The 144179-nt window shown below is 39.3% G+C and overlaps 1 protein-coding gene across 1 annotated transcript; it reads right to left on the reverse strand.

The window, feature by feature from the left end:
• Positions 1 to 10974: 10974 nt before the first annotated feature.
• Positions 10975 to 99626, reverse strand: tmtc2b (transmembrane O-mannosyltransferase targeting cadherins 2b). Its single transcript, XM_086163202.1, has 12 exons — positions 99227 to 99626; positions 58921 to 59497; positions 41773 to 42610; positions 39380 to 39494; positions 38564 to 38649; positions 37289 to 37473; positions 36055 to 36133; positions 32576 to 32697; positions 23982 to 24063; positions 21877 to 21991; positions 17627 to 17690; positions 10975 to 11442 (listed from the first exon to the last, which is right to left on the reverse strand). The coding sequence occupies exons 1-12, from the start codon at positions 99307 to 99309 to the stop codon at positions 11263 to 11265; spliced, it is 2526 nt and encodes an 841-aa protein (XP_086019328.1). The 5' UTR covers positions 99310 to 99626; the 3' UTR covers positions 10975 to 11262.
• Positions 99627 to 144179: the final 44553 nt, after the last annotated feature.

A 144179-nucleotide genomic window follows, 5' to 3' on the forward strand; every position in this document is an offset into this window, starting at 1 on the left:
CAAGAGTGTGATAGAGACAGGGAATGTCTGAGGGTTTGGAGGGACAGACTCAAATGATCTCTTACTAATAATGACAGCAACGCTGACAGACACGTTGCTAGCTTTCAGCTATTCGGCTAGATACATCAATGATACATCAATTGTTTCAATATCCCCCCCAAAAAACAACATTGATGGCAAGACCTCTGCAGTAGATGAAGCCACAGCACCTTGGAACATTCAAACTGAAAGAGCCTAAGGACTTGGGAGAAGATCTGACCTAACTATCAAGCAATAATGGAGGAACATCAGTCCAACCTGGTTATGAAGAGTGGGAGGAATCGGGCGTTATAACGAGAAGCTTGCCCGGCCCTAGCTATAAACTTTTTTAACCCGTTCTTCAACAGAGTGTCCGAATTTCGAAGACGATTCCATAAGAGGAAAGCTTGGTAACTGAAAGCTCTGCTTCTCGCATTCTGCTTTTAGAGACTCCAAGCATCACGAATGGCTCTGCATCCTGGGAGTGTAGAGACCGGGTGGTAGGGTTCGAAGAGTTCTTTGAGATATGATGACACCTGGCCATTCAGGGCTCTGCAGGCAAGGAGTCGGACTTTATATTCTACTCTGAATTATTCAGAGAGCCTGTGTGGACAAGCCAAGCTTCTTCTTTTCCTTTTCCCTTCAAGGGTTGACCGAGCAAATCAACCTCCTCGATCTAACCCTATTCTCTGTATCCTCCTCTCTCACGCCAATGGAGTTTATGTCCTCTTTCACCACATCCATAAATCTTCTCTTTAATCTTCCTCTAGGCCTCCTGCCTCACGGTTTCAAGCTCAGCAGGACTCTACCAATATAGCTACATCACAAAATAATAGAATATCATGATAAAGTTTAATATTTTTTGTCTCATTGTTATATAGGTTCATTACGCATCAAGTGAAATATTTCAAACCTTTATTTCTTGATGTGTTGATGATTATGGCTTAAATATAATGAAACCGAAATATAATGTCTCCGAAATTTTGAATTTTATACATGATCGATAAAAAAGGCTATTTTAAACAGAGGTGGCAGGCTTATGAAAAGCAATTATTTGTACTCGCTGAATACTTTGTTGAGCCTCCTTTTGCTTACTGCAACATTGAGGCGTGGCATGGAGATGATCAACCTGTGGCACTGCTCAGGTGTAATGGAAGCCCAGGTTGCTCTCAAAGCCACCTTCAGGTCACCTGTACTGCTGGATATGGTATCTCATACCCCATAGTTGTTCTATGGCGTTCAGGTCAAGCATGTTTGCTGGCCATTCAAGCACAGTATCACCATAGTCACTGAACCAGCTTTGGTTCCTTTGGCAGTATGGGCAGGTTCTAAATTCTGCTGGAAAAGGATCAAATCACCACTGACTCTGGGACCTTGATTTCCAAATGACGTGCAAACTCTACTTTCATCTGTAAAGGGGACTTTAGAGCACTGAGCAGCAGCCTAGTGCTTTTTCCCCACAGCCCAGGTATGATGCTTCTGACTTTGTCTCTGGTTCAGGAATGGCTTGACTCGAGAAATGCGTCATTCGTCGAGGATTCGTCTGTGAGTAGTGGCTCTGGATGCGCTGACTCCCCCCAAATACTTGAATGGATTTTGCTTGACAATTCTTTCAAGACTGCGGTTATCCCTTTTGCGGGTGCACCTTTTCCTACCGCACATTTTCCTTCCAGTGAGCTTTCTAAGACTATCCTTGGATGCTGCACTCTGTGAACAACCAGCTCCTTCTGTGGCTTACCCTCCTTGTGGAAGTTGTCAATGGCTGTCTTCAGAATGTCAGCGGTCATCCCTGCGATTGTGCAGTCTACCTGAACCAGTCTGAGAGACCATTTTAAGGCTCAGCAAACCTTTGCAGGTTTTTTGAGTTTATTTGCTGTTTAGTGTCAGGCGGCATGACTTTCGAGAATTGCTCTTTTTCACAATATTAAAAATTTCAGACACACGGACTTTTGCATTTCATCATTTGTAAAAAATCGTAAAATTGAAAGAAATAAAATATAAGAAAATATTTCGCTCTATTTGTTATGAATCTATATAATAAATGGGTTTCACTTTCTGAATGAGTGACAAAAAATATAGAACTTTTCCATGATATTCTAATTTTTTGACCTCTAAATTCATTATCCCTCCTCTACACATGATCAAACTATCTCAGTTTGGCTTCTCTGTCCAAAAAAATCTAACATTTGCAGAGAAGCCAGTACTGCAGCGATATGATCCCTCATACAAGTTCTTGTTAAAAGCATTCTTAGATGGAGAGTCTTTGATGACTTGTTAAGACACCCCGACAAGATATTTACACTAATCCACTCTGGAAGAGAAAAAGCACAAATTAGTTTTTTGCATCCTTCTAAGACAGAATACATTGGATTTTCACAAAATCATACAAGTGAAAGAAGATGGAAAAATGAAAAAAACACAAAAACCCCACAAACATGATATCATATGAAGCCAGGTGGGCAATTTAAATGTAAGTACTTTCCATTTATGGTCAGCAGAGCCAGCAAAGGTGTTTACCTGTTTGTCACAATATTGTCAGTCCATTGGTAGACTTGAAGTATCCTGTCTGTTTCCTCATGAACAGTCTGGGAACCCCCCCGAAAAAGCAGAACATAGATGAACAGCGTGTAAACTAGTTTGTCAATATGCACTTCATTTGTAAAATATCACAAAATGAAAATCTAAAAAAAAGTAGCATCTGTTGAATTTTGACAAGATGTATTTGATTTAGACATGGAAAGGTATCCATGGCCATTTGGCTTAAGCTGTTCGTCAGCAATTCAAAGTAATAGTAACATGCAATAGCCACATCTTGATATTCGGATTTAATATAAGAAAAGGTTGATGAAATAAGTTTTGTTAAGAACTATTCTGAGATAAAAAGAGCCCAGGGAAATTTCCCATGCTTGAAACTTGGAGAATGCAAGCACTATAAATTGTTGCATCGTTGCGGCTCATATAAGTTGGATATGCATTAGTATAGTTTTACCTTATGTGGATTTTGTCATTACTCATAGCCCATGTCATAACCCTTGTCTTGTATTTATTGACGTAATTATTTTTACTTTGGAGTATTTTCCTGCAATTGCCATTTTACACTCTTGTACTAAAGATTGATTTACTTTTTTTTTTTTTTTGCGGCAAATAAGCGATAGTAAAATGTCAATATAAGGGCATAAAACAGTCTTTGAAACAATCGGTCCGAGACATTCATCACTATCAAATTGATACTTATTTTGTGAAACCACACATTTATAAATATTATCAATTGATGAAGAGATAACTTTAATCTGGCCTCTCTGATGGGCATTAATAAAACACAGTACAAAATTTGTAATTTATTGAAATAATCCTTATTAGTCCTGCAGTGGGGAAATTGGCAGAATCTTCTGTAATGGTCGGCTGCACTTGAAGATATTACACAGTAACCTCACAGCACAGAAAGACAATTTCCTTTCTGGACATAGAATCACTTCAGTAATATGAAACAGCATCTCCATCTCAAGCAAGAGCCTTCACCTAATGCTTCTTCTGTAAAGTAATAATAACAACTATTGGGTCTGGGGCAGGGGGGGGGGCTTTTCAACATTGTGCTCAACCATTCAATGGAAAAGCTGTTCTGATCACCTGGCTGAGTTATTTCAGATCAAAGTGTAGATAGTTCATCAGTAAATGCCACAAAAACATCATGTTGATATGAGTGGGCAGATTTGTGAAATCTCAGCATGATAAGCATTCTCTTCTCCCAGTTTGACCTTTTTTGGATGCAAGAGGTATTGCAAATTCTGAGGATTGGAAGACAAGTTGATTTCTTTTGGATGATGGACAGGGAATTCAAGGCTTATTGGATACTGGGAAAGTATGTTGCAATAAGAAGAGGAAATTACACTTTCATTTTTGCTATATCAATACACTCTCCTCACACATTCACCTCAAAAGAAGGTGACTGTGTGAGATATAGGAATGAAAATTATCAGTCAGACCTCTTTCACATTTGCTTCTGTTAACAACCACTGACTTTTGTGTAGTCTAATCTTTCATTTGTGTCCCTTGGACAGAGGATTTTCCTCCGCTGTATCAGAGGTAGACTGTGCTTGCTTTATGGAGGTTTGCAAGGCTAAAGCCTTAGAACAGTAATTCTAAGTAGGATTACAGTCTGCATTTTTATCTCCATAATCTTTTCTAGCTAACGTATAGAGATGACACAAAACTATATTCGGCTTGGGCACCAAATAACTACAGTTCTATTAAAAGATGATAAATAAAAGAATTCATGCTGTCTCAGGATATAAACATCACAGTCCTGCACATGTTCTGGACATCCTTGTATTCATCAAGTATTTGTTTTTTTTCTGTTTGTGACGGCTTTTATATTAAGGACATGGTCAGGATATGGTCAAGCCACATGTCCCTACCCGTCCCCTCCGATCTGCCACCTCTCGGCGTCTGTCCACCCATCACTCAGAGCCCCTGGCTGCCGATTGAACATTTCTCGGCTCTTCTCGGTCTTGGCTTCTCATTGGTGGAAGGAACTCCCGAAAAAGGTCAGAACAGGGAGGTCGCTGCCCATCTTTCGCCGTGAGCTGAAAACATACCTCTTCACCAAGCACTACCCCACTAATCGAACTTAGCCCGCAATCCCCCCTGAAAAAAACAACCAAAACAAAAAAGAAGAAATGAATGTATGTATGTGTATGGTTTTGAGATGGCAATTTGGTAGAGTGGTCACTTCTGACTTTTGACAACTGGTATTTCGGATCTTCGGTGACTAAATTGCACTTTTTGTAAGTCGCTTTGGATAAAAGTGTCTGCAAAAATGACTGTAATTTAATGTAATGTAACAGCCGTTTCGTTAATGAACAGTTAGCAAAACCTGGTGCACATGGTATGAATTACTGTCAAAAGTATGAACCTTATTTTTTCTGTCACTGTCTCTTTCCCAGGACTGACAGGACTATTTTGCAAAGAATTCCAAGCATCACAAAAGAAGCACTTGTGTGCAAATGTGATAGTTTGAGTGCCCAATTAGCAAAGTGGCTAATAGAGTAGTGCATGAAAACGAATGAGGCAATGTCACGACCGGCAAGTGTGTTTGATGTCACACTGAGTACAGTGGACGGGGTGGCACTTCAGGCTGGTGGTCCCTATATTCAAACAAAAGGGTGCCAAATGGTGTGTTCTGACTACAAGAGGATCCAGGCTTAGCCTCCCTGGGAACGCATACGTCAGGTTACTGGAAATGAGACTTGATGAACATTTGATAGAGGAGGACCAATGGGAATTCCAGCTTTTCTTTCTCAGCAAAATCCTTAAGCATTTCTTGGAATATGCTCATCCTGAACCAATCTGATTTGTAGACCTGGACAAGGTGTACAATCGCTTGCCATGAGTTGTTCTGACGGCTGTTCTTTGGGAGCACTGAGTCCAGGAGTTATTGTTACAGGCAATCTTTTCTCTGCATAAAGGTTGCCAAAGCTCACATCCTTGGCACAACATAAAATGAATTTCCAGTTTGGTTATGTGCTACAAAAGGGCTGCCCATTGCCACTGACTGTGTTCAAGGGTAGTTTTTCTATGGGCAGTCAGGAGGAGGAAAATGTGGAAGGTATGGAGATATCCACCAGGCACTGGGGGAGTTTATGACTCTCTGTAAAGTGACTGGGTCTGAGAGTCTGCAGTTCCAAGTTAGAGTCCATGGTTCTTTTCCGATGGATTGTCCCCGACATGTTGGAGAAAAACGACTGTTTCAAGTGAAGGAGTTGAATTATCTGCGAGGTGTTTCCAAGAGAGACATCAGACTAGATTGTTATTTAACTGGCTGATCAGTGTGATATCTCCCGTGGTGGTCTCTTGATCAGTGAGGAAATGAAACGAGCCAGAAAGCAAAGTCCAATTTACCAGTTTAGTAAATGTGTCACCTCTCACTTAAGGTCACAAGCTTCGAGACATGACCGAAAGAACAACTCAGATGTGAGGCCCTGCAGGGTGGCCTAGCTTAACTTTAAAGATAGGGTGAGGAAGGCTGACATCTTTGGAGAGTTAATTTGTGTTGACTCACTTGAAACGGTAAAAGCATTTTATAATCATGCCTCCTGACTTTCCTGCTTTCCCAGGAATGTCCCTTTAGAAGGAAGCCCCGTGGGCGACCTCGAACATGCTGTAGGATTTATGGCCTATCTGACCCAATAACTAGTTGGGGTGCGAAGCTAGAATATATTATGACGGATAGGGATTCCAGGGCCAATGTCCTCAGCCTCGGTCTGACAGGGAAAGAAAAAAGTTGAACAATAAAGATGAGGCAATGGTCGCCCTGGGGTGATGATCAGCGCAGCCCAGGGCTGATAAATTCAAATCCAATCACCATTCACGACTATAGGTTAATTTAACCTTTCATCAAACCCAGTGAGTTACTGAAAGGTTTAAGGCTTTGGGACGAAGCCACACGCAAAGAACTTGGCGTGGGATCTTCTTGCTGTGAGGTGAGTGTCCCGATCAATACACCACTGCACTGTTGGAAAGCAGCACAATTTTTCCTCATTACTAATGTAATTGTCAATTTATTTGCTCATTAAACAAAGTTAGTGCCTCATTTCACAGTCCAGATTTGGGAGTCATAGTAGTACCATATCACAATTCTTGACAGTTTTTGTTTCCACCCCACTATTCAGAAAAGTATGTTTCGTTGGCATTACCTGAGGGAATAACTCTCAATTTACCAGTTCATTTATAATAGTAAAAAAACCCTGTCTATGGTAATGATCTTGAAGTGGAGAATATAAAATAGCTGTGGCCGACAGGTCTATCCACTCAGGTCTGGCCCTTTGTGTTTCATCTGAAATTTCTTTTTGAGGAGCTTTGGTGAGAGAGGAAGCAATTAAAAGGAGGCATCTCTGCGACATCAACATGCCGTCTCTGGAAAGAAATCAGAGTAGAGCTGCGGCTCCTCAATCGAATAGAGCTACCTCTGAAAGAGGATCTGACACTTTTAACATTTATATAAATATGCTAAAAATGCAAACTTATTTAGTTTTAATACCTTACAAGAGCAAAAGGAACACACTTTGTAGCCAAAACTAAAGGGACAGAAGCCTGGAGTACAGATGGATTGACCAATTAATCAAAATGACGACCGGGAATATCAAAATCAAACAAAGTACTACTGTATAGTAAAGAACTATAGGGTGCTGTATTAATATGACTTGGGGCCTCAAGTAATTCACATCATTGTAATACTCATTCAGCCAGTGCCTCTTTGAAGATCTATGCATTTGCTTTTATGTATTAGTTCGTGCTATAGTTATCAACGTGCCCTTTCGCGTAATTCACATCAATAACCTCGGCGGTCTTTTTCTTTGTGATGTTTGAACTGAACAAAACAGTCTCATTCACCACTGCATTCCAGCCCCACAATAGCAAAATCCCTGTGAATTGAAATGGTGTGGGAAGCCTTGCAAGTAAGTCTGCTCCCTAATCAGAGACGGGCCTTTGACACGTCAGCATGTCTGAATTGCCGGGAAGGCCTTTACTGAAACACACAAGGCATATGCAGATACTGTGCTCCCACATCCATATGGGAATATTTATATGCATTCTTTGTTGCTTAGAGATCAAAGTAGAGGAGATCCATTAGAAGTGATTTTATGACACGTTTAAACAAATTTGCCAGGGTAGCGAATTCGAAATTCCCTGTAAAACCTATTCCACGGTAGGCGAGGCCACCCAATTAAGTCTAATGCGCCACAGGTACAGTATTATGGGACTTCCGACACCATATATATAAAATCCATGAAATAGGGTGATATGTGATTTGCATGTCACCCAAGTTCATGGATACGGATAAGCAAGGGAACAAAATTTAATAAAATCAAACCAAAGCAGAACAACATAATTTTATTGTGGAAAAACAGAAACATTGGGCAGAAGTGTATTCTGGCACTTTTTCATTTTTTACAAAAAAGGCTAGAAATTTTTGATAATTTATACGAATACAAAAACGTTCAAAAAAATAAATCTTTTAATTTAGCTCTGTGAACGCATTTCTGCAACAACCAACTGCTTGAGATCCCTGAGCAGAGACACAGTGAAATGCCTCACTCAAGCAGAAAACAAAGTTTGTTCATAAACACTTTGTATGTACAGGAGAAAAAAAAGCACATGCCTTGATTATGGGGTGTGCGAGGTTTGTGAAGAAACCCTACAAACTGCAACAGGTGACACAATTGCAACATTCTCCTCCATTTTTCAAGCTGTATTTGTCAACAATGTGGCCATGTGACACTTGCACATTGTTTTCTTCAATAATGACAGCAATAATCTTCAACCTTCCTTCATTTTAAATGTGAAACACAGTGCCAGCTGGTTTTGTTGCTTAGGTAAAATAAGCAATAACTTACAATGGAACGGACTAACAACACAGATACTAAAATGTAATAAATCAACAGAAATAAGGACTCTGTCTCCATTATAAATTCTACATGTTCTGAATTCTGAGAAGGTGCTCTTTCACTGAATATATGCTAATGGCAAACACACATCCATTAATTTCACAAAAAATACAAAAGGATACCCTAACACTGAGACCAAAGTCATGACAGTATGGGAAAACACATCACGTGATAAAACTATCTAGCCCAGGTAGTCAACCATTTATTTTAGTCTGGCTGCTTTTTGCTGTATGAGTTACTGTATACTTTACACAATGTAGTATATATATTAAGATTCATTATTCACACGTGAAATTAGTCTTATTCCAGCTAAATATACGCAGGAAAACATTTTCCTCATATGTGCTCTGTCTGTGCGTTGTTACGTGATGAATAGGTGGGTGTTGACACATTTTTCAAATTAGATTAGAAAAACACCTGTACGTTTCAGGTCTGCACCTGTTTCAAGGTCTCGTTAAAAAAAAAAGTATATCCAAAAGTACTAAAGCTGCATCGGTAGCTTGATATTTTCATCTGTAGCTTCATTCTTTTTATGACAAATTATATAACAGCATGAGCTTTTTACAAGTGCGAGAGGAAAAAAGTGTTAGAGAAGCCTTCTTTAATCATCACCTTGGCACGCTGGGGAAGTTTGTGCGTCCTTGGTATGGTGATATTAGGGGCGCCAGGCTCTGGTGGGGTCTCCTTGGGGATCGAGACAGTTCAGATGTACTTGGATTAATGAAACCACATGGTATCGAAACACCTTGCCTGCACGAAGTATGCTGGCGCGACCTCGCCTGGTGCGGTAGCACATAGGAAAGCACCTAATGGCTGTGCTGGTTTCGTGGGGTCTAGTTTGGCAAAGTCCATAAAAGTGGCATGGGGGTACAACCCTGTTGGTTTACCACCTGCGTGGATAGATATCCAGACCCGAACCTGCTAATTTCAGGTGACAGATTGACACAGGTGGAGACCTGATTGCGCCAGGCCCTGGTATACAAAACTGGTTTGCGGGATGAGGACATCTTTGAGGTTTCATAAGTGGAGCAGTACCGACTAGAAATAGCGACGACTCCGGGTTTAATTCTTGAACTTGAACTCTCCTCTTTTCAGGACATGCCCTGGCTTTGGGAAAACTCACGAGCCCTCCTGCTGAGCACCATTGCGTTTGAGTTTCGCCTACTGAATGAGAGGGTTGTCTCTCTAATGGTTATTTGCGTTGACACAAACAGTCCATTAGAGTGTCTGCTTTTCTCAGGGACGTTGGCGCAAAAGTGGGCAACAAGGTTGAAACCGAGGGGGGTTTGCTATTAATGGACGTTAGTGCAAGGGTGGACGGGCTGAGCCTTAGAGACAGGGTCAGGGGCACAGACATCAAGGAGAAGTTAGAGTAGACCGACAGACTCTTTCCTTCGAAAGGAGTAAACTGAGGGCATGTGGTAAGGATCCCTCCTGGAAGCCTCCTATTGAAGTTGTTCCAGGCACATGGCGGGATACCTTGTGGTCAAGCGAGAACATGCAGAAGGAATTATATTTTCCATCTGGCCGAAGAACACCTTACGGTCTAACCTTTAAAGACCTGGGGTAGGTTTTCTAAGGGCAGGGGGCAACTGGGTCAACTTGCTCAGTATCCTGCCTTTGTCAACTGGCCTCAGATAGAACAGTGGGCTCACAAAGATGGAAAAGTCACCTACTCATTTCAGACAACCACCGTCTAGTGCTGCGCGCTTTCTTCATTTGGCTTCATTTGAAACGCCAAAACGCATTCTTCTTTAGCTTAGTTAGAATCACTGTTACACAAAATGTTCAGCACATGGCATTTTCTGTTGAACTCAAGAAACCAGAACGGGTCCGAAATGGCTGACGAGTTGACGGACATTTTGCAAATTCTCCCCATTTGCACACGTAACCATGACGATATCATTCCGTCAATGGAGAAGGAACAGTAATACAAACAAGGATGAGTTCAAATTAAAATGCATTTTCATTTAAAGAATCATTATAAATAAATTGATTTATTGTCCAGTTCTAACTTGAGTCCTTTATTACAGGCAATAAAAAACTGAATTAAAAAGCAGTCCTTTCACTTATTCTATGTACTTGCCCAAATATAAATATCAGTCATTATACTATATGCCTCTTAGAGGTTTTGTATTGTATTGCAATGGCTATCATATTAAATTCCCTTTGTTATACCTAAAGCCTTGGTATTTGCTACAAATTATTTTGATCTATTCATTTTGAATCGTGTGACATCTCATGATGAAAATGCAGTTACGATGTGAAACAACAGACAGGAAACTAAGTTGACATACCCTTAAGTTTTAAGTGTTGCTTAGAATATTCATATTTCCTGTTTGCTTTCATCAAGATCAACCGTCATCCGATCAAAATATTAAACTTCTCCAGGTTAAAGACCCTCCTTTGAACCGAAACTGCTCAATCAAAAAAAGCTTAATATGCTCAAACTGAAGGATGCAAGTGCCATTTTAGTATGGGGCGGGGGAAAGAAAAAACAAACAAAAAAAAAACCAAAAACTTACCAAATGACAAACAAAAAAAAAGCAACAGAAGAAAATGAAGGCGAGAATTATGCTGAAAGAGTTTAAATACCAGGTAGCGGCTGCCAAAGTGAGCAAAGCTTCTGAGGAAATCTGCTGGCCTGAGGTGTGTGCAGAGCTCAAGAGTCATTAGGAGAGCCTCCAGAAATAGTCGTCGGCCCTCTGAGCAAACATCCTCCCTGAGTCTCATTCGTCGCTTCTGAATACGAAGCGTGAATGTCTGTCGTACGCGTGGCAGTCGAGCGGACCATGCAGGTTCAAGGGCTGGTGGTCCTCAGGCCCTGCTTCTCCATGATGTTCCACAGCTTGCGCAGGTTTGACTGGGTTATGGTGTCATCCGGTTTCAGTTGCAGCGCTCGGAGGTAATTGGCTTCGGCTTCTCGCAGCTTCCCGTTGAGGTGGAGGATCGCCCCCAGGTTCATCAAGGCCGCCGGGTACTGGAAGAAAACAGGAGGCAGAGAAAGACCTCTTCACATTAAGATCACCTTGAGCAAGGTTAAAGTTTTATCTAAAGTAAATAGTCATTCTTTTCAGGAATAACAATGCAGATATTCGTACTGTATGCCGTTCAAGACGTGGCCACCATGAGCTGGCGAGGTGAGGTTAACAAACTCCGAATTCGATTTTCCCTTTACTAGATTAAATCATCCGGTGGTATTTGGTGAGGAGAATAATGCTGTTTACCTTATAGTCATACTGTGAATGCGTGTTAAGGAAAGGAAATTGATTTCCAAATCCTATATGGAGTGAGACGACCAGATTAATAACCCTCTCATGTCACTGCAGTAAATCAGAAGTTCCCGTTGGCAGCCAGTGAACTTCTTCTAGGCATTTATTATTGTAAAAAATGAGCACCTGGAAAATGGGAAACTTCCAACTCCTGGGTAGGAAAATAAATATAGGACAGTATGTAATTTTTGAACTACGACTGTCTTACTGGGGAAGTGGAATCTTTTTGACCGCTAAGTGGGGTAGGTTTTATATGCTCCAGGCACAAATCAATCTCATTTGCTTTTTTACATTTGTCAATCATCATCAATTAATGTGGGTTGTTTTAATGCTGCTATCAGGTGACTGACTGTGTTAATGGGATATCTGGGCTCAATCAGCTGGGGTTTCACAACAGGTAAAATTGACTTGTTACACAAATAATAACAGAGCAAGTGTACATTTTCAATGATGGCTAATTATAAGAAAAATAGTAATTACATCTGCACGTGGAGCCAAACATCACATTGTGGTCAAGTTAACAAAAGAAAAAAACTGAGTTCATTCTTTAAAGTACACAACCAATTATTCTACGAAGAAACAATGTCTCTAATTACTATCTGAGCCATAACTGTCAGCAAGCTACTTTGCAATATAGGATATAGGAAAATTAACTGAAAGATAATTTTACACAACATTAACCACTCTGACATGCTGTATTTGTTTTAGATACAAGAAAACAAGGGTTTAAAGTGTACCAAAGAACCTTTCTGCACGGGTTTGCTTTGACTGTCTGACTGTAGTTCACAGGTTTGCAATTCTTTTATTTTATTTGGCTCTTTTGAAAACAGTCTTCTGGGGAGTTTGCAGACGCAGATGGAAGCTCAGATTACTGTTTCCTGTTGTGAAAGCAAAACTAATCACGACTTCACCAGAAGCTCACCCTCTCCTCCTGAATATGAAAAATAAAATCATTAGGAATAAGCCAACTGAACTTTAAATTCCAATTATTTAGGGAAAAGAAAGCATGACTAACATGCTTTTCCACTTTACACCCAACTATGTACATTCTGAGTAAGTATTGCAGATGTCACAAAACAAAAGGCTGAATGTAAATTAATGTTGCATTTTCCACAGTTGTTAGTTTGGTGAGTTTACGCTTTCGTCCTTATCTACTATGCTGACAAAACTCTCAAAAAACTGTGTTTCCAGCATGAACACAAGAAGAATGATGCACTATGGATGAGAGTCAAAATGGGAACAATATGTCCTTCACTGCGGCTTCACCGAAGGAGGGGGAAACAAATTGCTAAGTGAATCAAAAGATTCTGGATTATTCCTTTTTGTCCCACTTGCCTCATCACCCCAACCTGACCAAGAACACGCTTCACAACACTTGGCCAGGGTAAAAACATACGACCAATATCTTTGTTGGTTCTCGCACAATAAGAACATAATGCTGTCACTAACTAGATACAAATTTACCACTCATCCCTAAATACGGTGTTATTACTTTTATCCAGCGGCTAAACACAGTTATTACATTTCTGAGCGTGTTTCAATTACCATCCACAGGTGCGGCAAAACTCTTAATGTCTGAGGTAGTTTTACAATTGTTTGAACTAGAAATTACCTTCTGTGTGACCCGCCATTTCAAGGTCAAACCACAGAGTAACACCTGGAGATCAATTTGCTAGTTGGGGATTAAAGCAGATGGTGCAAACACTTGCCAAAATGTAACTGTTTACACATATGGACACAGTTGAAAATGACAGTCCTGGGGCTACGCATAAATTGCTCCTACATGAAGGTAAAAAGCAGAAGTAGGGGTATTAGCAAATTGCTTTTGTTCCATTTTTAGATTAACCAATGATAAGTAAAAAAAAGTTCCCTTTTTTCCTTGTTCTGGCTGTACAAGGTCAGTATTTCACAGGATATCGTGACTTTTGATGCATTTAAATTTTTGCGTTGGATGCCAGCTAATACACATTTTCATCATTGGAGGAAGTAACTAGAATAAAGAAACTGTTGATCTAGTTGCAAATGAATGTACAAAAAGAAAGGACATGGTGGTTTTTTTTGCACTCAGTGTATTGAATCTGAGTTGATGAAATGATATATTTTGAGGAAAAACTCATGATGAGCCTGAAGGAACAAAACCAACTCAGTTTATTGACACAAACAAAAGTAATTTATGAAAGGAACAAAATCACTCTCAAAGGACCTGGATTGAGCAACAAGGAGCTTTGAATGATTTTAGTTAGAATCTCTGTATTATCGTGAACAGCCCACCCATGTAAGAAATGTTATAAATTCTAATTCTTTTTGTCACAACTGTATGAAATTGTAATCACGGAAAAATAAATACACAAACTCTGTTCTGCCAAATGATTCACACATTCTGTTTGTGCCGTCCAGCTTTGCAACTTGTAATCAAAGAGAACAAAGGACATTAGTGTGTGAAAATTCATATTCTACAAAACAGTCACAGCTGTCAGACTCTCACAGTCTCGCTTGTGCCTGGGCTGTTTTACTGCATCTGCGTGACAGAAGTCGTGCAAAGACCTCAAAAAAAGTCACAAAACCAAAGCAGTCATGCAAAGTTACTTTCATTGATTAAATCCTTGCAGCAGGCAACCTAAAAAAAAATCTTGTGTGCAAATTTTTGTCAATTTTGATTAATCAAAGTCAAATATTGCATACATTAGGAATTGTAAGTATATTAATATCATGTATCACTGTATGGTGTTCTACTTGGAATGACTGAAACAGGATGGATTCATCTTATAATTTTTTGTTTATTTGTATGAAACAAACGCTTTAATACAATTCGATCCAGAAAAACTTGCAGACTCCTAGACTGAGGAGTTCAGCATTTTTGTTTCTCCCCAGCTACAAAGATAAGCAACCTAAACAGTTTTATAACTGCAAATCCTATCAAGTGAAGGGAATCTGCTGTGCCTCATCGTCTTGAACAGCTAATACCCTAAAAGATACTTTTTTAACTTGAGAATGTCAGGAAGATGGCCAAGGTATACGGGTAGATTTGTGAGATCAAGATGCGTACAGGTATGCCCTGAAGAGATGCGTCTGTAGTGTTTGCCAAAATATGGGTTGTTATTTGGCTTTTCTGAAGGTATGTGAGCTCCTTCCACCACTGCCACGCAACAGATTTTAAGGTTACAACCAAGATGAGTAACTTCTGGGCCCATGAAGTGATGGAGGGGGAAGATAGGCCACAAGGGTAGAGGACAAAATACTCAAGAGCAGGTTAGAAAAAGGCCAGCGGTGGATAGACAAGTCAAGACCGAAAGCATATTCGAAGCTAAGGCCATCATCAGACTGAAAGCTTCTAGAGCCAGAATGGACGCTTTTGAGTCAGGAGTCTTGAAGCACAAAAATCAGAGTCTGACAATTATCTGCTGCTGTGTTGGTTCCCTCAACGCATTGGTGGCAGAGATTCGAAATAGCTTTCTCTTGGCCAAACGAGAACTTATCGATCCCTGAGTGTAATGCTTTCATCCGCTTCACCAGGGTACACTACTTTTCCTCACCCAAACCGTTTCCCTATTTTACTTTGCACAACTAAGATTTATACCTCTACTCCTGCATTCTTTCTTCCACAATCTAACTAGCAACACATAGCAAAGGCTCCCCTGTCAAACGCTTTCATTTTTTTTCTCATTTCCTGAAACTCTGTAACCTCCATACCCTTCTAAAACTGGCATTAAAAATCAGAGGCACAGCCAGATGTGGAGTGTATTAACCCCGACCACAAAGTAACATATGCTATAAAGACAGCAGGAGTCAAATGGGAACATAGTTTGAAGAATGTCTCAAACCTTCTCCAGATAGACATTTTGTCAACGAAAATAGGAATAAATAACTTTCAAAAGACAGATGTAATAGGCTGATGAGACAGTGCGAAGAAGCATCTGATAGGACTTAACTTGTCAAGATAGTGGAAATGGAAGGACTAAAGGACAAAAAGCCCTTGAATGGAGGAAATTGTCCTCTCTCACTCAAAGCCCTTAGACACGTGTGGTTAATAGAAAACACTATTGCCTTTGAGAATGAGAAGACAAGCCACAGTAAAGCATGAAATCACAAATGAAGATGGACAGAGTACATGGCTGAAGTTGAGTCACATCGGAAGGAACAAAGCGTAATGATAAAGAAGATGGATGAAGATCCTAAATTATAATCGTACAACGGCTGTAAGCAATAAGTTGTTTGACCGAAAGTGACCAAGTACAGTCAAAAGAACATGTTGGCCTATTTGGGCGCAGACATGAAACGCATGTTCATAGATAGTGATTTTCAAAATGTGGTTGTTACAAAATGACACTTTTCTGATACATTACATGGAACCAACGCATTCTTTTGTTTTATTAAAGCAAATCCATCCAGATCTGCTATTTTTTGACCATTACTCCCAAAAACTCAAACGGCGGTAAGCTCCTCAAAGCCGACTGGAGGTGTTAGCAACAATTATTACGTATTTGAAGGTTCATTAATTCATTTAGCAGAAAGTTACCAAGAAACCCGCAGTGGACATTTAGGGGTATCATTTATATCTCCCAGTTAAGCACACAAGATGAATAAAAACTTGCACCTATTTTAAGTCAAGCCCTCGTAGTTTTTCATTTATTTGTCGATGTTATCCACATTACTATACAACCCATTTATGTTTCTTTTCTCCTTCTTCTAAGGAATGCATTATTATTAAATTGCTTTTAAAATTTAATGATGGACTTTCTTTTTTCCACGATAATTATTCTTAAGATACTTAAGCTTGCCTTGTGTAATGTGAACATTTGTTCATTTGTTAGGTTTGGACATAAAACTGCGAAGTTAGTTTAGAAAACTATCTATTTAGTTTTAGGAAACAACTAATGATATGACAAAACTCTGCAATAATGTTTAGACTATGAAACAACATTTTTAAGGTTTATAAAACAAAATTACTATGTTGGATTGAGGTAAAAGCCCTCAATGATTTGATTTAGGTAAAAAAAAATTATGTGGTGAGGTTTTGGAAAGCACCATGGAAAAGGGAGAACAGGTCTTTTGAGCTAAATACTTAATAAGTTGGAAAGATTTTTTTTCTATTTTGTTTTTCAGGAATTGGAACGTTTGCAAAACCTCGATAGGTGGCTGTAACAATTATCAAATTATTTTGGGTCACACGCTTTATAGGCCTTGTCACGTGTGACCTAAAAGGTATGGAATTCATGAACAATTTTGGCTTAAATTCTCCCTGTTCTGGGAAACATACCACTTTCTAAACTACCACGGGGTTATCCTATATTCCATCTGTCCAGATTTCAATTTTCCTTAATTCCTCATGTTCTGCAATGTCTATACGCAATATATATAAAAGAAATGCCCATATTTGTAATATTTCCCTAAGATTTAACAATTCGAGAAAAATAATGCTCTCGTCACCTTTTTCCACTGTATATTTTGTATTGTCATTTTATATCATAACCGACAGGATGACCACATGCCCAACATGACTTGCTTCAACTACAAACCTTTTTTGATTATAATTATACCCTGTTTGGCCAAAGTCAGGGTATGGACGGATCCAAGATAGAGCCCCATTGTTTTTCAAGATACCAAAGTATTATTAAGAGCATCATAATTATCATTATTATAGGTATTATTGTTATTATTCTCAATCTGTTCACATCTTCTTTGAAGATGCTGATTGATTGTGCACAAACAAACCTTTAAGCTCAATGGAAAACAGGCCTGGGGTTTCTTTTAGATCTGCTGACAATCCGGGCAGTTTTGAGCTGGGAAACGGGCCTGTAACATGGTCCGGATTATTGGAAACCCAAGCAGACTCTGATTACCCACTGTCCATCAAAGAAAAGAGGGAGATTATGCAGCTCCCCTTCTACTCACGTTGGGTCTCAGTCTTGCTGCTTGTCCATAATACTTCTCAGCTGCCTCATTTAGTCCGGCTTGTCTGAAAAGGGAAACAGAGAGGCAATCATTACTCATCTTTATTGCCCCCGCCTACGGGAAGGCCTTGAACCCTGTGTGTTTACAAGTGTTCAGGGGTCACCGAGAAAATAACAGCTACGGACAGAACAAGGGACATAGAAAGCCAGCCTAATCTTTTTTTTTTTCATTTGCTAGCATCTTTTCTTCGATAACATCTGTGATGAAAAGTGCAAGGCCAGCACTTTATTTTAATTGAACCTCTGGGTGAATGCATTGAGTATACTGGATGCTTAAAATAGTACAACAAACTAAGGATGAAAAAAAAATGCTTATTCCGTTTTACAGTGATAGAAAACACTGTGCACCATACTCGAGAGACAATGAACATAAAAAAAAAGTGTACAAACATAATAGGATTAATAGGATTGAATCATACAAAAATGCAGATTGGAAGGTCACATTTTTAGAACCAGATATGATGGAAAAACTTGAATTTTGTTGAATTTTTTGGGATGCTAAACATATGAATATGAATAAACAAGTTTTGAATATCAACTATATGAATATGAAAAAAAGTGGGGCCAAGCATGTTTATTCCCCTGAGCAGTTTCCCATTGTTGGCCAATACAAATCCCACATCACACTTCAGTGTTGGATGTAAAATCAACACTGAAAAAACTGAAAAAAACACTGAAAAAAAATCAACACTGAAATATCTAAATCAAAAGTTTGTCCTGTGGTGATGTTAACATTTGGACTTCTTAAAAGATTAAGCTTTATTACGCTGTCAAAATGGTTAAAATAACCCTTGAACTCAGCTTTTTTGCTGTTTAAATCAAACAATCGGATTTTGGTCTTTTGGTCACACAAGGTCACGACTTTGATTAGGGTGAACGTCAAGGGTATCTGATTTACGCCTGCTGTCATGGGAAAAAAAAAAAACAATCCCATTTTAGACCCCTTCGATTTCCTTGAATCCAGCCGGGGTGCCTACTGTTACATTACCACTCACTCTCATTTGATATATTAAACTCATCCATTCATTGTCTCTAACGCTAACGTGCGCCCAGGGTCACATTGGGGCTGCAGCCAATCCCAAATGTCATTGGACCAGAGGCTGGGCTCACCCCGGCAGTTAATCACATGGCCATAAAAGAGGCATACAGCAAATGACTCTTTCGTTCACACATCTGGCCAATTTAGGCTCATCGAATAGCCCACTGCTTGATTTTGGATTGTTGAAGTAAACAGAAGGACCAAGAAAAGAACCCATGCAAACAAGGGGATGAAAAATTAAACTGCAAAAGTGGTGGGCTTAAGTAATCCCAGGCTTTACTTCAATTATAGCACATTACTGAATCAGATGCTTTTTGAATCTCATTTATAGGCAAAAATAATCTTCTAGAATACCCAGGTGACCACTTACTTACATAGTTTTCTGTTTGCTTTGTGAGTCCTATTAAAACTCTTGATACCGTTTTCCCTAAAAAAACATTTGATGGATTACCGCTCCACACTCTCACCTGAACTGCAAAAATAAGTAAAGAAGTGATTAGATAAAAAAAAAAAGCAAAAAAACAAATATAAAGTAGAAGTTTTCTTTGAGATTTCCTCATCTACACATAGATGCGGTACCGGCAAAAGTCACCGTTCTTTATTTTGTTGATATAACTGGCACTGAAAGTCTTTTATATTCCTGCAGGGATCCAGACACTGGTTTGAGTTGCTGAATTTGCCCCGAGATTATAAATGTGGGTTTCATGTCCACCGTAACTATACGTTTTTTGGCCAGTAAATATTTTAAGGTGCCTGACAATCTAGAAAAAAGAAAGAAAGGAGCCAACCTACTTGAAAAATATTATCATTCCATTTATAAATACAGTATCAGAAGGCAACTGCGAGGCTGCCACACCATCACCAAAGTATCAGAGGAAGGGCCTCCCTGGATAGTTTAACTGCGGCTTGTCAAGAGTGCAGAGGACGATGGATGCCAAGTATGTAGATCACTGGCTGGGTTTTACCCAGGGGAATTGTGTGAGATTCTGCATGAGTGCGTGAGAATGAATGAAGACAAGATGAGAAATAGACTCCAGACTAATGAGAAAGCCAAAGAAAAAAAAAACAAAACTTGCAGGATGGAGGAAAATGCATTTCTGCTGATACTAAAGATCATCAACTTAACTGCCATTTTACTAAATCTGATTTCTTTTTACCTTGACCTGGTTTGTTTATTCCACACATGCACAAATGACAAAAAACAAAAAACACATATGGTAATAAGTGAGGCACTATAAGACACAAAAATAAGTGACCGTAATTTATGTTCATACCGAAACTGTAGTTGTGCCATCTGTTATAAATACAGTAACATTTTTTTTATTAAGCTCACAAAGACTGAAATCTTCCTTTAGGGCTTTATAAGAACATAGATTTAAAGTCATATAAAAGTTTAGGGTGATGTTTAGGTTGCCATTCATTGACACATTTATCCATTCTTTCATACTGCTAACCATGAACACAGGGTCACAGGGGGAAAGATCAACATTCATTCCCTCATTCACAATATCATGTCAATAATTTAGAGTCTTGATTGAACATACTAGATGTTTCTGGTCTGTGGAAGGAAGTGGAAAAGCCAGCGAGAACCCACAGAGGCGCTGGAAGAACATTCTGCCCAAACACAGAAAGGCCCCAGTCGACCTCTAAAAATGAGTGAGAACCTTCTCGCTGAGAGGTAGGGTGCATTCCTATGTTGTCCTATGAATGTTCACAAATTAACAGCATCATGGCATCTAAAGTAACGTTTTAGGTCTACTTAATTGTTCTACTATATAGGACACATGATCTAACATGATAAAATCCTGAGAGATCTTAAAACCTGACTCCTTTTTTTTTTTTCTTTAAACAGAAAGAATGGTGCGTGTCTGTCCACACTTTTTGAGTCCATATTAATCTATTTTTATTCGGTCAATGTAGTCCTTGTTGAGTTCTCCCCCTATTAGACTATTTCGAGTCTATTTATCATTGCATGCGATACCTGCACACATCCTTAAAAATCATCACCATATCTAGTTTGGCAGCAAAAGGATCAGAAAGTGAAGGCCAGGATATTGCCCAGGAGGGCAATAAATTGCATTTGCACGTCTGAGGGCTTCTGTCCATCCTCTGAAAGCCTTCTCCTCTCCATTTGTATCCCCACCAGCTGAGGGCCTTTCCATGTGCACATCCAAGACAAACACATAAAAAGCGCGAGCTGTGGGAGCCTGAGACCCCATGCAAGCAAACGGGGAAATGTTTGGCCTCAGCGTAGCTTGAAACTCTTTGGCTATCATGAGACTGGAACCTGGACGACGCTCTGGATGATGTAAGCTTTCGGTTGATGAACATCGTGCAAATCAGACTGGTGAGTGACAGAATATGCATACAGGGAGGACCTCCGAACTCTTGGATAAAGAACTCCTGACTTTCCCTTTTGGCGTCATTCAGAAATCTAGTAAAGGCTTTGAAAGTAAGTATCTGCTTCAGTGAGCAGTTACAGTGAATAGAAAAGCTTGGGATTCCGAACAATGACTTTTTTCACGAAACCTTCAGGTGATGTCATTTTGTAGAATTATTAATTTCGTCTGACATTTTAGTGGGAGCTGGCGCGGAATGGCGTTTATCGCGGACGGATTGCTTTCAGACACATGACAGCTTGTAGGCTGCTAAAGGATTTGCTGTTCGGGGCTCATCAGCTGAACCTTGCACTTTATTTGGAAAAAGACCGTCAAGCATAAACCGGGACGAGCAGAGAAATCGAGTTAAAGTGACAGAGAGAGATAGAGAGATGGCATGTAACTCTTAGCGGGACTACGAGAATCCCACGGCTCTAAGGCTGGCACTGCAGCAAACGGAGAGGGTTTCAGCGCACAGCCAACTAAATCACACTGGCTGAGGAGTGGAGTAAGCTTCTAGATGTAGCGTGCAGACAGACCTCACTTATTCAAGTCCGTTCTGGAAACTGAGGCCCACCCATCCCATCCGCAGTCACACACACACACACACACACACACACACACACACACACACACACACACACACACACACACACACACACACACACACACACACCATGTCTGTGTATGCATGTACGGTGACAACAGAAAATGGAATAAAATACATGGAAAGAAATAGAATTTAAAATAAAAAAAAATATTCCAAAGACTCACCTGAGCATGTGGGCCGCACTGAAGACCACATCAAACTCCTCGTTGTCAAGACGGGCAGCTTTCTCTGCCATGTCTGCCGCTTCCAGCAGCCGGGACTCTTCCAACAAAAATTGACCTGGCAGGGTAATAAGAAAAGCAGAGCTGTTCAAAATCTGACGGAACTCTGCAGAGATGGTGCAACTCGCACAGAGGGATATGAACTGGACAAATGTTGCCTTTGGCCTCAGCAGAGGGACAGCCTGGACTGTCCCAATTATATCGAGGCATGCTGAAATTCTAGAAATGAGTGGAGCATACCATCACTTCGTGGCCATCTTTCAGGCCCATTAGTTCAGATTAGTTGACCTCGATAAGTCTGTTGACATACAATAAAAATGTTTCTTGTTTGCAATTACAGGCGTGGCTGCCAGTTCTGACCATTTTTTATTCGAGGGGATTACAGAATAAGGCCGAGGCAGTCATCGGAGTGTGGACTCCAGAGTTAGGGAAGGGCTTAGAGTGGAATGAATACCCTGTGGACTTTTGTGAGACCCATTATGGCATCAAAATGATAAACCATTGTCGAAACACAGGCATATTTTCCTTAATAACTGTGGATGGAACTGAAGCCTTTTGTTTATGCTTGAGCTGCAAAACTGGGTTAAAATTACCCCTCAGACTAAGAATGAGTAGCTCCCTGTTACAAACACCTGTGCACTCATGGAAGATTTCAAAACAAATGATTTAGACAGGCGCATGCTAATATAAAAGTTGGCCTTATGCAGTCTTGGAACTGACACTGTAATCTCTTTATACCTTGCAGTGTAATGTTTCCTCTTCAGTGCTACCAATTACTATTACTGCTCAGAATTGTCTTGAAAAAGACCTCCAATCTGCTTTCCACTCATGCAGTACATTGTATGCAACATTGTAACATAATACAATTTCACATATAAATCAATCCTAGTAAACTATTGTAACAAATGATGTGACTAGGGATATTTAAATAACACCATTTCTTACCAGTTGATAGGTTGTGACACTGTGCAAGTATCATCCATATTAATCATCACAATGGTTATGATGAAAATGAAAAGATGGCATATTATCCTTTATTTTTAAACAAATATAGTCGTAAATATTTATTGTAGTTAAAAGCACTCTTAAAATAAAACAAACACATATTTTTTGCAAGATGAATCTCAATTATCAAATAAAACATAAATTATCTGAGTTTCACAAAATAACAAGTAAGCCAACCATTGCAATAGCAAAGCAGATTGAAGTGCGCTTAGCCTTGCTGTCCAAGCTTATGTTTAGTTATTTTTGAGAGGCATTTCCCAAACTAAACAAACAAAAACACTGAAAAACCTCACTGGTTTAATATTATCTTTTCAGTCTGTTGCATTCCTGTTTTAAATGAATGAATGAATGAATGTACTTAACAAAGTGACAGGCTATTATTATGTACAAAAACAAATGTATTAGGTTCACATGAAACCATATCATGAATTGATGATTGAATACCTATATGAATGCATATTTGAGTGTAATTTTCTATTTTTAAATTTGATGCCACTTTATTTTAAATGTAATGGTTTATTACGCACAGAATTTACTTCATTGTACAGTCGTAATAAATTGTGATTACCATTTTAACTAGAAAAGTTACTCAAGCTTTTTCTTTTAACAATGTGCCTTTGTCTTATATAAGGAATTGAAAAACGCTAGGTTAAAAAAAAGGGTGGAAAAAAGCATCAGTTTCATTGTTTTTTGATTATACCTGTTTTTTATTTGTTTATTTTATTTGGTTTGGTTTCCTGCAGCTGATGTAAAATATTAACCAAGTATGTGGTTGAGTAATTAAGAGTTTTCAATTTATGACAAAGCAGTAGAACTTCATTTCTGGTAAGCACCCTTAGTCGATTTTTTTTATTGGATTGAAGGTAATTTCCTTTTCTATTATGACATTGCATCAATAACCACAAAAACAGTATCAGCAATAAAAGACTGATGAAAAGTAAATTGGACAGTTATGCGTGTAGTTCCGGCTATTCTGCAACAGTTACGTTCCAATAATAAAATATTGGGCGTTGCAGTTATTTAATTGCAAAGTCATGCCTTACCATAATGCATGTAGCAGTTTCCCTTGATGGGATCCAATTGAATGGCTTTAAGGAAGTACCTCTCTGCTTCGCTTTTCTGGCCCTGAGAGAAACACATAAACCAGTGTCATTACCTTCATAACTGGCTGTAAAACAAAAAGAGAGGACAAAAATAAAAGAACTATTCGTTGTCAAAACATGAATCAGTTTGACAGCCAAAATACCTTTGTGTGCATACCCAGTATTGCTCTCCAAAACCACATACCTACTGTAACAATAAATCTTAATAAACAGACATTAAACACGTGTACAATGAGTGTTATTCTTTCAAACTCAAGTGTCGTCCTGTCAAACTACACACTGTCATGCTTGGTGTGGCCTACCCAATGGGCCAAAGTCTCATTCATTACACACTTATCTGTGCAAATAACACATCCAGATCGTAACCACAGATTGGTAGTGTGTGTGGCCCAATGGAAGACATATAGTGGAAGATGGAAATGGTGATGGATAGAAGTAGAGAAGTAGAAAAAAAAACTGAGTGTGTTTGTATGCACGTGAAGTAAATTAGAGGTCACATCCACGGCAAGCTTTATGACGAGGAGTTGTTCTCATTCGTTGGAAAAAAGATCTGTTGGGGACAAAATTCAGGGAACTGTAATGCCCCCAAAATGTCACATAGTGTAGCCCAGGGGTGTCAAACTCAAATACACAGTGGACCAAAATTCAAAACTGGGACAAAGTCGCAGGCCAACATTGATATTTATTGAAAAAAAAAAATCTTCCTCCAGATATAACAATAAACCTTATCATATGGACCCACACAAGTTTTGCTTAAAAACTAAATATGGAGCAAGCATAGCTTAATGTCGCACACATGCAAAATCCTGTTTTCTGCCTAAGTAGCAGGGTGACTGCTATGACTGCTATGACTGTACACAGAGGAGAGGGCGTTTATGGGTCCTGTTGTGATTTTCGTGCCAAAACACTGGCAGAAAATTCTGGGATTTGTAGAATTAGCTACATGCACTGTAGACTATACCGACGGGCCAGCTCTAATAGTCATTTGGTATGGCTTTGCAGGCCAAATATAATTACAATGCAGGCCAAATTTGGCCCGCGGGCCAGAGTTTGACACCTATGCTGTAAAGACCAACCAACCAATCACAGCTCTAATAGAGACGATGCCTTAGAAAGGTCAATACAAACCTGCTCCTATGTGCATCAAAATCTGCCATCCGATCAACAACAAAGTGAATTGCGTTATCAAAGCTGACGTTTGAACGACACGAACACAATCATTTGGGAATTTTAATCCAAAAAGATGACTTACCAAGTTGATCTTTTAGATAAACACTTTCACATCAAAAAAATTGAGGAAATATGATGACAAACTAATGATCGCAATGTCTACAAGGAATAAAAAAATACTCCAATTCAGCCAAACATCCGCATATCCAATCAGACTAGCATGATTGACTTTTTACTTATTCAAGCATTTTCAATGTGGGGGTTCAATAAATACATCATTTGGTAATGTAAATACCTGGCTATGGTTTGACCCGAATAAGTGGAAAATCAACTCTGAGCAAGCTATACATTTAAGATGTCCAAAATCCATTTGCTGTGCATTTCTGAGCAGTATCGTCTCAGTGCAGGTCTTTAGCAGGGGGATATTTGGATTTTAGGAACCACAGGCTCTGGAATAACAAAGATATATGTCTGTTGCTTAACCTCAAAATAAAAGCTTTAACATGGCAAAATGAGTTCCAGTAGAGGAGGATTCTCACACTCTGGCTCAATAGCCAGAACAAACTAAAAAGTATTGCTGTTGGGTGTCAAAAAAGATGTTCACTTCTCATCTCAAAAGAGATCATATTTAATTTTTAATAATATAATTAATACCAAGAAAAGACAACTATTTGGGTTGCAATCTATATTATTTCAATTTTCTGATTTCTTGAAACCAACTCGAGACTCATCTGTATCCAGTGCAGTCAAGCAGAGTTTTGCCATAAAATAGTTAATGAAAGGTTAGAGTTGGTTGTTTTTGATCTTTGGTCTACATTTCCAGATCCGTGAAAAATGGTAATCCCGGCATTTTTGCGTATGTGACTGAGATCTATTTTTTAACAACCTCAGTCTCAAAGTCAATATTTAAATTAATGTGATTTTACAAAAAACATGGAGGCAGAAGTATCTATGAACAATGTATTCCATGTAATGCTATTTTTCTCTTTTTCACAGTGTAACCTGTTCAGTGAAAAGTCCAACAACAAACATACTGAATCAGATGTTGAACATGTTGGAATGACGCGCCAAGGTTTTAAGTGTAATCCTGTATCTGAACCCAAGAAGCCAATCCAATGCCCCAACTGGAGCTTATTTTTCAAAAGCATACATGGAATTAAGGATGTGATTTGGGAGTTGGGGATTTCAAACAAATTACTGTCTGATTCATGGTTTTTATAAACATGTCATTTGCAAGCATTTCTTCCTTTTCTCATTCCAGACTCATGTTTAGATATTACACCCTTTAAAACAAAAATGTAAAACCAATTTGTTTACGTAACAGGAAATGAGCAGGAGTCATGGCAGAGAGGAAGGAGCTGTGTATGATAACATTTAGGGCTTGTTCATATAATATTTAAGAAAATAAATTGTTGATAGTAGCTGTAGCCATGAGATATCAAATGAAAATCCATAAGCAAGAAAAAAAAAGCAATTCCCAGCCTATGATTGGTCTTGATCAACATGTGGAAGACAGTAAATTCAATTTGGACTAAAGAAACATGTCTAAGCTGAAAATGTGTCCTTAATCATTTGTCTTGAGTCCAGAATGATTCTGGGCTCATAGTAAAATGCGGGAAAAAAAAACAACAACACGAAACAATAAGCATTGGAAAAACTGACAAACATGGTTGATGGAACTTGTCTACCACCCCTGTATTTGCTTCATTTTTAACATGTCATAGAAACATGTCATAACGTTTCTTAGTTGATCTGAAAGCATTTTTTAGAATAAGAGAGTCAAGACAGGGCAGAAAAAAGAAACTCAATTGATCAAAAAAAATCCTGCTAACTAACTGATTTTCATTTTCCACCTCTCCAATTGTGCTCATTGTGTATATAAAATATCCTGCCTCGTCCTTGTCCTCCCTTTTTTCCCTTTTTTTGCGTGCCTAACTCATCAAGTGTTTAAATGTCACTAGATAAACCTGCACAGAGGGTGGATTACTGTTCCTGAAAGCGTGCGCACCTTCATTTCCACCTCTGACCTGTGCTAAAACACATCATGATCCATCTGAGCCTCAGAGGAGATGGAGGAGTCATCACAATCGGAGGATGATACTGATCTGTCTGATTTTGTGACCCCCTACACACACACAAACACACACACACAAACGTCTCTTGTGTTTTCATCTCTTAATCACACATGGCATCAAGTCACTCCTGTCTGTTCCACTTGCTTCAACGGCCACCTTTTGACCCGCTGTGATTCTGCAGCTGAGTCTTATCTCACAGGTTCCTCAGAACCCCCTATGTCTGAAGTGTGTTCATTACTCAAAGCAAATATAGAAGACAGAGGGATTGTCAACATCAGGCACCTGGCTTGATCTCACTTTACTACCCCTGCCATCAACCACACAGGCTAAAGCTAGAAAAATGTCTAATATTTAACATTTTTAGGCCTAAAAATTATGTTTGTTTCATATCCCCAACACGGGAACCTTGAAACACTCATGAAAGCTGATTTAGTTTGAATTTGCTTACATTTTGGAGGGGAAGTCTGAGGTTGCGGGAGATACTGCATATGAAATATGAAGCCGAGGCACCAAATAGCACATTTCAAATCACTAGAAACACAATGAGGAAAACAGATATCCACAGATACAGCTGAATGCCAAATCAAACAATACATCGGATGAGTTCAGCCCTTTAATTTTGTACATTGTTACTGGAAGTTAGCCTTCGTTAATTCAAAATCATGTTTAAGTACCTCTGGAAATCCTTGGACGTCTTACAGTGGTTTTGATCCGAAGCAGTATGCAGCATGAAGCTGTTCCGAATGTTATAGCATTTTTGCTAAATCCCAGCAGAAAGCCCAGCCCTATTTCCCTCAGAATTTGCCCTGCTACCTCTATTGGCAATCTCATCATCTCTCTTGAGGTCGTGACCTTTCCTTGTGTTCGGCATATTAATCTTTTCCAATCGCGCTGGCGAGAGTTCATCTTTTTGAATTTTTTGGAGAGAAGAAGTAGATTCAGGCCCAGGAGAGGCTTTTCATATATTTTGTTATTTTTCTTTTCTTTCCTTGAGCGTTACTGTTGCTTTTGCACCTTGTTGTAATACTCTGTTTACTTTTAATGGGGTCATGCCCTACTTTTTGTGAATTAGCCAGAGTTGGGAAGAGGGTATTCTTCCTCAGGGAAAGCAGTGTGCTATCATCAACCACGGCAATCTATAGAGGTCTTCTGGAGTTTTTAAGACTGTTAAATCATTCCTACCATTCATTCTCGTGTTGAGCTTCTCAAACGTCTTCATTTCAATTGCATTTTGCCTTTTTTCAAATCTACGCAGTAGGTCGATTGATAGATATACACTGCTGAGAAAGCGAACACGTTTGCCGAACTACTCGAGTGGTGACGAGAGACTCTGGAAAACCACTAATACATTCGGAAAATCCCACCAAGCTGGTTCGTTAAACAAGCCCCTATCCTCCTGGTTCCAGGTTATAAAAGGAGAGTCACGGAAAACAAAAAATCCATGGGGAAGGAGTGGTCAACAGCTTCTGCCAAACACATGATCCGACAATTTTTTGTTAGCAAACTAACACACACACACACACACACACACACTGAAAAGACATTTAATTTATTTTCAACCTTCTGTACTGCTGTCAAGGTTGTGGCTACTGTGTTGGAGACAAATGGATTCTATGTAAATTAATGGCAAATGTAACATTTAGAATGGCCATGTGACATTCATAGTCATGTATATAATTTTACCACACATGATTTGGGTGAATTATGTTTTTTTTTTTTTTTTTTTTTGGGAAATGCTTCTTTAAAATTTAACTCCATAACAAATTCTACTTGTTTGCTGACGTTATTTAAGAATGGCTGAATAGTCGGGGCTCGCATCGACCCACCCACCACCTCCATCAATCAAAGATACAAGGAAGTCCCTTTCACAAACTGTTTCAGATTCACTTCATGGACCGCTGAATGTGTCTCACTATCCAAGCAATTGTGTCTTAACACTCTGAAGAGTGTGTTGTTTCTGCCCCTGCTTCCTGTAAGTTGTAAAATCAGAAGTTTCAGGCCGGTTCAAAAGTGTGATGGCTTTTGTCGAGAGTGGAATGCATGTCGGTTTAACACGCAACTTTTATAAGGGGTGTTTTCTCGACTCAGCTCGTACAAAAGCCTGTTGTCAGACGGAGTACAGATGGAATAAAATTCAATCTAGTACGGTGTTCTACTTTAATCCAATTTAACTCGCAAGACCTTTTCACCCTTTCGGCTGGGGATTTCCTGTGAAATAATGCCACCATATGACATTCAAAAAGAAAAACAAAAAACAACAGTGTTTTCTTACAGTTAAAAAAAGCACAATTTAATATAAAATGCAATCCAAAAGTCACCCATTAATTGTTTAATTTATTTTCTACTTTGGTCTTAAATGATAAATGATGAAATGATTACCTGGCTGATTTAGGTATGAAATAACACATCAACATACTGTATTTTGTAGTTGAGCTGAGTGATCACCCAAATGTGATCTTAACATAATCCTTAACACAATTTCTTCATATAAAGAGACTACGCGGTAACAATATAGAATATTTTTCATTCATATTTGCTTTGCTTGACAACATAATGTTATAAAATATATATGCACCATCAATTAAAAATATAATTTCCCCCGGAGGCCCAAGAGCAAAAACAGCTGAAATGGAGTATTGATAGAAGTAAACCGTGATCGGAGTATGATTTAATCTTAAGCAATCTTAACTTAACTTGACTTTCAGAGGAATGCACACTTCTAATGTTTAATGTAATGGATCTCGTTTTCCCTACCTAAATTAGTTAGTTTTAGATTGTAGCTGAATCTGTAACGTAAAGCTGAAAAAACAGATAAAACATTTCGGAATAAAAAGTTTCAAATTCCTCCCCATTAATGAATTTAATGCACAAAAGGCTAAATAGAAGTCTGCAATGAAAGGAGACGCGAAAACGGTTCTTTTTGCTGCACAAGGAGAATGAGCGAAGGCATGGGGACTGAATCAAAAAAAAAAAAAAAAAAAAAAAAAGAGTCGGGTCCTTCAGTGGAAATCCAGATCCCACTGCTTCAGGCTCTTGAACACAATTACGTCCTTTCATCGGGCCCAGATGGGGGAGAGAGGGGTGCAAGCAGGACAGGGGGGCCGGCAACCACTCTTCTGTTGACCTTGTGCAACTATTTCTCTAATTTGTTTATTTCTTTTCTGGCTTTCTCTTTAAGCTCAATATTACTAAACTTAATCAACTCTATGTTATTGTATAACACCTATCTCACTAACCTTATTTATACTGTATATATCCTAATGAATAGTTCACTTTGTTTCCAAAACAAAGTATGGCCACGTGTACTTGTTATTTAGTTGAGAATGATCATCAAATGATAAAGGAAGACAGCAGCACAAATAGGAATTCAGAATGATAAAGTGAAAGGGAAAAAATACATGTTTGGAAATGGTTTCTTGCGATGATAAGAATAATGCACGGGAGAAATAAGTTGTTTTTCGTGGCCTTTCTTTGCAACTGAGATGCTGCATGTCAAGTCTTTTTCTTCAATAATAAATTGTACTAAGTGAAGTAATCCGAAAAGTGCAGGTTGATTTTTTTCAGGGGTGTGAAGTATATCAGATATCAGACAATCCATTTATTTGTATTTTACACACACACACACACACACACACACACACACACACACACACACACACACACACACACACACACACATGTATATTTGCTTATTAAAAATATGTATACATATATATATATATACATGAAGGCTATATATTGGGAGATTGATGGCGGTTGCTGGAGGCCATTATGGACTCGGTTATTTTTGTTTGGGACAGACAATGCATTCCTTTTCTCAATATTATATGTAAATAAATAAAATGATGTGTTTGTGTGTGTATTCATTTTTTATGGAAAATTAATTTTATTTTCAATGAATATTTTTTTTGAGTCCTAAATTATTTCACTGAGTCAAATCCAAATGCCTTACTCAACCTGGGACAATAACTAACCTTCTGTGCGGGCATGGGAACATTGTTCAGTACTCCAGGACAGACAAAAAAATGAAATACAATCATCACTGCAAGCCAGCAGCTCTGTGCAGTTGAATAACTGCAAACATAATTCAAAAGCTGCAGTGCCAGCTAGCTATCTGTCACCGACCCTTTAATAAACATTGATTTTCAGGAGAAATGAGATCAACTGCCTATCCGTCAAGTCAGACATCAAATAAAAAGTATATTTATCTTGAATTACTCGCTAACAATTGACAGAAATTCTGAAGTTGTGTGTTTCTGTGATGAGTTGTAAACAATAAAGTGTCTGATGGAGATAAAACAGAGCGGCATGAACTAAGTCTCTTCTATCTCTTGTTGTTGCAATGAAAAAGAGCGTATCAGGATTTAGTAAATGCATGCTGCCTAATATAATGGCTTATTTAGCCACGGCATTTGTATAATTAACTTTTATATCCAGGAGGAAAATTAACTCAGATTTCATTAATTGGAGGCTAAGCGAGGGACCTGGATATGTGTCGACAAAGGCAAAAATAAGTCAATGATTCACTGTGTTATAGTGAATGTAATTAATCTTTATAAGTATGCAGACATGCAAATTTCTTTTTCTGTTTCTTCAAAGCTGGGTAAAAATAAATATATTACTCAATTAAAAGCCACGAGGAATGGATTTCATTGAACGACGAGACGGGAAACAGCACGACCTCACTCCTTCGATTCAACGTAGAGACTCCGGGAGGAGATTGCAACTATCAATAAGGAAGTTGAAGAAAGTAAGATGAAAAGCCTCGGAAGATGAAAGGGAGAGTAATGAAAATAAAAAGAACAGGGAGGACAGGGAGATGATGAAGAGTGGTTCAGGAATGCAAGACGCTGGACAGTGTAAGGTCAGACCCTCCTGTAAAACAGACCGGTGTATTTTGAACATGTTTAATTCAGTTTCCAGTGTTCCGAGTCTCTCGAAAAAGGAAGTAAATTCTCAAGGGACGTGAAATTGTATAGCCGATATATTTGCCAAAGCACATTCTACCAGTAGCACAGGTGCAGGAACGTTGTAAAATAAGGGAAATACATCAATAATGTCAGTTTAACTGTAATATTTATCTAAAGTTTGCCAACATTAGCTGTAACAAAAGCTGCAGTAGAGAACCCCCTGGGTGTATTGAATTCAGTTATTTTATCATGTATGACTTAACTTGTAACAGAAAGAATTTATCATGACCTCCTTAAACCGTGACATAACATTGCTTTAAAGGCAAAACAAAAGAAAAAGCGGCGCATGCGTGTGTGTGTGTGTGTGTGTGTGTCTTACAGTCATGGCAAGGAGTTTGCCGTAGGTGAGGTGCGCTGGAATGTGGTCCGGCTTGGCTCGCAGGGATTCTCGGTACCAGTGTTCTGCTTCTGTCAGTTTGTTTAGTCTCATGTAGGCTTCTCCTGTGAGAGGAGAGGGAGGGGAGCGTCAGGGATCAACCTGTCAGAGGTTAAGAAATCACACATCTGCCGATTGTTCAGCAGAGGATTGCCATGAGAGAAGCAGGCAGCCAGGCTGAGTTATCACTTTTACACGGCCTGTGGGTATCAGCTTGTAAATAATATCTTTAAAGGATGTAGATCGAACCATTCTGACCATAGAGATGGTGGTTAACTGAGAAACCTGAATTACCTGACTATGAGTGACAAGTTCAGTATGAATTTTAAAGCGCTCCTTCCATAAGTAAACTCTCGAGCTGTCTTTTTGTTGCGGGAGTAAAAGTCAGGGAGCAGATGCTTTTCTCAATTTGACCGTTTTTTTCCACCATCAGACTTGAGAAATATCTGCAGTACTTCCCTGGTCTGATATAAATCAAAACACACACACACACAAAAAAAAAAAAACGATTTCTAAAAATGATTCAGAGGGAGTGCAAATAATTAATCAAGTATGAATCAGCCCAGATGACTTTCACATTCTGGATGATGGTCTGAGAATAACAGATTTGTGAAATTATCAATCGTCACGTCAGCTAAAAAGGACTGTTGCAAAATGTGACCTTTGTAACATTAAAAGAAAAAAAAACATCGATAATCTCAGAGCTCAGAGTGTGTTTTATAGGGGAAAAAAAAAAATCATTGTCTCTCATTCCCTAAGTTGCCAGACATCATTTGATACCCCCCTTCGGCCCCACCCCCTCATCACCACCTGAAAAAACAACCAACTCTTTCAAAGCCATCCGGTAACACATGTATTATTGTGAGAGTGTGACAACATCGGACTGTAACTCTGCACAACATGCTATAATTTAGCCTCTGTGTGTATAAGAATAGACTGACAATTCAATTCTGCTGGATTTAAGGCTTCTTACTCCCCTGATATGAAACCGTGATGAGCAATAGAAACATACACATATTGTGCATCGGCGAGCAGTTTAACTTAAACATTTGTAAGACATCAAAATTCCATTTTGTCCAGCTCTTCTGGAGGGGAATTCTGAGTTGTTCCCAGGCTAACCAAAAAGACAAAGTCCATCCGGCAGTTCCGTGCGCTGGGTCTTCCCTTGGAGGTCTCCCGGGACACGCCCCGAACACCTCAACAGGGAGGCGTCCAGTCGTCATCCGAACCAGATGCCGGAGCCACCTCATACGGCTCCTCCGGATGTGGAGGAGCAGGGGCTGGCAGAGCTTCTCACCCGATCTCTGTGAGAGCCCAGACACCCGGCGGAGGCAGCTTATTTCGGCTGCAAGATGGGGTGGGAATATAGGTTGAGAGCTGAGACAAGAAACATCACCGCCACAGCAGATATGACTGTAAATCTATTGCATTTTTTTTTTTTTTTTTTAATTATTTTATTCTTTTTTGAATATTCCAATGACAATTCAAAATAATCTTAAAATGGTGAAAGAAAAAAAAGAAAAAAAAAAAAAAACCTTCCCTGTCCCTGATTTGGTAACACTGTAATAAATAAATATGCTTCCAAGTAGCATAATCTAAAATAACGGAACTTTTTTATTTTTTATTTTCATAGATATATAAAGCTCCGTTTTCATATTGTGTCAGCGAAACGGCCAAGGCACTCTCATTCCATCCCTGGCAGCGGACCTCTGTTTAAGATTAGCACAAAATCAATGTGCAATTAGATGTGACATCGAAGCCAAATAGCTGAGACCAGCTTCTCAGAGTGGAACATTCCTGGGCCCACCAGACAGAATTTGAGCGGGACCAGCAGGGCGCAGATTACTGTGTCTGATGAAAGGTTCTGCTCCTTGGCGTCTGACAAACAGCATGAGTGCAGCGAAAGCGAGACAAAACTGGAAATAGATATGAGCAGGTGTGCCAAATGTACACTTTTAGCAGAGTTCCAAAACAAGGCCGTTGCGGCAAAAATCAAACATCTTCGGCTACAGACACAGCACTGCTTCTTAACTGTGACTGGAGCTTTCACCAACATTTTGACATAATCTCAGGAGCTCTGTCAAACTGCATTTTATTTTTCGACGTATAAATGAAGTCGACTCGGCAGAATTACAGACTTCTCGGGTTTTATGCATATGTGTGTGTGTGTGTGTGTGTGTGTGTATAAGAGGGAGTGAGAGAGAGAGAGCAGGAAAAAAGGCAAAAATAAAGAGAGCACAAACTATAACAAGCCGGCAGCAGCTGTTCGAAAGCTGTAATCTAACAAGATGAATGTCCGTGCAGTGAAAAGCAAATGACTGTGTTTCACACTTTTTTCCCCCAAAACTTACTGTTGTCCAGAACAGCAGAAAGTATTCTCCATAAAATCTATTCCTACGCAGCTTTAGCCTTTCCCCCGGCTTTTTCAAACCGCACCAGAAAGACCCGTTCTGGTTTTGGAATTGAAAATAAGCGACGACAAAATGTCTTTCAATACTCCCCCTGGAAGATGCCAATCACTTGCACAGCAGGAGACGATTTGCCGTTCGAATGACAGAAAATCGAGGAAAATTAAATTGAGGAAATTAATCGATATATGTTTCTTGCTCACATGCCATTCTGAAAAGCCAAACCAAATCTATAGATAACTTGATTGTCAAACTATCCAGTTTTTACCAACAAAACTGTGAAAAGGATAGACTCATACTGACAAGATTTTCAACATTTTGTTTTATTTTCCTCACTGACCTTAACAATTTGATACCTAGGAAGCTACCAGACTTGTCTCCAAGTCTGTGGATTATGATTAATTACCATTGTTAATCTCAGCAACGGAGCAATGGATGAGTAGCTGTTTTCTCGTGCACAGAGTGAAAGTGATTATGGTAATGGATCCGTCGAATATGATGAATATGATAAATGACTTTTAAAATAACTGGCTGTGATATATCAACAACCTTAGTGGACACAGTGGATTACATGATCTGTAGCCAGACACGTCCGGCCAATATATTTCAGGCAGTAGATCTGTTGGGGTCCCTTTCCAAAACTGACAACGGTATATGTTGAAGATGTTTCAGCAAATAATTATTCAACCCCGCTCCCCCGTATTTCCTCGTTCAATCTAATGTGACTCCCACAAGGAATACAAGTGCAAAAACCCTAATACTGCAAAATCTGATGATCTGATTTTTTATTTTTTTGCTGTTTTCCTTCAACCCGTTTTGTCCAAATGGTGGAATAAGTGTGTTTTCTCAAATAACAAAGCAAGGGAAAAAAAAAAAAAAACTGATTATTAGTTGCAGGAAACTAAGTCAAAAAATTACAATGTATACTTATCCTTTGATAGTATTTCATTCACAGTAAAGATTCGCAGTAAAGCGCTTTTGTGCTTCAAGTCTTGAAACAAAAGCAGTTCTTACCCATCATGTTGTAGAGACTCTGCGGAGCAAATTGCCTTGGCATTTTCTGTATTGCTTCTTTAAACACAGACAGGGCCTCCTGTGAAAGAAACGGATACGAAAAAAAAAAAAAAGGTGTGGGATGTTTTCAATAGCCAGAGACCCCACCAGAGCGAGTGCCGCTGGTTAACAAGTCATCCCTCCCTTGCGGCTGCCGCCATGTCACAGTGAATACAAAGCGTGGAATCGGGGGGTTCCTGGGAGGCTGTTTCATACAGAGCCTAGCAGGAAGGGTCTATCCCTTGTGTCATGGATGTTAAGATGACTAGAGCAGTGTCACTTATTGGATCTAACATGGGCTGAGCACAGGTCTGACAACTGACCTCAGAATTCCACCGAGATTACATGGTCAAAGGAGCTGGAAGTGGTTTATTGCTGAGGCTACTGCTGTGGTTAGCGGTTGCAGGAAGTAGGACTTCTGCATTTCTCCAGCGTGCGGCACTTTATAAAAGACATTATTGAATCTGTTGCAACCCCAATTCAGTCCCGATTAAATCAGCGGCATCAGTGCCTTGTACAACACGAATGTTGAGTTTGAAAATCTATTTCTTTCACGAGCAATAGAGGTATGAACGTTAATTTGTTTGAAACAGCCTAAGGTGTATCTGCATAGAAAAACCGTGTCCCCCGGGACGGATGTAATCCTAGAAGCTCACCGTAGGAACAACAGGCAATACGAATTTGGCTTTCGCAGAGTCCTCCTGCCTCTTTGGCAGCCATATGTTTTTTTATAAATTTAGTACCACTTTGAATTTTCCATCATAGAGTACAGTAGTAAATGTATAATAGTATGCTATGAAACATTACAACATATTTTGGATAGAAGACATATGAACTCAGTCATGAATTTTACACACACACACGCACGCACACCTATCTATCTATCTATCTATCTATCTATCTATCTATCTATCTATCTATCTATCTATCTATCTATCTATCTATCTATCTATCTAAATGCCCGTAAAAGCATAATTTGTTACATTTACCATTTATGTTTAATATTCGCATATTCAACATTGTGTATTGCATTTGAACCATTTTATATCTCGAGAGAAAATTGCAAATCTGCAACTTAACTCATGCCTCCTGTTTTACTGTCCAAATGCCTTGGTCTTTTGACACATGCACGAATATTTTATTCTTTCCTAAGCACAATGTCTGTTTGTATTTTTCCTCAGTTCCAAGCATTTACCTCCTGGTGACCCTGCTCATGGAGCTGCTTGCCCAGGTTATACAGGCAACTAGTGACAGAGCTCTTGTGGGCATGGGGATCTTTTAGATTCTCATCCGGGATGTCAGCGCAGGTCAGGAAAGTGCGCTTGGACTCATCCAGGCGACCCTGATTCATCAGGATGATGCCTGTGTTCAAGTACGCCGCTGGAAGGACAAAATACAGTTTCAGTTAAAATGAGGCAGTGCGGAAGACATTGTATAGTCATGAATGCAGATTCAGGGATAGTAGCCATGTACCTCATCAATCTGAAATATAATGTAATCATATAACCGAGGCACACCATAGTAGTTACGTATCCAATTCCAATTCTATTCCTTTGGTTCAATTTCAAATGTTTGGGTGTTATAAACTCAATTTTCCACCACAGACAAGGAGTACAAATTCAACAGATAAAGTCTTTCCAACTTCAATAAAATTTCCTCACTCTTCCGCTTTGTTATTTCATTTTGTACCATATTTTTCAATGGCAGAGTACTAACTAAACCCTTTCCATCACTAACATGATTATTTAACATATATCCAGAATATTGTGGGGAGTGTACACCGCTTAACTCATTCCTGGCATTGAGTAATGGGGTAACCTTGTACAACTCTCTGTCACTCGCTGATTAATTTACCTTGTTACCGACTACGACAGCCAGGATAATTGCGTGCTAGATTAATATTGTCTTGTCCAACTGTGATTTTGATTGGGACTACAATTAAATGGCAGGAAATACAAGATGAGACGATCAAGATGTTTTTATCTATAATTGACGAATGTGGGAAACAACGGTTTGATTAATGGAGTTAATTGATAGCACTGTCTGGTGAGACGAAGTGATTTGTACTAATCACGGATTCTGAAATGGCAAATTGCAGGACGCCCGCCAGACGGCTAATTCTCATAAGAGAGACAGATGACGGGCGATGATTTAGAGCGGGAGAACGATACACTGAACACTGCGAGAGAGAAGTCAGTATAGGCGTTGCACGAAAATAGATGTTCTCAACTCAAATAAATAATGGATGACATCATGCGTTTTTTGCTTGATCTGTTCACTTGGCTCAGAAAGCCAGTTAGATGCCTGTGTTTAATGTTGGAATCGGCCGTAATTCCCACTACCCTCTGCCACCTATTCCTTTTGCTACACATAACCACAGCCTGTGTTCACTGTTGCCTGGACACAGCCACAACCTCAAGAGCCTGAGACTGTCAATAAAAAAATGGAGAGAGAGAAGAGCTGTACTTACAGGCCAGAGTTGGCCGGCTCCCAATGGCCAGCTTATAGTAGTGGAGTGCCTCTGGGAACCTGTTGCTCTCCTGAAGCAGCAAACCACTGGAGCAAAACAAAGTGAACGATTGTTCGGGCAGTTTAGAGATCCAAACGTTAGAAGAGAAAGCAATTTTACTGGGATTAGACATGAATAAGAGCGAGTCGGAATATGACAGACACTTGATCATGCTGTGATTATTTGCAGTGGATATTTTGTATTCCCCTCAGAGGAAGTAAAAACCTTGTCAGACAGAGAGCACTCTGGGGAATACTCTACAAGTCAGTAAGAATACAATGCTTGATCAATGGACAGGCATGTGAGTAGACAAAAATACCTTCTTGTTCAGATGCACTCAATCGCTCAATTAATTGTCATATATAGCGAACGAATTTTGCCAAGTACATCCAAAATAGTACAATCGTCTTACATGGATATATTGCAAACACAAATTACTTGAAAGGTATAAAACAACACTATTGGTTCATAAACGGTTAATTTGCCTGATGTAATACTAATATATCAGTATATACTGTTTTCAAAGCAGGACATGATGTTACATATTGCCATTAACATTTTAATAGATTCAAGGTTTTGATAGAAAACAGCGAAAAATATGATAAAATCGAGTAGTCAAGTGAATTCAAATTTATGATCAGACACATGCACTTTATTAGACGGCAATCCATAAAACTACAAATTAAAATTTAGAGGTTCATAACCAACAGTATGGCTAAAAATCAAGCAGCAGAAAAATGAACATAGCATAAATTCATTAATAAAACACCAACTTACAGGTTATACAGCATGTCAGCCATGTTGCTACGATAATAGAGGGCATTTCTGTAAGCCTGTTCCGCCTCTTCCATCTTGCCTTGGCTCTTCAGGACATTTCCAAGGTTGCCCCATGCTGACAGGTCACAAAGAAAATGTTAATTCAATAGAGTGACCAGAAAAAGTGTGGCAGTCATCTTGAGCTTGCCTTTCTTTCAAACTTAAAAGCTGAAAAATGTCTGTAACAAGTAATCGTGTTCTTTTGTGATCCCTGATCTATCACTGCTGTGGAGTTTGGGGTTTCTAAGAGCTTGTTGGAAGATTGTTTAGCTGCAGCTGCTCTAGCTGCGGGAGCTTTGTGCCAAAAAAAAAAAAAAACACTCACTCTTGTGAGTATTATGAAAAGGAGTGCTATTGAGCAAGGGCATTAGCTTTGAATAGCATGGCTCAGAAAAAGACTGAATGTGAATTTTTTTGTGATTAGATGATAAAAATTTAAAATAAAAGAAAGAAAAATCAAGGTGAACTGGAACCATATGAACAGATTGGAATGTGAAACAGCGGAAAAAAGTAGCACTTTGTTATTGTATGTAACAGCACATACACACAAACACGCTCTTGCTCACGTGCACACACGCACGCACGCACACACACTAACTCTTGCTATCACTGATGTTTTTATTGGTTGAATAGGTCACCAAATTCTATTGCTTACAAATCCTATTCTAGTAGAAAATATTTTACCACAAGCAGGCTGATATATTTTTACTTTGCTTCTATTTAATGCTTATTTGGGCCTTATAGTTTTTTGGATGAAAAAAAATGTCTGTAGATATATTTATTTTCCTAAATTCAATGCAATGAAAAGCTTGACTACGGCAACTACACCTTAGCATTGTGATAAACGCATTATTTTGGGAATTCAAACATTCTTTCTCCTATCATCTTGTGAAGTAGGCTACAAGGAGTGTAACCCTGTTAACTTGGCATATTTACATTTATATATCAATGTAGAATATTCTATATAGAGATAAAACAGAAATATTCAGTGGTGGAAAAAAAGAACAGCTGCTTATTCAGCCATGTACCTTGCTGTTTTATGGAGTCATCCACACAGAATGTTGTTTTGTGTATACTGAAATTTCACAGTTCAGACACTACGATGAGCACATGTGTTTGTGGCTGGGTTTCATTCAAATCTCATATTAAATATAATGAACACAAGCGGAGGACAGTGACTCCTGTGTTCGGGCTAATGCTCTGCCAAAACAAACAGCTGTCACGCCCCAGCTCCACTGAAAATTCTAAAAGGGAAATTAGCTCACATAATGTATCCTGCAAGTCTCTTCCCTCCAAAGTAACTTTATGGGGAATGTTTTGGACCGGTCTCTGAATGACAATCTTGAATTTGATGGCTGTTGAATATCTTAACTCCCAGAGGTTTCATTCAGAGATGAGTGCTGTCAAAGTGATCTGTCCTACGTGACAGATGAAATCGAGTGTCGGTGGAGAGATTGTATGCAGGGCATTGGAAAAAATGACATAAACCTACAGACAGGTGATAAATTAAAGGAAGACCCAGAGTAAATGAAGACGTATAATCAAAAAGGCCCCATCCAAAGGATGGAGTGGGTCAACAAGTGATTTGTTTGTGACTAAGTGCTATAGCAAGTTGTCAGTGCCAATATTCAACAAATTACTCAACAGAACCCTTTTTAATGGCAAAGGTGACAAAACAGGAGTGAGTAGTGATGAATCTATGAAGTAGGATTGCCCAGGATTCCTAGCTTGTGGAAGAAAACCAATTTTGCCCTCAGCGCTTCTATTCTTCCAGTCACAAACCTAAGGTAACCAAATAAATTTTGTTTGCAAATTTTTGGCCTCAGCAACATAGTAACCATATTGTAACTTTGGTCTTGCTTCTATTCTTAACTGAGGCATCAAAACTTTGTTGAAGTACCTGCACAATGGTGTCAACTTCTACAATTTTCAGTTACAATGTTCCTCAATAGAACATGTTCAAAAAAACAGCATTGGTGGTGAAAATGTTTGTACAAGTTACATAGATCAGATCTGTCATATAAGGTGTCACAATTTTGCATCAGAATATTTGTGAAATTTTGAAAAATGATATAGTTTTGCATTGGATATAAACTAGTATAGTAAACCTTCAGTTTAAGCTGGGCTGCAAAAATGCACAAGAACGCCATTTAGATACAAATGTTTAACTCAATATTCGGCAGAAAGGCTGTTTGATGGTGAGGCAGTGGGAGATTAAGAAAGGTCTTACACATTATCGAACCTCAGTGGCTGAAGAAGTTTTGATTTGACTACCCATGCACAGCACGTGCATGCAAATGTGAAGGTGCAGTTAGCTCTATGAGTGCAAATTTAACAGAAGAGCAGAGCCTTACCTTTAGCAGGATTGACATAAATCCCTGACTTGTAGAGCATCTCCTCATTCTCCCAGTCCCTGTTTCTCAAAACAGTTTTGACCCCAAAAAGAAGAACTAGAGTTGCACTGCAGTACATCAGCATTGTCCTGGAGGACTTGCGTCGCAGTCGAATGTACAGAGACCTCATTCCAACGGTCACCAGCAGGCAAAAGCCCATACTGGGAATGTACAGTACTCTTTCCGCTATCACAAACCCCACATAGAAAAACAGGTTTGTAGCTGGGAGAAACGGGATGGCCAACAGGCCAAGAGAAAACACCACGACATTTTCAGTGGTGGGCAGGGCAGTCCTGTTCTCAAAGTGGTTTTTGGTACCGTTCTGTGTGTTGTTAATATTTGGCTGGGAGTTGTTACCGTGATTCGGTATGTTATATTGGTAGCTGTGTCCGTTGCTGTTCCCATTCCTTCCATTGGTAAAGTGATGAGATTTACTGTTGGCATAGTTCTCAGTTCTACAGTGTGTCCACACACTGAACCAAGCCAAAAATAGCAACCCCAGGTAGAAGACGATTGTTTGAAGATTTCTCCAATCGGCAAAACTCTTGATCAGAGGAAGGGTGTCCATTGACCAATCGAAGCTGAGTGTGTCCGGGCAGAGGAGTAGCCAAAAGTTGATAGCGGGCAGGTAGAAAAAGGTGAGCATCCTGGTGAGGAGGGAGGAGGAGTCGGCTGCCGGGTTGTCCGAGTTAGAGAAGTTGGGGGGTTTGTTTCCCATCCAGTAGAAGCGGCAGGTCAAAAGTACAACTCCCCAGACTGCTAACAGAAAAACATTGAGCAGCAGGTGGACCTTATTTCTCTGAAAGACAAAGAAAGCACAAATTCAAACCCTCAGTCCAGATGAAAGAATCAGCCATTGAAGATTATTGTATACCTTGTACATTCCAAACCAATTTCAGGTCAGTGATATAAAACCATCATTTATTACAGAAACTGTCAATGGAAAAAATCAAGATCAAATCGATTAAAATGTAGTTTTGACCTCAATCAAGATTAAAGATCATATAAACACACATAACATATCAACTAAAGATTGTATCAATTTTGTTTCTAAAAAAATGCAAGAAAAAAAAACATGATAGGTGCTTGTATTATTATCTTGGGCATTCTGAAAGATTGTGCCTCTGAAAGAATTGGATTTGTGTTTGATCAAACTTATGTGATTGATCATTTGTCGGAATATATTGCTTGATAAATGGTAAAGCTCATAAGAACACTGACTTCATAGGAGATATAAGTCAGTGTTTGAAAGAAAATGGTACTCAGACCGCAATAATCAAGTACACACTCAGTCCATAGTACTATAACTATTTTACACGCACACAGATAGATAGATAGATAGATAGATAGATAGATAGATAGATAGATAGATAGATAGATAGATAGATAGATAGATAGATAGATAGATAGATAGATAGATAGATAGATAGATAGATAGATAGATAGATAGATAGATAGATAGATAGGATAGATAGGATAGATAGGATAGATAGGATAGATAGGATAGATAGGATAGATAGATAGATAGATAGGATAGATAGGATAGATAGGATAGATAGGATAGATAGACAAAAACTCACTCATATATATATACATACGTACACACACACACACACACACACATATGTATATGTATTTATATATACATGTATATTTCAGTGATCTGGTGGAAAAACTTCAAGGCACCATAAATTCTCAAACTCATTAGTCAAACTTACACTTGAGCCAAATTAGACCAGCTATGTAATACTTTTACATCAGCCAGCCAGCATGACATTACTGCATGTCTGCATGCAACAATTCATCTGGGGTCATAGAGTGCAAACATGTATTGCTTTGAGGGTGTACTATTGATTCCCTTTGCCTGTTCATTGTCATGTATACATCACAGCAGCAAGACTTCAGTTACCTCTGGGAACCACTGACCGCAGGATACATTTCTGCTATTTGCCGATGATCACTGCTAAAACAAAGAGCGGCGGGCCAGGGCACAGTCTGTATACATACGGTAGACTACAGTTAAATTGTATTAACTCTAAAGATGCTTTGGTTAGTATCATGTATGAGTGTAATTATGTCTCTTGGGTCAAAGAAAGGCTTTACTGGAAAGCATTACTGGGGAATTAAAAGAAGTAGTTTTCTTTTCCTTTGAAAGATAAATACAGGAGCTCATCTGGTTAAGACACTGCTGTGTGAAATATGATAGTCACAGCTGTTTTTGAAAGTATCACTTGCAACTACTGTGATGAGGTCGATTTTGTTAAAACTCTCTATGGGAGACCTGATAACAATGAAAGGATTCTAAATTTTACAAAATATGCCAAAGCTAAAGGGTATATTTGACAACTAAGCAACCAAAAGGTCACAATTTCAATCCACAATAATTACTCATTAATTGCGAGGATATCACATGGGAATTAGGATACATTTTCTTTGAACCAGATCTTCTGAAATGTTACCTTCCAATGATGAGCATTATTTTTACTGTTAGAAATACAGTAAAATAAGAAATACATAATATGTATGAGACAAAAACAATAACCTAACATTGCATAGTGACTTTGTCAGTAATGTGATGTTGACACAGAGGGATGTTTTTTTGTAAAAGTGTTGCAAAAAGTGAAACAAAAATACTGTAGGGTAGTGAGGGAAAGAAAAAAAAAAAGGACTGTGACCTTTTCCATCACAAGGATGAGGAAATGCTAAAAAGACATAAAGTGCCCTGTGAGTCTCAGGGGCTGTTTTTTTTTTTGCAGACTTTGCCAGTCTTGCTGAGTGCTAATAACTCTCAATCACTGCTTCTGTGGGATCTTAGCAGATTTAAGAGGCTGAGTTCGGACTCACTGTAGGTGAAACAGGAAAAAAAACTTCAGTTTTAGACATGCCAACTTATCTAAAATATGCTTGATATGGAAATATCATCTTTGAAGTCAAGACCCAAAAGGTTTTGACTTGTGATGCCTTTCAAAACTTTTTGGGTCTTCCGGTGCTATCAATGTCATATTTCTGGTCAGTTTAGCAATTTGGGTTTTGAATTGAAGATAAACAGCGGTGTTCGGGATTGTTTATTATATATTATATATAAATATATAGATTGACATTAGGAGGTTGGTGTCTAGATTGCATTCCACCTAAATCATTCTTCCCCTATTATATATGGGGGAGGGTCGACACTTCTTAGCATATAAATGGAATTCAGAAAGCTTTGTGTATTTAATTTGCCTAGAGATTTGGCAATCATTTGCAGATAATGATAGACCATGGCAAGAGCATTGAGCCCTGTTTCCAGCTTAAGTCTGATATTCAGATATAGAGATAATTTCCGCAGTTTATTATCTCAGTACAAAGCAACTACAGGTTAACATAGGTTTCAAAATAACATTTGAAATGGTCTCAGTCAGCTACATGGCAGATGAAGTGCATGCAGGTAAATTGAAGAATAAATAGCTAAGAAGTGGGAATGAGACCGTGAACGATTCTAAGTCTCAAGATGAGGCCCATCGATCGACTAGAGAACAGTTCAGCATGTACCTCCGCCTCTCGTCGACTTGGGATTACCTCCAGAACATCCTGAACATCTTGTCACTTCTCCCACTGATATCACAACTAGATTTCTGACAAATATGAAAACCTGACTGTTGCCAAGCACAGCATCACCTTGACAACATCCAGTTTGTTGTTTCATTCACATTCCTGCATTGCTGCACTGTGCTTTTGTTTTTTTGTTCAGTGTACAGAAAATGGGATTATACTTTGAAAACAACACACATTTGAACCCTATTTAGCTTGCAAACAGCCAACTCACTTAACTCTCACGGTGCTTTGGATCATCCGTAGGGCAGGATAATTAGGGATAATGAACCAAACATCTATTCATCTTTTGTCTCTTGGCTAAAGAGAACATCTTTATTGGGTTAGGGTTAGGGTGAGAAAAAATGTTTTTTTCCATAACAATCCAGAAAATATCTTGTGTCTGTTTGCAATATCATTCAAAAAAAAAAACATGAAAAATATGTTTGTATCTTTTTTTTCCTTTTTTTCTTACTATTGGTCTATCGATAACTAAGGTAAAGGGAATTTTTCTTTGCTTTGTGTTTCAGATACAGCTGGTTTACAACTTAAACAAGCCTTCATTAGAAATCCATGCAAGGGAAATATCCTTGGGGATTAAAATGCAGAACAGGCTAATCAAAGGGATTCCTATTTGCGTTTGTCTTTTCCCACTAAACATTTCGATTAGCATGAGACGACTCTCTCGAAGTGTATTTTTAAATCACCATAAGGATGTAGAGAAAGAGGTATTGTGGCAAAAAGAGAGAAAAGAGCTCAGAATTTTGAATTCATCGGTGCACAGAAAGTGCTGTATTCTCTTGAGCACACAAAGGGTTTTGTGCATAATTGGCTGATGCTCACCATATTTTCAAAGAGCTTTTAGGGGACAATCAATTGCATGACGGATCTAACAAGTTCCGAGCAAAGCGAGAGATTGAATAAATGGCATTGTGGCATAACCTATTCCACCCTTTCATCATTACAGAGATCTGTCCTTTTGCACAAGGTCTTTTATGAAGCAAACCTTTGCTGAACAGTAAAAGGCTCACCGAAAAAATAAAGAAGGAAAATTAGCACAAGGTAGCAATCACGCACACATGCAGAGGCTCACCCTTCAAATTCAGAAAATTCATGAGACCTGTTTAAAACAACTGAATAAATTGACTGATGCATACACACTGTACTTTTGTCACTGCATATGTTCTCTTGTATCAACCAGATCAAGCTTGCCACTGATAACGCATACATTTTTCCCTCTGTTTGGCCTTCCCTTTATCTGCAGCATTTGCCTAAATTCTTTTTGGCAGTAAAGAACAAGTAAGGACAGAAAGGAGCTAAAATACTGAGCATCTGTTGTGGATTACCAACATCTGTCTCCTAATTTCAAACTGTGATTACACTGATACCTGGTAATTCGCGAGTATAATTATTACTGTCAACTGCCATTTAGAGAGCAAAGATAGAGCAGGTAAGTTTTCATGCCTTATTTCCAAACACACCACTACATCCTTTTTCATTTTTAGAATGAAAGCGTTATTTTGCTTGTCTCAGGCTTTGTGTGTTGCTTAAAGACCACCTGTACTGAGGCCTTGAAAATTTTAGATTACAAGTAATTACAATTAGTATATATTTAATGATTGAAGATCATACCAAAATTCTTAATAATATATTATTATCTCTTATTAATCAATTATCTTTTATATTGTTCTCTCTTTATATGCTAGTAGGAAAGAAGCATACTGTTGAAACTCCAATAACATGGAGTATATCCTGCATAATAAAGAGTAATGTAATAAAAGACATCAATAAATATATAATTAGATTTATAGCCCTTTTATTATCATGCTTACCTGATTCATGCTCATAGCTTTAATTTAGAAGGTGAACTTGTGAAGAATGCCAATCAAAAGTTTAAAAAAAGATTGCAAAAGTTCACACAGATAAGCACTTAGCTCAATCTACAGACGAGTTGTGACAGATGTAAACATAAAACTTATCTTCACGACAAGATAAGAAAAGCAGTCATTTCAAGGCACTGTATCTTTTCATCCCATCACTTAGCCATTTCGGATTTTGCGTCACATGGATGTGGTCAACATGTACAAAGCAATCAATGTCTTAGCAGGTTTATCTAAAGTGTATTGGAAAAGGAGATCGCTTGGTGTGTGGTGTCAAAGGTCAAGAAGTCAAACCCCACAGTGGAGTTGGTTCATGCTGCTCCAGGTCAAAGCTTTTAACCTATGAGCACATTTTGGTGAAAGACTTGGCCAGTTAACAAAGACAGCACAAAAATGGAGACATTTCTAAAAAAAATTATGATATAGGATATCAGCCCTACTGAATCAATCATAATGTAATATCTTTTTTCACCTAAGTTGTACATTGGTGAGGCAGTTTGGTTCTATACTAAATCGTTTCACTTATCATTTTCACTTAAATCACAACCATTCGTGCTGCTCTAGTGAATAATGTAAATTTAATTTCAAAAGAAAATATCTGCTTGACCTCAGATTCATTATTTCAATGAATACTCTGTGAATAAAGGCATAAAATAACATTTATTGTCATGAGACCTGTTTCGAAGTTTTAATCTGACCTGAACCAACACCTTGGCCAAATAAATGTTGTAAATAAAGATTGAGGCTGTGCATCTTTGCATAATCCAGGTCTTGGTCTCATTTGACTGATTCATCCAATTGGGGAGAAAAATTCCTGAAGATATTTCAGCTGTTTTTTAAAGAATTCACAGGGTCGCATAACCACATCAAGGCTAAGTTTTGTAATCCATTAAAGTTACTGAAAAGGCAATATCATTACACAACTTAGTATGAACATACACAAACTACTGTCATGTTCAGAAAAGGCCAAAAAGCCAGAAGGTCCAAACAAGAGGAGCATAATAACAATGGAAAACCAGTCATGTCCAATCCTTAACATTTCATGAGACATATTTATTGAGTGAAACCACAGTAATGGGTTGAAAAATAAACTAACTGTTCCTGATTTCTGAACCATTATTTCCCATATTTATTTGAACTGGGAATGTCAATTGGACTACAAACATGTACTTCTGCGAACTTGCAGGAGTACATGCAACCTGCAAAAGGTTGATTGACTCCTGATGGAGGTGAAATCTGAGTTGGAAGTTGATGCTTTTGATTCAGTGTTGCTCACTGACTCTCAAGCAGTTTATTGTTAGATAGCAGAAATTTACAGTTCTAGAAGAAAACCCAAAAATGCAAACCTATGGTTTCAAGGGGATGACAGTGACCATTTGTTTCCAGACTAGATTTGCTCTGTCCACGCATGGATTCCATGTCATTACGATGCATTAAGAAGATCAGACCCATTGTATTGCCGGGATTAGAGAGCCAGTAAGCTGTTCCAAAACATGCATGAAGGCGAGAGACAAAGCCAGAGCCGGGGGCCAGAGCCAACCAAATTGCGCTGATGCATTTCTACTCTCTAAACCACTTTTTGAAAAGCTATCTGGCGTGTCATGTTATGGTTGACCACCGCCACGCCATTTGTTATTGATTATGCCGGCTAGTAACACACATGAGATCCATCATAAAATAGTTATAGAATCATAAAAGTGAATGGAGGAACATAGAATTGCTGTAATTTGTAGTTTTCAGCTCTGATGGTAAATCAAAGATGGCCACGAGTGACTGAAATCTAAAGAGCACCAAAAAGACAAAAAGAGTCTATGAGATCAAACAAAAAAATACAGAAACATTTAATATTGTGGGAGCCTGCTGAGCATGCCAGACATCTTTCTGTCGGTCTCTGAGCCTACAAAGTGTCCATGTAGACTTGGCCTCACACCAGTTCATGATAACTCACTTCTATACTGGTTGAGTGTGCTGATTACCAGTGTATCTGGGAAATGAAAGACTCCCAGATGTGTTGGCACAGATATTTGTTATGTCTTCTTTCTGTAAAACCATGTGTCACTACCTTGATGTCCAGATACAGCACATTACATTTCTGCATACAATCACTGAAAATTTGTTCACAGCCAACACGAGATAAATGTGCCTGAGTAATTATTTTGATAAACTGAACTGGAACAGGATGAGGAAGTGGGATGAACAACTTGTTGATGTACTGAAGCAAACCATCTGTTATTTAGCTGATTTCTGTTTACCTGTAGGTAAAATCAGTCTTTGAGGAGGCTTGTGGCAATGTCCTAGGGGGTTGATCTCTACAGAAGATATCACAAATATTTAATGTGAAGGTTGTTTCTAAATTTATATATGCTTTTTCCTCAAAGGAAAGGAAACTGTAGAGTAATATAGAGCAACCAATGCTCTGATCTACTGAACTACATTCTATCCATCCTTTCACACACTCGGATCACTAAAGCAACGCACACATACTAGCATTTGTCAGGTGTGGCAGAGTTAGCCTTAGATCAGGGGTGGAGGATTGGGAGAGGCTCATCCTGTTTGTTGCTTGAGATCCCTGGATGTTAGTTGGATTTTACACTATGCAAACTGTGAGAGGAACTAATCCTATTGGATTGGTTAAATGATCTGATACGATGTGGGCATGAACATCACATCACAACGACTTAAGTGGGAGACAACTTAGAGCCGACTAATGTTGAAATTTGATATAAATGTTCAAAACTGGAGTTTTATATCAGTCCATTAATGGATTGTCATACCTTCTGAGGACTCATTTGATGGCCTGTACCCATTGTTTTGGTTGTTGAGAAACCAGCCTTTTGATAAAAAGGTTTTAATCAATGTGAGTCATTCAACTGCTGAAATTTCCCTTTTTGAAACCTTATTGTTGAGGAAGATTCTTTCCAGTTTAAATCCATCTTTAAAACCAATCCCGTGTGACTTTACTGCGGCGATAATCATTCCAATGTGTCATAGTAGAGAAAGCAAGACTTGGGTGTAGGCCAGAGACCATTTTGTCCTCACGGTCGGATGAGTGTTTGAGGACAAAAAGAGCAACTCAGCAGCTAAATAAGAGAGAATGGAAAACAATTACAGAGTACTGGAAGAGCAGAAATCAGGAAAAAAAACATCTGAAGAACAGCTCTGATTCTTGCATGGCAGTAAGCCCAACAATCCGTGTGGACTTAATCACAAGGTTACTGAAAATTAATGCATTGCAAGTGCAATACTTGCAAACTTGCAAATTGTTTTTTTAATGTAGTTATCACCTTAAGATCAACACAACCTAGCTGTTGACCTGTGCAGTAAAACAGGTCATTACCATTAGCTGTCTTTTAGTGATTTCCAATTCTTAGTGAATTAATTAATGAGTGAATGCAGTTTATAAATTGGGCATGTGCAAAAGGACTTTTTGAGTCAAGATACTGTAAATTGGCCATGGTTTGCGTGTTTGCACTTTTTTTAAGACCTAAAGGACTGTTCTGTCAGAGGAATGGGTTAGATAGCGAAGACATGTGAGAGCATGGGCTAGAACTGATTTTTAGAGTTGGTTGGGACTGTGTCCAAAATGGGACCGAGGATCTACTCTTCAAGAGTCACAATGTCCTCTTTGTATTATTCTCATGAAAGAGCCACATTCCTGATCATAAACTCATGCCCTGATTTAGAGAATAACACACCCATTATAAAATACACACAAACTCCCCTGCCTACACAAGGTATTCATTTAAATAGTGCTTTCTTCTTTTGTTTTAGCTGTATTTAATTTACAGTTTGCACATCTGCAATCGCAGGGTCTGTACTGAGAGCCAGAGCAGCAGCTTCCTCAAAGCAGTATAATGGGAGCCGCATAAGCTGGGTGGATGGTAGCAAGTTTGTAGAAAATGCAGGAAGAGGTGAATCAAACCACACAAAAAAAAGAAAAAAGAAATCCATAGCACTAACATTAAATCAATTGTGGGTTTTGTTTGAACAATGAACAAGAAAGTACCTCTATGACAGGAGATGAAATCAACAACCATTTTTGAGAATACATCATAGTACCCCTTTAATTTAAATGACAAATGATGTGAAAGAATATACAAAAATACAAAATTTGGTCTTTTCCCTTCTTCAAGTGAATGACCATGAACCACACTGCCAACCATAACACATCAGGATATTGACATTTTTCAGTTTCTTCATTATCTAATTATCATATAATTTTAATAAAGTCTGCTGAGAGCGCATACATTTTTGTGTGCTGTAATTTGTTTCTATTTAGTGATGGGAAATATTCATTGAGAAGATAAGAAAGCAGTAGATCTAAACTGAGCGTCGTCGTTATTGAACAGGACACCCAGTCTTTTACTCCTAACTAGACTTCTGTGACTGTCTCTAAACTTGAAACATTAGGTTAACATTTGTACAAAATACAGCAGAATCAGATGTACGTCCCAAATCACTACTTATTGTTTCCTTCATTATCCAATTACAGGTAGACTTAACAAATGGAACTCCATTACTTTGCATTGCTTTTTTCTTTAAATGTGTCTCATTAATGCCTTCACATATCTGATACTAAAATGTTGGCCCTGTATTGATACAAAAAACTATGGATAAATAGATAAAACTAAATCAGTCCATCTTGCATTTTTACCTACACTATTCTATTAATCTGTTCATTTCAGTTTTTCCTTTGAGTGTGTAAAATGTCTTGTCGTGCAGGTACGATTTGAGAATTTTAAAGTGTCAGATTTTCACAGCACCAGTTTATTTTCTGAGAACTTAAATAGGAAAATCGAAGAAATGTTAAGAAACAGACCATGCTGAAATGTCTTGGCAACTTGATTGTACGGTGTGAAATTTTTTTTTAGGTTAGCAGGAAAATAATTTAATCAATAAAAACATAAAATGATAACACAGAGACAACAAGAACACATGGTTGAATGAAACTGTGGGATACACTTCTTCGAAACAAAGATCTTACATAAGAAGCAACTACTGATTCCCAGATATATAGCAGCACATATTTCCTTCTCAGCATGACACAAGCAAAAAGACAAAGGGGAATACTTCAATCCTCATTTTAATTAAGCTTCGTCATTAATTTTGACAAAGAAAACAAGGGGGTCCCCGTGTTGGGTGTTGTTGTCACTGTGCGTTTCAGGTAAGTCTTTGTCTAAGGAGGAGCGGGATGAAACTAAAGTTCCTTCCCAGTGCTGTCCCACAGCTATGCCACTCAAGCATTCACACACCTGTTCCATCCGTTCAAAGTTGCATGAGAGGGTTTTTCTTTTCATTACCCTAAAGGGTAGCATTTTATAGACCACAATAAAGCAAGAGAAGAAAATCTGCTTCAATATGCTGTTTCAAATTGAAATGAACTAATACAACCTAAACATGTTTTTTCAATTTCCTCAAGTCTATCATTCCTTTTCATGGATCGAGGTGTTGAAATACAAGTCATGATGCAAACCTACATTTAAACAAATAGTTGAAGGGCTATTGGTGGTGCAGTTAGAACGCATGCCTTATAGAAAGCTTCCAGGTGTGAATCCTATGACCTATGTGCTTTTCCACGTGAAGTTTGCATGTTCTTCCATCTTCAAGTGCCTGCTGAAATTGCTGAAATTCAATACGTGCTCTCTGCTTCTTCCCACGGAGCAAGTGAGAGTGAGAGTGTAAAGCCTGTATACGTGTCCCTACATTCAATTGGTGATCGAAACCCTGTTTCACCCCATAACAGCTGGTCAAGGCTCCAGCTGCCCGCTTATTCTGATGGAGACAGGAAGGAAAAATAAACGGTGTAGATTGTTAAATCCCAGGCTTTTACTGAGGAAGCATTGCCGCTTCCCCTCACATGAAGTTTATTTGTAACAATATTAAATCTTTTAAGGCAATTAAGTATGAAACTGGATAAGCACAATGCTAATATTAACTCCCAATTACCATTCAAATGGCTTCTCATTTCCAGAGAGATATGTCAGATTGACTAATTTTGACAGAGGCAGATCTACAACCTTATTACGACAAACAATTTCCCAAGAGGTGTGGTATTAAGTATATTGCACTTGTAAAACATACGGATCACAGCATAGAAGAAAGAAAGAAGAAATGCAGGAATGTATCCATGCAAATTAAGTTAATTCTATAAGTCTGCCAGAATCTTTCTGCCCTGAGGTTTTCCTCCAGCTGTTCCAGCTCAGTCCATTCTGCTTGACATCCAAATTTAGGTCTCCCTCTCAGGTATTTTTGGGCTGGCCTTTGAATCTTTTGAATCATCCATCTGCTCGGTGATGCCGTTTTGGCGTTTTAGGAGTATATGGCGTAAGAGTCACCGCTTGCCCTCTATCAACTTTTCAACAAGTCCATTGCCAAAGGCTACTGTTGTTGTATTTCTTTCCAGTGAATGCTTAAATTAATCAAGGCGGCTGTTGATGAATGGTCTATGCAGCACCATAGGTAAGTTGCTTACACTCCTCTCTCAAACTCACACACACACAAACACACAAGCATTTAAACACAATGACATGCGCAGATGGATCTTCTATATCCACTCCCCACCCCTACATCTCCCCCCATCTGCTTGTGACATTCCTGGAATCAGGTGTCTGTAACGCTTGTAAGAGTGAGATTTTAGGAAATCATATTTCAGTGGTGACAGAAGATTGGACTTGGAAAACAATGGCTTAAAAATAACATATCAGGTTTGGCATTGTATATACGGGGCATTTAGTATTCAGGAGGCATAGTGGATAACGTGACATCAACATTACCATTCTCTTTTTGGAGTGTGAAAGCATCACATATCTGTATCATGTTTTCAAAGGGTTGTTCTCATCATGGCCATCTCAAGAATGTCATCCCCTCAGGTATTCTGGCTCATACTTTATAGCTGTTGAAAAGAAACTACCAACAATTTCTGCCTCTGGTTGAATACAGAGGAAAAATAGAGAGTGAAAGCACAGGCACACACGTCAACTGAGAAAAAGAGTACCAGTGCAGTGACGATGACTATCTACACTTACGAATGCCTTGCTTTTCACATTTGCTATAGGGACTGGTGAGGTCAGATTCCCTGCCCGAAAACTCCCCACCACTTATTTTGAAGATCAGCTCCCTAGAAAAGGACACCCAGAACTAATCGACTGCATTTTGTACTGAAATCAACATTGTGAGATCATATTCAAACTTTTAGATTGCTCCTAAACTTTGGTTTTAAAGTGGCCATCAAGAAAAAAAAGTAAATGATCTAGTTTTGTGCAAGAAACGGTATAACTGCAAAAAATCCTTTTCAACATCAATTTCTGGTTACAACAATGATGCCAACTATGATTCACTTTGTGGTATAAACTTCTTTTTTAAGGAGCAGCTTAGGACAGCTGTAAATGTTTTAATCAAGTGCAAGGGCAACTAGTAATATCACCTTCTATAAAAACCAGGTTGCACAGATTACTGTTTAAAAGGGAGTAGGTCTTGGGAAGACAAATTAAGTAATACAAATAAACCACACAGTAAGCTTATTTCAATGGCACAGGCCAGTTGCTGATGATGCCACACAAAACATCTGTAATAATAATAATTGCCTGTAAAGTAAAGATGACAGGAGCAGTTGAAAGCTAAACACAAGTTATGGCTCAAAAGTTCAACTTTAATTTGTGTGATCATTTGTGCTGATGTTTCACATTGGATAAATATGACTTCTTTTGAAATTTTTTTTTTTTGGGGGTGGCTTTATTTGTAATTTCATCACTTTTGCCACAACAAAAAGTAGCCAAGCCATTTGTTGTCTCAAAAATCCTTGTTCTTATACGATCACTGCAGCATGAAGGACCCCACAGCTCTGTCTCTCTAAGAGACTTTAAGAGCTTATGTTGATACCTGAGCCCAATTGTATTTCCCAAATAGGATCTTAAAAAAACTGCTGTTGAAAAAAGAGAAGGAACCCCAGTTTTTTGGCCCCGATGTCTTCAATTGTGAAAGAATACCTTTTAGCAGTATATAAGAAAAACCAAAAGATTAAAATGATGGACACAAGGTCTAAACACAGGGATGAAAAATTGAACTGGAAAAGTGAAGTGCAGCCAACCAAACCAAATTTCACGTTTAAAAGACTAACTGACACAAAGAGAGAACAAAGTGGCTTAGTGTTTTTTTTTGTTTCTTAATTATGTTAGATTAAAACACTGTTGCTTAATGTAGCATAGCAAAGAAGAAAGTATGCCCAAAATATTTGTCACAAAGGTCAATGACAATTTCTTATTCATGGTCATTGATGATGTACCATGAAGAACAATGCAGACTCAGCTGTCAGAGCATAGATTTGTATGTCTGAGTTTAAGGGTTGAACTGCATTTAACCTCACACACATCCTGGCATTTAAATACAGATTGCACAAAGATTTGCACGGAAGGATCTCGCATCAATAATTATTACCCTCCCGCCTCCATTTGTTTGTGACATTGCTGGGGTCTGGTCTCGGTAGATCCAGTGATACTGCTGTTCGGGTAAGCGGTGAGTTCCATCACCTGTTTGTAGTCTCACTCTGTGTGTGTGTGTGTGTGTGTGTGTGTGTGTGTGTGTGTCTCACTCCCTCTGTCTGTCACTTTCTCAACACACACACTTCTTCCACTAATATCCAAAGTGTGAACAGCTAAGACAAGGTGTGATAGTAGCTGTGATCAGGCTGAGTTGACTGTGAGTTCACAAAGGGGAGCCTCAATTTTCAAATAATGACAACATTAGAGGACTGTAAAAATAATAAACGGTATATATACACACAAACACCAACATAAACACACACACACACACTATATAATGACGCATTGCTTTCTTATATTGGACTGTTTTCTTGCCAAAAAAAAGCCTTCACTGGTCCCATCAGCATGTGTTACAGCATTACAAAAATATAAATACTATTTGCGTTGGATTTTGATTGAAATTAAAGTTAGAAGAACTGCAGCAAAGTTGTTGAAATACAAGCAACCCCTTTTCCCATACTAAAGTAATCAAGAAAATATAAAAATCCAGATGTTCTCACAACTACATGGTTAATTGCAAGGTTTGATCTTGTTGACTGTTTGCCATTTATAGAGGCAATTGTGATTTCCTACTTGCCATGCTATGGCAGCTGTATTACACCTGTTGCATTAGCATTAAGACCGTATTTTTATTTTCCTTGAAGGGTAGTATATTTACAACAACTAATTTAAAAGGGTATTAATGCATTATCTCTGATATATTTTGTATGGAGAGTTTCTGCAGCTAAAGCCTCAGTTAAATATGAACTGTTGAGATCAAAATTAAATTAAAGTGATGTTCCCACAGTCCATTATGCAACCTTCAAAGTGCACTCGGGAGAAGTGATGACATGACTGAAGAGCTGCAATAGAAATAAACATCATTTACGGAGAGCCACAATCAGATAATGGGAGCAATTTCTCTATTTCTAACATGAAATGTCAAATGACCGGACGAGTCCACAGCAATGTTTTCAAGGGGGGAGTGCCAGTCTGTTGTGGGCTCTCAGGACACGCAACAAAAATCTAGTGTGACAGAGGAGCAGGTTTTACTGACTCAAATGAGGTAAAAGACAGACTATATTTACTTTTGTTGCAGGTCAGTAACCTTATAATCCAGCCTTCACATTCATACTTTGTATTTTGTGGGTTCAGACAAAAAACCCCAACTCAAATGGGGGTCCAGGTTTTCTGCAACACTGCAAGTTTATAAGCGGCTGGGGGCCACAACTTTCCCAGACGAAAAAAAACAACAACTATTATCAATGTTTTGTATCATGTTTTTTTTCTCTGTCGATACAGAAGGAAACAACTGCAAAGAACTGCATGGGAATCAGACATTAGGTTACAACACATTCAATGCGATCTGTATCTGATTACCATACAGATGTCAATTGCTTGATTGGTGGATGAGTCTTAAATGACAAACACTTCCTATGTTAACATTGATAACAAAATAGTGACTGCTCACTGTATAACGCTCCTCTTACGTTATCTAGGTTAGGACAAAATGGCACTCTACATCATTGACAACCGTCAGTCTAAAACTACCAATGAAGAAATCTATGCCACATATGGCAAACATCACTTCCAGAAAATGTACTGTTTTTTAGTCTCCTCTTACCACAATGAAAATAAATATCTTTCAACCCATGCGATTCTTTGTTCAGCTCCTCAGCACAGTGCGTGAGCTGGAACCTCAATTTACATGTTATTTCAATTTCACTTTGACTTGTCATCATATGTCACCCTGAAAAGCATACATTTTTGAAAACATTTCATTTGAGTTACCAGTGGAAATTGTACAACAAAAAGAACTGAATCTTATTTAGTTGATATCTTTGCCTTATTTGCATTATTTCAGTATCACGTTCAAAATATTGGGATGCACTGGTTTCGGTTTTCTTCCAATTTCATCATTTTTTCAATGTCTAACATGAGTTACAGAACAAGGCCTGTAGGCTAAAATTAAGTCTGATGCAGAATGAGTATCTCACTTTATCAAACGCCAGTGAGATGCTGCTGTCTGGCTCTGCTCCCTCTCTCTCTCTCTTGTGCTCTCGCTCTTCGTTTCACAAGCGCTATCTTTAGCCACTTCATCTGTGCAAACTTTAAGTATCTTGTCAGCTATGAACCATTGTGCCCTTTGGCTCTTCTGGCCGTATTTCCTCACGAGTTTTGCCCGGCTTGATAAGCCAATGAAAGGCCTGCCGTCCTGCGGCAATAGACGAACCATGCAAGAGAGGACACAGGAGTCAGATAAGACATAAATTGTGGGAGGACAGTGGGGGAGAGAAGACATAAGAGAGGATCTCACTCTGCATTTCCACCCTGTGCTGAGCACTGAAAGGATAGCTCTCAATTTACGCTTCACATAAACGATCTATTCTCCTTCTATCGCTCTGTCTTCCTCTTTATTGTGCTTAAATTATCTCCATCTTTGTGTGATATGTGTCATGATATGCCAGGGCTCAGTAAGCTCTGCTCTGCAATGTCTTAAGTCACATTTGTAAGCATGTCTTGTTGAATTAGTTATGAAGGAGAGAGGACCCGTAGGCGTCATACGGATAGACACCAAACAGTAAATAAGACTTTTGTTGTTGGGGAATAAAAGGGTTGATTTATTCCTCGGTTATGTAAAACATGGTGAAAAATTATGGTTGTCACTTTTCAAGTAAGTCAATAGTCTCCTTTTAGTGCTGTTTGCAATGGTGGTACGAGCAAAAAAAAAAAACATATATATGTATTTTTTTTAATCATGGGGATTTTGGTTACGTGTAAGGGGTGATTGAATTCATAAATTAAATACATTTTTAATAAATTGAAAAACAATTAATGTAATGAATGAATTGTTTAAATAAAGAATGATAATACCCATTTTACTTATTTACTGTGCATGAATCAGATTTGCGTCCACAACTTATTTGATGGATAATACCACAATCTGACCTCAGTACCACAACTGCGCTCGTGCTAGCAAATATTATTCCAATTATATTGTCTGTAATGAAATAAAATACAACCCTATACCGGGCCAAATTATGCAGTACGAACATACACAAATTTGTCAAATGTGAAAGCTGTTAGTTACATGTACATAATTGTGTGACTAGGCAACGGCTTAAGGCAAGAACAGTGTTTACCTTGAAGAGGAGCATGATGGCCTGTTGCAGTTTCAGCCTGTGGAAAACAAAGGTGTCGTAGACAGCAGATACAGCCAGGACCGTCACTCCGAGCTCTTTCCACAGCATACTGCACGCTGCGCAGGCCAGGCTGGCCAGGAACCATGCCGCGAGTCGCAATGTCCCAGCCCGGCCTCGTAGCTTACAGTGTCTTATGTAGCACAACAAGGACAGCAAGAAGAAAAGCGCCGCTCCTTCGTCGGCACGACCCACAATGCCCGCTACCGCCTCGGTGTGGATGGGATGCGAGGCGAAGAGCAAACCGGCCAGCAAGCTCCACGCACCGTCACCGAGCAACAGGTGAGCCAGCAAGGTGAACAGCCCCGTCACCGCCCCGTGGAAGCCAACATTGACCATGTGGTACCCCCAAGGCTCCAGCCCGCCAGCAGCATGATTGAGGCGGAAGGAGAGGGTGCAAAGAGGCCGGTAAGACTTATGGCTGCCGCTGTGCGTGAGCAAAGTGCCCCAGAAATCATCATAGAAGATATTCGTCCAGGGTGTTTCTGGAAGCAGGTCCTGGTTGGTTTTGATCGCACGGCTGGAGAAAGAGAAGAGAGGGAGAAAGAGAGGGAGAGGCATGATATACACACATTATAGACGGAGAGATATAATCAATTATGCAGGACAGAATGGTGGAGCTTCTGTCAATTCAGTTAATTTGACTCTACGTAATCGGCGGACCACAGTGGCTGGCCATACAAATGCAATTTAACCGTCACTTGTAAATATGATTTATGGCTCGTTTTTATTTTGCGAGCAGGGGATCTTCAGATGGGGACGCACAGATATTCTTTACCAATGCGGACTAAGCAGAAAATAGAGGCCACTGTGAACTGAAACTCACAGCAGAGACTGTGGTGATGTGGCAAACAGAGAAATCAGAGGGCGAGCGTCAAGCTCCAGGCAGCTTTGCCGCAGCACTTACAGCAGCACACTGGGGGATTAAGCAACAGGACCACACCCTTACCCACACAGCAGGGGAATGCCATGTTGGCAGAGCGCAGCCCAGAGAGAAGGTGATGTGGTGACAGTCCGCAAGGCAGCCTCGAACGTTTTCAGGGATGAATTGTTTGAGGGCAGCAACACACATCGACTTTTGAGGGTAGTTCTAAACAAAGGTCAAAACCAAACAAGTACTTTTAGCTTGGCAGATGTGACTACTAATTAGCCCACATCTTGACTTTACTTCTTCTCTATTGAATGTAATGTTGCACAATTTCAGATTTGGGTGCCACATCCTGTCGATTGTTTGCCTGTGGAAGGCTATGCCCTGGGGGCTGACTTGCTAATAATATTTCCGATTATCCATTTTTCTTATCTTCTATACTAGATGTTGATCCAATAATAGTGATTATTACAGATTCTGGCAAAAAAAGCAAAAACATTGTCACAGGGATCAAAACACGCATTTATCCTTTTCTGACAAACTGAGGCGTGTGACAGTCATCTTTTGATAATCTAAACAAAACAGAAGAGGCAGTCTCAGGGAATAGATGGCTGGCAGCAGCAGCAGCAGACCATAGGTGAATAAATTAAGTGTGACAGATGGGTGATCATGCGTAACAGCAAGCCAAATGCTTCAAATCCAGGGTATAATGCATCCTCATGGCATGTCAAAATTACCACATTTGTAAGTCCGAAGGGGGTCGGCTGAAGCAGATGCTGGAGACGCTCCTGAGCAAAACACTGCAGGAATTTAACTATACAATTTAACTGTCAATTCAAATAACCATACATTTAAGAAATTAATGAATGAAAAAGTTGACTCAGGAATAATGAACTGCTTCCTCAGGCATTCTAGGGCCCTTAAGTATAACACTTTTCCTTTAGAGAGGGCTGCTGATCGAATGCTACATCTCAGAAACAGAAACAGAACGCTCTAGGACAGTTTGGCACGATATGGGATTGCACCATTCATCAGTTAGAAAATGGGCCGACTCGGAGCGACAGGAGTACAAATGACCAGCTGGGTCCAAGGAATAACAAATTCTACCTAGGAGACTATAAATTATCAGCTGGACTGTAACTGAAATACCAAAGATACCAACATGCAGGTGATTTCTTGCATCCCTATCCAAAATGATGGAGGTTGCCACCCCTTACTGGCAAGTTTAAGAGTGGGTAACTCCTCACATGATGACTCACATATCCCGGTTTATTTTCATTGGCCCATTTGTCAAGTGGGATCTTCATTTCAATGCAAGATGCTCCCATAAGAAGTATTATGGTTCAAGTACAGCCCAAAACTTTATGGAGACAAGTGTGCTCTTTTTCCATGCACTGTGTGCTGAGGCAGTGAGGTCAGACACATTATATATTGACTCAAAACCACTCCAGACTTCTCTGGCAGGGCAGCACAGACAAAATCCAGTGCCAGTCAGTCAAGGCTCTGTTGGGTTTAAAGCTTAGGCTTCTTTTTTATATTTCACACGGTCTTTTTCATATAGATCAAAGAGCAGGCCAACACCTATGGCCGACAAGCTGAGATAGATGCCACCAAAAGAGAGAGGGGGGTATGACCTCCTTGCCCACTTTGCAATATTCAAATTAAAGTCCAAATTATATTCCCGTCATAAATCAAATGTTGAAAATCCCTATCATCAGACAATGCTGTTAAGAACCCAGCTGACCAGGCCGGTCAACTGAGTAAGCTTACTTCTAAAGGACGATCAGGGAGGATCCCTCTATTATACTTGAACCTCATTCCAGCAGGGAGCATGCTCCCCCCCACACGCACACACACACACACACACACACACACACTCACACACTCAATTTTGACTGAATGGCTTCGGATGCAGGGACTGAGCAGTGGTCACACAAGGAAGATGAAATTGGATATCAAGAGTCAAGATTGAAAACCAAGAACACATCCTGGGGAATTTTCTTTTACAACTAGTCAATGAATCGGTAATGGATCTGTGTGGGGAAATTGACCTGCATGATGAGAGTAAAACATAAAATACCAGACAAAACCCTTCACAAGAATCCATAGTGCTGTATATATATATAGCATCTGAGCACACACCTTTATTCAATTATACTGAAAGACTGAAAATATGAGGGCATTCAAAAAATAAACTATACATGACTTACCGGCCCTTTCATCTCCTTTGCCAATTACATCAGTTGGTCTATGTGAATGACTGCAGCCCAAGCTAGAGTTAAGAAATTGCTAAGATGAGGCAAATATGTTCTGTAGGGAATGTCATTGAATCTCGCTGGTGCATTTTAACTTGTCAGACATCATGCCACTTGATGTTATACTCACATGGTCTTGATAGAAAAAAACAACCTTTACTTGGAGGATACCCTTTTTAGTGATCATGAAAGCAAATTCTTCCATTTTTGCCATGTAGTCTATATTTCCTGCACCATTGTTATACTGTCATCTGCAAAGCACTGCTTAAATGACATATTAAGAAATTCAAGACCCAGTTTAACAATGTCATATATTCCAGAAGGTGTATTTTCTTCATTGTGTTCTCCTTCTGCTTCACATGTGTATCGTCTTATTAGCTATAACTAATGTTTGGTGGATAAAATCTGTATTGTCCAACCAAATGTCTTCTCAGCCACAGACTCCAATAACCTCAATGTTAACCTTTTAATGTGAATGGGTTTTTGTTTTTGTGTCTCTAATAGGTCCTGTAGAAATGGATATTACTTTCTTTCTAGCCATTAGGAAATTACTTTGATCAAGAAAAAGGACTACCGTAATTTAGCCTTAAAAACGAAACATTTTGGTCTTGGCAACAAAACTCCTGCTGTCTCTGTATTGGCTCAAATGCTGGTAATATGTTCCCACAGACATTTTTGGAGCAATTCCACTCTGCCTATCTTCACTTTATGAGCAAATATGTTAATCTACAAGTATGTATGTCAACCAGCACTCATGATAGAATTGGCATCAAAAAGTTTAGTTGCCTCTAGAAAAAATGAATACTTTTAAAATAAATACATTTGACACAATAACAGGCAAAAATGGCTATTTAGATTCTTTGATCCCACACATTTTAGAGTAACTAGTAGAAAAACGAGTTTGGGCAAGTTCAGACTGTATTATGGTCTTACTGAGCATCATTCATCACAGTGGAGGAAGAACATTCAACAAAAACAAATTTTGACCTGAAGAGGCCTTACATGTTAGTGGAAAGGATAATTTACATTGTTAGTCTTGTTTTCACTTCTTTTGGACTATTTCATTTTTCTTGTACAACCCATTGATCCCAAATGTCTCCCTGCATTCTCTCTCTTTCTCTGTTCTTTTGAATAATTATACCAATGGAAATAATGGTAACAACATGGGACTAACTAAAATATTCAAATTGGTTTGTGTGATTGGCAGTGAAAGGACTGAAGCAATAAGGAGTAATGACTTCTCAGTATTGAGCAGAACACTGCAATTTAAAATACATAGCATAGAAGATAAATTTCCATTTGTGACAGAGAAAGATTGTGTGGTGGGAGTTTGGGGAAAGCGATCGGCTGTCTGCCAAAGATATGTCATCATCCAGCTTCCACATCTGACAAGCACACTGTGGATCTGCCCACGGAGGCACTGGGGTATTCTACTTTTCCAATGTTTTTCCAAATGTTTCTCACGGTCATGTTAGCAGGCCGCTGTCATCAGTAGTATCTTAAATAAATATTTCAAAAGTACATCTTTATTCTAAATGCACGTGCATGTACCCCATTTTCTCACCCCTGGTGGGTCTGAGGAAGTGGGTACATGGTTGGAGCCGACCCCAACTGGCAGAATTCGGGGTACACCCACGGCTGGACGGCCATCAATCACAGGGTCACATAAAAATCCAAGCATTTAATATGTCATCAACATCTATGGATAATTTAGGGTCATTTATTGATTTACTGTGTATTTATGTATTGACTTTGAAAGGAAGCCAGAGAACCTAGAGAAAATCCACACAGACAAGAGAAGAAGAAATTTTTAATTTCTCCCTGCTATGTGGGGATTACTGAGATCCGATGACTGTAAAAACAAAGTATCATATCTTAAGATTATGTAGATTTTGAGAAAAATTATGTCAACATCCAGGAACACTTCCTTAGAACACAATAAAGTCAACCCAAAATATGATGTCGATGGATTTTATAATGCCAGCTAAATGTCACTATTAACTTCAGTGTCACAACGTCATCAACGGTGTTGATGGTTCAGTGGCCACAACAGGTCAGTGGAGCAATTACTGATGGAGAGGAACATATGGTGATTTATACTGAAATTAGTTATTGGGAAGCACACAGACATCAGGACAATGCCAGTTGAGACCTTCAATTTGATTTTTTGAATAAGAATGGCTGTCTCCCCTGACATTTGCAATTAGATGTTAAAGAAGAAACTTTAAGAAGTGTACATTGCTATTATTTCATGAAAATGAAAACAAAAAAAAGGTTCTGTAAAAACATCTCATTATATCAATATGAATAATGGACCGAAATAATGAAAATATATAATTATTCATTCATTAACATTTCCTTTTAGCTGATCTGAAGAAAAGATCATGACCATAAATAAGATTGTTGACACAAAAAAAACTTTGCGTTATTCAAAGTCTTTTAGGTCACTATTAAATTAGATTTAAACTGAAAAAAACATGTTCCTTAGCTTGAATCTATGCGTGATACATGATAAAATGATAATGACAGAGATATGAGCTCTACAGTGTCAGTATTTTGCAGTTAAGCCCACGCACCATTGCTCAGGAGACTCAGGAGACTACGTGATGTTTTCCTTGGGGAGAATATTTGCAGTACTCACTCGGCACAATCATACACACCCACTCCATTTCATGATACAGTGGACAAGCAAACATTAAGAACCTGAGACACGAAGTCTGAAGCGGGGGGAGAGTGCATCTAACACTGCAGTGTGTTTCAGGTCAATGAACACACGCACCTGCTGCCCAGCATTCATGATCAGCTCTGGGGATTGTGATGGACATACTGCAAGCTGCAGCATGCATACCGATCACTACAGCTAACCAAAAAGCCACCAAAGACACCAGTGAGCAGCCCAGCGCTGCATCTCCTGCTCCCTGAGGTGCGCAAGTCTTGATCAACCACTTATTTCCAGCAGAGAATTATGAGTGACTTCAATGTTTTAAAAAAAACAATTCACCAAACTATACATTCACAGGAAAAAAATATGTTTGGTAACTTCAATTTGAGGTGTAATTACTGCAGGATGTTAACTCCATGAGGCTTTCTACTACTAAAACATGAATCACAATGAAAAGCAATCACTGCCAAGAATCAAACGATTCTTTAAAAAAAAAAAAATCATTACAGAATCAATGCCCAATTTTCAGGCCAAGTTACCCTACGACTCCAGGCATAAGGAACAATTACAGGTGCAGCGGGTACAGCTGAGTGCTATATTCTCTGATTATTGCAGCCAATAAATCTGTCAAAACTTGTAGAGCTGGCAAGACAGAAAAAGAGTTGTTGGGTCACCCCGCAGGCCCCAAGAACACATATTCCTACTTCCCAGGCACTACGTTTTCGGTTAATATCTGTATAAATCAGAACTGTTACTTTGTATTTGTCGCCACATTTGTTTTCAACAGACTGCAAAGATACAGCTGCCAGTACTTTCCACTACTTGGGGCTCTGATTCAATGATACCAAGAAATTTACCAAGGTGTATACCCCATTCGACTTTCTGATATACAAGCTCTGGTTTGTTTACAGAGGAAGATTATAAAGAGACAAATGGGTTGCATGCTGAATGTTAAAATGCTTACAAACTGACAGAGCCGACGTTAACGCGCAAGTGCTTTACGACACTGTTTATCATGTCTTCGATGTAAGGTTTACATTTTAGTATGCTAAAATTGTCCAGTGTGACAAAACAAGTTAAAAAGTACAAAAACCTCCACTGGTGGTTAGGACTGGATACATTTAGTTCCTGAATTAAACCAGAAAATGAAAAAAAGAAAAATCAGATGCGCTTGTTATCTAGGTCCTGAGAAAAACAAACCACCGGTAAACAGCTAATATAAATAGTATGAGCTTGATGATACTTGGCACATGTATTATTTTCCATATTTGGTGTCTATAATGACTTGCCATGATTGCATTAACTTGCATAAAATACCGTTATGAAAATCTAATTAACTCGACCATGGTGATAGTGAGAGATCCATTTGATTGAAATGAAATTAGAGAGAACGGTTCATAATTCAGAGTAGAGATTCCCACCTGATACGATACAGGCTTGTGGCATACTGTACTTGAGAGATCCGGCACAGAATACCAATACCTTTACCTCATTTACCCATCACTCCGTCTAGATTAGGGCCCAAAGCAGGTGATTTTGCTGACAGCTTTACTTCCAAGAATATTCTGAAGAATACTGAAGGAGAGCTGAAAAGAGGCTCCACTTTCAGAGCCCTCTGAATAGCTTCTCTCAAGCTGGGCATTTTAGGGGTTGTCTGACATTCTCAGCTGGGAAAAAAGAGGCCTTTGGTGGACAGAGGCCCTTTTCCCCCCCAAACCTTTTCATGTGGAGGGCCTTTTTTATGAGGCAAGGCAGCCCTGAAGGATGAGCCTGAATCATGGAACATCACCGCAGAGGCCTGTGTTCACTAATGTCTATTGCATGGGGGCTTAAGTGCAGGAAGGACCTTTAAGAGTGCCAGCAGAGCAGAAAGGAGAAAACATCTTTAGTACAGAAGCCATCTTATATCTTTAAAAAAGCTGACCCAGTTCTCCTTAGGGCAGCAGACCCCTTCTCTTAAATATGAAGAAGCTTCCTTGAGCGCCAGCCGACTCAGGGAGCTGAGCCTCCTATTACAGTGATTTTCTGTATGCTTTGTGCAATCAATCAAACCCAAATATGGGAAAAACTTAACTCATCCTAAGTCCTTGGCAGTGCAAAAGAGAGCAGCATAATAAGGACTTTACTTGATTCAGAGTATCCTGTCATTAGTTGTATTAAAACCCTAAGAGAAGACAATTTTAGCTTCTCCCTGTTTGCCACACAGCAACAAACAGCGCACAGCACGGAAGCTTATTTAGTGAATTGGTACACACGTATATGTATATAAAGGATGATTACATTAATGAATTGCAGTATTCAAGGATGTTGCTATGAGTGATGTAATTAGATACTATCACAACAGGCCAGTGTTCTTCCACTGCTTCCAAGGCAGTCATAGTCTTTTCAACTTGGCCATTTGGACTCCAGTTCCAGCCCTTAATTGAATGCATATGTAGCCCTCTCACAGGGGAGAAACTCCTTATGAGTGTTTGGAAGGGGGGGATTAGGAGTTTCTTCAGGACTCAGCACGTGTCTTTCTTTCTGAGACAGACTGGACTAATGCACTTCTGATATTGCTGCCTCATTTCATCTTACTTGCACTCAGATAGGTAAGCTCAATTTGACTCGGATGAGAAAATGGGCTACCTCGCATTGGCAATCTTGATATTATTCTAATGTAGATCAGAAAAGGAAAACTCAGAGAGACAAAGATCAGTTGAAGATTGTTTCAACATGGAAATGAAAGAGCACTATAGAGGAGTAGACACATACAGCAAGGCAAACTTGCGATGCTAACTTGGATAAGTTGGCCACCCCTTGGCCCCTCATAGCATGAGACTGCCCTCTCTTGTAAATCTTATTCCAAGATGAACTCCAAAAGCCTCTAAGGTGTTTTCAAATGCTTTCTTTCACCACCACATAGTGACAATTTGCTTTTTTGCATAGGGGCTCATATAAAATTCTATTAATACCAAATCCCACATATCTGGTACCTACTTCACTAAAGGTTGTGCTTTTAAGTGTTTGGGCATACTCACTTAATTTTATGTTTAGAATCTCCAAAACAAGGAATGGTATTGAATAATACCATACAATAAATATAATGCATTGATGCAAATGACAAAAAAAGATTTTACAGTTATCTGTGAAGGCCCCCTAAAAGCAAAGAAAAAAAACAACAAATATTGCTGGTATATTCATTATTATATTTTGTTCTGGTGGTCAACTTGTGAAATGGTCAGCAGTTGGTTGTTGGATAAATTAAGATGCATTTAGATGTATGGGAAAATCACAGAACTGGTTCTCAATTCAAACCCATTGAACTTAACAAAATACAAAAACCAGAGCTCCAGTGTGATGACATTAGCAATGTTTGGGATACTTTTTAGTCAAACACAACCCTGAAACATATTACAGTTGAGATCAGAACATATCCTTAATTGTACAAATATTTGTGCACGAATCTTGCATGTGAGACGCAGATTGGCTTCTACGTTAACAATAACCATTTCCACTGTGTTTTCACATCCCTGTTTTTGTGTCACTCCTGTCAGAGCAATGAGACATTACATTACATTACAGTATAGTCATTTGGAAGACGCTTTTATCCAAAGCGACTTACAAAAGAAACTTCTAACAGCTAATTGTCATCCTTCAAGACAATGAAACCGAGGTGTTCTTGCCTTCATCTGCCACTGAAAGTTTAAAACTGTAGAAAATAATCTATAGTATAGCCACAATAGGAACATTCGGGAACCACTTGCTCAATACAGACAATGGTGAATACTTTCAATACTTACAATGGAACAAATGCATTGAAATGCTCAGGGGAAAAACCAGTGTTGTTGATGGATTGACATTAGCCTTTTTAATTAATGAAGTGAACGCTATCTGTCGGACAAGGGGAGCAGTAATCGATGTCTGGATGAGACACTAATCTATAGTGTGTCTGTCTAGAGAGCAAGGGCTAGTGGTTAAACAGCCAGCTGTTTGTTTTTGAGCGGTCTGCTGTTAATGATCTGGGTCATGTGACTGCCACCCTTGGGAGAACGACTCCACTTCAATATTTCCCTTAAGAAGTCTGTAAACATTAACTGGCAAACAGACTTGGAATTTGGAAAACTGACCACGGCATATTGTTTTCATTTTTTTTTGGATGTTATTTGACTGGTAAGCAGCATGTATTTCAAAACTTTTAAACAAATAAGACAAGGCAGGGCAGAATGTTTTCAGAGGTTTAGATACTCATACATGTTTGATGAGATTTTATAAGAGGTTGGTATAAAAGTATATAACTTTAGAATCAATTTAATTGGACGGCAGTTCCTCATTGGTCTGCAACTTATATCATATACGGCTTACCAACATTAACCTTGACCAAAGAACTGTTATCACTTCTGTCTTTAGGTTGCATGTTAACTCAATTAAGTGAGTAAGAATACCGGTAGTTTGTTTGTACTACATAGTCCACTGAAAACATTTTTGAAATCTTTTTCTCATCCGTTATATTGGCACGATTGGTTCAGCATATAGAGGACAGTGTACAAAGTCTTGAGCTCAAGTGGAGCCAAGATGATTGTACCAGATTGTGCCTAAATAACTAATTTCCATCTGTAGTCCTATTGAAAAACAAAGGAAAGGAATATCAAGAACACACATATAACTAGTAGTACAAGACACCACAGTATTCCCATCTCCATTCATCCAAAAATGGGGACAAGCAATTCAAGCAAAAATAATCCATAGCACTAGATATGAAAGAACATATAAAATTACAGAAAAGAAAATCTTCCATATTCTGTATTGGGTGTTAATACAGATGCAATAAATTCATGATATTTTAAGCATATTTTTCAACCTCATTTCATATAAATGACGTTCACTTTTCAGTCAACAACAAGGACCTGTAGCAGACATTGACATTTAACATCGGCATTTAACATAAACTCCCTCTCGATGAACCTGTTTTAATCTGGTCTCCCAGTGCACCTGGTGAATTAAAACAGGAGGGATTTTTTTTTTTTTTTAATATATTACTTTCCAATCTTTTCAATGCCTACTAAAGCTCCCCGAGAGGTAACAGTTTCCCTTTCATGTTTTTTCACACTATATTTCTGGTTCGCGGCAAAACAAAAGGACCATGTGGCTCAGAAAACTTTGCTTTGGTGGGTCAGCATTTATAACAGAACCAGTATGGCAGCCCCAACAAATCATTTGTATAGTAATCTAAAGCAATGACTGATTTCATAAAGTAAGTAAAAATTACATCCCCTTTAGAATATAAAACAGTTAATTTGGAATTCTGGTCAGAGGAAGATGGTGATTTCATTACGTTTACATCATTCAAACCCTATAAATCCTTTTGTTTCAGGGTGATACCATCATAAAAGACCTTGACAGAAGTTTTCTAAATTAGTTCTGAGTCCAATAAGACTGAAGAAAGGAATTAAAAGTCTTTGGGGCATGTGTGTCAAACATCAAAAAGCCTCACTCTATACATAAAAAGGAACCCAATAAGGCTTGGGTATTAAGATTTATGGTTACAAAGTCAGACATTGTTAGTAGATGTGGAGACAGGGGGGAGATACTCTATTGTGTTCATGTAAAATCCAGATTTCTGATGCCTGTTTTTTAGCTTTTTAATTTAATCAAGCATGTTAAATATGACCACGAGTTTCATCGATCCAAAAAACCCTTACCGAGGATACGTGAGGTCTGTGAAATAAGAGCCACAGAATGAGTTCTGCTCTTATTTGTTGATTTTGATACACGAGCCCCAGCATGACGTTTTAATTCCCTTATCTCTAATTGAGAAGAAAAAGACTGTTAATAAACCTCTTAAGGAAATAGTTTAATTGAATTTCCACAAGCAATAGGAAAATGAGCACCAGAATGTTTTTTGCCTCACCGTGACTAATGACTAAGATTGCCAGTAGCTTTGCATGATCTGCCCAAATCATCAGTCAACCCCCCAGACTTGCATTCATCTAGTGTTCTGGAATATATGTTGGTAGCTTATTGTATATAGGAGTAAACAAAGGTAAATGAGCGGGAAAGGAGGCACTGGTAACCAAGATATGAGCACAGAGGCCCCAGTATAGCCGAACACTCCTGACAAAAGGAGAAGCAGAGTGGTTCACGAGCCAGTTGTAGAAACAGGAGGCAGAGCTGTAGTCTGTGCCTGTGCACAAGAGACACACTTCTCGGGGAGCTGCTGGAGCATGACCATGTGTGGTCCATTACCATACTCAGCGAGCACTGAGGCCCACGCCTCCTTCAATGGAAAGACAGATGCACCCTTGCTGATTGCCGTAAACCTGGTAAGACAGGCTATGGGGACAAAAGCACCAGCTCCATTGGGAGAGGACCGCTGGAGAGGTCACAGGGGGTATGGCCGCATTTGTTTACCTTTCTTCAGGGTAGGAGAATTCAGTGGCAGGTGCAGGAGGAAGACAAACAAGTAGACCGAGCAAGAAAAACATAATTTGGCTTATAAGTGAATAATGTCAAGCACTCTTGAATTTCTGTTTTGGGAGGTCAGTTTGTTTTTCTTGACTCTTTTTAAGGCAAACAATTTGCCCCTGGAACATAAAGTTTTGATTGGTAATACTGTATATAATAGTCATCAAGACAAGTTCATCCATTTGTACTGCACATTGTTCCAAATACTATTTGAAACTACAACTAAATTGGTAAATGCAACATTTATGACAGTAGTTGTTTACAAAGTGCATAATTTTGAAGGACTGACCACCTTCCCTGGGGATACCCCACCTCTCAAGCAATGTCAGCTGGGAATGGGTACAGCCACCCCTGCAACGGTGTGCAGGATAAGTAGGTGCAGGTGTGAATCAATGAATAAAAAGGAATGACAATTTAGCTTTGTCTATAGTATCTTAATAGCTCAAGAGATATTGGCAAGCATTTTCCTTTGCTGTTGAAAAAGAAATAGAATGCAGTTTCAGGTGAAATTACAGTAATGCTGCACCATTACTTTGGTATCATGAAATTTTGTTTTTTTAGCAATTGGTTAGTGTCACCCCGAATCAAAAGAGGGAGACACATGATGGAGCAGAAGTGTTTGGTGTTTGTATTTGACTGTTCTGTATGGCAAAACAGCTACACATTTAGTTATTTAACAAGAAGCTGAATATTTACAGGCAGAAGAACATATAACAATCCAGTAAATTAAACCGTGAGTCATCTCTCTGTATCTATTTATCTTCATCCGATGAGAATGGGATTGCTGCATCTTTCTAGAGCAGGAAACAGATGGAGGCCAAGTACTTCATCAGATCAAAAACCGGCGGTTAGGTGGGGGGGGTTCATGCCTTTAACCCCCTTCATCTATAGCCTCAACAAACACACTGTCTCCCTCTCAAAGTCATCTGTGCTCTGTGCTTTTTTTAAAGTCAACTGTCAAAAACAGGCGTGGATTCTGCAATGCCACTTATCAGGAAGCTCTTCTTCATAGACTTTGGGACACCGGAGGTAGTAATCGTCCTGGTTCACAGGATCAAGGATCAGGGTAGAATTAAAGAAGGACGAGGAGTGTAGTTGCGTCATTTCGACTCGGATGACTCTTACACAAGAGGCTTTAGAGCCGTGTTTGCCACCGCTCGCAGCAAATGAGAGTGGATGTCTGCAAACTGTTTACTGCTGATGCCGCTCTTCAGAACACACAGTCACTGACCTGGATGTCCAGAAGGCTACATAACACAAGTGTCAGTACACGTTAGGCAGTGCTAAACATGTACAGCATATAGACGTGCACATTTTAAACAGCTTGTTACAGTCGACCACGGACGACCGGGAGCAGCCTGGATGTGCTAGAAAAGATTAACAGTGCTTCTCATTTCATGCAACAAGCCTTGTTTGAAAAGGAACACTGTTCGTTATCAGATGTGTCTGGATTTTATAAAATATGGTTAGTGCACAGTAGTGCCATTTAACTTTTTTATCTGCGGTGATAAAATAAAGAAGATTGTCCGATCTTACATTTGAAAGAGAGATCAATTCATGTTACCAGTCTCCCCCATAATATAGTGTTAGCCTGAAAAAAATCATTCAGGATTATTTACCAAAACACTTTATTTTTTAAGTTGGCAAAAAAGACGATCATAACTTTAGTCCCAAACTCATATTCTGAAATAATTTATTCAGACTGATGCTAAAGAAGTTGAATTGCATGGGACAGGAGTCAGCCCCTATGACAAGTAAAAGTTCATAACTAACTATTTTGGTGACCAGATAATTAAATCTGATGTGTTTTTGTTTCCATCGAAAGCCCAAGGTCACTATTTTTTTAAAATATATGATACATTTTAAGACATAACATATGCAACCTCATTATGCCCTGAGTGAATAGCAGCTCTAGAAAGAAGCACTGTTATACTTTATAGGTACAGTACAATGACACTATTATCACTGTCTTTTGAATAAAATGCTTACCAGACTCTGTAACGTAAGTTGTGTAGACATCTATGCATTTGCTGCAGGAAAAAATATCATTAAGGCTCAACGACTGATGCTACATTGAGTCACAAACCTGTATGTGTGCACATTCAGGTTTGTTTTAATGAGCCAATGGTGAATAAAAAATAAAAAATAAAGCTAAACTCTGCAGTTTTGCAGATGAAACGGACAATTGTTTTTCTTTGCAGAAACCCTTTGTCTTGGTTTCTGTCATCCAGAACTCCTTTAGAAAAAGAGGTGATGAGAGGCAACAAGAACATCTGGAAATGAAATATCAGTATTATAGTTTAGTGGCCTTCTCTATTAAACTTAGTGGTCAAACTGATAAACAACGCCATTGTGTGGGGTTGATCTATCAACAACCAGAAAACCACAGACACAATATTTAGTCAACAAAACTAGACAGTGTAATCTGTGTGTGTGTGTGTGAATGTGTGTGCATGTGTGTGTGTGTGTGTGTGTGTGAGACCTTGGTGGTCTCACACACCAAAAGGATGTCCTAACCAGCCAACATGCTCTCCCTGTAGTCCCAAATCAAAGCTCAATTGAAAAATGCATTCTGTTGTTGCACACCATTTTCACAGTGTATCCAAACAACATGTAGTCTCACTTGGGAGAGCACTGGCATTCTGAAGGAGCAAAAGTAAACGATCCGAGTCAAATGTTTTTCCCTAAAACTGTATGCTAGCAACGCCTCCAGCCTGCCAAATCCGCGCAACAGGTCCCACAGCTCATTTCTCTACTGCCTATTTAAATTAGGAACAAGACAGGAACTTTTAAAGAAAGGTAAAAGATATGTCGAAACACTCCGCCTTATCAGCCTGGACTGAGACAAAGCGATAAAGTCACACTTATTCAGTCTCCTTCACCTGATAGATCATTTCCTCCACCTCAGCGGCAGATAAGGAGAAAACAACTGAAACAGCTTTCGGACCTGGCCTCTGAGAACTAACTGTCATTTTTGGAATGTGCTACTGAACATAATTAGCTCAGCAGTCCTTCCCAATAGGTGCCGTCCATGTCTTGCGACACCTCTGATAATATTTCATACCTAAGGCTCAGGCACAAGGAGCATATTAATAAATTAGGTCAACATCACCAACTGTTGCTTTTGGATGTGTCCTGCAAAGTGGGGAGTTATTTATTATCGCAGGTGGCCCCAATGCTCTGTGTCAAAAAAAAAAAAAAATCAAATAAAGAAAAAACTAAATAAAGAAAACAGCAGTTTTATTGAAGAAAAAATTAAGACAGCAGATTTGATTATTAGAAATATTAAATAGGCGCCATATTTGAAGTATGGTGTGGACGGCAAGGTTTGTGTGGCACTTTGCATAAGTAAATTCACAGAAGTGGATTAGTCTATTTCATTCATAATCCCTTTGCAGTGTCAAAGGGGTTTGTGGGTCAACCATGAGGGGGGTTGGAGGGTTCATTCTGTGTCCACCTACTGCATAATAGCTCGCGCCAATGTTTCATGCTGACAATTGAACAAGGCCCCTCCTGCTTCCCCTCCCCCTTCCCACCCAGCACCCACCCACACCCAGACACACATCTTCTCCCAGACAGACCAGGAACAAACCGTGGCACAGTGACCTATAAACCACAACCCCACAGGAATTTTTCACAAGCTTTCAAATCAGATTCCATTAAAAGTCAGTTGTGGAAGCAGCAGAGATGGGGGTGGGGGAGGGCCCCCCCACAGCATGGGTTTGTGCATTCCCCAAATGTTATTAATAAGCTCGCCACAAAACAAAAGGCATGCCAATGGATTAAAATGCAGCTACTGAAAAAGGAAATACTGAAGAGCAAGGTAAAAGAGAAAAGAAACAATTACAAGATGGAAAAAGTCCAGGCGAAGCACGCAGCATTTTCCAAATGCCCTTGGCATTAAAAGTCTCATTGAAAGGAGAGGATAAAATAGAACTAAAGCAATAAATACGCAGCCAAAGGAACTAAATGGCAGTGTTCTCCAGAACAAACAGAGAAATAAATTAATTTGTACAAATGAAAAAAAAATGCAGTGCCCATTTGGTCTCCTTCCTGGTTGGACTGAAGATAAATATGAAAAGAATGTAGATTATTGGCCTTGAGCAATGTCATGCATATAATACCATTCCAGTTCATACCTACACCTCTGACTATTGGCTGCATCAAATTGAACCAAAGACTGATGCTCTTACTGCCAATGCTTATATAAACATGTTTGGGTTTTATTCAGGTGGTAAAACACTGTCAGTTTTCCAAACCAAAATGTGTATGAAAATCATAGACTGCTGCCACCTCAGTTTAATGAGAGGAAAATTTTACAAAAGTTATAATTTAAACTTTATAGTTCTTTTTAGTAGCTTCACAAAGAGAATAAGTAAACACACATTCAGCTTTTATGCATTTCTGGGAACAATTTGTGTAACAATACACGCGCACACACACACACACACGCTTATGTTCTGTACAATCACATTGGCTAAAAGAGCAACTGGAAGCAATTCATTGTTTTACAGCTCTTTTCAATCCAGCTATGTAAAGTGTTCCTGTTTTATAAGATCTGGGTTACGGGATTGCTCAAACATTGTAGAACATGGCAATAATCATCTAAAAGTCACCTGGCTATTTCTACTTTTCAGGTACGTGGTAAACCTGTTCGATCATTTAAGCCGTAGCACCTTTACCTGCAAGCCTCCTCTCCTCAAACCATAAAAGAAAAGCTTGCCAAAGAGAAGCCTTATACCTCAAGTTCCCATAACTCCAAGACCACCATGCTTTTAAGTAGACAGAATAAAAAAACCTCTTCAAGCATGACCTCTTATCCAGGTTGTATCTGCCAATAAAATGCCCCCCCCATGGGAAATCACTGAGACAAGTTTAGATACGAACGCCCATTAGCAGCTTTAGATTTGATTATCTTTGCAGAATAACATGCCGTTAAAAAACAATTTAAATGTGGTGCAAAATAAAAATTTCATTTACTGTCTTCCATCTTGCTAATCTCTGTGTTTTTTGAAACAAGAAACACCCTCAGAACAATTACAAGTGTGGGGTAAGACATAATTTTATTCCATTTACTATCACATTAAAACCATTCATTGAAAGAGAAGGAAACTTACAGTGTTGTGTGTGTGTGTGTGTGGTCAACTGTGTGTGTGTGTGTGTGTGTGTGTTCGTGTCTCTTGTTTTATATCTGGGAGCTTAACACAACATAACTATCCCGAATCATTAACTAATTGCCAAAGTCTGTTTTTCTGATCCTCACGAATGATGCATTAGTCATTCCAAGCACAATTTTTCCACTACTTTACAGTGGAATTACAATATTATCTAACTGAATTAACTCGCTCCAGTGAGATATCACATAAAAAAGCAAATAGATATGGTCTTAGTTAATTTCAGGTAGCCAGTTGGTATAATGAACAGCAACCGAGCAAACAGGGCTTCAAACACATCTGGCTAAACTTTTGCCGAAATAAGAAAAAGGAAAATAAAAAAGACAAAAGCAGAGATAGAATAGATAGCAGAGCAAGCTATTGGAGTAGTGTCACGATTGGTGCTGCATGATATAAAACATAACTTTAATTTTTTGTGACCAGAAGTATTTTTCTATCGACTTTGATTGCCATTTTGATTGGTAATCTTAGAATGCATGTATTCATCAATCGATTTTTGCTATCAATACTGTTTATCTTAGGGAAAACAATTATTATTTTGTTATAAAAATGGATAATTTTGCCAAACACAGTCCATTATTGCACTGTTTGAGTCCTAATTAGCATCTGCCTTTATAACAGTCACAATCGCTGTTGTTACATACACACTTGGGGATTCAGGATCCTTATTGGAAACTGGCCCATTTCCATTTACTCAGCCACATGTTGTCTGTTGATGGGTTTGAAAGGTACAATACAAAGCGCAACTGCTGGTAGATTAGGCTTTATCGCATACACACAGGTTCATACGCCTGAAAAACTTTAATAAACCTAGCTGTTCACTGCAGCAAAGCAGAACATTCACTCCACAATGCATCTGGTAGATGTCTGTGTGTGTGTGAATGGGACAGAAAAAAAATGTTGTTGCTTCTGAATTCCTCTTTGACTAATGATTATGTGTGGCTACAGAAAAAAACAAATTTATAACAAAACAAGAACCAAAATGGAAAACCCAGGGTTTAATACTTCTTTGCAATTAGGTACTTTTCGATTCCTATCATATTTGATCGCGATCGAATAACAAAATCTTCACATTTCTAATTGTGTGGAGTTACTGTGCAATTTCTTGTATAAATGTACAGTGGGTATGTGCATGGAAATATTAATTTGTGGTTCCATCCACCAGATTGACCAAACTCACGCCCACTGAATAGTCACATGCAGTTGTTCACAATACCTTTGGCAATTTTCTATCAATATGTGTTTTCTTGGAAAGCAGACTATGCCAAACTATTTATAGAATCTGGATCAGGTTACTGTGTTTCACTCAAACACAGGAAGTTTTTTCAGGGGTAATGAGAAAGTGCTAGCCCAGAAAAGTAAAAAGCAACCTCAGCTGCCCCAGGGGCAGACAAAACAACATTAAGTATTAAGGCTGTTTAAATGGAAAGTAATTCCCAGTGTCAACCCAATTTCCTCATGAAAAGGAACAAGGAAGACATAATCTCAAAAATAACATCTTGACAGAAAGTCATATGCACATTTTAAGAGTGGTGAAGTGGCAGTCGAAACAGCGTGGCACCTGGGATCAGCTCAGCTGCTTACTTATGATAATGTGACTATGTCACATTTATTGTGATGAAATATTTAAACACATGTTTGAAATTAACAAATTTCTTTTTGTACTGTATCCACAAAAAAATGGTGAAAGATGAAATGAGTGTAATGGAAAAAAATGGAGAAAAGTCCTAAACGTATGTTAGTAGATTTAATCCCTCGTTGGTAAATGTGGGAATAACTCAGCATCTATGTGACGTGTCACTTTTTTTTTTTTTTTTTGTTTTAAGAAAAAGCTCCAAACACAGATCCAATCACGCTCTAGAAGCCACATGTGGGTGAGTGACCCAACTGTCATCTTCAGCAAACTACCAGTACAAATCAAGACCGGTAAGCCTTTGAATCACAGCTGCTCTTATCTACAAGCAAACAGCAGGATTAATGACGACACTAGGGAAACAGGGAGAGAACTGTAAAAGAAAAGAAGAATTACTGCGGGGTCAGACAAGTCACAGCTGCATGTAGATGGGAGCAAAGCTTTCAGGTTCCATGACACCAACCCGCCAGCCTGTCAGATACCTAATAAAAAGGCATGGGAGGTTGTAACATCTCACAGAAAAGATTTACTAGTTTGTTAAGTCAGTGAATTAAGAACAGAAGGTCCAAATACAAATAAAAATAATGGATAGTTATAACACTTTGGGTTACAGTGAATTAGTCATCATCGTAATCATTTCCCTGGCATTTGTCCAGCTCGGCTGCACTTGTTTAATATGAGTTAGTATAGGATGAAAATGAAGAGCAATGCAATATTTTAAGTTTGGTATTGCTACTCAATGTTCAAAAAATACTGTCAAGACACTCATAGATCATGCCAGAGCGAGTTTGTAACAGGCAGGCCTTTACATTTTAACCATAATAAGGTTCCTTTTTTATTCCTAGGTTTCCCTTTAGATTCATCTCTTCTGGCTTTCTCACAGGGCAATACATCGCTGTATCTCAATGGCTTCCAAGTTTAAGTAGATTTCTAACCTGGGCTGGGAATGAAAAAACAGCTAAAACTTTAAAACGAGTACAAAGGTAAACAAATATATATTAGAAAAATATAAAATAGTGAGCCTTTCATTGACCATCAGCAAACATTAATGCTGCCCTGCACCAACATCCTCTGAGCTTTGAATGAGTATCTCACGTGCTGCCGGTCTCGATGACCAGCCAGCTTGCAAGTCATCCTAAAAAAAGCTGAAACAGCTGTTGAACACTTGCTTAAACTAAAGACACTAAAGTCACATGCAGCATTGTTTTATGTATTTCACTGGATTTTCATGCGTAAGACACAATAACAGACATAGCAAACACAAAGGATCTATTCTTAAGCTAGTCTTCAAAATTATGAGTATAGCATCAGCAGAAATGCATCAAATGAAAACATACAATGACTCCCTACATTAGATCACAAGCACTGCTAAAGCATGATGAGGTGCTGAAAGTACCTCAAAAATAGTAATGTTATAATGTCACACCTGTTACCTATGTGTAGGCAAAGGTTAACTCCAAGCAGGGATATTATTGATTGATTGGACTGGACACATGATTGCTTTTATCAACACTGATATACTACGTATTAATCGAGGGAGGGGAAAAAAGGCATTGGATATTGTTGTTCTTTTTCCCCCCTTTTTTCATATTGGCCACTCCTGTGTACTGCCAATTACAATAACCAAAACTAATTTCTTATGAATACCAGCTATTTTACCACAATAAGACTAAACCACACTAATCTCAGAAAAATATAGAGTTTATCCTTCATTTGACAGGATATAATTTCTGTTGTAATTTCTTTAGCACAATGGGCTCAGGCAAGTGGCCATATGCGGGGGGCATGCATGTGAAGATTTGCCGCTCTCGTACTTGTTAACAAATCTTATCATGGCAATGGGACTTCCTTAACCCATTGAAGACGTTTCACCTCTCACTGACCCTGGAGAACGACAGAACCCTCTTGTAAGAGAGGCAAAAGGTCTTCAAGAAATTAACCAAAGCACGGGTGCCATTCTAACATTTATCAGCTGACATATTTGGACAAGCACACGACCAAGTAACCGAATAACAGCTAATCAACCTATCAATTATAGCAGAATACTCTGTAAATCAATAATGTGTTCCTGAGTTACATGCCATACATTTAATTCTGCTCAAGAGGCATCAGAGCAAGCTGGACTTTTCCATTTGTGGCAAAGACCTCACACTTCAGCGCTCTGGAGTGGCCACTCTGTGGCCACCAAAGCAGCATACATGCAGAGGAAGACTGCTGAAGTGTTACTTACAAAATGAAGACAGAAAGAGCCAACAGGTTTTTGCGATGTTCTGTCAGCCTCGCATTCATAAACACCTCATAAACGCTGTATAGTTAAGGACACGGGAGAAGAAGTCCTTTGGGCTGTCCTTCTCATCACATTCACAGTCCTCTGAGAATGCTTTAGAGGGCTGAGGGAGGCCTGTCTACAGCAGGTGAAGGTGTGCTTACAGGTTTTTTTATGAGGTGCAAAGTGAGCTGTTACTCCCCCAAATCCTTCCTGCCTTTTTCAGGAGGAATTTTCTTAAATGCCCAAGGAAAAAAAGTAGTATATGGCTTTTTATAACTTGAATACTATACTTGGAAATGTAAATGACCCCCCTCCCACTTACTTTTGGCGAAGAATATCTTAGTTGACTGCCAAAATTGTGCTGTATTGTAGCGTAATGCTCATGTACAAAGATATATATGAAGTGCTGAAGCTTGTTTTTAAAGTCTGACTCACCACACGAAGTTCCCACACAACATATTGTCTGGATTACAGTCCTTTGTTTGTATTTAGGCTTTGCCCTTGTATTTGATAGGGCTGATGGACACATAACAGCACCATTGGCATTAAAGTTGCATACTGAACAACAGTCAATATCCCAAAGAATTGAGTTCCTGTCATTTTGATAGAGTAGATATCAACTTTGACCATAACATAACATACTATATGCTTGTGTTGTCTCCTTTCCCTTTGTCATGTAGCTTCATGTCGTGCCATGTCATGGTACATAAAAATTCTGTTTGGAAACAAAATCTTACATCCTTAATTTAGTTTCTAATGTCGTCTATTTTGAAAACAACTTTTTTTTATCCACCCATACTATAAAAAACATCATGGACTATAACATGAAATGGCCAGTGCCACTCGGATCTTATTCTTGCATTCACATCACACATGTCACCGTGTGAAATGCTTGGCTGACAACAATGCCCAGTATGACAACAGAGAGCTGCAGCACCACCTCCGAGGCCTCTTTAAGTAGTATTGATTTTCCTGTAGGTCACGGATCCCCTTTTCACATCATCTCTCCCTCCACTCTACTCACCAGGACTATACTTGTTATCTTATTTTCAACAAGCCAGTGGGGGAAGCTTTAACAAATCAATTACTAGCTGCTTGCTGTGAGGGTATTCGTCGACGCCCTTGATTTTAGGTCAAAGGTGCTACGTCACAATTAGGCCAAAATGGCACAGCCAATGTTGATATCACAGTCTTTCAAAATGTTAATGACCTTCTAAGGAAATTTTTGATTGTGAAAAACATTCAATTTTATACAATTCTAAAGTGTTTGTTTCATTTACAAATAAACTGCCTATGAATATGTTCATTTTATTGCAGTTTTGCTGCATATTGCAACATGAAGGAAGTACAGCGCAAATTCCATCCAAAAATAACTCTTTCAGCTTTCAAGAAGCTCTGGAGAAAAGCAGCACGGTACACAGGGGTAGTGAATGTCGCAATCCTCTGCAATCATCCATCCATCCATCCATTATCTACCCCTTTTTTCCTGCACTTTGGGTAGCGGGGATGATGCAGCCTATCCCAGCTGTCATTTGGCAAGAGGCAGGGTACACCTTGGACAGATTTCCAGCCAATCGCAGGGCCACATAAAGAAAGAAGAAAACCGTGCACTTTCTCATTTATACATCTGGGCAGTTTTCCTCTGGAATCAGTAAGATTTATTTTAAATGTAACAACGACTGCTTTGAGAAAACAATTGAAATATATAAAAATGTGAAATATATGAAATACATAAAATGCTGGAATCGTATCAAACACAAAAAAAACATATTCAACTGGGTTGTGTTTTATTCTAGAGAAGAAACAGCAGTAAACCTAACTCAAATAAACATTGGCCATAAACATATTAGAAGCTGACCTACAGCAATGACCCTAGTCAATACTAATGCCAGCAAGTCTTTGCTGTCAAACCTAAAACATTTACTTGTGGGATTTGGTTTATTGATGGGTAAATATGCCAGAAATCTGTGGATATAGTGGTGGTCTGGGTTATGGGTGATTTATTCAGTTAAGTAGTGATGCAGAGCATAGTGCTTTTTCACAACTGGACTGCAGTCTGTTTGCATTAATCTGCATCAGTGCCTCCAGGCACAAACTCCTGCTTTAAAATTATATACCAATAGAAACTTCTCTTAATTAGGGAGAAATAGTCGGCAGAACACATCAATACTTAAAAGAAGTCTCGTCGTTAAAATACAAATATAGATTTTCCAGGCGGGGGAAACAGATTTATGGATCAACCAAGACGTGCAGTGCACGCTGTTCAAACATGCACTAAGCTTACAAACCTGTAACACAATTCACAATGACATACATTCTAACTTGCATATACACAGGAATCATTCAAGCCATCTATGTTCCTCACCATAGCTGTATAACATGTTTGTAGCCAAATGTCTATATTGGCATCACTAGTTCAACTCTTCCAAAGTTTATGAATATGCAAGTAACCTCGGCTTGGAACTGTCAGATAGTATTACGGTGTGAAGGGGAACACAAATGTGTGCACTGAACTGAATTTGACCTCTGCATCTCCAGATGAGGTCAGTACCATAGTTTACTTAGATGGTCATTTTTTTTTTCAAGCCAAATCAAGATTTTCTACAACCTTAGTATCTTTTAGTCTTGACAAATAATTCTGTTATCATGGAATATATGAAATACAACCCCCTAGAAAGGGTCTTCCTCCTCAATTTGCAACACTTTATTGTTCAAACATAGTTCTTAGCTTGGGCTGCATCTTAGCTTGGATAGCACCTCAAAAAAAAGATCTAAACTAAGAGAGCAAAGATTGTATCCATCAGAGACTAAAAGTGGGACCGCTCACTCATCCCTGGTACTCCACTGACATTTACACAGACATTCTCTTTCCACTCAGACAAATGTGCAAATAGTAAAATTCAGTTGCCTTTATTTATAATTTAGTCTGCATTAAGTGTCTGAAATTTCATCACACTTTCATTGTGTCTATCACCCCTTCTATCTGTCACTAATTGAAAAAATGCAATATTATTGCTGGGAGAAACTATATTCTATTTCAGCTGGACCGGCTATTGTAAACTGGAGAATACAACACAAAAAGCAATATATTGTTTTAATTAAGGAGATATGCTCATTCATTATGTTGATCGCCTGGCACAGGGGATGTAACATTCTCTTTTAGGAGCACTGAAAATCAAGATGGACCAGGCAAAACACACACTATCTCTGTCAATTACTGTCATTCTATGACATGGAAAAAGTTAAAACAAACAAATAAAATAAATGGAAAAAACAAAAAATAAATAAATATGATACAATGGTTGAGCTGGCTGAATGGTTGAGATGGATAATATAATGGCTTAAATAATTAACTATCATGCAGATCAACGAAGGTAACTGGGAACTGTCCAATTGCTGGTCAAATGCAAGTGAGTCATCTTGCATGTTGTCCTGAACACCTTGAATGTTTTTATTTTTTATTTTTTGTCCTACGGATTCCACAAATGTCCTTCTCTCCAAAACAGCCTTCTGAAAGCCTGTTGAGCTTGCAAGTGTGTTAATTTGGTTCTGTAAATTCATCTGTTCCCTGTGACCACTGATATCCATCATTTGATTTGGAAAAGTCTTCTTAAAGAATTGGGTGTGAGATTTAACACTTTTCAGGTGTGCCACTGACTCTAGATAGTCTAAAAACTGAGAGGTATTTTATATTTGATTCTAAGGTGCTGTGACACTAAAGGAAGGTGATGATTAACTCATTTATCAAATCTTTTTCAGATTGAACTTTTTTACGAAAATAAACTCACTCCTGTGACAAGGTGAACTATTTCCCCCCATTCATTTTCCTGGTCAGGGAGGTTCTCTGTTTGGACTGGGTAAAATACAGGTCCTTATGTTAGGTGGGTGTGCACTGAAACACCTTTTTAGTTTATGAATCCAGAACCCTTAGCAGATGCCTAAACCATCTCAACTGACTCCTTTCTAAGGAGCTGAAGCCTTTCTCCAGCTTCCTCAACATCTATAACTTGTGCACCCTATCATTGAGGCAAACAAAGCAATCTCTGTCAGTGAATCAGGGATACTAATAAGCCGCTTTCTCAGCCACTACCTCCAAGACCAAGGAGGTTCCGAGACCATAGAGGTGGTTGTGGACTTCCAGATGAAGCTGAGGAGACGGGTACCAATCACCATCCAGGGTGAAGAGGTGGCGATAGTAGACTCCTACAAGTACCTTGGTGTCCACATCAACAACAAACTGATGCCCTCTACAAGAAGGGTCAGAGCAGGATGTTCTTCCTGAGGAGACTGAGGTAGTTTGGCATCTGTGGCGGGCTCCTCAAGACCTTCTACCAGTCTATGGTAGCCAGTGCACTCCTCTTCGGTAGTGAGCTGGTGGGGCGGTGAGAGGACTGGTGAGGTCAATAGGCTCAATAAGATCGTGAGGAAGGCCCGCTCGGAGGTGGGACTGAACCTGGACCTTTTTCCATCGGTGGCAGTGGAGAGGGTGAAGGACAAACGGGGCCATCCTGGACAATCCTTCCCATGCCTTGCACGATGAGCTGTGGCTGATGGGCAGCTCTTTCAGACAGCGGTTCATCCCACCCCGGTACAAAACCAAACGCTTCAGACGCTCCTTTATGCCCACGGCCATCAGACTGTACAACAGCAGTCTGGACGGCACACAACTCTGACCTGCCACAACTGCATCTGTGCTGCTTCCACAATTCCAGGATCTCAGTACCCTTCCCCATTCACTGCCTCACCCATTCACATCAAGTCCTAACTCTGCTGTCTCTCTTATCCTTGTTTGTCTCAGTCTGCACACATCCTGACTATTTTTGTTTATTTATTTTATTGATTGCTATTTATTTTTTACACTCAATGTATATTGTTGTTTAATTCTAGTTGTGTATTTTTCACCCTCACTGTTCCTTGACGTTATCCATTGTCATCCCTGTTGTTGTTGTTGTCTATTTATCTGCTGTTTATTTATTTGTGGATTTTTTTTGTGTATCTTGTCTTGCTATCTCCTGTCTTCTGCCTTTCTATTTCTATTTATATTCATATTTATTTCCTTTTTTTTACATAATGACTGATAAGCTGCTATGACACAGGAATTTCCCCCAGGGGGATCAATAAAGTTGATCTTATCCTATCTTATCTAGTGACCATAGGTGAGGATAACACAGGAAAACATGCAAGATGACTGCAACACTTTTCTTCATGGCCTAACTCTCCCGGCTGCTGCACATGACACTCTCCTGACCTGAATGTGCAAGGAAACGTTGTCTAGGCAAACTAAAGCCCAGCATCAATTTGAAACATGTAGAGTGCAGCCATTATAACTGGTTGAGCGTACTCCAAAAGTACTCCACTGTTCAGGACTAACTAACTTTTTCCATTTTGAACCAAAGTTCTACCAATCAATAATTCTTCCTGACTGTACCTTGGAATGGGCTTTTTTTGGCTTAGCTGAATCTAACCTCAATTTTTTTTCCCTTTTCCTTTATTTTAAGAGATCAGAAAAAGGTTGCTGCCCTCCATGCTCTCAGGTTCTCTGTGCAGTTTAAGAAGCTCCCTTGGCAAACCTTCACCACGAGTTTCTATTGGGTTTTGTGGTTGGTGCAACAGGCACAGATGACCTTCTGATTACAACTTTGACACACTTTCAAAAGCAAGTCCTGAACATTGTCTACTTTGATTTTATGTCGACCTCTTTTAGGGTGCAGAAAGAAATGTAGACAGTGTTCTACACCAGATGTTCCCAATTAATCCCCTGAAGCCAGATGAACTTACGCTGGCCACCTGGCATATCTTTTTATCACAAGTTAATTTACCACCACTGATGAAAAAATGAGAGCGCATTCGTGTCTTTATCCAGTTTACAAGACAAACAACCATTGATCTGATGATAAACCTAGCTGAATTAATCATTAATCTTTGCAACGGAGTGTTCTTACGCCACATACACTAACAAAGGTCCTCTGCCATCACAGATGAGAAATTTTGTGGTGATTTGTTTTTTAATGACCATTTCCTGCCACGAACCAGAGCATGATATGAAATACCCCTCCAGGTTACTTCAGGCATATCATTTCCCTCGATCAATCAACTGGTTTGACTATCATTACCTAGGTGAGCACTGAAGTTCTGCAGCAGAACTGTGGGGTCCCCACATGATGTCCTTTACAGGATATTATCCAGGGAGCTCAAGGGGCCCCTGAGCTTTGGCATCAAAGGGCATATTGATGCAAACACTTTTCAAAGATTCCTTCCACCCCACTCCAAGGAGTCGCTGGAGACCAATGACCTCGCTCAGCGAGGACAAACCAAACATTCTAGCCCTTTACTCGCGGCCCATGACTATTCCCATCCGTACCCAAGGTGCCTGTAGGAGTCCCACCAACCATGATTCATAGGCTGATCATTATTTCTTGATTTAAAATAAAAATAGAATCAAATTACTAAATCGTTCAAAAACAGCTCAAGGAGGTCCGGCTAATAATTGTAGACTCCTAATTTCAATTGAAGCTGCAAATGTGCAGTTCAGGAGATGATGTAATCAAAACACCTAATGGCAACTTTTCTCTCCCCATTGCACAGCCGAGTCTGATGGAAGTCACACATGCAAGGAACCTGAGGCTTGCCTGCATTGCTTCAGCTGTCAAGCAGGAAACACATCCACGCCATCAATCAAGTGGAGTGATGGGTGCAATGCATTAGCCAAATGGCTCAGATCATCACTAAATGATCAGCAGCGAGAACTGCAGAAGTCATTTAATCTGATATTTAATGCTGATGATGTATCTTTGTACAATGGATAGGAATCCACCACCGGGGCATTTTTAACTTCCTCCCTGTCAGTTAACCCCACTGGTCAAAGGAACACTACTCATATGAGTGTCATTCTCGCCATAATTTTACACTGACAAGAATTTGGCTCTGGCTAAAAATAGCTCTGGTTTCTAACAAAAAAAAAAAGCATTAATTCTGACCATGAAGTTTGAAAAACTTCTGAGGTCTCAGCAGTCTTTTGACAGCACAGACAGAAAGAGGTATCCTATTAAGGTTACCTTGCGTGTCAAAAGGTTGGGGTTTTCATCTGGTACCCCAGCATTTACTTACACAAGGGAACCAAGGACAGCAGCTGGGGGGATGGATTTCTTATAACTGCTTCCTAATTAAAACAACTGCTGATGTTTCTTCCATGTGGTGGCAAGAAATGTGTCTACTGTGCAAGCTGGACATGTTCAGAGGAGCCATTTGGGGGATCCAGTGCGGTTTGAGGCCCTCTTAACATCTAATCAGGTAAATGCTGTAAGACCCTTAGCAGCTAGGGTTCACAATCAGGACAAACCATGCCCATCGCAAACTGAAAGAAAAGGCCTCGGGGCATTTGTAGCCACACTTAATCGGTTGTGAACGAGACTTCCATCTAATTCCATAATTCTTTTCTTTCATCAGCTTCTCTTTTCTTTTTGCAGTCATATTCCTTTGCTTGCCCTCAGTCTTTGAGAAATTTATCCTTGAAAGGCTATTTAAGAATTGCCATTATTCTGTCAGAGGGGCTGACTGTGCTTCTCTCCTCATCTTCAAACCTCAGGGGCTGGTTTAAGTAAAACAGTTGCACATACTCTCTCTCCAAAACCAAACTTCCTTCTTCAATCAAAAAATGAGCTACAGCCAACTGTGTGTACTCGTCTCCCTGCCTGAGAGGAAAGTCTCACTTTACAGAATAGCTGGAAAGGAGGAAAAATCACACATACATAGGTCAGAGATGAGGAGAAACACAGTGGCTGCAGATACTGAGGGTCAATGCTCAGCCAAAATAAACCACTGAAATCAAGCCTGTAAACCATCAGGATCCTGTCAATCTGTCACCCACGTAACTTTATTCATGATGACAGAGAAAGGGAGACGGAGCGAGAAAGAATGAAAAAGCTGGCTCTCGCCTGTGAAATATTAAAAAACACAAGCTGTTCTCCAGCTGGAAAGATGTCACACTCTTCTTCCTCCCTATGACCTGATGCACTACTCTGGAAGTCATACATTTACATCAGATCTAATATAATTCAATAATGAAAAAACATGTAAGCCACTCAATATGTGTAAGGCTAAAACCTTACTTACAATTATAAAAATATATAAAAGAATAAAGTACCAATATCATCTAAACTGCACTTAATATATTGCTGATGTAGTATCTGTGGATCTACCGTGATCCAAGAGCAAAAGGATTGTCTAATTTTTATTTTTTTATTTTTTTTTTTCGTAAAAAGTAAAACATTTTAAGTGTTTTTATTTTTGAATTTTTCTATTTTATAAAAAAAATAAAAAAGGGGGGGATTATACAGGTGATGCCACCATTAATCTTTTCAGACCATCATTTCAAACCAGTCAGTGATCACTTAAAATACATCACATGTGGTCTTTTTCCTCCCACACAATCATTTTATTAAAGACCCCGGAAGGCAGGGCAACACCTCTGTCATGGATCAAACTTCTGTCTTTCTTTTGTGAAACAATTTCATTAAAAGCGCTACACGGGCCACATCCGCTCTTTTTTTTTTGAAGCCTAAATTATGCTGAGATGACGAAAGCCAGACTGCTCGTCTGGTTGTAAATAACCTGCGGTGTCCCATAGGGTGGCATACGGCAAGTTGTTCTTTTGCACACATTTTGAGGGGCATTAAAACCACACGCATGGTTCTCAGGGTTTAACAGTATCAATTAGAGGCAGCTTGTGAGAAGATGTGCTTCCTCTAATGCCATGGTTTGGTCAGAGGTGGAGAGTCAGAAACGAGTGGGAGGAGGCCTACATCTGGGACTGCTCAGGTCCACAAAAATTCCATCTTCAATTGCTCCATCAGCCAGTTCAAGTCATCAAAGACCTGTTCTAAGGCCGACTCAACGCACAAAATAACCCACACGGCTCACAAAATGTTATTGTAGCCAGAAAGCGTTCATCTACTTTACTTACATTAGCAACTACTCATGTTGTCTATTTGCAAAATGTTACCTTGTTTGTTGCACAATTTCCAAGATTCATAACAAACAGTCAATGAAAAAGAATTTACAATAATAGTGAACTTGAATCACATGACACGTGATAAATGCAAAAAGTTAAATGCATCTCAGATTTCTGTCATGCCTTGTATCATTCATGTATAAGTTAAGTTGAAGAAGCGATGTGACATAAGATCGGGGGGTTATCATGTATAAAAATTGCCAAAATGCTAAACAGTCTCTGTGTGTAACTTTCTGCCCCATTTACCTTGGACAAGCTGAATGATCACAAACAGAAGTACCATGTATGCAATGTTGAGCACAGTGGCTTTTGGTCCAATGCTGAAATGTGCTATGGCACTTCTTTTGGAATCACATATGCTGACTATAGCAATCTTAATCTGCTTTGGAAGCCGGGTTAAATGGTATACCACACATACAGGCCCAGTGGAAGCAGTGGGTGGAAACCTACTGCACCCTCTGTGAGTGAAAACACCAACAGGATTAATACTGCTCTATTTCTAGACAACTGAAAACAATCACTCAGTTGATGGCTTCTTTCCAGCCAGGGACAAACTTCAAAATTGTCAGGCTGCATTTCCCTTGGTGCACTGACAAATGCATTATCTTTTCCACTATAAATTTATGCCACCCAAATCTAAAAAGTTGAGTCGGCACACAATGCGTACCAGACAATGAAGCTTTTGTTAAGTCGCTAGCTGTGAATCGTCTCTCCTCATCGGCTCTTTCTTCACTAAAAAAAAAAAGGCTAACCAGAGCAGGTCCAATGAGTTCATGTGATTGGTTCTGACAGATTTGGTTAGCAGTGTTTTTTTTGTTGCTCTATCCAAACACTAATGTCCTATTTCTTTGTCCTTCATAAACAACATGGCAGTGCAACTGGGGAATAATTACCCCTGATTTGGGTACAAATGGCTTTCTTCATTGGATCAAGAGAGGACAGAAGGACCACACAGCCCCTCACTCTTACAATGGACAAAGGCACTGCCACTGAACCAGCCAACTTGTGTCATAACCTTATTCAAACCAGCCAGTACTCCTTCTCAGTGAAGAAGGCCAAAGAAAAGGAGGGACTCATTGAAGAGTTGTAACCTTCTCTTTTTTCTGAGAAAAAAGGACAAACTATAGCACCCTTGTTGGGAAAGGGGGACAGGGGAGGTTTTGTCTGTAATAGCCCAGGGTTCTCTACTTAAACATCGTGCCCCTTCTCATCCGCAGTCCTGGTAATCCTATTAATATGAAGAGGGCAAAGAGCCCGAGACTGGCCACAGCTTACAAGCCGTCAGCCTGCATTAGCTTTTTAAATCCAAACCCTTGTCTAGACCTGCTAACTTGTCACATAAATAATTTGAGGCATGTGTCTTATGATCATGGCATACCCTTCACCCTGTCTTCCTTGCGACACTCCAAATGTACTTTCAAGAAAGCAGTTGTGACATGCCAGATGTATCCTCTTATTTCATTATAAATCCCTCTAATCTCATTCTGTTGGTCAAACAGACATCTGATCCATCATTCTCACACACTTTACTCTTGGCAGCACTTATGGGTTTCACAGAGTATTGTCTGTGTGTCAGGGGGCCAAAAATATTGTACTTGTTTTTGGCTATAGCCACATGATGTATTAGGGGGAGCTAATCTGCTGGCTTTTAATTAAACATTCAGGCAAGTGGACTGAGAATACCCAAAGAGGACTAAGGTTAATGCTTCCATTTATCACCGGGGAGCTAACCCTACATATGGCCCATTTCTTATCCCGATGCATACCAGTCAACAGGTGATTAAAAGGCATAAGGGCCTGGTTTACACAGCTTTCAAGCAGCTTGCTTTGGCCTGGTTGGTTTGTTGCACAGGTTTTTTCAAGAGGAGGCTGCTCATGCACAACTTGCAGTCCCGCAATGAGGCCTCGCAAAGGTGGTTATCACAAACGACAATCATCGGAATGGTTCTACCCCACTGCAGCGTTCCATGGATATTAGGTTTCTTCACAGGTTGCCCCTGCAATCAAAGGGAAGTCCAGGGTAGCCTCGGTACCACACATCAAGTTATCAAAAGTATTTAAGACTTGTGTATGTATCATATTTCTCAAGAGTCTAGACACCATCTGGACCTGGATGTATCCATGTTTTGCAGCATCATCAGAGCTGCTCATCAAGCGGAAATGTCATTCAGCGTTTTTAAGGAACATGTGAAAAGCTTAACAGCACAATCAGCTTCTGTTTTCTCTCTCTCTCTCTCTTTCTCTCTCCCATGCCTGTCAGCCTGCCTCATACACACACTACACACAATTACAATGAGTGTTTTTAGAAATTGTTGTCACAAAATGCTGAGCTTGTGCAATCATGCGCTGTATTTTTACTACAAATGCTGACGTTCAAACATTGTAAGAAATGAAAGAAAGCTCTTGTTGCAAAACTCATGAAGACTAATGACATTGTTTAAGTTTTAAACATGTGTTCTGTTGTTTTTTTGTCTTTTCCTCATCTAAATATCAGTCTAAATATAATTTCTTTAGTTTTTTGGTATTTCAGAGTTTCTTGTTACATGGGAGAACAACAAGTATTTTCAATCCATCTAATAAGTCGTATGGTTTCTTTACATAAAGGCATGCGATGGATTATAAGCGAGAACAGAACTTGATAGCTCAGGTACTTTTTTTTTTTTTTTTACAAAAAAATAGGGTTGACAGAGGAGCCATGAGTACTCACACAGTGATGGCTGCCCTTCCATTCTAGGCCAAACCGGGATCAGTGTGGCTAATTTGACCATTGACAGACTGACAAAACTGTTAACCTTCAATGAAATGGAAAGGTGTAATCATGTGATAATTATGATGTAAAAGATTATGTGTCAAACATGTTCTGCTCCAGTGTAGCACTGACACGCTTTGTTAACATTAGGAAATGCATCAATAACACAATTTCTATAGTGAAGTCTAAATTGTTTACCATCCATACAAGTAGATATTTTTAGATTTTTCCTTTCTGTCTAACCACAGGGAACAGAACCCTGTTGGGCCTTGTGGCTGAGGGAAGCCACTGACAAAGATATTAAAAACCCCTCATTAATGGTATTTTTAGCAACAAGTGCTTTTCTGCCATGCAGGCTTATCTTGCAATTGTGGCAAGGGTGAGAGTAACAATTTCTACAGCTGCCACTGCTCTGGTGGAAAAACGAGAGCTTAGGAAAATGGAGATCCAATCTAACTGTGGTCAGACATTGAGCTGATCTTTCCAGGCGGGTGTAGCTTGAATAATGCTAGTCGATAGTGGCAGTGTATATTTGCCTGCAACAAAAAGATGGCATCATATTAGCTATTTCTTCTGGAGGCTACTTTGCAATGACTGCTGTCAGGAGTGCTGTATCTCTATGCTGCTGGGGTGTTGTGGGGTGGGCTTTGTGCAGCCTTAAACTGGCTGTCAGCATTAATCTGTAAATCTGGCTCCAACACACTTGCCATCATGCAAGAAAATCCAAGAACAAAGTATGGAGTCAAAAGTACGGTGATGGACGCCCAGCCACATGAATCTCCATCCTGTCCTGCAATGGCTCATACTCCCTAGCGGTTAGTGAGAGGAAACGGGGGACAATCAAAGCTTCCTTTTCCTGACAGCAGATATATTACCCCACACTTCCATTTCATCTTTAGGTTTCATTGTCTCAACAAAATATGACCATCGATCCTTTGGCCACAACATTATCCTCAAATGCTGCACTTTGTTGATGTGTTCTATGTCCTGGGATCTACAAATTTTGTTTAATTTGACTTTAAATAGAAAGCGGGATGGAGGGGGATGGAGGCACGTCACAGCCAACCTCAATGGACCATCTGGAAGCAGCTTATGGATGATGGCAATAGGTAATGGTGGTGAAATTGGGAAGTGAGGAAGGGGGTTAACATGGAGAGAACAGGCAGGACAGCAATTACATGTACACAAATATTATATATATATACACACAAACACACACACACAAAAACACGCCCGCCCGTGCCTTTACACACATAAACACACATACACGTTGAGATATGGGATGGGAGAAATGACATCTATGAACCTTCTCGTCTACATTCATGTCCCTATATACTGAATGCAATAATGGACAGCGCACTGTTTTTTTTGTCTGTTTTCTTAGTGTTAACTCACTGTACAGTGAGCAGGAGTTAGAAATCAACTGAAAGAGAATGAATAATCAAAATTATGATAATTTCATATAAAACTAAATGCAGTGTTTCATTTCATTTACTATAGGAAGCACTTGTATTGTAGAGATTCACAATGATGGGACATGCCAATTTGAAATATGACAAAATGCATTAAGAAGCTTTGAATAGATCCTATAATCAAATCAAAACATTGCGGTAGGAACATTTTAGCAGTTGGTTTTGCATGCATATCTGTTGTCGATCTGACGGTTGAAGTCTGCATCAAAATAAAAAAAGACTATTCATTTACGTTGCCAAATGTCATGCCAAAATACTTTGCGTGTACATAAACACAAATACATGTAGTACAAATCTCAACCCTAAACCACACACACACACACACACACACACACACACACACACACACACACACACACACACACACACACACACTTGTAGTTATTAAAGAAAAAAATGTCTCTTATGTTTGAATAGAAATCTAAAATCAGCAGTATGAAGGGGCATTTGGATGGCTGGTAAATAATGATGGACCCTTGCCAGCCAATGCGCAAAAGGCTCTTTTTCTTCACAATCCATCTTTGACCGCCAGACCTATTTGGGGGGACTAAAAGCATACTGTTACAAACATGTGTTCACAGTGGTACCATCAGCTATTGACTGGACTGATGAAAATCTAATGATTGCAGTGGGAGTCCATGTGACCCTGGCATACAGCAGAGGGGTGCAGCTGAAGCGTGTTGGGCCTATAACCCAGAGAACTATGGAGCAAAACACTGACTATAATATTACTGCAGAAAAATACCACTTGCTTAAGTACAGTCAGTAGTATTTAATGATTTTTACTGCTTGTGTAGGTGGGGCTACAAAACAATGACATTTTATACATTAAATTTGGAGCAGTGTAGAAAGTTATAATTGACTGGTTGGTCTGACACGTATAGGATCACCCATAGACCACTTTCAACATGTAATAGTCTAAAAGTGCATATTTTAGAAAAGAGACTAAAACGGAATTTCATGGGTGTTTATATAAATTAGTGACATATTTACTGTATATTTCAAGTGTCATTGATTTATTCGCATTATTCTTAAATGTAATTACTGACCATGATTAGAATTCAAAAGATCTCGTCATTTTTTTCGATCTTAACATAATAGATAATACTATATTAAATATGATGGAGAAAAATTTAAATTAACCTTGAAAAAAACAAAAAAGCGACAAAACCATTTTATGAATAGATTGAGAATAAACTATGTTTCCTTTGCTCAACAGTGTAAGTCACTGCCTGGTACACTATGTGGCATATTGCTATCATCAGTCGCCCATCTCACAGCATCTAAATGCTGCCACACTGTTGTTCCTTCACAAAGCTCTTCGGGTTTAGTTATTTACCTTTCTAAATGTGAAAATGACATAAATCACTAGCAGGTGCACAAAGAGGCTGAACGATTATCCAGATCAATCCGCAACCTTCACATATCCTTCGTGCAGTCAAACCTTATAAAATCATGAGGGAGAATGTGGTGAGAGTGCCGTCCATCGCCGCTGTCAGGGCCAGACAGGGAGGGATTCTCCATAAAGTGAAAAATATACCTTGAACTTGGCAAAGTAAAGCATGTTTGTAGTTCAACAGATGATATGATTTACCGTGATGAACCTGTGGCACAAATTTCAAGTACATTGCTTGACTTGCAGAATTTAACTTGCACTGCCTTCAACTGGTTCCACTCTTGTACTGGCGGTTACTAATGCACAGTACATGCAGGCCGAAAGTAATATTGTACAGCTATTTGCAAAAACTATATGGGCTCCTCATCGAATTCATTTCACGGGCTTGACTCATCAAAGCAGCAAAGATATGAACTGTGGAATGTGTGAGTCCCAATTTCCAGTGTGGGTGTCGAAACTGCATGTAAAAATTGAGTGTTGTCCAGGGGAGTGAGAGATCCCCAAAGCGCAATTTGGTACAGTGGAACCGGCTGCTCTTTCAGGATATGATTTTTATCAAGAGAAGATATAACTGACTGCGCGATCAAAAAACTGCCTTGCATGGGACATTTCATTTTATCCAGGACAAATATTTTATAACTTTTGGCAAGTCTCAGCCACTTGACCAGGACAAGTGGATTTTTGAAGGACAATTAATGAATTAATAATGAATTAATTAAAAACTTTTTTTTTTTTTTATCACCAGCCACCCTATATCATAATCTCTATTACCTTCTATCAAGTTGCATGGAGAATCTTTTAGGCTCTTAAGCCTCTCAAAGTGTCAGTGAGAGAAGAACTCAAAAGAATTGTACCGTATGAGTTAAAAAGAGACTTTTCATTTAGAGAATGAATTTGGTTTGGCGCTTCATATTAGAATCACACAGTTAACACAATTACCACTTTTTCAGCTCGAGCTGATTACTAATGGAAAAGTTACATCCAAACTTTTGAACTGATTATTTTGTTGTTTGTTTTTGCCCCCATCAATTGCCATTTGTTTAGCTAAATGCAATTTGTGCTATATGGAGAACACTGGCTGTGATTATTCTTATAAGACATAAACTGCCAGTGTTAGCTTCTCGATAATTCCCTTTAAGACTACACTTTGCCTTATACTGTTAGATAAACACAATACCAAACGTGAAATAAAGTCAAGTCAAGGTGACCCTTTAACCCACCATGAGACTGGCTAAGACTACTGCCATAGAAACAACCTGGTCAGTGGGAGATATCTGAGTTTAAATGTCTCTGAGACTAAATTGGCCATAAAACCTATATTAAAAAACAAAAAGAAAAATGCAAGTGAAAGTGATTTTTGTTTTTTAGTTATGCTTTTTTTGTTTAAAACTTTTGCCATCCTATTTCATACTGGAATCTAAAAAAAAAACTAAGGGATTCAATAAAAAGCAAATAACAAATTTTATTGATTTATATGACTTTTCTACTCACTGTATTAAAAATGTATCTAGCCATGAGTTCAAATGTAGGGTATTTCCCAAACTTAAATTTTTGCCTGTGAAACCCCCAGACCAGGAACACTCCTTGTTAGAGAACTGGAACTTACATTTTTAAAAAGAAGTGCCTATTTTTTCCAAAAAAAATCACATAAGCTCAAGATATTAATTGGAAATATGAGAATGTTTTGCTTTAAACCACGAAATATCAGATCGGTTATCAGAATTTCAGGAAAACAGATGAGGCATCACCCCTCTTAAATCTTAATAAGCAGTTATCATTTAATATAGCGTTTTCCAAGATGATTCATGCCATACTTTCTTAATCATGGCACTATCAAAGCGGCACACTCATACAGTGGAAAAAGAGATTAAAAATCTACCACTGAACCTTAAAAGTGTGTTTGGGAATATTTCTCACAGGTATTAAAAATACACTAAAATTTGGTCAGAGTTTTCAATTTATAATAAATCAAGGCCTCTCTCATGACAAGGTACAAGTAATCAAAACAAATTAAATTGTGCAATGCTCTGAGCTCCACCCTGCTGCCACATTTAATGAAAACTGAGGTGTTACATTTTCAGCATTACACTGACAAACTAGTGCCAAAAAGTATTGGTATCATATTCATGGAGAAAAAAAGGCAAGGGTACACGTATTCTTGCAAAAGAATTAGTCAAGAGGGTAATAGCTTACCCTGTGTGAAAATGATCTTTCACAACCATTAATACTGCTTATTTATAGAGCACATTCGTCCTTATCTTATTAATGAGTAACCAGTGAGCGCAAAAAAGTACACACAATAAAACTGGGTCCAAAAAATCCTTAGCTTTCTCAAACCGTTTCCAATTACTCGGAGGGAATGTGAATAATATGACAAACAGAAACTTGTTTGCATTTTGAAGCCTATGTAACTCTGCATCCTCTTAAATACCAGCAAAACTAATATATGCATTCAGCCAATCAGTTCAAAGTATAGCCTGTGTATCACTGTGATAAATAAATCACACACCCCCAATTTGCTTTAAATGAAACTGCATCTAATGCCAAATATATGTTGTAATTTTAAGGGAGAGGTTTCCACTTCGCATTAACGGACCCCTCTAATGTCAGGAATGTTTCATAAATTGACTAAAAACCATAGGCTGAAGGATCTATTCATTACCGCCGGACTCATAATTCCTTCTTGCCTTCACTCTGAAACCCGGCAGTTGGGCATTTCATCATTCTCGCATCCAGTGTTTTCCACAAACAGCTTCTTTAGCACTACTGAGTCACAGCAGCTTTTTTATCCTTTTTTTTTTTTTCTCCCCACAAGCACAACATCAGCAAGTGGGATCAGTCTGTCAGTCGATTGTTTTACCTCCGTATCTCTGCCGCTCCTGCACCACGCTCTATCTCGCTTACTACTCCAGTGGAGCCTAAAGGGGACAGGAGACGGCTGCTAATTGCAGTCCTGAACCAAACACAGGCTGTAAACTGCAGATAACACTGGATGACAGATAGCTATGTAACGAAAAACACGTCAGAGGCACGACTCATCTGAAAAATCATTAAAAGCGTTGGCTGGCTTTTCAAATGCGTGCTTAATGCGCCATGGGTCAGTACCAACTTGGACAGAAACTCGTCTTGGCTAATAAATACCAATATGTTCACCCGTCTTGAGAGAAGGGGATCCTGTCTTGAATTAAAAGTTGCAGGCTAGTGGATCTCAAGCCGCGTAAGCCTACAGTATAAGCCCCCTGACTAAATCGTCAGGTTTACCGACGAGGAAACCATCTTCCTTTGGCACAATTACCTGAATAACCTGCTGTGCACCCACTGCAAACATGTAGCGGTTGTAGCGAGAGGAAACAAAGTGGAAGACTTTCTGCCAGAGGGCCTTGAGAAATGTTTAGTGCAGGAAGTGTTCTACAAACAGCGGTAGTAGACTTATATCAGAAACATGCCGGTTGATGTGGAGGATGCTAATGTGTCCTTGGTTTATTAAATATCATCCATGGTGTGTTTCAACAGTCTCGCAGTTATTCATAAATGCACACGTGCACGATGAATACGATACTGCTATTTGGCTTAGAGGCAGCATATGTGATCCAAATATCTATAAGGTCATCAGCATATAGCTATAAAATGCAAATGATGGCGTGGAAGCAGTGATGCCTCTGACCTACATCTCAGCATGGATGATGAATAAAGAAGCCCGAGGCACTGACAATCATTCAGCCATCAAATACCAAAAGCCCAGCTCTGAGTAATGCAGTTTGCCGCTTCGCGTGGACAAACACTGCTCTCAAAATTGGTGGTTTCCAGTCAGGGACGATAGGGGCGCGGCCGGGAGCCCATTTCTTAAAGTCAATAAATAATTAAATTATTTCCTCTCAGGAGTGACACCAGGCTGCGAGATTTTCGCAGAGACATGTTTCTCCTCCTGAGATCAATTATTTCTGAAGACTTGGAGCAACCTCCTCTCTGAAAGAGGCAAAACTGTTCATTCCAGGGAAAATGAATGGGACTGTTCAAGACTGTACTACAGGAATCCCGCAGCAACAGCATGACAGTGTGCAATCAGAGGTAGTCATAATAATAATAATAATGATAATAATAATAATAAAAAGAAGAAGAAGAAGAAGAAGAAGAAATACATATTTACATATATTATAATTATAATAACTATCATTATTATTAGTATAAAATGCACTCGAAAATATTTACATGTTGTGCAATCACTTCCATCAGCCCGAGAATGTATGTTTGTTTGTGTCTGTGAGTGCGGGGGCGCCCACGCATAGATTTTGCGTGTCACTCCATCCATTCAAGTACCTGTCATCGTAGCAGAAATCGGCACTCAGCGTGTTGACGTACAGGACCAGAGCCACGGCGCTGCACAGCAATTCTGCAAACATTTCTCAGTCAAGCAGGCACGCGGGGAAATTTAGAAAAAAAATAAATTAAAAAAAAATGAACAAAAATAGAAATTAAAGGAGGGGGTTGGGAGCGAAGGAGAGACGCGGAGCGAATCCCGGGTCTCTTTTCCCTCTCAGTCGCCGTCTTTGTCAGGATGTCTCCGCGAAAACAAGTTCCCCCATCTCCACCGAAGTGCGCGCTGATGATAATCCATCGGTCGCTTCCTCTCTAACCCATGATGGGTTTGAGGTGGAGAGCCCTATTTATCCCGCTGGAAGTTGGACGGGAGGGGAGAGGAAAAAGGAAGAAAAAAAAACGCCAGCTACCGCGTTCACTGAATGCGTGACAACATTATCACACGCCTTCTCTAAGCATAGGATCGGCGCTCTGATGCTCGGCCGCCGCTCCTGAATAAACGTTGTGATTCCAAACGCCATCAAGCTAACTGAGATGAAGAGACTCGCATTTCCGCTTGCACTTTCAAAATAATACTTGTTCGTCGTCGTCGTCCATGCGCAACACTGGAATAAAATCAAAGACAAAGCGGTGAAATAAATAAATTATATTATTCAAAAAAGAATTGTATCAAATTGAAGGCTTTCACACTTGCTTATTCGACAAAGCAGGTCGTAATATCGTAGAACATTGTAACAAGGTGATGTAAAATATACTTTTCGAAGCCAAATATCTGTACTGAGTTGTTCATACCAAACATTTCATCTCATTTGCTATAAAAAACGGATTGTTTTCGTCTATTTCCTCGGTCAATTTACGGCTTTATTATTGACAAAAGACAAGTATTTCCGGTTTATTACATCGTATTTCTGTAAAGTGACGAAATTCGGGTCCGAACGCATGTGATAAGGAGACACGCGCATGCGCACACCCGACATGGGGCAAATTCCACATGTTGGTTAACAATATTGCAACCTACCATCGTAAAACCACACCACAACATGTATGTGGTCCTCAGAGTAAGTTAATTGGGGACTTCTTTTATTAATTGTTCCTATTCTTTTCAATTTCATTAACAGTCTATATTTATCTCGTGGGGTTGACACTGAAAAGAATACAGAATTCTACATAAAGATTAGATTTAGGCAAATGTCTGTCTGTCACATTAGGTTCCAATCATTGTGAAATAAATTACTTCGAGATATGGAAAGTAAAACCATAACTGAAATATATTGCAGCATGTGGGGGGGAAGACTGGCTGTTGGAACCCCAGAATCCTTTGCCAGTTATGATGACTGTTGGGAGCTGCTCATGGTACTGCATTAGAGAACACCAGTGTTGGATAGCTGTACAATGTTGTGCTTGATGTGTGACACGAACCTGCACCGTCAGTTGTCTTGTGCACTGTCAGTTTAACTAGTAGCGCCGAGAAACAAACCCCTTTCCCCTATTTATTGGTTGTTGCTTTAAACCCCCCCTCTGAAGAACACTTTTCTGACAGCAGTTATTGTTGACTCCCATTGTTACTGTGCAAAACCCTAAGCTCACCACAATATCAACTCCCCAAGTATGCATATTTCCTTTAAAACCCAGCACAATTATCTACGATTCCAGGGGACAGCACTGCTTGTAGTTATCAATACTGTATGGGGACCAAAAATGTCATGCCATGATTTGTATTTATCTAATACCTAAAATACTTTTCTACCTTTTAAGGCTACAATTGAAATAATGAGGCCCTAAAAATTTTGACTTCTTTCATTTTTTTAATCACTCTATTGCTTTCTGTTGATTTATAATATTATATTTGCAAAAGTTACAATTAAATTTCATAGGGGTGGTCACCATTGCAGTGATTCCAATTGACAAGGGGTCACTTTAAAAACAATGAAAATAATTAAAAAAATATAATTAGCGTCAGAAGGCATTTGATTCTGGTTGAGCTTGGGATATTGATTCTGAAAAATATGAATAAAATGCATGCACGATGTTTCACATAAAATAATAAAACAAAAAGGGGCACTTGACTCTGACCTCAGAATAAGCGATATCCACAATGACCAAATGATTCAGGTTTGAACAGCATATTCAGTGCTTGTGCATCAGTTGCTCTGTGACCAGTAGAGGGCTCATCAAGTGCACGCCATCTGGAGGGACCGGTACTTTTTCTGTGTATCACAATTCCGAAATGATAGCTAGTCCAAAAATATCTCTGAAATGTTAAATCATTCAAAGAAGCTTTTTTTTTTTTTTAAACAAATTCAAATTACAACACATGGTTGTGGAAAATGATCAGGGGTTAATTCCATTTATTTTCTTCATTATATATATTATATTATGAATATTATTTTCATCTTCTCCTTTCAGCTTTTCCCTTCAGGGGCCGCCACAAGGAATCAACCTTCTCCATCTAACCCTATTCTCTGTATCCTCCTCTCACACCAACTGCCTTCATATCCTCTCTCACTACGTCCAGAAATCTTCTCTTTGGTCTTCCTAGAGACCTCCTGCCTGGCAGCTCCAATTCCAGCATCCGTCTACCAATATATTCACTATCCCTCCTCTGTACATGACTGAACCATCTCAGTCTGGCTTCTCTGACCTTCTCTCCAAAACATCTAACATGTGCGGTTCCTCTGATAGACTCATTCCTGATTCTATCCATCCTGGTCACTCCCAAAGAGAACCTTAGCATCCTCATCTCTGCAACTTTTAGCTCTGCCTGTTTCATTCTGGCTTATAATCTTCTATCGCATAGTAACGCTGACACTTTTCTCCACCCATTCCAACCTGCTTGAACCCGTCTCCTCACCTCTTTTCCACACTCTCCGTTGCACTGGACTGTTGACCCCAAGTACCTGAAATCCTCCAACTTCTTGATTTCCACTCCCTGTAGCCTCACCGTTCCCCCTGAGTTACTCTCATTCACAGACATATATTCTGTCTTGCTGCGACTAACTTTCATTCCTCTCCTTTCCAGTGCATGCCTCCACCGTTCTAGATTTTCCTCAGCCTGTTCTCTGCTCTCACTACAGATGACAATGTCATCTGCAAACATCATGGTCCATGGAGATTCCTGTCTAGCCTCATCTGTCAGCCTGCCCGTCACCACTGCAAGGCTCAAAGCTGATCCCTGATGGAGTCCCACCTCCACCTTGAACTTCTCTGTTACCCCTTCAGCACACCACACCACTGTCTCACAGCGAACATACATGTCCTGCACCAGTCTAACATACTTCGATGCCGCTCCAGATTTCCTCATACAATACCAGAGTTCCTCTCTTGGCACCCTATGATATGCTTTTTCTAGGTCTACAAAAGCACAAGGCAGCTCCCTCTGGCCTTCTCTGTACCTCTCTATTAGCATTCTCAACGCAAATACCAAATCTGTGATACTCTTTCTAGGCATGAAGCCATACTTTTGTTCACAAATGCTGACTTCTGCTCTCAGTCTAGTTTCCACTACTCTTTCCCATAACTTCATTGTATCGTTCATCAACTTTATCCCTCTATAGTTGCCGCAATTCTGCCCCCCCCCCCCCCCCCTTATTCTTAAAAACGGGCACCATCACACTTTGTCTTCATTCTTCAGGCATCTTCTCTCTCTCTAAGATCCTGTTGAATAATCTTGTCAGAAATCTAGTCCTCTCCTAGACACTTCCACACCTCCACAGGTATATCATCGGGACCCCACAGACTTTCCACTCTTCATCCTCTTCAATGCCTTCTTCACTTCACTTTTACTGATCTGTGCTATTTTGTGGTTTAAAATAGTCACCTCTTCTACCTTGCCCCTCTTTTATTTTCCACATTAATTTGCTCTTCAAAGTACTCTTTCCATCTTCCCTTCTAGCTCTTCTAGCATGTATCAATACATTTCCCTCTCTGTCCTTAATCACCCGGACCTGTTGTACATCCTTTCCATCTTTATCTCTTTATTGCGCCAACCTGTATAGATCATTCTCTCCCTCCTTACTGTCCAACTAAGCATTCAAGTCATCGTACGCCCATTGTTTTGCCATTGCTACCTCTATCTTTACCTTACGTTGTAGTTTTTGATTGATTCGCATATTTGGTTTTGGCAAAATGTTTACACCGGATGCCCCTCCTGACGCAACCCTATGTACCTATCAGCTTGGGGAGACATGACCCCCCAAGGCTGGCTCGGAGAGACACCGTCCCGTGCCGCCCTGAGGCTGCATTTATATTATAAATATTACATTATATTATATCATAAATAAATGAAAACATAAATACAGCAGCTGAACACATGGAAATGGATGACGGTGCAGTGGCTTCCTGCAAATTAATTCAGAGCCATTTCAACAGATGGATTGTATTCATGCACCTCAATGTAGCCCAGCAGCAGGACACCATGATGTAATACAATGCAGGGCTGTTAAGAATAACTGATGCTTTCCTTCTTGTCCTTATCCATTCTTAAGGCTTAAAACTGTAAGAACGAGGTGTACAAATTACATACTAGCAAATCCAAAAGAATAATGACCTGCCTTCAAAAGAGAGAAAGGTTTTTAACATACCTGCCTCTCACCCAGTGATGGCAAGCGTTGGCTCCAGCCACACCACAAACCTTTGTGCAGAATAGGCAGATGGGATAATAAATGAGTGGATCGCAATTAATCCATAACAGTGATTTTTTTTTTTTCAATTGAAAGTGAACACAACAAGTAATAGAAACAATTCTTTTTTGCAGCGTCGTACAAAATGTATCAACCGATAAATAAATAGATAGATAGATAACTACTGGATTATAGTAGTGTGTGAAGTAGCTTAAGAGTTGGTAATCATTCATTTCCAAATTAGTGTGCTTTGACATTCTGTAGAATAGGATTTAATTTGATTTAATAATAATTCAGGCAAATGAGATGTTCTCATTGCTAAACATGAAACATCCCCCAGTGAGGTGCGTGTGTGTGTGTGTGTGTGTGTGTGTGTGCGCGCGCGCGCACGTGTTTATGTATCAGAGAGAGCAGGGCATGTGACGGAGGAGGCCCTCCATGGATCACTATGGATCCCAGACTATTTGGAAGAATTACAGGGCCACTGGTTTAGCGGTTTAGTCTTTCAGATAATTACAGGTTCAGATGCTTGTCTGAAGGAGACATCACTCCTGCATGGAAAAAATGAAAGGGAAACACGAGTATGGTAAAAACAGAATATACTACTTAATTCAGTCTCAATAAAATGGCTTTGAACAAAGCCAACAAGCTCAATCCACTATGTGGGTGTTTTGGACAGAATGACATTCAGCTCAACTGAAAACTAAACTTTCTCCACATAATGCAACACATCATTTTGATTACAAACTGCAGCTCTACCAGGCTCTATTAGAAATAAAATCAATGTGTGACGACATTAAGTGTGTATAAAGACTTCTCAAACAGTTCTTATTGGTCACTGAATTGTCTTCAAGACCACAACACCACTATCTCAGGAAAGTTTTGTATCATGTCAGTGAATTGTGTGACCGCTAAAAAGGGGATGACCAATCGTAGGTTGTTTCTGTGAACAACGTAACAACTGTATTTAATAAAATGCTAAAATGCTATTTTGCAAGCCAGTTCTTGTCTTCTGTTTGTTATATACTTCCATTGAATTGTCTCATATTCCTGTGATCTTGAATTCAATAGAAAGGCACATGTTATAAAGAGGACTATAACAAATCAGAAAAATCCCTCTGTCTACAGTGACTAATACTCTATATCTCTCACCCAGACGGAGTCACACACACACACACACACACACACACACACACACACACACACACACACACACACACACACACACACACACACACACAAACAGGGTGTTCCCATCCTACATTTTTTTTTTGAAGTGGGTTGTTTATGTTTCGATTATGATGAAACACAAAACCATAATTAAACTTTAGGTGTCCTCTGAGATGTAAAGGGTTAACAAGGTTGTCCTAGTATTCTGTAGGTCACATATTATGAAAAGCAAGACACACACCTAAGATTCCTGAAAGATCTGCAATAATTGTCACTTTAGGAATGGGCAAATTTTTTGGTTGAGACATTAGAAATAACCTTGAGCAAAATAATGGATAAATTAGTACATTTGAAAATCTCTCTTTGTAACTTTTTGGGGAAGTTAATTTCCGACACCACTAACTCCGGAATCGTCTTTCTCATAACTGACCTCCACACGCTCGTGCTTCTCGGAGAGAAGAATGAGGAAAAATTCAGAACCCTTTAGAGGAAACCTTGGACTGAGGGAGCATCGGAATGATTTAGGAGGAAGGCTTTGGGATGCTCAAAGTGCTGGATTGTGTAATGCTGAAACAAATATTTTGAGTTATCTGAATTCCATATGGAGGTCATGGCTCGTGCCCGCTCATCCTTTCTCCAAGACGTTTCGGTGTGCTGTGAGGCGAAGCAAACTTAATTTCCAATTTAAAAAGCAATTAAAGTCTGAGTACAAAAATAAACAATGAACAGTGGTATATTCATAACACCTGACATTAGCCATGCAAAACTCAACCAGCTTTAAAAAGACCTTCTGTAGATAATGTTTCACATTACTGAAAAATAAGCTGCTTTAGCTTGTTCCTTTTTTTTTGCTGTCTTAAAGCACTGCAGCACTTAATCCACATATAAACCTAGATAATATAGAAAGGTCATTAAAAGAAATAAAGGGCGTTGAATACTTATTTAAGAGTCAATCTTCACATTTCGCTGTTGCTTCAAAGTGTAAAACCTCCAACGTATTGCTTTCAAAATGTTGCAGAAAGTCAAAACAATGAAGAGTGTAGATACAAGCTCAGATGTGACACCAGTTTAGTCTTGTCGTCAGATTGCGTCTCGTATTTCTTTAAATTGGACACAGCCTGAACCACAAGCTCTAAGATGCAACATATTGCTTTATGTGAAGCTTCTGTTTTGTCCATATATTGCAAATTGTATGATTAAAAACTTTTTTTTTCAAGTGTGTACATAAAGTGAAGGACACCCTGCTGGTGTAAGATTTAATTTTAAGTTTTTTAAGTTTAAAATTAGTAAGTGAAGTCAATTCCAATATTTTAGATCATTTGATTACAAAGACATTGTTTTACAATGATCACAATGATTTACTATCTGCAGATCCATGTTGCTAATTATTATTAATATCATTCCATGTTGTCTATTGCTGTAATTAATGCAATTTATATTATGTTATATTTTTATCAATGGTTTACAAAACAGTTGAAATCTTTTTGTAAATCTGTGTGATTTCAACAGAGTTCCTTTAGTGACTGGTCGGTTCGTGGAGTTGGAAGGGAGTAAGGTTGCTGATGTAAAGCGATGTAAATGCAGACAATAAAGTGCACACACAAAAAAGAGTCAGAGTGAACTCCCAAGAAAGCTATGAAAAATATTTCTACTTTTGTTTTTACAGTTTAGGTAGCCACAATTGTCAGTCGTCTCTGGTAAGAACTCTGGTACATCTCATCACAGAGAGGTTGTTCCAGGGTGTGATTCAAACTGTGCAGCTTGTTTCAGGGTTTTTTTTTTCCATGTAAGGATATTTGCCACGCCGGGGTCATCGGGAGGGCATAGATAGTCACCGGTTACATTCTAAAGCCCCGTAACTTAGTAGTCACACGTTTTAAAAAAGGTATAAGTGTCAAGTTCAAGACCACAGGGCCGGCAGACAGCTATCAACTGGTTGCACACTAGTGAAATATCCCAAACGCAAACTGAACACTGCACACTAATTTTTACCATTTTCTTTGCACATTTATCCTATTCTTTTGTATTGTATTCCTTCATAACTGTTTCTTGATTCATTCACTTGGATATTTAAAGTCATACTTCACACGATTATGAATTTAGATCTTTACAAGGCCTATAACACCATTGAATATGAAATAGCAGCAAAATATCTGCACAGTTCAGTGCATTTGTATATACCCAATATATGTATAGTGTAAATCTTTGTGCGTTTTCTTTATTTTTCACTTCACTATTTTAAAAGTTGAGAAAAATGCAATAAATGACCACATTTAAATAATGCATTTTATGATATTTGAAATGTAAATGATTTCAAAGAACTCTGTCCAGGGTTCTCTACTAGTTGTCCACGGTTTGAGAAAATCCCTTCGCAAATTGCCATGCCAACGCTGACCAAATTCTGTGATCTCAGTTTTCCACATCCTGGAGGAATGCAGTTTCAGGGTCAGGGGTTAAATTAAGTTTGAAGACGGCGAAATACCACTGAAATATGAGAAATACATCGAAAATTACGTTGTTATAAAGTCTTCAACTCTATCAGTGCAAGAAGTCAAGGAATCTGGAAAGATTCTGTTCGATTTAATCTTTTTACATTTAAAGAGTATACCATCGTCTGTGGTTAAGGCCTTTTTTTTGTACTTCTACGCTATCTAAGCTACATTAGCCGGAACCATTGCTTTAAACAGCACACAATGAATTTAGATTTAGTCGCTCCTTATTTATTTTGAAAAATTAAAAAATGATGAGTATATAATAACATAAGCAGCTTGCTCATTTATAATGTAAAGTTGTAGTAATGTCAGCACACAGGCGGTACAGATGTTTAAAAAAGAGCGAGAGATTGATTATTTATGGAAAACATCAGAAATCAAGCGTATAAATGCCTGCTGCACCGTCAGGAAGCCAGAACACATCCAGGAAATTACCAGTTTCCTCAACACAGTCCCAGTGTATATCACATGTCCACTTTCATAACGCATTAAGGTTTGTTCAACTCTCATTTTGACTATGAAAGTGATACAATGTGTTTCAATTACTTGCGTTACAACAGTAAGGTCACTGAGGCACACCAAATGTAGAAAATACAATTGGTTTCAGAAATAGAATTCACAGACAGAAAGTGGTAAGTTTTTTAGATCAATGTGCTCTAATTGCAACAAAATTACTCCCGTCCCAGAGATAATAGTGAGGAAGTAAAGCATTGGAACACTTTCAAAATATTTATTCATTTTTTCATTATCTATACCACATATCCTGCACTCATGGTCACGGTTGGGTTGGATCCTATCCCAGCTGTCATCGGGAGAGAGGTGGGGTTCGACCTGGGCCAGTTACTAGTCGAACATAGTGCCACATATAGAGACAAACAATCATTCACTCTCTCAGTCACACGTCTGAGTAGTTTAGGATCTCCAGTTAACCGAGTGCATGTTTTTAGACTTCGGGAGGAAATCAAAGAACCGCCACAGACACAGGGAGAACATGTGAACCTTACACAGGAAGGCCCGCTGACGTCGAACCACTGACCTTCCTGTTGTGAAGCAGAAGACATGTACCATCATCTATTAGGGAGGGATTTAAAACTGTCATTAAATTTTGGAAGAAAATGTCTTCAAAAAATAATAAGTACAGCATTAGCCTGTATAACAAATAAACATGCAAAGCGTTATTTCTTTTGGTGTTAACATTGATTGATGGATGATGTGATTTATTTAACTTATGGAAAGTACATACTGCAAGTATTCAGAATATCAGCTTGAGGCCGTTGCTGGAGGTGGCCTTGTGAGCCCATTATGCTTCGAAAGCAGTGTGCATTTGTCCTTGTCAGCATTGATCTAGGTATATACATTATTAACTGAAGCAAGTTCTTTCTACGAATGAATTTAACAATAAGACTATTGCTTAACTGCTGTTATGATAAACCTTCAGTCTTCATAAAACAAACCAGTGAGTTTTAGACTCAAGTGCACACTGGAGTATGGATTCATCTGGGATCCTTGGTTAGTGAACACCATAAAGCTGACTATTTATTCATTTATTCGTTCGTGTGCTCGGGATTCTGGGGATGAAGGAGTCTATCCCAGCTGTCATTGGGCGAGCGATGGGGTCGACCCTGGAATGATCACCAGTATATCCCGTGTACAGACAACCGCAAATCGCTCACGCATTAACAAAAATCAGTTAACCGTCTGCATATTTTTGGCCTGTGGGAGCAAAACATCATCTAGGTGCAGATCATTTAATCTATTGGAATAAATGGGACAATTGATAAAAATATAGGAAAATTCCTGAAATAATGTAACCAGAAAAGAAAAAAAAACATATAATGCATTTAGATTATCTGGAAATCCTAAAATGACCATTGAAGTAACCTGTGGCAACAATCTGTTGGATAAAACCCTTAAGTGATCCCCGCTATGAGACCCAGTGGACTGATTAATCCTATCTATTACAAGTCTATAAACACAGTCAATGAGAGGGTGTCTACAGCAACTTTGACTGAACCTGTCCCAGCAACCCGAGCAGGCCGTGAATCCCAGGCCAGCAGTTCTGCTTACACGTTTGATCCTTCACAGTGTGTGTGCACAAAAAAAGAAAAAAAAAAGAGATTTTGTATGCTCTGCAGATGCACATAAATTAGTGTCCGTTTATACTTTAAGAACATAAACTTATACATCAATTCCAGTTGGTTTTTTTGATGTGTATCATTGGACCTTATCCTAAGTGCCCCTGATGAGAATCGCAGACTAATGCATTCAGCAGAGGAGTGACGAGGGCAGTCACGTCAGGCGATCCTTTAAACGTTTGCTCAGGTGTCCTCAGCCAGCTCCTTCTTTATCCACCTTGACTTCTGTGGTAAATGCAGCCCGAGAGATAGGACTAACACAGCGGTGGTAAAAGTGTTGTTATGACATAAGGTGCTTTTTTTTTTGGTTGTCATGATTGACAGAATTTAAGGGAATTACACGGCCACATGTCACAGGATTCTTTACTCCGCCTGCTGTTTGGTAGCTGCTTGAAGGAGCAGAATTTTCTAGAGATGGGTTTCACATCGAGAACGAGGATATTGGGCCATTTTCTTGAGACCGCTAAGTTATTGTGAATATCACAGAACATGCAAGCAATTCTGTGCAATGCCATTTGTCATTGCGAAAATATGTCACTGTCAGAATTCAGTCTCATGCTTGAAGACTCATTTAGGTTCAATGACATTAGCGGTAAATTTACAGCGAGAACTCAGAGGCTCCTTGTTTTATTTAATTTCCATTGGCCTTCCATTGGAAATTTCTGGTAAAGAAATGGTTCGTATTTTTTCCAGAGGCCCTCAAAGCAGCTACAACCATCAGTTGACTTTCACATGGATGCATGTTAATGTTGCACCGACCAACCCAATGGATGGCAAAGACATAGTTTCCACCTTGTCCACACATTCTTTGTTTGATTGTGTCACATGTCATATCATGCATGTGCAAGGGCGCATGCTCTCCTTTCTCCTCTCAACTTGATATTTGCATGTCAGGCCAATGCCCATTACCTTGAACAATTACCGCACCACTACTTCCAGTAATTACTAAGTCATTGTACCATTTGCTAACAGTCCTGTTGAAATTTATTGATCAATAATCATCACTTTGAAACAGTTAATTTGTCCTCCTCTTCATGTTTCTTTTTTGGTTACTCACTTTAGGGGTCGCCACAGTGAATCAACCTCCTTCATCTGACCCTATTCTCTGTATCCTTTTCTCTCACACCATCTAACTTCATAGTTTCTTTCACTACATCCATAAATTTTGGTGGTTCCTACAGGCCTACTGCCTGGCAGTTCCAGTTGTAGCATCCATCTACCAATATATCACTATCCCACCTCTGGAAATTATCGAACCATCTCTGTGTTACTTCTCTGGCATAATCTTTGAAACGTCTAACATGTGTTTTCCCTCTGATGGACTCATTCCTGATCCTATCCATCCACATCGCCCCCAAAGAAAAGCTCGACATCTTCATCTGTGCCACGGCTAGCACTGCTTCCTGTCTCTTCCTCAATGCTTCTGTCGACAACCAGTTTTGCTGGTCTCAAAACTGTCTGGTACAGCTTTCCTTTCATTCTTGGTGATACTATCATACTTTACCCCTGACACTTTTTCCATCTATTGCAACCTGCTTGTGCTGCATCTCCATGTACTCATTTCTGCTCTCTTCAGTCCCCTCAGTGTCCCACTTCTTCATATCTAACCTCTTTCACTGTATACACTCCTGCAATTCCTCATTCCACCACCAAGCCTTCCTATCAACTTTCCTTCCAGATGACTCACCAAGTACTCTACTACTTGTCTCCCTGATTACGTTAGCTGTAGTTGTCCAGAGGACCTTAGTGACTACCCAGAGCCTTTCTCAACTCTTCCATGAAAACCAAAAAACACTCCTCCCTTTTCAGCTTCCAGCACTTTGTCCTCTGCTCTGCCTTTGTCCTCTTGATCTTCCTTGTCACCCAGATTTATCCTACACACTACCATCCTATGCTGTCTGGGTATACTCTCACCTACCACTCCTTTGCAGTTACCGATGTCCCTCAGATTACATCTCCTATACAAGATGTAATCTACCTGCAAGCTTATGCCTCCACTCTTATAAGTCACTCTTTGTTCCTGTTACTTCTGGAAAAAAGTATTCATTACCACCATTTCCACTGGTACTGCAAAGTCTACAGTCATAAGAATAAGAATAAGAATAAGAATAAGAAGAAGAAGAAGAAGAAAAAGAAGAAGAAGAAGAAGAAGAAGAAGAAGAAGAAGAAGAAGAAGAAGAAGAAGAAGAAGAAGAAGAAGAAGAAGAAGAAGAAGAAGAAGAAGAAGAACTTTAATTATCTCGAAGGAAATTGTTGTCATGTGTCGCTCTGTGTTCCTATCCTTGATACCAAACCTTCCCATCACTTCTTCGTGTATACCGAAGTCTGCACCAATTACCACTCTCTCATATCTGCATCACTTCATTAAACTCACTCACCTGTGGGCTATAGTCACTAACAACAGTGAATTTCCATTTTCCAGCCTCTGACTCATAAGTCTATCTGACACTCTTTTCACACCCAGAACAGTCCTCACAAACTCCCCCTTCAAGATAACTCCCACTCAATTTCCATTCCTATCAATACCATGATAGTACAACTTAAAACCTGCATCCAAGCTTCTAGCCTAAATAGACTAAATAAATGAATAAATAGATACACAAATACATTAAAACATGAACAGAAAAAATATGAAAAAAACAACAACACATGTTTACATTTGAGAACCACGTTTTTCGATTTCGTAGAAAATATAAATGCTTACATATTTATATGATGATTCCGTCCATCCATTATCTGCCGCTTATCTTAGTCAGGGTCATGGGGAATGCTTGAGCCTATCCAAGCTGCACTCAGGCAAGACACACCATGGACTGGTCACTAGCCATACAACCAATTGCACATTTGGGCAATTTTCCCAATTTATTCCAAGTAACCATGTTTTTGGTCATGCATGTTTTTGACTGTGGGAGGAAACCAGAGAAAACTCACACAGACATGGGGAGAACATGTAACCTCCACACGGAAAGGTCCCCTGCCGGAGTCAAACCAGGGCCCTTCATGCTGTGAGGCCAAAGCACTAACTAGTGCAGCACCCGCCCACTGAAATCCTTTTGGAATATTTCGGAAAACATTATTATTTATTTGTTCATTTACTACACTGCTTGTCCTATAAACTATGTTGCAGTGGGGCTGGAGCCTATCAAAGCAAACATTTGATGAGAGGCAGTGTAAAAAACAATACATTTCTTACAAATGATCATGTGAGATTTCACGTAAACAGCACTCATAAGCCATGCAGCTGATCTGCTGTATGGATATCACATCTGCATCACACCAAGCGCTTGCACAACATGACCAGATTGACCACAGCTTCTATGTTTCCTTTCAAATGTGAGCTATATCTGATATTATAGGCAGATTCTGTTTCATTTTGTGAGACGGCAAAGGCTTTGCTTAATCCATAAAAAACAGCCCCGTCCTGAGTGAAGCCCTCTATCCACCATCCAACTAATCCAGATGTTGGATATCATTGTTTGAAAAAAGTCATCACCATCATCAAACCGACAAATCCCTCATACAAGGGTGGCTCTGGGAGTAATACAACTGTCCAGGTCATGAACATTTTGGTTCATTTGCTTTTGTGTTTGATTCAAGAAGGACCCATTCAGGGACAATACAGTTCTCTGACAGGATATTGAGCAGTGGACACACTACAAGACTTTTTTTTTACCCAATTCTACCAACAAGTCACATTCGGGCAGTGTAAATAATACTGATAGCGAGCCATTTATCATCCATGTTAGTTCTCGTAACCACAGATTCTCTCTTGAAAGTTTTACTTGAGAGTTTGATACATTAAGTGGGCTTCCGTTGATTTGACAAATCATGTCATCTCTGATGACCGGAAATCTGAGTATAACCCCCACAAAGTTTAGGCCTTATTTATCCTCGTTTGTTCTTTAGTCCTTACATAGCCTCGCCTGTTAACTACACATCTGGAGGCCTGTACGTGTCCTTGTTTGTTTCCCCACGCATCCGAGACAGGAGCCCGGAAAGCATTCCTTGCCATGCAAGTTTAACTTGTTTGTTGAACCCTCTCTCTTGATGTAGTGTCTGGTATTGCATTTGGGTCCATACACACACCACAACATAACATGTAACACATTTCAATATGTACAGGTATTTTGTCATATTGACCCAGCTCCCTTAACTTCTTTGAATGGAAGCACGCTTAGGGTTTTGGCGCCATTGATCAACTACTGCACAGTTGTCTACGTATCTTGAGACAAACTTTGATTCTGTTGTCCAAAACCTGTACAATTCAATCTCAATTCAATCTTTTCCTTTGGAAGTTTCATCCTTGCTATTTCAGCCATGTGCCTTTATTGGCTCAAGGTATTTCCAGTAACAAAAATAAAAAAGGTTAGAAAGAAAAAAACAAGAAAAACCCTTCTCACCTTGTTTTACCGTTGCGAGACAGTCTTTTTCAAAACTTTACCAAACCTTAAAGACCTTAGTCTTTAAGTCAAGCTACCTTAGGCTTAGTTTCTCTGGCTATAACCCTGCCCTGTGGTGTTGCGTGTTGCCATTTTCAAGGCTTTTCAAACCCTTCTCCTGAAACCACAAATGGATGCACGTTAAAATAGAATAAATATAGACAATCTGCAACCTATCATTCTCCCCAAAAGTATTGGAAAGAACTTTGTCCCAGCGAGTCTCTGCTGGCTTATATAAGAAACAATCTGTTTGAGCAAATTCAATCACATACCACAGCCAGATATTCCATTGAAATTGCATTTACAAGGCGGTCAATGACAGAATATTGAATCAAATTCCACTTCCAGGCTGACCTCTCATGCATCTTTTTTTTTCACCAGGGATTGTGGTATCTACATGGAGTGAGGTAGCAGCTACTTTTGCATATGTGGTGGTGTCTTTGCACAATATAAGTTTTATACTTCTAGCAGAACATTTTCTTTAATAATTTTAATGTGATGTACCTCATGGTCAATTCTTTGTTCTGCTTTTCTCCTTCCAAACCACAGGTCCAAATCATTTGCAGTCTACGTGGCTGTTAAGGCAGATGATCAGTCTCATGTCACTGATCTGAATGTGCCTTATTGAAAAGCAGAGCACTGTAATTTCTCAAATTACAGCTGTCAGGAAACATGGTGTCATAATTTCCCCTCTTCTGTCCTTGGATCATCATGTCAAAGGGGTCATCATGGGCACATTCTTCCACCTGCATAACACACTGAAAAATCAAATTCTTTCCATTCTTATCTGATTACTTCCCTGCAGACGTCACATGATCAGAGTCTGTGGAAACATTTAAAATGAAAATCAAAATTTCACCTCTATGCACGAACCCTCAATTAATAATTGCTTTTTCCGATAAACCTTACCCGTGATGGATGGTCGGAGTTGATCCTGTTAGCTATGGTATGATAGTGAATACTTGTTCAGGCAAACAGAAAAACATAAGAGATTGTGCCTGTCAAACCGTCATATCTATCTAAATCTTTTTACTTCCTGCTGTCCACACATCTGCACAAGCCATAACAGTTTTTTTTTTCAGTGCCTTCTGGCTCTCTCTTCTTCTGCTGTGTCTATATGATATATCTTTCTTCAGGTTAATATAGTTGACTGGCAATCATCTGATACGTCCACAAAAGGGGAGATCATGTGGTCGCTGTACCTCCATGGATTTAGGATCTTTTACAAACACTTATCCATCTTTCCACCTCATCAGGACCCATCTGAAGGATAGCAGGCTGTCGAATGCTCTGGAAATTTCAATTCTTTGAATTTCTTTGAAGACGAGCATCAATTGCACATCTGTTTGTCCTTGGGGTGGAATCCTTGTTTTGATCCCTGAGGGTTCTCCTTTCTGCCCATGTTGAAAGATTTTTTAAGGCAGGGTTTCTTACATAAGTCAAGAGGCAAAGGGCAGAGGCCATCATATTTTTTACAGATTGCAAAACCTTTGGAGGTCAACTTTGTTTGTGATGTGGAGCAGCACAAATCAAATTACCTTGACTTGATTTAAAACAGAGCCAGATGTTTCAGGAATTAATATGAAAATTTTTTAACATAAGTTCGTGAGTAAGTAAATAATAGATAGATAGATAGATAGATAGATAGATAGATAGATAGATAGATAGATAGATAGATAGATAGATAGATAGATAGATAGATAGATAGATAGATAGATAGATAGATAGATAGATAGATAGATAAAAAAAAAAAACAAACACAAAAAGCAACTGTTAACTCAAGTCATTCTTTCTAATAGATGTTTAACTGAGTGAAATATCAGTGAAATCACTGTTATCAAAACATTACTCCAAGATTTCTCTCTGCATACTCCAGACTGTAAACTTGCTGTGTGCAGCGTTAACGGAGTACAACGTGAGTAGTCATTCACTACTGACTTTTGCCAATGTCAAACCTTGCATGCAAAATTGTCCTCCCACCCACATTTGCCAGCACAGTACTTCCTGCCTCTCTCTCGGGACACACCACAAATCACTGGGATAAACCACTTAATGTGGTAGAATGCTTTTTGAACACTCTTTCAAAAGGCAAGTGTCTCTGACATTTTCCTTTGTTTATCTTCTGCTCCCATTTCCTCTGAGATATAGAAATGTGCAGGACAGGACATACACTTCATCCTATCAGTGTCATCATGTCAGGATATCAGGTTGATGATGCGTTTTTTCAGAAATATGTAAAATATGTCATGTTGTCAGTCACGATCAAAGAAAATAGTTGAGTAGGATAAATGAATACGGAGAAGCCCAGTTGACAACAAAGTAAGTCACTTATTGAATAAGAGAGGCATTCGTTAAAATTATTTGATGAACCAGCGGTTTGGTCAGCTGATTTCAGTTTGGTTTATTTGGCTTTCAGTAGCCTTACAACACTTAACTGGCATCTCAAGGTCTATATAATATTGCCAGATGAGGTTAGATACAACATGGCTCAGTTCTCTAAGATGTACACTGGGAAATCTTCGTGATGTTTTTGACGTTATCGTGGATGCTGGCCAGCATGTGTTGCATTGCAATGTGCACCGTGACACACGAAAAGTCAAGGCAATTTATTTCTATTAGTTCAAGCTGACAGGTTACATAGAGCAGAAGGCAAACCTCAGTACCCTCAAAGCTGGATAGACTGTAATTTTTGTATTGTGTATTTTAATGGAATAAGTCTGTATCTGTAGAATTTCCAATTTAATGGTTTATCAATAGTCATTTATTTCTATATATATTATTATTTTTATATATTTTTATATATATACAGACATACATACATACATAACTATATTATATATAAAAACAGGCAAAACAACCAGTCTACCTCAAGCAGCCAACATATTTTCCTTCAAATGTAATGAAAAGGTATTTAAATGTTACATAGATTTGCCAGGCCCTATTTGTATTGACTGAACTGTTGGGATAACTTCATATGATGACAGGCAAAATAGAAACAAAGAATTGAGAGCCATGTGCAAATCTAAGAGCCAATGAATCAAGCGTATGTCAGCATATGCACCAATGCATTTTGTTTTCTACCTTAAATGACAGCAGGTGCTTTCAGTTTGAACTTTTGCAGCTGCAAATAAGAAATAATGTCTCAGGGGCCTTTACGTGCATGACCGGGTCTTTTGTTTTTCCTGCACGTTATATCTCAAACGTTTATACTGTCAACGGGGATTATAAAGAGCTCACAAAGAGTAAACATAATAAAGTGACACTGAGGTTCTAATGTGCCTTCAGACAGCACATCCTATGGGTGCTACAGACATAAAAGAGAAATGTAAGAGGATTGTCAAAAAATGTATCTGGAGTGGTTATGTGTAGTCTGTTTCTGTAACGTTTTGTTGCTCCATGAGATTGTGTTGTACTTTTCTGGATTTTGTTAATTAAATAGATTATCCACCTTCTATTTTGAGGAAAAAATTATCTGCAACTTCATTGTCAATGCTGTATTTTTCTTAAACAAAATTGACCCGGAGGTTAAATTTTGGAATTTTCCCCAAAGGGACTTTCTCGCCTGTTAACTCATCGTATCCCTTTCAAACCATACAGTTGTGCAAGTTCTCCCACTTAAAAAGATTAGAGGCCTGTAATTTTCATTATAGGTACACTTCAACTATGAGAGACAGAATGAGTAACAAAAAAAAAAAAACAAAAAAAAAAAAAAAAGGAAATTACATTGTCTGATTTTTAAAGGATTTATTTGCAAATTATTATGGAAAATAAGTATTTGGTCAAGAACAAACATTCATCACAATACTTTGCTACATACCCTTTGTTGGCAATGACAGAGGTCAAAGGTTTTCATACACTGTTGCTGGTAATTTGGCCCATTCCTCCATGCAGATCTTCTCCAGAACTTTGATGTTTTGGGGTTGTCGCTAGGCAACACAGACTTTCAACTCCCTCCAAAGATTTTCTGTGGGGTTGAGATCTGGACACTGACTAGGGCACTCCAGGACCTTGAAATGCTTCTTATGAGCCACACCTTCATTGCCCAGGTGGAGTGTTTGGGATCATTGTCATGCTGACAGACCCAGCCATGTTTCATCTTCAGTGCCCTTGCTGATGGAAAGAGGTTTTTGCTAAAAATCTCACGATACATGACCCCATTCATTCTTTCCTTTACACAGATCAGTCGTCCTGGTCCTTTTGCAGAAAAACAGCCCCAAAGCATGCTGTTTCCACCCTCATGCTTCACAATAAGTATGGTGTTATTTGGATGCAACTCAGCATTCTTTCTCTCCTCCAAACACGACAAGTTGAGTTCTATTTTGGTTTCATCTGACCATATGACATTCTCCCAATCCTCTTCTGGGTTATCCAAATGCTCGCTAGCAAACTTCAGACAGGCCTGGATATGTACTGGCTTAATCAGGGGGACACGCCTGGCACTGCAGGATTTGAGTCCCTGGCAACATAGTGTGTTACTCATGGTGGCCCTCATTACTTTGGTCCCAGCTCTCTGCAGGTCATTCACTAGGTCCCTGCTGGAATCCTTTGGGAGCTTTGTCCAGTGAGCAGTGATTGACATCACCCATGATGAATTTGGGCTCATCAAGGGAGATCTGCTCAAATCTGTCAAGTGTACCTGTAGATTTGATATGCTCTGAGGCTGCATTGGCTTTGGGCTGGATGTAAAGTGTTTCCCTGACAACCACCATCTTACACGACTGGGGGTTGACGTATAGGCAAACCCCCCCGCCATGGTGTTTCCCCATGCTAATAGCATCTAGCCTTATTGGATGCCTGAAGCCATCTACAGTATGTGTAGTGAAATAACGTTGATGTTAGTATTGTTTAACCAAGTTTCAGTAAATACAAGGATAGAGGCAGTCCGGTACTCATGCATGTGGTTCACATTGGCCTGGAGTTCATCCGTCCTCCCATGGAGTGAATGCATGTTGGCTAATATGACCGAGGGGAGCACTCGGTATGTACCTCTCTCCCGCCTGATGCCGCCCTTTTTCTCTCTACTTCTGGTCCTTTTTTATTGAGTGGGGGCGTTGTAGGGCGTGGGAAGTTTGGGGAATCCTGGCTTGGGGTGCACTGAGGTGTGGGACTGCAGCGTTGTTAGAATGGTGGAACAGCTGGAGCAGCTGTTCCGTGGAGTATGCAATCTTCTGCTGTTCGGCATCCTACAGAGGAGTGATACTGGAGATCCAAGTAGGTGCCGGAGATCCAGGCGGTATGACAGGATAGATGGGACTGGGTAATTGCTGTGTATTCCGTAGTATAAGTGGTGAGCTGATAATGCTAGCTGCATTAGTTGCGTTGGCTGCGTTAGCTCAGGTGGCTAACAAAGTCTTTGTTATGGTTAGCTTATTGTGATTCCGTCTGAAGTAAATGTCTGCTGCAGCAGGTGGTGAGGTGAAATGGGAGACGTCTGAGATGAGGATGAAGAAGATGAAGTTGAGGATATACAAAAAACGAAGCTTAAAAACATAGAAAACCAAAAGAACCAGAATACTGCTGCTTTGTGAGCAGCAGTATGGCTTCATGCCTAGAAAAGGTACCACTGGTGCAATGTTTGCTTTGAGAATAGAGCAGTACAGAGAAGGTCAGAGTGAGCTGAATTGTGTTTCTGTAGACCTAGAAAAAGCATATGACAGGGTGCCGAGAGAGGAACTCTGGTATTGTATTAGTAAGTTTGGAGTGCCATTGAAGTATGTTAGACTGGTGCAGGACATGCATGCATGCTGTGAGACAGTGGTGAGGTGTGCTGTAGGTGTTGAAGAGAAGTTCAAGGTGGAGGTGGGACTTCATCAGGGGTCAGCTCTGTGCCCCTTCTTCTTTAAGGTGGCGATGGACAGTGGTTATGGAGTTAGACTGGAATCTACATGGACCATGATGTTTGCGGATGACATTGTGATCAGTAGTGAGAGCAGGGGGGGTATGCTCTGGAAAGGAGAAGAATGCTCGTTGCATACACCTGTGGGTGCCTTCCTCAGCTACCTTAACAAGTAGCGGTAGCCTTTGGCCAAGAACTGATATCATCAGGTGGTAACAAACTTCACTTGGTGTTTTGGCCCTTAACCACATCAACCTCCAGTTGGTGGGCCAGCAGTAATTGGCCAGCTCACTATCCATCTGCCCCTGGCCTCCAGCATTCCTCCTCTCTCCGGCTCCATATCCAACACAAGGCACGTTCTGTATCATCCCCCATCCTACAAGCAGCTTGCATGTTGCTTCACTTGTCCAGGCCTAGGGCAGAAAGTAAATGCCATACGGACTTAGCCTCGAAGACCCTGCACCCTATCTCCATAGGGAACTGTCAGCCCTTGTCTCTGCAGTCTTGGACTAGAAGTTGGTACCTTGAGGCCTTTAAGATTAAATGCACCAAGACAGATTATATGTGTGTGAATGAGAGTAACCCGGTTGGAATGGTGAGGCTACAGGGAGTGGATGTATGGACGTGTGAGAAGGGATATGGTGTTAGTTGGTGTGTGAGAGGAGTATACAGAAAATAGGGTTAAATGGAGAAGTTTTATTCGCTGTAGCGACCCCTGAAGGGAAAAGCAGAAAGAACACACGAGATTCATGGACTGGATGAGTGATGTGGGTACAACAATTCAGAAGTCAGTTTCTGACAGCATCTATCTTGTATTGTGGATAAATGCCTGACAGGAGGCAGGTGTCTCGAGAGCAGGTGAGAAAGAAAACTGACAGGGAAGAAATTGAAGGGGCCCAAGGTAAAACTTTTCCAGATAACTGAAATGTGCTTGTGATGTAAATAGTAGCACAATGTATTTATTTCGTCCGTATTGAGCTGCAGTACTGTAGTCTGGTATGTACTTGGAGAGAAACCTGCATGATTGGGACGAGTATTGCAGTTGCTGCGGAAGTTTTATGTGTTCTGGACTTTAATCTGACATGCATGTTCCATTCCCTTTTATTCTAGTTCAGATCTTTAAAATTTGGATTGAAGAAACACAGGACGACATGGAATAATCCTTTATGTGCCAATGTGCCTTTAAGTGCCCCTTCATTAGCGTTTCGTCGATTTAAGTCCACAACACCTTCAGAGGGCTCAACAGTGACCTCAGGCGTACCTGAAGCACTCCCCTCTGTGGCACCCCTAACTACTGCCTGCGGCCCAGCAGATGTCCTTCCGCTTCAGCCAAAGCCATTGATTGCTCCTCTAGGCTGCCTCTGACAAAACTTTGATGACATGGTGCAGGCTTCGGTCTCTAACTCCTATATCCCTGAGCAGTCTGGCAGTAGATGACCTGATGAATCTTCTACATCCTACTTCCACAGGGTGGACTTCAGCCTTACAGCCACATTGTTGCGCTTCAAGGAAGGTCGGCATACCTTTGGTGCTTCCTTTTATATGCCTCCTCTAAGGAATCTATCCAGGGAACGGAATGTTCGATCATGAAAACCTTTTTGGCAGATGGGAACCGAAGTATTAGGTCAGGTCTTGGGGTGGGAGTAGCAATCTGGAAGAAATGTGGAGTGTTGACCAACATAGGCCGCATTTTCTAGTCACTGGCTATGTGACATTGGCTATATTCTGTTGTTGTGGATGAGCTCTTGTTTCCCTTTGGCAGGGGACTGGATGCTGAGGGCGTCTTAGCGTTGGCTATCGTTCACCTGTTTTCCAGGGTGGCAGCAAGACTCTTTGAATCTGGTTATGCTGCCAGGTATAGCATCCCTGGGAAAGACATGACCCACGTCCACTGATAATGTGTCTAAGGGACTCACCTCACCTCATCCAATGTCATCCTCCGTCTTTCAACAGCTGAGGCTTTTCTCCAGGCTGAGCAGTGAGCAGTTAGTCCCAGGCCTCCTCTTCCATGCTGAACGAGTCCCACGATGTCCGCATGCTTGAGGGTTGTCACTGCTTCCTCAATTGCATGTGCTGGTCTCCATTTGTGGCCAGCTGCAACAGCTGGGGCATTCCTGCTCACCACAGCATCTTTGGATTCCATTAGTGTCACCTGGGGTCTTTTCTTGGCACGCTTGAACTCCTGTGTAAGACTGGTGAATGGCAACCTAATCTCCATAGAGGGCTGTGGACTTAAGGCAGTGTAGGACTTCCAGCCACCTCTTTATGTGGTTTGTAATTCCTCTCCTCATTCTCTCCAATGTTGAGATTGGCCCCAAGCCCAACCCAGATGAAGAATTTGACATCAGACAACACTCCCTTGAGAACTTGGATGGTTTTATCTTCATATGGGCCCAACTGAAGTTCTCCTGTGGCTTCTTGAGCAGTCACCTGGTACATGAAGCAGCGGTTGTTAGGATGGTGATATCATCCATGTACGCTCTGAGGGTTGGGAGATGGAAGTCGGGGCTAAGTCACTGTCCACCAACCACCCATGTAGAGGCAGGTGATGATGACCCCAATAGCCATTGTGAAAACCAGGGGAGAGATTGTGCAGCCTGCCATGATCCCAACCTCCAGGCATTGCCAAGAGGTGGTAAACTCTGTGGTGGTGAAGCACAACTGCAGATCTCGGAAATAAGACTTGACCAGGGCTGCAATGTTGTCTGGGATACCGAAGAATTTAAAGGCAGCCCAAAGTAGCTCATGGGGCATCAATACAATGCATTTACCAGAACTAGAAAGACCACATCTTCTTTCTTTGCCTTTGCCGTTTGAATCTGGTGCCAGACCATGCTGGAGTGTTCCAGGCATCCAGAGAAGCCCAAGATGCCTGTCTTCTGTACAGATGTATTTATCTACTGGTTGTCAAGCAGGTATCCAGATATCCTTTGGGCAATTATCAAAAAGAAGATTTTATCTGCATTCAGTAGAGAAATTGGTCGAAACTGGCTGATGTTTTTTGCCTCTATCTCTTTCGGGATCAGTGCCAGTCGGATACCCGCTTGAAGTGCATTGATACCTTTCTTCTTTACCTATGTGGACATTTTCCACAGCTTCCTTAGCTGTCTTCTTTCTTGAACGAGACACTTAATCTCACGTTGCCTCCTGGATGCAGGCATCACTAGGACTTGTGCCCTGCCTTTCTTCTCTTGAACCCCGAGCTGTTCCTCTCCATACTGGTAGATAAAAAAAAATAATCAGTGAATTTTCGACCTTATATTAGAGAGAAAATATCAGCTGCTGTAACAATACCAGATGATTGCTGGATTGAAGAGCAACCAACAATTTACAAAGGTGAAACTACAAGATGATTTAAAAAAACTGTGAATGAAACGATACCCTCTTTTGCATTACACTGATAAATGCAGGACATTGTAATAAATCACTTTTAAAATCCATTTTCAGTGTTTTGGGGATCTGAAAGGCTTACAATTTCCATCTCATATCTTTGTCTGCTCTGAATACTGTCTTGTGATGCTGCAGATGTACTTCCAATGTCGCCACATAAAAGAAAATTTTCATGAAGAACCAAACCAAACCAAACCAAACCAAAATCAGCAAAGGGTTGCATAGTCAACATGTTGGGAACAGTTTAACACTTTGGTTGATTCAAACAAAATTTGCTAAACAGCTTATTTTTATATGGCCAATTTTCAACAAATCCTCTACACATTATCAGTTGGTAAGTAAAAAGGATGCCCTTATTTTAGAGATGAGTTACATTTTTTTTCCTGTATCATTTGACTTGGTGTTTCTCAATGGTCTCGCCCTCAAGAAAATCACCACAGTGATGAACATCTGTTATGATTTAACTGGATTCCCTCATCTCTCTTTAACACTAGAATGCATGCAACGGTTACACAAAGTCCTGCTGTTCGGTTTACTTACTACACTGACTCAGGGAAACAGCTAAAAAAAGGGCACGAATGTCTGGGAAGAAATTTCATATGAACAATAAAGTGCATGCACATATTTATATTTATATTTATATTATATTTATATTTACTTTTATATATATATTTATAACATGTTGCCCGCTTGGCACAGATACAGTATATATATATATTGTATATATTGTATATATATGTATATATTGTATGCATATATACAATATACACTTATACACGTGTGAGTGTATTTATATATATGTTGTAGATATGTATATGTAAAAGTAAATATACATTGTATGTAACTCCATATTTTTTTGACTTGAACAATATCACTTACCATATAATATTATCAACGTTTATCTTTAAAAAACAAAAATTTTTACAAAATTTGTACCCTAATTGACTATTTTAATATGACTCAAATTTGAAAGGCATTGTTGTTAAATATAACACTAGCAGTTAAATATGACAAGTGACTTTTCATCCTTATCAGTGCTGAAACTATATGTTGCAAAGTAATAGTTTAGTCAAAAGTCAAAAGACATGTTGATGGTGCCCAGAAATCTCCATGAGGATTTTTTCACTGCCAAGAAATCTGTCTTTGTTTAATCATCAATACTCTTATATAACATATGGATCCATTCATTCATTTTTTTATCTATACCACTTATCCTGCAGTCAGGGTCACAGCCAGTGGATCCCAGGGCCACATGTAGTATGGTGGTTTATGAACAATTACTGAATTATAAATGCTCTAAAATACACCCAGCATACTGTTCATGCACACACCATAACATCATAGCAAGGCTTCAATTAGTAACCAATTGGGCAAACATGCACTGCGATGGAGGCCCCTGCTGACCTCAGCAGCCCACTTGCACCACTACTTCTGACTGGATCTTAAAAAGACCGGGATTGCGCTGACAAACTTTGCATAGTGGTATGGGAATGCAATCACATCTTGAGGACAACAGCAGCACATTCATAGAACAGATGGTGGAGCTGAAGTGTAAAACAAAACACACATATGGCAACATGAAAATAGCAGCCAAATACCAATGTAACGGCTGGTTACTGACAGCTCTGGTGGTGTAACAAAACACAAGAGAGAAGCTAGACAGTAAACAGAAGAAACAATATGAACTTGTTAAATTGGTGAAAAAAGGTTGATAACCAAATGACTTCAATAAACAGTATTAATATATTTCGATTGCACACAACAGTGCCCTGTCAGCTGAAACCCGAATATATATAAATACAGTCAGTGAAATAATATTTCAAGCAAACTAAAACCATATTAATGATTTTGAAGAAATGGATGGCCACCTGAGGATGGTGCAGTAGTAAGCACATCTGCCTCATAACAAAAAAGTTTGGTTCCAACAGGAGACCCTTCTGTGTAGACTTTGCATGTTTTCCTCATGTCTGCGTGAGTTTCCTCTGCCCTCTCAGGTTTCCTCCCACAATCCAAAAACATGCAGTGGGTTCACTGGAGACACTAAATTGCCCAAATGTGTGAAATGGATAGTTATATATCTCTATGTGTGGGCCTGTGATTGACTGGCAACCGGTCGAGGAAGCAGTGCTCCCACCCTGAGAACGGGATAAAAAGTACAGAAAATGAATTAATGAATTGACAAAATTCCTAAATGAGGTTAAAATACAATATATTAGATGCTGTAGGAAGTCAAGTAATTCAATCAGAAGAAATCAAATAATCTCTACTGGATGCAAGTGCTTAGAAACTGTAGAAAAAAGGATGGTTACTATATGACTATAGATCAACTGAAATAAATTTAACAACAGACTTTCACACACACCTTTAATGATTTCCTAAAAATGAAACCAGGGCTCATTCAGGCTGGGATAATTATTCTGATAAATTTGGGAGAAAAGGAAAGAAAAAGCCAAAGCAATAGAGGCATTCAATTGAAAAGAAATCACAGCCTCTGATATGCAGCACTGTTTTTTCTTTCGCTCAGAGATCCAAGAGCAGCTGGTTGTGATGAACTGCTTGGTACCATGCTCACAGCCCTTATGTTATTTGGCCGCTTGGAGTCTGTGGGGCTTATCCAACAGAAACAGGGCATGGGGAAGGGGATCCAAGAAAAGTCTTGCTGCTTTCACAATGTGAATATTTGTCATGGGCAAGTTAATAAATACACACAACAGCAAAAGCATTTATCTGGGGAACAACAACAAGCCCTAGTTATCTTATTTCCAAAACATTCTGGCTTATCAAGGTAAGGTCACCTAATCTAAATTGCCAATCAAAAGAGGAGGAAACTGTTTATATTATCTCATTTGTGAAATTTCTTTTATAAATACATTTGAACTGTTCATACAGTTGAAAAAAAAAAGTGTTTGTGACTGCTGGGGACAGCTCATGATGCTGAGTGGTCAGCCATCAGTTTTTGAAGTACAAAACCATTGGTTATTTGGTTTTAAACCAAATATATCCAAAATATTTTATTCAAATAGAAATTTAAGGACATTTGCAATGGAGAGACATATTGTTTGATAATTTGGAGCTTACTGAGCACAAAATGTCTGCTATGAGGACTGAAAATACTAGCATACACTATACTTTACAAAATCAGAGAGAGTTTTTCTACCTTTTGAAAATTGTGACAAAGGACCACTCCTGACAGTGTTATCATTGGTGCTAATGTTAAAACAAATATTTTCCCATTTGTAACTTTTGCACCTCTCACCTTTTAATCTGTTCATATATTTGAATTTCATACATGCTTGGTGGTCAGATTTATCACTTAGATTTTTTATTATTAAATTATATTATTCACAATATTTGCATATACCTAACTTATCTGTCATTATATGTAGAATTGCAATTTAATTCATTGTTGAATTTTCGTTTTGCTCAATTTTGAAAACATGATGATATTAAAGAAATAAAAGTAAAAACGATCCCATATGTTTCCATGCCTGAAATTAAAGAATTAATGACGGCAATTCAAAGATTTACCACACATCTTGCTGTGCAACACCAGGTTCTTTGTTGGCCTGGAGTGTCCCTCTTGCACGTTTATTCAATATGAATGTGTAGTTATGAATTCAATATATGGCATTATGAAATTAAGTCATAACCCCGTTGTTGCATACTGTGTTTGTAAGTATGTGTATGCACGTGTTTGTTTGTTAGGTATTTGCAGACAGGCAAATGTTCATATTGATATTTGTATTAGTTGCGGTCGAATATAATTACCCATTTTTAATTTGGATGCAATGTATGTGACATAAAAATAAACAGCTGTACTGTTACACATCTGATGTGAATTTCAAAAGTGTTGAAATGCATGCTATTAAATAAACTGTTATAATGATTCTGAACAATGATAGCGGGTGTAAGAGTGATATACCACAAACATAGTTAAAAGTAAATCATTTGAATCAATGTTTGGTTCCAAATATCCACTCAAACCCATAAAGTAAACTCTAAAATGCCTGTGTGAGGATTAACAAACACATAAATCCTCCTAAATGAAACATGCTTACACCAAAAAACTTGCAAAAATCTCAACCACAAATAAATCAACTGTGATGTCTGGAGGAACACAAGTTTACTTTCCCTACAGTATTATCAGTAGTATTTAAAAAACAAAGATATGGCCATGCTATTTCAAGAGTCATTATGTCTTTTATAAGACAACTTTGTCAATGTATGTATTGCATGCGTGTAAGCGTGCACGACCAAGTAACTCGTGTGCCTGCATTTAAATGGCTGTGTGTTTGGGGGAAGATCTGCTGTAAAGAAAGACTCCCTCATGTCCAGAATTTTTATCAGCATTTTTGATCTGCATTAGAAACACCCTTGAAAGGCACCATGTTCTCTCTGGGTCTTTAGATATAGAATTTGATTTCATTTCAAAGAGCCGTAAAGGAATTCTTAACTATGCTTAAGGAAATAGCAGATCTGGGGGAATCCCTTAATTTCTCTACATTTCCAGTGTCCATGGAGACAATATAATGATGACCTGAAATGGCAGTAGGCATTAAGAACATTCTGATGTTACTTGAAGTTTGGATCCAAAGTGCACAGTGCTGACCAGTGCTGGGTGGCCCAATATGGGCAAATGCCAAGGGCACTATGGCCTACAGACGATGCCAAATATCAGGAAATTACCTTCAATATAAATATTTTAATACTAGCTATAAATACAAACTCTTAAGATTGAAAAGCTAACATTGACTCAAATGGAAAGGAATGCCCAATTAATATGATCGCAACTGATAGTACCAAATTATTCCCCCGCGCCCGGCTCCCCCTCCTTCTCCGACTGTTAGGTGCCTGCTTTCTCTCTTAAGGGGAGTGATTATAATTTATTACCATTATTATAATTTACTCACTAATTTACAGGCTTTTTCTTTTGTGGTAAGGGTTTTGTATTTGTTTGGAGTTTGTTAAATTGGCATTGGTATGACATGTTACCTTATAAATTAAGGCAATGGTAGAAACTATTTGCCACTCATTTTCTTTTGTATGTATATGTGAATTGCTGATGGAGGGAGGCAATATACTGCCCTTAAATAGGGCAGTATATTGCCCCAATTATCATTGGTGCTAATGTTAAAACAAATATTTTCCCTTTTGTAACTTTTGCACCTCTCACCTTTTAATCTGTTCATATATTTGAATTTCATACATGCTTGGTGGTCAGATTTATCACTTAGATTTTTATCATTACATTATATTATTCAGAACATTTGCATATACCTAACTTATCTGTCATTATACGTAGAATTGCAAATTCATTTATTGTTAAATTTTCCCTTTGCTCAATTTTGATAACATGACGATATTAAAGAAATAAAAGTAAAGACGATCCCATATGTTTCCATGCCTGACATAACTGGCATACTGCCTTAAATAGGGCAGTATATTGGATGGGGCAGGCTTTGCAAATACCACTGCAGACTGGATCCTTGAGGGGGGGCAGAGTTTTCAGGAAACAGCATTGCATAACTGTAATCCATGACCAGGTGGAGATAGATGGGTAAACTGCTGTCCCCTCCCCTCTTTTTCATTGTCGCCATCTTCCACTGTGCGTTTATAAAGGGGGCAGTAGGTGAGAGAGTTGCCAGCACACCACTCCAAGCAGCTGTGTTTGTCCAAAAGCGATGCAGTTTTTCTCCTGGCGTTGCTGTCAGTAAGTCTGCCTTCTTGACCGCAGGTGCCTCTCGACGTGCTCTGCTAATGCAAAGCCAAAGACCCAATGGATGTGTCTTTAAGTTTTCATTGTGTTTTGATAACACCCTCTGTGCAGATGTTGGTGCAGCGGTTACTGCTTGTGTCTCACAGCAGGACGGTTCTTTGTTCTATGATATGTTGGGTGGTGCTCAGAGGTTTAGAGCGTTCATCCTGGGAACCAAACATTCCGGGTACAATTCACGCGTTTCTCCTAGCCTGTTGTTGAGAAAGATACAGAGCCCCTAACTGTTCCCCTGGCGCTGTACAGTGGCTGCCTTCTGCTTATGGTTCATCCATGATGGGTTAAATGCCGTGGTCAAATTTCACTGAAATTGTGCTGCATGTAGAAGTGTATTTTCTCCCTGTGTCTGTGTGGGTGTCCTCTGGTTTCTCAGGTTTCCTCTCGCTGTCAAACGTGCAGCAAATTCATTGGAGACCTCAAAGCAACGGGAGTCAAAAGCTTGAATAGACAATAAAATTAGATTTTTTGTTTGTTTATTTATTTGTTTATTCTTATTCTTATTCTTATTCTTATTCTTATTCTTATTCTTATTCTTATTCTTATTCTTATTCTTATTCTTATTCTTATTCTTATTCTTATTCTTATTCTTATTCTTATTCTTATTCTTATTCTTATTCTTATTCTTATTCTTATTCTTATTTTGACCTTGATCCTGTGAACATAGGTGATAAATAGACATTTTGCTATATATGAAAATATATGGACAAACTGAATGTGTGACCTCAATTCTGAAACCTTGCTCTTGCCTTTGAAATATTATTGTGAGTAGGGGAGGGGGTAGTTTTTAATTCCTTTCTTTGAGGAATTTGTTTAGTTCCAGAGAAAAAGCATGAGAAATCTTATATCCAAAATGTTTTTTTCAACCTTTTGGCTCATCATTAATGTCATTGTTATTGAAAAGATGTGCACTGAGAGCACTGAGATATCCTTCAATATGAGAGAAGAGCTTGTGTCTTATCAGGAAAGGAACCATGGAACCCACTAGACATTTCTATTGTTATAAGTTTTGAACTGGCTAGATAAGAAATGGCGACAGGTCTGTCACTTTGCATGCACATCTAAAAGTATTTTACATTTATCTTTTCATTATCTTAGTTCAATAATTTGCAGATTGATTACAGTCATTTTAACAGAGGCATGATTTTTGTCCAAAAGTGATTGTTGACAGTGATGAGCAACTGAATGTGGCATCTGGCTGCATTATATAGGGGTGAGAGTGAGGCTTTTCCCTTTTTTCTGCACCTCCTTGCTTAAGCTTTTATAGGGTTCAGCAGTGTCTGGAATGTAGAGGGACAAAAAAACTGAAATGTGTCAAGACTGAGGTGCAGTAAAGGTTTATACTCCGATTTCTATGATTTTCCCAGAAAGTTCTTGGTTCCATTGCATCTGTCAAATACCCTATATTATTTTCCATTTATGTAAAAAGTCTCCCACAAAGAATTGCGGATAATGAAGATGAAAATGAAATTTAAAAAAAGTTCAGTTCTATTTATATGTAAAAATATAATGAAGAGTGTATAACATATAACAGCATTTTCATTATTGCCTCAAGATGAAATACCCTTGCCAGGAAAAGTATTCTTACGTTTCCAACCAAGTAGATGTAGCCAAGGAAATTGAACTTCAAGTATCAATGTGAAGGCAGATGGACCAAAACAGACCCCTGTTGTGTGGACTTTGAATGAAATAGCCTTGGAATTGAGGAAAGCAGATGGACAGTAGTGGTAAAACTAGATTCAGGAGTGATCGATAATTCTGACTTTCAGTGCCTGTCTTCTATATTAATGTCAATTAAAAATCAATTGTGTAAAAATGCCTTTCTATTATGGCCATATTTTTGTCACTCTATTCACGGTATGTTGTTGTTTTGTTCTACTTGTATATTTTTCATCCTCGCTGTTCCTCAATGTTGCCCATTGTCATCCCTGTTGTTGTTGGTTGTTGTTGTCTGTTGTCTACTTATCTGCTGTCTATCTATTCTGTTTTTTTTGTTTTTTTTTTGTCTTGCTATCTCCTGTCTTCTGCCTTTATATTTATATTTATACTCATATACTCATACTTACGGTATATTCATATTTTATTTTCTCTTTTTTTGACATAACTGTTGTGCTGCTGTGACAAAGGAATTTCCCCTATGGGGGTCAATAAAGTATATCTTATCTTATATAAAAATAGACCCTTGCCAGCAAATTTGCAAATGGATCCTTTTCACTGACTCCTGTTCAATACAGCCAAGGAATTTTGACTACACGTCCCACCGAAGGCACCTAAAGTGAATCCATAGAACCAAAGTTGTGACGCTGATGGACCAAAGTTGATTTTTGCTGTGTGGACTTTACTGACTTGAGTGTCATTGGCACAATGGGACAACATTGTGAAACATCAGTGCTCACCCATTCTAACCTTTAGCGCCTAGCTTCTGAGGGATAATAATCAACTGATATATCTGTTTCGTATGAAAAGCTATGTCCAGATTTTTCAAGGGTAAGATGGTACCTTACCTAGGCTTCAGTGGATAAATAGTGAATAAGACTTGACTAAATTTGGGTGAGAAGAAGTAAGAAAACAAGGCTGACTTTCTTTTGGCAAACACATATTTGTTGCTGTCCAATAATGAGAGGATTGCAGCAGAGGATGTATTCGGTCAGTCAGCCTCTGGGTTGCCATGGGCATGGGCATTCTTGAGGGTGTCATTAAATAGAGGAAATTTGTGACAACATTGAAACAATAGTGCTCAACCGTTCTGACCTTTAGCACTTAGTTTGTCAGGGATCATAATCCACTGGTATTTCTATTTTGTAAGCGAGGCTATATCCAGGTATTTCAAGGGTAAGATGGTACCAAACCCAGGTTTGATATCCCCTGCATTTAGCGTGTTGCAAATGAGGTACATATCTCTACATTTGCTATTAAACCTGAATACTGAGTCAAAAAATAATGATTTGGTAAGATGGTCCCAAAACAATCTTTTTTTGCAACTTCTTGTTGGTCAGTCAAGAAATTAAAATAAAAATGCTTTGTATTTGTCAAACATTTTGCAGTTTGACATCTCAATATGGAGTCATTGTAGTAAAAATAAGAGCTATATTAATCCAAATGTAAAATCAATTCTTGTTAAAGTCCATTTCCATTATTTCCATAACACAATAGACACTCACCACTTAGCAAAAGGATGTTTTTTTTTTTTGCAGTACGGTCCAAAAGAGAAGTGGTTGAACCAAAGGCAGGAGGCTGCTGTAATAACTTGAGTCCTCAAGAGCAGCAGAAGCGTGCCAGGAGCATGAGCAAGACGTTGATGGATCAACATCATCCTCAGCAAGCTCTTAATAGATTGCAAAGGGTCACATTCACTTTCAAAATACTCAAAGGAGAGCACAGCTGAAGAATGCAATGTAGAGTTGGGTCCATCAAATAATTTCACACAGACAGACAGACAGAAAGAAAGAAAGGTAGAGAGAAAGAACAATAGAGAATTTCAATTTTAAGTATGGACCAAAATAAAATAAAAATCTATAATATATATGGTTATTCCACACACACACACACACACACACACACACACACACACACACACACACACACACACACACACACACACACACACACACACACACACAGAGAAACACACATTAATTCAGGCTACCCAACAACAATTTCTATGGCCAGCTCACATTCTGGGTTCAGTTTAGGACAGCTTTGGGCAATTAGCCATTTTGGCATGATCCACTAGATTACTGTTGGGCTCTTGTGCACTTTAAAAATACTTTCTTACAGGCACTCAAATACTCCAATACCTTCTAGCTTGGGTTGACCACAAAATAAACTATATAGCTTAAATATAACAAAACTTTTTGGTTTGAGTATCTTTGAAAAGTTACTGCTTTTAAAAACATAATTGGTCACATTCATTCGGTGTTAACATATCCACCGTACTATTTGCTGTGTCATCCTTCACAGGAGATTTTGTAATAAGGAGGACAAGAGACTTGAGAATCTGTCCTTATCTTCGGAAAAAGTTGTTGTTAGAGAATGTTTATCAGAAAATTCCATTCCATTTCATTTGCTTACTATTGGACATTAAACAAAACTCACGGGCCAAAACCTTACTGTAACCAATAAACCAACAGGACCACACAAATTGACATCATCTGCACTTCAGAAAAATATGTATCACATACTTAGATACATATTACAGGCTGAAATTGTCCAAAATTGTCATTAATGTGGATTTTCATTACAGCCTCAGCACAAAAAATTAGCTCAACTACTAAAAAAGGTTTATATTCTGCCTGACTTAAGGAAAAGTCTCCGATCACTGGAAAAATCCTCTCTTTGTGTAGTTGTCTGGTTACCCAGCAACCTGAAGCCCTCTGTTTTGTAGCTCTACAGTTCTAAACAAGCTATTTGTACATCAAAAGACTGGCAGACAGGGATCGGCAAGTCTGAAGTCACCCATCCATCCATCCATCCATCCATCCATCCATCCATCCATCCATCCATCCATCCATCCATCCATCCATCCATCCATCCATCCAATGTCTGCTGCTTATCCTGCACTCAGGGTTGCAGGGGATGCTACCCTGGCTGTCATCGGGCAAGAGGACGGGTGCACCCTGGACTGGTCGCCGGTCAATTGCAGTGCCACATATACAGACAAACAACCATTTAATAACTCACTCATTTGGGGCAATTTTCCCAAATTTTTTCTAGTTAATAAAGGCATGTTTTTGGACCGTGGGAGGAAACCGGAGAAGCCAGAGGAAACCCATGCAGACATGGGGAGAACATGCAAACTCCACAGAGAAAGGACCCTTTGTCGGAATCACACCAGGGTTCTTCTTGCTGTGAGGCTAACCATTGTCTACCATGCTGCAGCCATGAATGTTGATCATTTGTGAATTTTTTAAAATTTATTTTCCTTCGATACAAAGAAATTAGATCAATGGGGGAAGCTTTTTTTGACTTTCAAATTTTGTTATAATTTTTGTGATATGGCAACCATGGAAAATGGATTGCAAAATTTAGAGGACTAGTTGTTTTCAAAAACTGGGAATCTTTTTCTAAATTCAATGTAATAGTTTTTTTTTTCTTTTATGTATATGGCCTTATTTGCCAGAAAACCATATATACAGACAATAATACAAAAGCATACATCTTATGTTGAAGACATTGAAACTATTTGGCTCTATGTTAAAAGTATTTGATGTGTTCAAGAGAAAGAAGACTTCAATACATGAAAAATGCAATTTCCCTCTTAACCTATTAAATAAAGTTCTCATCTTTACATTTTGTAGCATATACTTCCAGCCAATTCCAGTCAGAGCGCATCTTTTAATCGGTGACAACATATCTGGATGGTGTTTGTCAAATGTGCTTCTCCATTCACCCGAGCTGTGCAGCTCTCTTCATCTGCATGTGTTAGAGAGAGCAAGGGAGCCCAAACCATTACAAACAGGATGTGACAATGCAATGCCCTGAGCGGCCCTTTTCTCTCTCAAATTTAAACCAACATGAAAACATCTTGAAGTGTTTAAATTCATCAAGGCTTTTTCTTTTTTCTTCTTTTTCTTTTTCTTTTTTCATACAGCCGCTCTTCTTTAGATGTGGTAGGCCTGTTGGAGTGAACACACTCCATCCATATGCAGAATCCAAGGAAGTGTGGGCTTGGAAAAAGCCAATTAGCTCCTGGCAAAGTCTTTTGATGATGAAGAGCAGAGGTTCTGTCCACAGAGCAGGAACATAACAGCGCCTCCCTACTCAAAAAAAGCAATAAAATGAAACAATACAGGTGACTATTCTGAAAAGAACATTGAGTTCTGCAGGTTGAATGAACAAATGTTCCTCCGTGACAGTAAAATTCACACTCTGTATATTATAGAAACTGTAGGATCAATTTCCTGTTGGAACCATAATGATTGCCAGAAGGGTTTCTTTTCCTCTAGAAGCCCAGTGAAGAGCTGAGGGATGAAGGATAAAGAGTCCCCTTGCTTAGACATATGAGAAGACAGCACTCATAGCAATGTGGATGCAGGAGAACCAGTTCCTACCATCCCACACATCACAAAGCCACTGTTCATCCATAAATCTTCCAAAATGCAGTCATCTGGAGCCTGTCTTCACAGACAGTGATCTCACTTACACATGAAACTTCATACAAAACCAAAAACATTCTTGATCTTGGCGCTGACCAGTTTAACAATTTTGATACAAACTAATTGCGTATTGTCTTTCCGTAACAGCAAACAGTATAATATATTTTAATACCTTTAGAAATTATCTTGTATAAGTTCACTACACATGTAAATATACATATATATATATATATATATATATATACATCCATCCATCCATCTTCTTCCGCTTATCCTGCACTCAGGGTCTCGGGGGATGCTGGAGCCTATCCCAGCTGTCTTTGGGTGAGAGGCCCTGAAATCCTGAAACCGTCACAAGGCAACACATATGTATACATTTGATTTACAACACCCCACCCAGGCCAGTAATTGTTTTATATATATATATATAATTTATTTAATTATCTATCTATTTGATTCAGGTTCTTCACATGAGGTTTCTCATCCATACTGTAATTGAATTGTGGGTTTGACTGACCTGCAACTCGGTGTGTTGGAAATACCTTGTAGTTAAAGCCATCTTCTATGGAGCTCTCGTATTCTCACAATTTACCACTTCAGTGTTTCATATTTTTTATGAAGTAACTCACTGGAAAATTAATTCAGGAGTGCTTGTCTTTTACTCATCATAGAAATGATGGTGGTAGAAGATGAGAAAACAGACTTAAAGTTAATAGATGATAATTGTTGTGACGAACAACAATGCGCTTATCTATCTATTTTATTAAACTGCATTTATTCCACTGTTTACAGTATTTGTACTGCAATACCTACAAACAATATAGAGTACATTTGCAAAGTTTTAGGTCATTGTGGAATCAATCAAGATACGGAAACGAAATCACCATTGCAATCTTATTTTTCAAAGAAGAGCGGAAAGAGCATAAAGAGCAACAAAACTATGTTTTTGCTCATACTACGATCTAGAAGTTTCTTGAATTTAAATTTCCCCCCAGCCAGTCGTCTCATATAACTGATCCCTCATGCTATCAAACTTTGCATCTGTGTAGTCTGTCCTTATGGAGCTTGTGCCCACAGATGCAGTAAAACACACACACACACACACACACACACACATTATGTACATTAAAATGATTTATAAGTCATCAAATACTCAGACAACTCAAAACATTTATCATATCCATTTATTCGACTGTAAAAACGAGTGAGAAAATTGATCAATGAATTTATATCATAGTATATGTATATGTATATGTTTATAGATATACATATAGATACATAGATATAGATATTCTTCTTTTTACATAAATTGTTTGTAAAACTACTACTCCCATAAGAGGCTAGAAGTGTATTGGCCCATTTTTGAACACATATACACAGACACACATAAATCCAGGCCAAATATACAGTCAGGGCTGACTATATTTCATATCTTTGGTAGACCCAGACATACTGCACACCAAGAAGGCCATCATGTGGGATCCATCACCCCCTTTGTAATTGCATTAACTCTAAAAGTCTCCCACGCAACCAGTTACTCAGACAGTCTGAGATGATGTATGATCTTTATGCTTGTACAAGGGGAGGCTCGCTTTTTCTCCCAGCAGGTTCAAGCACATTAAGGCCCCATGTGTAAGTGTCAACACATTTATGTGACAGATTGAATTCACCTTTTTTTCAGCCACACTGTCTGAGGTGTTTAAATCTTACCTACCAAGAGGTGAGATTGAAACAGCAAAAGTGCATTTGGTCATTCTCCATTCTGTACCCATGATTATTATTATTATTAATTGGAAAAGGCTATTCTTAACAGCAAGTCATTCCAAAATGTTTCTTTTATACAAATTTATCTGAAATCAATTAATCTAACTCTGACATTAAATTTTTGCTGTTTTTTCATCTAAATCCTGTAGGCTATTTTGGCTCAGCAGCGAGATGTACGTCCTATAACATTGTCCTTGTAGGATGTGACACAGTTATGGGCAAACAGGATGTAGAGGATGGGGTAGAGGACACATCTCTGAGGAGTGTTGTGCTTGTAGTGATGCTGGCTGATGTCCTTTTTACCTATCCTCACTGACTGGGATCTGATAACCAGGAAGCCTAGGAGCCAGTCACAGAGGATGGGCTGCTGGCTGAGCCTGAATTTTTGTGGGCGAGGACTCTATTGAGGGTGGAGCAGTAGTCCCCAAAGAGTATCCTGATGAAGGAGTGTTTTCTAGTTGGGATAGGGAGTTATGATGGGTGTTGGTGATGTTGTCTGAGGTGGTCCTGTTGGGCCAGTGTGCAAACAGCAGGGGACTAGGGGGTCCAGCACCATTCTCTCAGAGGACCTCATAATGATTGGAGTGAATGCTACTGGCCTGTAATCATTCAGGGAGTTGAGTGGGCTCTTCCTGGAAAGGGGACAATGGTTGGGTTCTTGATGCGGGGGGGAAATGGTGCTCTGGTTGAGGGAGAGGCTGAAGATGGAGGTGAGATCATCAGGCAAATCACTGGCACAGGCTCAGAGGGCTCACCCAGGGATGTCATCTAGTCCTGCTGCTGTGCAAGGTTTGATCCTTCATAGGGCTCTGTGCACCTGGTTGGATGATACTTTTGGAAAAGGGGAGGGATAAAAGGGGGAGGGTGGTCCCAGTGTGTGTGTCTCACCTCTGTGCTATCGTTGGAATTCTCATATCGGGCGTTGAAGGCATTGAGGTTGTCAAGCAGGCAGTCTGCTGAGCTGTTGATGCTGGTAAAAGACTCGTAGTCATTGATGTGCTGCAGGTCTTGCCAGTCCTCTGCAGACGAGAAGAGGCAGTCCAGCTTCTCTCTATCCTGTCTCTTGGCTATTCTGATGGCTTTCCTGAGTCCATACTTTGTAGTTTTGTACTCCATTGTCGACCTAAATGCAAGAGAGTGGGCATGCAACATTTGGCTCACCTGACTTTTCAGCCAGGGCTTCCGGTTGGGGAGCTTCCTGACTCGTATTGTTCGTATGATATTATCAACACAAATGCTGATGTACATGGTCACATACTCAGCATTCTTCTGTACACTGACAGAATAGTCCCAAAGTGCGGCAGCAATCTTGAACACATCCCAGTTGGTCAGAACAAAATGGTTGTGCAGACTGCTCTTTAGATTCTGGGAATCAGAGTTAGAATTCCTTGGAGACAGTTTAAGTTTTTTTAAGCCTTTGTCTGTAGGCGGGGTGGAGAAACAAAGATATGTTGTCAGAATGTTTGACATTAGGGCGGGGTACAACACATTTTCACACCGCAGATATTACTGTCCAGATTGCTCGTCATGGATGGGAATTGGCTGGTGACATCATGGAGTTTGCCTGGCACTGCTGTGGAGTTAGCCCACAGCAATGCCATATTTAGTGTACATGTATTTAGTATTTTACGCAACAAGTGGTGGTATACCATTCTCATTGTACAGTCTCCATGATATTCATGAGAAAACAGGAACTAGACTGAGTACAAATTTGTAAAAAGAAAAAATGTGATTCAGCTGAATCTAACAGCTGCCCAAGAACTGCTCAACATGCAAATAGCTTTGAGACAAACTGGTTTAAATGTGCTGTGCCCACTGAGGAAAATTAGAAATGAGCATTTCAGTAATGTATTTTAATCCATGTGAAGAAGTATGTCAACTTTCTTGCATAGGCGTAACTATGGTGATTTATCATACTGGAGAACAGGTGAGCAAAAGCACATATGGCTGCACATACCTAAGCACTGCATGTGAAATAGGAGAACCATTCTTCAAATATATAACTGATAGTAATTTTGCTAATAAATGACTCAAAAAACAGAAAATCACTCATCTTACATTTTCGATTCTCTGGAGTGAGACACACAGTGAGCAGTTGAAATTCAAAACATTTCAAGTCAGTCTTTTGAACACGGGCTTCATAAATTGAAAATAAATAGGCAGTGCTTATGGGCTGCTTCTGCAGGTTTCCCCCCTTCTTTTCAAGGCTCTTTTCAAACCCACACTGTGATAGTAATGAAAGGAAAATAAAACTCAGTGTGAAATATCTTTATTGGCAGACCTAAAACACAGATGTTCACCACTTTGTATTTATATTAGATATCACAAAGTCCAGTTTTTTATAAGTGGGTTTGGTGAGTAGTTGTGGGGCTGTATTGTGACTGCACTTTTCTAGTCTTTCAACCTTTTAAAATATTTTTACACTACTTTCATTATCACGCATGCACAAGACCACCGTGACAGTTTCCTCATGGGGAAAATGCAGTCGAATTCAACATGTCACAATGCTCCAAAATGATAATCAATATATAGTGTCAAGGCGGGAACAAATAAAACTATGTGGAGGATTTTAAAAACTGATTAAATATGTGTGTAACGCTTTTCATTAAATGTCGTAAATTCTACCCCTTCATCCAGCAGCCAATCATCGAATGTTAACATGTCCAGGGATGGTTTTACAGACACAAATTGACAGTATTTCATGTTACATTAGGTCGATGCCCTATAACCTGTAAACCTTTACACCTATTAAAATACACCTTGTTTTGCAGGTCTAAAGGTGAAATATGGAACTATAATTTCCTTATAGCTATTCTTGCTACTACTGGTGAATTTGAGTAATTGATTTGTATCACCTTACCTCTTGAATCATTATAAAAATATACATTTAAAGATTTGAGTGATTATTTCCACTTACACCCGTGACCCATTTTTTAAACCAAAATCAACCAGACAATGGTATTATTTTGGTAAAATAAATAATTGGGGGGAAAAAAGACATCACTCATGTTCTGTCCCTAGGCTATAATACCTCTGAGCTGTCGATGCAGATCATCATGCGATCCCAACGGGAAACATGAACCTAATGACATGAAAAATAACATAACCCAGATCCCAAGTTTCATTAGACACATTTTTGCAAACATTAACCAAATCCTTAAGGAAAGGTATGTTATAACAATCACTTCATGGGATCCTGGTACAACATCTGGTGGAGTGTTGCTCCACACATCCCCAAAATCAAAAAACAAGCCAAATTACATAAAAATACTGACAAAAGTGCAAGCTTGCATATATTTGATTTTGATTTGGTTGGATGACATACAGATTCCTTTAAGTTCTCGAAGAACATTACATCATCAATGGAGAGAATGGCTGGTCCCTTTTGCAGCTGGGTATTTATGTTGTGTACCAGGCCAATGTATCAGTTAAATCAACAAGCCGACACATTTTACCCCACAGAGCAGTTACGAGGACCTGATCTTTTTCCTGTACAAGTCATCCCTCACTTCTCTGACAACTGGATTATTGTCCTCTCCCACAAGCCCCCATAAACTCCCCAGCCATACTCTGAGTGTGAGGTTACGAGAACCATCAGGAGCCGAAGGGTTGGTGTTCCAACAGCAACGCTCCTGTCAGCTGGGTCTGTGACAACTCAAAACAGTGTGCCGTAAATTCATAGGTAATAAATCCCTGGAAACGCCACAGCTTACCAGCTCAGATGGTCTATGACAGCGCAGTCACCCTCCAAACAGATGATATTGACAAAGATTGGCCGCAGTCTTTATTCTAAGAGACAATGTTGCCTTTGACGGGAAATATTTTATCCACAGAGACATTAAAAGCAGCATGAATTTCCCAATAAAAAGGATGTGAAACTGGAATAACAGATTTAAACAGTCATTGCTCTCTATTTTGAATTGGAAAATCTTCAGCATCAAGTTGCATTGTGAACCGTCCAAATTGCTTGTATTGGTAAGAGGTTAGTGCTTTGGCCTCAAAGCATGAAAGATCCTGGTTTGATTCCAACAAGGGGACGTGTGTTCTCCAGGTGTCTGCGTGGGCTTCTCCAGGTTCTCCGGTTTCCTCACACAGTCCAAAAACATGCAGCAGGTTACTTGAAGAAAATTTGGAAAATTGCCCCAAATAAAGGTGTGAGTGAGTTTCTCACCCAATGACAGCTGAGATAGGCTCCAGCATCCACCATGACCCTGAGTGTAGGATCAACGGCAGACGTTGGATGCTGGATGGTATTTGGTAGCTATTCAGAAAAACAAATTTTCTGGAAAAGACATCCAATTGGCAGACTAAACACTGCCTTCTACTCAAAAGCCAAAAATGTTTCAACATTGACACTCAGAAATTATTTTAAATTGCCACTGGATGAAACTTTTCATTGCAGATGTTAGTGTGTGTGTGTATGTTTGTGTGTCTCTGTCAAAAAAAAAACAAACAAAAAAAAAAACTCTCACTAACCCAAGCTTACTGTTCTGTACATTTCCTGTGCATCGTGTATTTGCAAGTGTATTTGCAGTCCCTATGTCCTCTATTGTAAGTCGCTTTGGATAAAAGCGTCTGCCAAATGCAATGTAATGTAATGTAATGTAATGCAGATCACTGCCAAATCAACGTGGCACAGAGGCAAAGTGATTGGCACTTTCGTCTCACCGCACGACGGACCCTGGTTCAAATTACCTTCTGCATGGCTGTCTGATTATGTGGCCCTGCGAGTGACTGGCGACCAGTCCAGGATGTGACCTGCCTCTTGCCCGATGGGAGCTGGGATAGGCTCAAGTATCTCCCGTGACACTGAGTTGGATAAGCGGAAACAATGGATGGATGGATGTGTGAATAATAAAGTGAATGGTTGTTTGCCTCTGTATGTGGCCCTGCAGTTGACTTGTAACTGGCCCAGGTCTCACCCAATGACAGCTGGGATAGGCTCCAGCATCACTAGTGCAGGCTAGGTGGTAGATAAGAGATGGATGGATAACTGCCACATGAACAGTTTTCAGCATAACAGCACTTTGGTGCTTATCAAATAAGATCTCAACAAGGGTAATATCTCTGCAAAATGCTTAAAAATGTCTTCTTTGGCTTCAGTATTTGAAAGTTTTTTTGGGGTCAATAGGCAATTCTGGCCAGTTAAATAGAATGTGCCTTTAACCGTCCCACGGTGGCAAAATTTCAAATTGACAGCTTTTGTTAGGATGTTTGACAAATTAAAGAGAAAATTGCATTTTTGATATGAATAGTATGGTGACCAGGATGTCAGTGAGGTTCTCTTGAGGCATGCACTCACACACACAAACACACACACACACACACACACACACACACACACACACACACACACACACACACACACACATACACACAGAAACAGACACAGACACACAGAATCAGACACACAAGGGAATACAAGGACAATGATAATAATAATGATAATAATAATAATAATAATAATAATACATTCTAGATGTTTTGTGTACATTCTGTGGATGCAGTTACTCGCTGTCAAGTGATGCAATATGCAATGTATCCCAAATTCGGTATTATAATAATGGATCTTTTTAATTTGAAGTTGTAATGATTAACATAGCAGGTGGCAAATGATTCCCCTGCCCCCAACATCTACACACATGCGCACGCGCACACACACACACACACACACACACACACACACACTGGAAGAACAGAAATTCACCAGCTTTTTCAATTTTTCAAACATATGGCAGGTGTAACATATATCAACTACTCTCAGCGTTCATCGTGATGTGTTCACCTACCACTCCTCATATCACAAGCTGTAGACATAAAATATAAAGAACAGCCTCTGCAGCCAAGAGTCGGACCGCCATGGTCTTCAACTACAGTCAACACCTGGCTCACAATGCAGCCAAGGGAAAGAGGACCAATGTTGTCCATTCGGGCTATGCCTAACTGAGCCCCTGGGGTGCAGGTACGGGGCGCCGAGCCCCACCCAAGGGCCTTGCTGCTGGCCCCATTGGCCCAAAAGGAAAAACAGGTCCACTGCTTTCAACCATCAACTGAGGGTCTTCTAAGTTGCGTTTTGTCTGGTTTCTTGGCTGATCAGTGGGACGTGCAAACCCCTCTACCACAATAAGGTGGCAGCTTGTGGAAGGGGAGATCAGCGATCCGATCATTTCAATAAAACAGTTTCTTTTTGATGATGCATATAGTCCATCAGCTATTTCCTAACTTTCTTTAGTTCTTCATAAGTTCTTTATTCTTGCTTGAAGCGATCACTTTTTTTCAAAGTGATCTGAAAAACAGGCACAATAATTTCAACGGTGCGTCCATACTCAAATTTTTCGTTTTAGTTAATAAGATTACATACATTTTAGTGTTTTAGTCAAGGAAAAACACCTGGTTGACGATAAAACATCTGTTTTATAGGCAGTTGCTGTTGTTGGCTAGAGCAAAGCCACACAAGACTGCAATGCAATTGTTTCTGCTCAATTCCAGGTAAAAAAAAAAAACAGAAATCCTTGCACCCCAAACCACACCCACAAAATTTCCAACAACCCAAAAATCACACAGAAAACAAGCATCAACATAAAACGCAACATTTGTGACTCACTACACTACATATGTATAATGATAGATAGATAGATAGATAGATAGATAGATAGATAGATAGATAGATAGATAGATAGATAGATAGATAGATAGATAGATAGATAGATAGATAGATAGATAGATAGATAGATAGATAGATAGATAGATAGATAGATAGATAGATAGATAGATAGGGATATATATGCATGTTTTTAGTTATTACCTTATTAATCCCTTGCAGGAAATTCCTCTCTGCATTTAACCAATCATGGATGGACCATGAGCAGTTACCAGCTACCTATCGGTGCCAGGGGAGAGTTATGGGTTCAGCGTCTTACTCAACAACACTTTGACACCCTAGGAGGAGCCGGGAATCGACCCAGGAATGGTCGGTTTCGAGGACGATCAATGCGCCATGTTTGTAATCCATCTGTACTGAAAAAAAATGTACAGCGTTTGAATGTGGGGCGCCGGCTGATTTTGGATGGGATTGTCACGCGTGGATCACTGTAGGGTGACACATTAACAGGTCGTCAATACAAAGTACCTTCAGACTCAGGATGATCTCTTTTGATGGTAATGACATCTTTGAGTAAGACAACCACCACTTGTTACATCTGTGGTGAGCCCACATGAATTCTATGGCCAGACAAAACATTTC

Source organism: Fistularia commersonii, chromosome 17 (assembly GCF_037954325.1).
Source record: "Fistularia commersonii isolate RoL2024-O1a breed Wild chromosome 17, RoL_Fcom_v1.0, whole genome shotgun sequence".
Lineage (NCBI taxonomy): Eukaryota > Metazoa > Chordata > Actinopteri > Syngnathiformes > Fistulariidae > Fistularia > Fistularia commersonii.

What these genes read in the sequence shown, in the direction of transcription:
- tmtc2b (XM_086163202.1), bottom strand. Translation starts at nt 99,309, where the DNA reads ATGTTTGCAGAATTGCTGTGCAGCGCCGTGGCTCTGGTCCTGTACGTC. An exon ending in GATTTCTGCTACGATGACAG is followed by an intron (nt 59,498 to 99,226) that starts GTACTTGAATGG and finishes CTCTTTCTCCAG; the next exon opens with CCGTGCGATCAAAACCAACC. An exon ending in GCAAACTCCTTGCCATGACT is followed by an intron (nt 24,064 to 32,575) that starts GTAAGACACACA and finishes TGTTTCTCTCAG; the next exon opens with GGCCAGAAAAGCGAAGCAGA.